Source organism: Mus musculus, chromosome 17 (assembly GCF_000001635.26).
Source record: "Mus musculus strain C57BL/6J chromosome 17, GRCm38.p6 C57BL/6J".
Lineage (NCBI taxonomy): Eukaryota > Metazoa > Chordata > Mammalia > Rodentia > Muridae > Mus > Mus musculus.
In genome coordinates, this window is record NC_000083.6 from 23,500,557 (window position 1) to 23,627,833 (window position 127,277).

The following is a 127,277-nucleotide window of genomic DNA, read 5'->3' on the forward strand; positions in this document are numbered from 1 at the left end:
ATGGCCGCTCGGCACTCCTTTGTGGCTTGCTCATAGATTAGCTGTTCTATCAGAGGCGCAGCTTGCTCTGACTCTCCAAAAATACGCTCTGCTGCCTCTGTCATTCTGGCCACAAAATCTGAGAAGGATTCCTGAGGTCCCTGGATTATCTTTGTTAATTGACCAGTGGTTTCACCTGCTCGGGAGAGCGCCTTCCAGGCCCTAATAGCCGTGGAGGAAACTTGGGCATAAGCTCCCCAATGGTAGTTTGTTTGATCAGCAGAATAAGCTCCCTGACCCGTTAACAAGTCAAAAGTCCAATCTCTCTGCTCTGGAGTCAAAGCAGCTGCGTTTGCTCGGGCCTGCGCTTGTGCAGTTTCATGCCAAAGAGCTCTCCATTCCATATATTTGCCCATACTAGGGAGAGCGGCTTTTACAACCGTTTGCCAGTCGGCAGGAGTTAGTGCCATGCCGGCAAGCCTGTCTAACTGCACCAAGGTAAAATTAGCATTGGTTCCGTATTTACGGACCGACTCGGCAAGCTCTTTAATTTGTAAGTATTCTACCGGAGCGTGGACACGCCCACCCTCGGCTCCTTCAAAGACCGGAAATGCCTGTTGTATTTTCCTTTGTTCCTCTCTGGGAATGAATGAGTCTGCGCACTGCCTCTCTGCGCATTGCCTCTCTGCGCAGGGCTGACGCACTACGCAGGGCGGGGACTCCGCATAGGGCGGACCTTGAAGCCGACTGCCCTGAGGCCAATCAGCAAACTGGCCTTCGCCAGCCGCTTTTGGCTTCCTTAACTGATTAGCTAGCACTTTACCTGGCTGGTACCCTTTTTTCTCATAATGAGCTGCTTCTTCCTCCCAGTCTGTTTCTTCAGAGGAGAATTCATCATCTGATTCAGAGCTACCAAGAGCTGGCTCCCCGAGCCCATCCAGCGATGAGCACAGGCTCCTTTTCCTAGAGACCTCCGCTAATTGATCTTTCTTCTTTTCCCTTTTTCCTCTTTTTCTTCTAATCTCTCTCCAGGTATTCCTACCTAACCTTAACTTTTCCTCGGGTTCAAGACCCTTGGAAAGGCCTGTATACTTATTTTGTGTACCATATTTCCTCTTTGTTCCTACTCTCTCTCCCCACTTTACTTCTGATAGATTGCCCTGAATTTCATCCAGAATCCGCCCTGCCTTAACCACTTGATAACATGTGAAAAGGAACAAAAGGGCTTCTAACACTAGAAAAAATTCAAGGCCAAACATAACTTGTAAAGCCATTTTCCACTTTACTTCTGATAGACTGTCTTGAATTTCCTTAGAAAGTTCAAGGCCAGGCTTACCTCGTAAAGCTATACTCACTGGTACTCTCGTTCCCCAGCTGAAAAGTTCTGAATTCATACAGTTGAATCCTTCTTAACAGTCTGCTTTACGGGAACCTTTATTACCGCGACCCGCAGTTCTGGTTCTGGAATGAGGGATCTTCCTTGCGCCAGTCCCGAGTTTTTTTCTCGTCCCGGAATTCGGCACCAATTGTTATTAAACGCGTTCTCATGCCCGGCCAGGAAGAACACAACAGACCAGAATCTTCTGCGGCAAAACTTTATTGCTTACATCTTCAGGAGCAAGAGTGTAAGTAGCAAGAGAGCGAGAAAACGAAACCCCGTCCCTATTAAGGAGAATTCTCCTTCGCCTAGGACGTGTCACTCCCTGATTGGCTGCAGCCCATCGGCCGAGTTGACGTCACGGGGAAGGCAGAGCACATGGAGTGGAGAACCACCCTCGGCACATGCGCAGATTATTTGTTTACCACTTAGAACACAGCTGTCAGCGCCATCTTGTAACGGCGAATGTGGGCGCGGCTCCCAACACTTGAGCTTTGTATAAGGACATAAAAATGGATCAATTCGCTTTCTTCTACATAAAGAAACTTATAATACACAAGATACAATTTGCAAAACACATGAAACTCAAGAAGAACGAAGACCAAAGTGTGGACACTTTGCCCCTTCTTAGAATTGGGAACAAAACACCCATGGAAGGAGTTACAGAGACAAAGTTTGGAGCTGAGACAAAAGGATGGACCATCTAGAGACTGCCATACCCGGGGATCCATCCCATAATCAGCTTCCAAATGCTTACACCATTGCATACACTAGCAAGATTTTGTTGAAAGGACCCTGATATAGCTGTCTCTTGTGAGGCTATGCCGGGGCCTAGCAAGCACAGAAGTGGATGCTCACAGTCAGCTATTGGATAGATCACAGGGCCCCCAATTGAGGAGCTAGAGAAAGTACCCAAGGAGCTAAAGGGGTATGCAATTATATAGGTGAAACAACAATATGAACTAACCAGTACCCCCTGGAACTCGTATCTCTAGCTGCATATGTATCAGAAGATGACCTAGTCGGCCATCATTGGAAAGAGAGGCCCCTTGGTCTTGCAAACTTTATATGCCTCAGTACAGGGGAAACACCAGGGCCAAGAAGCGGGAGTGGGTGGATAGGGGAGTGGGGAGGGGAGGGTATTGGGGACTTTTGGGATAGCATTGGAAATGTAAATGAAGAAAATACCTAATAAATAAAATAAAATTAAAAAAAAAAGAAACTGCCAATTGACCCAGCACCAGTTTTTGACGATGCTGTCTTCTTTGCAGTGGATGGTTTTAGATGCTTTGTCAAACATCAAGTGACCATAGGTTGTGGGTTTATATCTGGGTCTTCAATTCTAGTCCATTGATCTACCCGTCTGTCATTGTACCAGTACCATGCAGGTTTTTATCACAATTGCTCTGTAGTAAGCTTGAGGTCATGCATGGTGATTCCCCCAGAGGATCTGTTATTGTTGAGAATAGTTTTTGCTCTCCTAGGTTTTATTATTATTCCAGATGAATTTTCAAATTGCCCTTTCTAACTCTGTGAAGAATTGAGTTGGAATTTTGATGGGGATTGCATTGAATCTGTAGATTTCTTTAGGCAAGATAGCCATTTTGACTATGTTAATCCTGCCAGTCCATGAGCATGGGAGATCTTTCCATCTTCTGAGATCATTGATTTCTTTCTTCAGAGACTTGAAGTTCATATCATATAGATCTTTTACCTCCTCAGTTAGAGTCACACCAAGGTATTTTATATTATTTGTGACTATTGTGAAGGGTGTTGCTTTTCTAATTTCTTTCACAGCCTGTTTATCCTTTGTGTAGAGGAAGGCCACTGATTTGTTTGAGTTATTTTTATATCAAGCTACTTCACTAAAGCTGTTTATCAGGTTTAGGAGTTCCCTTGGTGGAATTTTTAGTGTCACTTATATATACTATCACATCGTCTGCAAATAGTTATATGTTTTTTAATTTTTTATTAAGTATTTTCCTCATTTACATTTCCAATGCTATCCCAAAAGTCCCCATACCCTCCCCCACACTCCCCTACCCACCCATTCCCACTTTTTGGCCCTGGCATTCTCCTGTGCTGGGACATATAAAGTTTGCAAGTCCAATGGGCCTCTCTTTCCAGTGATGGCCAGCTAGGCCATCTTTTGATACATATGCAGCTAGAGTCAAGCGCTCCGGGGTACTGGTTAGTTCATAATGTTGCTCCACCTATAGGGTTGCAGATCCCTTTAGTTCCTTGGGTATTTTCTCTAGCTCCTCCATTGGGGGCCCTGTGATCCATCCAACAGCTGACTGTGAGCATCCACTTATGTGTTTGCTAGGCCCCAGCGTAATCTCCCTAGAGACAGCTATATCAGGGTCCTATCAGCAAAATCTTGCTAGTGTATGCAATGGTGTCAGCGTTTGGAGGCTGGTTATGGGATGGATCCCTGGATATGGCAGTCTCTAGATGGTCCATCCTTTTGTCTCAGCTCCAAAACTTTGTCTCTGTAACTCCTTCTGTAGTGGCTATTCCTGGTTGTCAACTTGACAATATTTGGAATGAACTACAATCCGGAATTGGAAGGCTCACCAGTGACCCTTATCTGGAGGCTTGGAGATCCTTATCTGGATCTTGGTTTGAAGATCTTGAGCCATAGTGGCTATGGATTCCAGAAGATTGAATCTCCGAGTTTAAGGAACACACCTTTAATCTAGGCTACGCCTTTCATCTGGGATTAAAGGTGTGGCGGAACACACCTTTAATCTGGGCTACACCTTCTGCTGGAGACAATATAAGGACATTGGAAGAAGGGAGTCTTGCTCCTGCTCCTTCGCCTGCTTGCTACGTGAGACTGAGTAACTGCTAGATCCTTGGACTTCTATTCACAGCTGCGACTGAACAATTGTTGGGAATTGGGCTGCCGACTGTAAGTCATCAATAAATTCCTTTACTATCTAGAGACTATCCATAAGTTCTGTGACTCTAGAGAACCCTGACTAATACAGAAGTTGGTACCAGGAGTGGTTCTAGAGTAACAGAAGTACAAGGATGAATCTTTTAAAATATGGAATTGGCTTGTTGATCCACCAGCACTTTCAACTATTGAAACCTCTCCAGATTCTCTCCCTCCTGGGAGCCCAGAGAATTTTGAAGACCCATGGTTGAAACTATATTCCGAACTTAAAGAAGCTAATGACCTTGATTTTCTTAATGAATTAGGTGATTCAGTGCACAAAGCTTTCTACAAGATGGGGAAAAAATCGGAAAATGATTTTACTGGCTGGCTGCTCTTAGTATCTGTGGAAAAAATGATGAATGAAAGGAAGGAGTTGTGTGATAAAATCGAAAGGCTCCAGACACAAGTAAACGATCTAAAAGTTGCTAAGTGTGTCCTTGAGGAGAATCTTCTCTCTTGTAGCAATAGAGCTCAAGTTGCAGAAAATCAAACAGAAACTCTCATTGTAAGGTTGGCTGAACTACAGCGAAAATTCAAGTCTCAGCCTCAGAGTGTGTCGACAGTTAAAGTAAGGGCTCTAATTGGCAAAGAATGGGATCCTACAACATGGGACGGGGATGTGTGGGAAGACCATGTTGAAGCTGAGAATTTTGAATCTTCAGATTCTCAAGGGTTTGCCCCACCTGAGGAAGTAGTACCCTCAGCCCCACCCCTTGAAATAATGCCTTCCCCACATGAGGAAATTAATTTTGCAGAGTCTGATAAACCAGCAATGACTTTCACTACTGATGTTTCTCAAGGCCCACCAATAGTTTCTTCTAGACCTGTAACCAGACTCAAAGCAAAACAGGCTCCTAGAGGGGAGGTAGAAAGTGTAGTCCATGAGGAAATTCGCTACACTACTAAGGAGCTTAATGAGTTTGCTAATTCATTCAAGCAGAAACCTGGTGAATATGTGTGGGAATGGATTTTAAGGGTGTGGGATAAGGGTGGAAGGAACATAAAACTAGAGCAGGCTGAGTTTATTGACATGGGTCCTCTGAGTAGAGATTCTAGGTTTAATACGGAAGCTTGCATAGTTAAAAAAGGTGTCAAAAGTTTGTTTGAATGGTTGGCTGAGGTGTTTATCAAAAGATGGCCTACTGGAAATGACTTGGAGATGCCTGATATTCCGTGGCTTAGTGTTGATGAAGGGATTTTAAGACTTAGGGAAATTGCAATGCTAGAGTGGATATATTGTGTAAAGCATAATTGTCCACAATGGGAAGGTCCAGAAGATATGCCTTTCACTAGCTCTATAAGACGCAAATTGGTGAGAGGGGCACCAGCACATTTGAAGGGTTTTGTTCTTTCCCTTTTCCTTGTGCCAGATCTTAGCATTGGAGATGCTTCTGCTCAATTAGATGAATTAAATTCACTGGGTTTAGTTGGATTCCGAGGAAACAAGGGCCAGGTAGCAGCATTGAATCGCCGGAGACAAGGTGATTCTAGTTATTATAATGGACACCGTAGACAAAAGAATGTTTATAATAACATACCCAGTAATGGTCAGCACAGGAGAGGTGAAATTTATAATGCCATGACTCGGTTGGACCTTTGGTACTGGCTAATCAATCATGGTGTTTCCAGGAATGAAATACATAGGAAGCCTACTGCATATTTGTTTGATCTGTATAAGCAGAAAAATTCTCAAACAAATGAAAGAAAGGCTACATTAGATCGTGGTAAACAGCAATCTCGGCCAGTGAATCAATTTCCAGACTTGAGACAGTTTGCAGATCCAGAACCCCTTGAATGAAGGGGTGGCCAGGTTCCGCTGAGGAAGGATCTTGATAAGACACTCAAAGGTTTTGCTGTTACCCTTTCTCCAGTTCTTCCCCAGAGGGACCTACGGCCTTTTACAAGGGTAACTGTACACTGGGGAAAAGGAAATAATCAGACTTTTCGGGGTCTGCTGGATACTGGTTCTGAATTGGCACTGATCCCAGGGGATCCCAAGAAACATTGTGGCCCTCCAGTTAAAGTAGGGGCTTATGGAGGGCAGGTGATTAATGGAGTTTTGACTGATGTCCGACTCACAGTAGGTCCAGTAGGTCCCCGGACACATCCTGTGGTGATTTCCCCAGTTCCAGAATGTATAATTGGGATAGATATACTCAGAAATTGGCAGAATTCTCATATTGGTTCCCTGAACTGTAGAGTGAGGGCTATTATGGTTGGAAAGGCCAAATGGAAGCCTTTAGAGTTGCCTCTGCCAAAGAAAATAGTGAATCAAAAACAGTATCGTATTCCTGGAGGAATTGCAGAAATTACTGCCACTATCAAGGACTTGAAAGATGCAGGGGTGGTGGTTCCCACCACATCTCCGTTTAACTCTCCTATCTGGCCAGTGCAGAAAACAGATGGATCATGGAGAATGACAGTTGATTATCGAAAACTAAATCAGGTAGTAACTCCAATTGCAGCTGCTGTACCAGATGTAGTTTCGTTACTTGAGCAAATTAACACATCTCCTGGCACCTGGTATGCGGCTATTGATCTGGCAAATGCCTTCTTCTCAGTACCTGTCCATAAGGACCACCAGAAGCAATTTGCTTTCAGTTGGCAAGGCCAACAGTATACCTTCACAGTTTTGCCTCAAGGATATATTAACTCTCCTGCCCTGTGTCATAATTTAGTTAGAAGGGATCTTGATCGTTTGGATCTTCCACAAAATATCACATTGGTGCACTATATTGATGACATTATGCTGATTGGACCAAGTGAGCAGGAAGTAGCAACCACTTTGGACTCATTGGTAACACATATGCGTATCAGAGGATGGGAAATAAATCCAACCAAAATTCAAGGACCATCTACCTCAGTGAAATTCTTAGGAGTCCAGTGGTGTGGGGCATGCAGAGATATTCCTTCTAAGGTGAAAGATAAGTTATTGCACCTGGCCCCTCCTACAACCAAGAAAGAAGCACAACGTTTAGTGGGTCTATTTGGATTCTGGAGACAACACATCCCTCACTTGGGTGTGTTACTTAGGCCTATTTACCAAGTGACTCGGAAAGCTGCTAGCTTTGTGTGGGGCCTGGAACAGGAGAAGGCCCTTCAACAGGTCCAGGCTGCTGTGCAGGCTGCTCTACCACTTAGACCATATGACCCAGCAGACCCGATGGTACTTGAGGTGTCTGTGGCTGATAGAGATGCTGTTTGGAGCCTCTGGCAGGCCCCTGTAGGTGAATCACAGAAAAGACCTTTGGGATTTTGGAGCAAAGCTCTACCATCATCTGCAGACAACTATTCTCCCTTTGAAAAACAGCTCTTGGCCTGCTATTGGGCCTTAGTGGAAACTGAACGTTTGACAATAGGACACCAAGTTACCATGCGACCTGAACTACCCATCATGAGCTGGGTACTATCAGACCCTGCAAGTCATAAAGTGGGACGTGCACAGCAGCAGTCTATTATCAAATGGAAGTGGTATATACGTGATCGGGCCAGAGCAGGTCCTGAAGGCACAAGCAAGTTACATGAAGAAGTTGCTCAAATGCCTATGGTTTCTACTCCTGTTACAATGCCATCTGCTGCCAAGCATGCGCCTATAGCCTCATGGGGTGTTCCCTATGATCAACTGACCGAAGAGGAGAAGACTAGGGCCTGGTTTACTGATGGCTCTGCACGTTATGCAGGCACCACCCAGAAGTGGACAGCTGCAGCATTACAACCCCTTTCTGGGACAACCCTGAAAGACACAGGTGAAGGGAAATCTTCACAGTGAGCAGAACTTCGGGCAGTACACATAGTATTACAGTTTGTTTGCAAGAAGAAATGGCAAGATGTACGATTATTCACTGACTCATGGGCTGTAGCCAATGGATTGGCTGGATGGTCAGGGACTTGGAAAGATCATAATTGGAAAATTGGTGAGAAAGACATCTGGGGAAGAAGTATGTGGATAGATCTCTCCAAATGGGCAAAGGATGTGAAGATATTTGTGTCCCATGTAAATGCTCACCAAAAGGTGACTTCAGCCGAGGAGGAGTTCAATAATCAAGTGGATAAGATTACCCTTTCTGTGGACAATCAGCCTCTCTCCCCAGCCATCCCTGTCATTGCTCAATGGGCACATGAACAAAGTGGTCATGGTGGTCGAGATGGAGGTTATGCTTGGGCTCAGCAACACGGGCTTCCACTCACCAAGGCTGACCTGGCTACAGCTGCTGCTGATTGCCAGATCTGCCAACAGCAGAAACCAACACTGAGCCCCAGATATGGCACCATTCCTCGAGGTGACCAGCCAGCAACCTGGTGGCAGGTTGACTACATTGGACCACTTCCTTCGTGGAAAGGACAGCGTTTTGTTCTTACTGGAGTAGATACTTATTCTGGTTATGGATTTGCCTTTCCTGCACATAATGCCTCTGCTAAAACCACCATTCACGGACTGACAGAATGCCTTATCTATCGTCATGGTATTCCACACAGTATTGCTTCTGACCAAGGAACTCATTTCACAGCCAGAGAAGTACGACAGTGGGCCCACGATCATGGAATTCACTGGTCTTACCACGTTCCCCACCATCCTGAAGCAGCTGGTCTGATAGAAAGATGGAATGGCCTTTTGAAGACACAGTTACAGCGCCAATTAGGTGGTAACAGCTTGGAAGGCTGGGGTAGAGTTCTTCAGAAGGCAGTATATGCTTTGAATCAGCGCTCGATATATGGTACAGTTTCACCCATAGCCAGGATTCATGGGTCCAGGAATCAAGGGGTGGAAAAAGGAATAGTTCCACTTACTATCACTCCTAGTGACCCTCTAGGAAAATTTTTCCTTCCTGTCCCCATAACTCTAGGTTCTGCTGGCCTAGAAGTTTTGGCTCCAGAGAGGGGAGTGCTCCTACCAGGAGCTACAACAAACATTCCATTGAACTGGAAGCTCAGACTTCCCCCTGGTCATTTTGGGCTTCTAATGCCCTTAAACCAACAGGCTAAAAAAGGAATAATAGTGTTAGGAGGGGTGATAGATCCAGATTACCATGGTGAAATTGGATTACCTCTTCACAATGGTGGTAAGCAAGATTATGTCTGGAGTGTTGGAGACCCCCTTAGGGCGTCTCTTAGTACTACCATGTCCTGTGATTAAAGTCAATGGGAAACTACAACAGCCTAATCCAAGCAGGATGACAAAGGACGCAGACCCATTAGGAATGAAGGTATGGGTCAATCCTCCAGGAAAAGAGCCAAGACCTGCTGAGGTGCTGGCTGAAGGTGAAGGAAATACAGAATGGGTAGTAGAGGAAGGTAGTTATAAATACCAATTAAGGCCACGTAACCAGTTGCAGAAACGAGGATTATAAAGTAATATGAATGCCCATTGTAAATTTACTAATGCGTTTGCGATTGTACGAGGGCGAGTTATATCATGTTAGGCGTATTTACAACCTTGTTATTGTTTCATGTGAACATGAGATATTATTTGTGTAAGTTGACAAGGGGTGGATTGTAGTGGCTATTCCTGGTTGTCAACTTGACAATATTTGGAATGAACTACAATCCGGAATTGGAAGGCTCACTCGTGACCCTTATCTGGAGGCTTGGAGATCCTTATCTGGATCTTGGTTTGAAGATCTTGAGCCATAGTGGCTATGGATTCCAGAAGATTGAATCTCCGAGTTTAAGGAACACACCTTTAATCTAGGCTACGCCTTTCATCTGGGATTAAAGGTGTGGCGGAACACACCTTTAATCTGGGCTACACCTTCTGCTGGAGACAATATAAGGACATTGGAAGAAGGGAGTCTTGCTCCTGCTCCTTCGCCTGCTTGCTACGTGAGACTGAGTAACTGCTAGATCCTTGGACTTCCATTCACAGCTGCGACTGAACAATTGTTGGGAATTGGCCTGCCGACTGTAAGTCATTAATAAATTCCTTTACTATCTAGAGACTATCCATAAGTTCTGTGACTCTAGAGAACCCTGACTAATACACCTTCCATGGGTGTTTTGTTCCCAATTCTAGGAAGGGGCAAAGTGTCCACACTTTGGTCTTCGTTTTTCTTGAGTTTCATGTGTTTTGCAAATTGTAACTTATATCTTGGGTATTCTAAGTTTCTGGGCTAATATCCACTTATCAGTGAGTACATATCATTTGAGTTCTTTTGTGATTGGGTTACCTCTCAGGATAATGCCCTCCAGGTCCAACCATGTGCCTAGGAATTTCATAAATTCATTCATTTTAATAGCTGAGTAGTACTCCATTGTGTAAATGTACCACATTTTTTGTATCCATTCCTCTGTTGAGGGGCATCTGGGTTCTTTCTAGCTTCTGGCTATTATAAATAAGGCTGCTATGAACATAGTGGAGCATGTTTCTTTCTTACCTGTTGGGACATCTTCTGGGTATATGCCCAGGAGAGGTATTGCATCAAAGGTTACTGGAGAAATGGCTCAGTCGTTGAAGAGCACTGACTGCTCTTCCACAGGTCCTGAGTTCAATTCACAGCACCCACATGGTGGATCACAACCATCTGTAATGGAATTAAATGCCCTCTTCTGTGGATCTGAGGACAGCTGCAGTACATTATATATATAATGATTCATAGATATAACATGTGGTTGTTACACTTCCAGGAAATGAAAATTGATGGAGTGGTTATTTCTGTTTTATTTTATCTTCAGGATGCTAACATTTAAAGTCTAGGCTCAATTCTGCTTCTATTGCCACTTCTTATGTCAGAAATTTTTTCACATGGGCTATTTTCTACCCTTTCATGATCTCAACAGTTTTTCAGAGACTCTTCCAACTATCCCCATATGACTTAGGCAGTTTCATCTTCTTTGAGAGAATAGATGTGAACTCCATGCTCATGAGCATGGAAAATCTACTTTATGAAATTGCTGCTTTCCACAGATGGCTTAATTTTTTGAAGACTTAATTATATTTTCAGAATAAATGTACAACTATGTCTATAGTTTCTCATTCACCAGAGTTTTCATACTAATTATTAAGTATTTCATACATCTAATGTGGTCAAAAATTTCCTGACCATGTATGTATTTAATGCTAATGCAAGTTTTGCATGCATAAATATGAATAGAAATTTATATACATGTATTTGATAAGAATTAAAGCTGCCTTGTAGTTGTTGGGAAGGGAAATGAGGTCCTTTCAAAGATGGTTAGTCCTCTTAACTTCCCCTGCTTTGAAGTCATTTGTCCTCTTCTAGAATGTTGTACTTTTGTATGACTGTGTAGAAAATGTGGAGCCATTAATGTGTACTCTAAGAAGTGAACTTAAATTTCTTCTAAAGATTATGTAATTATGTATATATATATATGATATATGAAATTATATATGTATATATTATACATAAAATTATATATGTATATGTGTGTGTTATGTGATGAAATATGTGTGTATTTCGCATGTATGTTGTTGTGTTTATGTGTCTTGCCATAGGCTAAGGCAATTCAGATTTTCTAGAACTAAAGTTACACGCAGTGTGAACCATGGTATAGGTGCTTGAAATCAAACCTAGTTGTTCTCCAAGAACAACATGTGCTGTTAAATTCTAAGCTATCTTAGTATCTCCAAGAGAACATTATAAAAGAATCAAAATACAAATACAATTTCACGAAGATTGAGTTGAAATCATATATCATAGGACTTCTTTTTAGTGTGAGTACTTATGTGAAGAAATACTACTGGAAAGGACTGAGCATGACTACAGGGGAAGGTTATGATCTCATACTAAAGTTCACTGAGGTGGCCCCACAATTTCAGAACAGTCACACTAAGAGGGAAGCATTCAAACAGTAAACTTTGAGGGACAAATGAGTTCTAATAAGGGACACTTAAGGGAACTGGCTATTCTCAGGGAGGACCAAAGTTTACCTCTCAGCATCCAATTGGTAGCTAAAAATTATGTCAATTCACTGTCTTATGATTCAAATTCTCATTATTTTTTAATTATTTTATTTATTTACATTCCAAATGTTGTCCCACTTCCAGATCAATCCCCTCTCTCAGAATTCTTCACCCCATCCAATTAGTCTTAGAGATCTTCTTTCATTTTTTCTTTAAATTTTGTCCTTTTTTTTTTCCTCAGCAAAAAACATATCCACAGCAACGGAGCTGCTTGAATATTTTTTACTTGTAACCCCTGTTCTTTGTTGTTTTTTTAATTGGATATTTTATTTATTTACATTTCAAATGTTATTCCCCTTTCCTGGTTTCTCCTCTGAAAACACCCATCCCATCCCCCTCTCACTCCTTCTATTAGGGTGCTCCCCCACCTGCACTCCCACTTCTAAATCAATGCCCTGGCATTCCCCTACAGTAGAGCATCGAGACTTCACCAGATCCAGGGTCTTTCCTCCTATTGATTCCAGAAAAGGCCTTTCTCTGTTACATATGCAGCTGGAGCCATGGGTCCCTCCCTGTGTACTCCTTGGTTGGTATAGTCCCTGAAATCTCTGGGGAGGGGTGTCTGGTAGGTTGATATTGTTCTTCTTCCTATGGGGTTGCAACCCCCTTCACCTCCATCAGACCTTTCTCTAACTTCTCCATTGGAGATTTTCATACTCAGTCCAATGTTTAACTGGGAAAGCATCTATCTCCTTATTTGTTAGGCTTCTGTCAGTAAGCACTTCTTGGCATCTGCAATAATGTCTGAGTTTGGTGTCTGTATATGGGATGGATCCCCAAGTGGGGCAGTCTCTGGATGACTTTTCCTTCAGTCTCTGCTCCATACTTTGTCCCAGTATTTCCTTTGGACAGGATCAATTCTGAGTTAAAATTTTTGAGATGATTGGGTGGCTGCATCCCCCAACCAGGGACCTTCCCTAACCTTTGGATATGGTCTCTACTGGTTCTCCCTCACCTTTGTTGGGCAATTCAGCCAATCTCATCTTTTTTGAGTTATGGAAGTCTCTTGCTTTCCTGCCATCTGAGACTTGCTGGTAGCTACATCAAGTTCCCCATTCCCCATTGCTACACACCTGTGTTCTGATTCCTGACCCACTGTATATCTTTCCAGTCTTCTCCCATATCTGATCCTGTCCCCCTTTCCCCTCCACATCCTGACTTCATCCCAAGACCCTCCACCCTCTACCTCGAATGAGCATTTTGTTTTACCTTCTAAGAAGGACTGAAGCAGGCAAACTTTGGTCATCCTTCTTCTTGAGCTTCATATGTTCTGTGAATATTATATTGGGTATTCGGTGGGTTAGGGATAATATCCACTTATCAGTGAGCACATACCATGTATGTACTTTTGTTGCCTCACTCAGGATGATATTTTCTAGTTCCATCCATTTGCAAAAGAATTTCATAAATTCATTGTTTTTAATAGTTGAATAGTACTCCCTTGTGAAAATGTACCATATTTTCTGTATCTCTGTTAAAGGACATCTAGGTTCTTTCCAGCTTCTGGGTATTATAAATAAGGCTGCTATGAACATAGTGTAGCATGTGTACTTGTTACATGTTGAAGCATCTTCTGGTTATATGCCCAGGAGTGGTATTGCTGGGTCCTCAGGTAGTACTATGTGCAATTTTCTGAGGAACTGCCAAACTGATTTCCAGAGTGGATGCACCATCTTGCGATCCCATCAACATTGGAGGAGTGTTCCTCTTTCTCCACATCCTAGCCAGCATCTGCTGTCACCTGAGTTTTTGATCTTAGCCATTCTGACTGGTGTGAGGTGGAATCTCAGGGTTGTTTTAATTTGCATTTCCCTGATGACTAAGGATGCTAAACATTTCTTTAGGTGTTTCTCAGCCATTCTGTATTCCTCAGTTGAGATTTCCTTGTTTTCCACTGTACCCCATTTTTTAATAGGATTATTTGGTTCTCTGGAGTCTAACTTCTTGAATTCTTTGTATATTTTGGATCTTAGCCCTCTGTGGGATGTAGGGTTGGTAAATATCTTTTCCCAACTTATTGATTGCCAGTTTGTCCTTTGCCTTACAGAAGCTTTGCAATTTTATGAGGTCCCATTTGTCAATTCTTGATCTTAGAGCATAAGCTATTGGAGTTCTATTCAGGAAAAATCCCCGTGTCCATGTGCTCAAGGTTCTTCCCCACTTTCTTTTCTATTAGTTTCAGTATATCTGGTTTTATGTGGAGGTCCTTGATCCACTTGGACTTGAGCTTTGTATAAGTAGATAAGAATGGATCAATTTGCAAACTAAATAAATATCTTTGTAAAGAGTCTCACAAAAGGTATGCTCCAAGTTGAGGGGAAGTGTGGCAAGACATGAAGAAAAGAGCATATACTGGAGACAGTACAAGCTATGACAAAGTCAACAAGGAAAAATCAAACTCATTGGTGAACAAGAAAATATGATTAAAATTTCAAATTTAAAGGGAGTGGGTGGGAACAAGACAAAGAAGAACCCACTCTAGCTATCAACAGTATATTCATTGTATTGTAGCTGTACATATCTAAAATCATGTGGGAAGGGTAAACATCTTTCTAGTAAAAGCATACAAATAGCAACTTTAAAATAGCAAATACTCGGGGTCAGGTGACCCAAGGGGCTTCGGAGTGTGTTTGAGCCGTTGACTTAGGCCCTTTTCTCGGCCTAAAGTCCCCTTAGCAATGGCGAGTCAGTTGCAGGGCATCCAGCACCTACCGGGCATTAGGTGTCCAAGGCCCGCAAGGGAAAGAACAGGAGGCTGAAGCAGGCCAAAGAAGCCCAGGCTGAAATTGAACAGTACCGCCTGCAGAGGGAGGAGTTCAAGGCCAAGGAAGCCGCGGCACTGGGCTCCTATGGCAGCTGTGGCAGTGAGGTGGAAAAGGAGACCCAGGAGAAGATGAACGTCCTCCAGAACCACTTCGAGCAGAACAGGTATGAAGTCCTGGATAACCTCTTGGCCTTTGTGTGTGACATCGGCCGGAAATCCATGAAAACTACCGCATAAACGGATAGGAGATGGAAGCGCCTGCTCTGTGGGTTGGCATGAGATCTGGCTCCATAGAATAGGAAACCTCCACAGAGCTGGAGTTCTGCTCTGGAAGGCATTAAATTATTTCTCTATGCTGTTGTAGGACCCTTCACTTTTTGAGAGTATCAAATCTAGCTTTTAGTACAGACTTATTGTGTACCTGAAGTTTCATCTTCTTATCTTGTATGTCTTAAAAGACTATATGTCACTTGTTTCCTGTGTCTTCATGCAAGTAACGGATATCAATGTTGACTTTTTTTTTCTAATTAGTCTAGTAGAAAAAATTCTTTGAAGGAAGAGGGGGAGTAAACTGTTCCCTTCTCCTTTCTTACAGGTCAGGGGCGTTATCTATGAAAAAGTAGAAGTAGCTATTAGTAACTCCTATGAAGAAGCAGCCAGCCTTAGAATGCTCTATCCTGGATAATTCAGGACAGTCAATACGATATGCTTGTTCCGGCTGCTGTTAGTGTAACCTAACCCAAATCACTAGATGCTAGGACTTAACTTGTTACATGTTTTTGGTGTGCTTATAATCATTTAAAAGTAAAAATTTGTCTTGCTCTTCAAAAATAGCAGATACTCAGCTTTTGAAATGAAGTAGTACTTGATAATTTTTTATTAAAATTTATTGTGGAACAAGGAGCAGATATGAAAGCTGCAGGAGAGAACCTCCATTCATAGAGTGTCTGGCTCTGGATAACAGCAGGTACTACTAGCTTCAATCAATTTTAAATGTCGTTCTTTAAATGTTAATTCTTTCATTCATCCATTCACTTTACATACTTATAACCATTTACACATCCTCCTCTCCTACTCCTTTCCTATTTTCCCCTCTTTCCCATCCACTATTCCTTCCTTCTTCAGAAAAAAAGGAGCCCTACACCCCCTTCCCCCAGATATCTACATGCTTTGGCATACCATGTTGCTCAATAACTAGGCACAGATTGGTGTTCTCTTTCAGAGGTCATGAAAGGCAGCCCAGAAGGGATAAAGTATCCCAGAGAAAGCAATAGAGTAAGAAATAGTACCTGGTATTGCTCTTAGGAGTCCCACATAAAGACCAGGTAAATGTGTAAATGTACCATATTCTCTGTATCCATTCCTCTCTTGAGGGATATCTGGGTTCTTTCCAGCTTCTGACTACTAAAAATAAGGCTGCTATGAACAAAATGGAGCATGTTTCCTTATTACCAGTTGGAGCATCTTCTGGGTATATGCCCAGGATTCATATTGCTGGATCTTCCAGTAGAACTATGTGCAATTTTCAGAGGAACCGCCAAATTGATTTCTAGAGTAGTTGTTCCAGGTTGAAGTCCCACCAGCATTGGAGGAGAATTCCTCTTTCTTCACATCCTTGCCAGCATCTGCTGTCACCTGAGTGTTTGATCTTAGCCATTCTGAATGGTGTGAGGTGGAATTTCATCTTTGTTTTGATTTGCATTTCCCTGATGACTAAGGATGTTGAACATTTCTTTATGTGCTTCTCAGCCATTCAGTACTCCTCAGTTGAGAATACTTTGTTTAGCTCTGTGCCCCATTTTTAATAGGGTTATTTGGTTTTCTGTAGTCCAACTTCTTGATTTCTTTATATTTATTGGATATTAGCCCCTATCACAATTAGGATTGCTAAAGATCTTTTCCCAATCTGTTGGTGGTCTTTTTGTCTTATTGACAGTGTCCTTTGACTTACAGAAGCTTTACAATTTGATGAGGTCCCATTTGTCAATTCTTGATCTTACAAAGCAAGCAATTGGTGTTCTGCTCAGGAATTTTCCCCCTGTGCCCATATCTTTGAGGCTTTTCCCCACTTTTTCCTCTATAAGTTTCAGTGTCTCTGGTTTTATGTGGAGTTCTTTGTTCCCATTAGACTTGAGCTTTGTACAAGGAGATAAGAATGGATCAATTCACATTTTTCTACATGCTAACCACCAGTTGACCCAGAACCATCTGTTGAAGATGCTGTCTTCTTTCCACTGGATGGTTTTAGCTCCTCTGCAAAGATCAAGTGACCATAAGTGTGTGGGTTCATTTCTGGTTCTTCAATTCTATTCCACTAATCTACCTGCCTTTCACTCTACATGCAGTTTTTGTCACAATTGCTCTGTAGCAATGAGGAGAATCATAATTATTTCTTTCAAAAATTAAGACATATAATTACCAATCTAGTTACTATATCCAGTGAGCTTATTCCTTATAATAAAAGGAGACTGAAAAATCTTCAGAATGAACACAATCACAATAAGTCATAACTGATATATGACTTATTATAATTGGGAATTACATGAGCACTATGAAAGACTTTAAAAGAACTCCATCATATATAAAAGATGAGCACAAGTGCCAAAATAACATTATAAACAACATTCAAATATCTGACATAACAACTACTATAATTTATCAAATATTAAAATTAAAACAACTGAACAATAATTAGTAAATAATTTTAGTACTAGGTGAGTATTAGTGGTCATCTTCCCTATCAAATATCACAGACAATGAGCTTGGTTTATTTTTTAACATAATTTCTGACTCTTTTAGGATTTCACATCATGCAGCCTGATCATACTCAATTCCCAGTCCTTCCATGTCTGCCTGTCCATGACAGCACCCTTCAAAATAATTGAAATGAGAAAGTCCACTTTCTGTTTTTTATGTACTCATTGCAGCATGGCAAATCTCTCAGTTACTGTCCTAAAAATAGAACTTAGTTATTCCCTCCTGAAGTCCCTTCAGAAACCCTCACTTGTGCACAGACAACATCAGATTCTTTACGATATATTTTAAGAGTTTTTTATCTTCTTCTTCTTTAAACTGCTTCTCCTTCTTGAAAAGTGGGGTAAGGTAGGAGTGTGGATGGCAGTAGGAGCTGTTACATAATCCTTTCCTGTACTCCTTCCCATCTATACATTTGCAGTCATTCAAATCACTAAGAAAGTAGTTTCCTATCAATTTTAAAGCTTCAAGAGCAAAGATAATGGAGTTCTGCATGATTTACATTTCTAGCAGAGACAAAAACCAAGGTCCTAAAATGCAACAGGTCCACAGAGAGAGACAAGCACCTCAGTCAGCACAGCCCATGTGCATCAACAATGTTTCAGGCTGCAGTCCACACCATGAAAATTCCCAAGTCTTCAGTCATAAACATGTGCCATGGAAATCAGCATAGACACTGATGTGGTAAGACCATGGACCAAACAGCCATTAGGAGCAGCATGGATTCTGACATCTTCCTTGCATCTTTTGTCAATGAACTTCACTCAGATCAGTATGGTTCCAAGTGACAGCCGAACCCATGGAATACAGCATGATTTAAGGTAACATCCCAGCCATGGAGCATCCACCTGGCCTTTGGCAGTATCACAAGTCACGGGCATCAATACAGATCTCAATAGATGTAGGACCTCAGGTCTAGACATGCACATTGTGGCAGAAGTGACCACATATATCTGTAGAGATATTGGTAAGAACACAAACCACAAATATCAGCAAAGACTCTAGGTGCCATAGGACTATAGGCCTAGATATGGACATTGGTAATACTAATGACCTAAACAGAACCTTGGCTACAGATAACAGCACAGTCCATTCATATCAATATGGCTATTGGGGAAATGATTGGTTTATTAAAAATTGACATATTAATCACTTTGTCTTGTAGGGGCTTGATGCCCTAGAGTAGGAACATGCTAGAGGGTTGAGGTGGGAGTGAGGGGGAGATGAAGGAGTAGTCTCTTAGAGGTAAAGGGGAGGCTGATGGGGAGCACAGTTTGTAAAGGGGAGACTGGGAAGGTACATAACATTTGGAATATAAACAAACAAAATGATTAACAAAAAAATACACAAATTTTGTTGCCTCCCTGGGGGATAAAAAAACCTCTCATATGTACATAAACAGAGCAACCTTTAGGGAGCAAGATAATGAAGAGAACAGAACAAACATAATTAGATAACTATCTCATTGATCATTGTTGGACATGCCTGAAATAGATCTTGACTAATCCTCTACTAATAGACTTCAACAACACAACTAAAATACCAGTCCCCAAGCACAAATGACTTCATGAATCCAAGTATAGTTCATCGTATGCATATCAGTTAAGTGTAACACATCACACAAACTAAAGGACAGAACTATATACAAAAACATGTAGAAAAGTCTCATAATGTAGCCTAGCATCACTTCAGAATTTAAAATAGAAGAAACAAAAATCTGACAATCTAGGAGAACACATGTTGCATTAATGAAGTTTTCTATGTCAAACTTAAAGATGGCATTGTACGACACATCTGTGCACTTTCCCCACCAGAGGAGAGATGGCCTCCAGGGAGGGCTCTGACCTCCAGAGCAAGTGAGAGAGCCATCTTCTATACCAGGTCCCTCAGAGACCAGTCTGCACAGGAGAGCATGCAGGCTACAGAAGTAACATAGCTTCTGAAACAGGGCCCCTTTTGGGCATCATCTTTAGCCCGGAGACAGAGTTGAGCTCCAGACCTCTGTGCACCTTTCCTGCAAGAGGAGAGCTTGCCTGCAGGGAGTACTCTGACCACTGAGACTCAGGAGAGAGTTAGACTCCCAGGAGTGCTGACAGAGGCTAAAAGAATCACAGGAGGAACAAGCTCCATCCAGAGATAGGTATAACAACTAACGCCAGAGATACCCAGATGGTGAAAGGCTACAAAAGAATCTTAATAACAGAAACCAAGACCACTCACCATCAGCAGAACCCAGCACTCCCACCACAGCAAGTCCTGAATACCCCAACACACCTGAAAGGAAGATTTGGATTTAAAATCATATCTCATGATGCTTGTAGAGGATTTTAAGAAGGAAACTAATAGCACACTTAAAGAAATACAGGAGAACATGGCTGAACAGGAAGAAGGACTTAAAGAGGAAGCACAAAAATCCCTTAAAGAATCACAGGAAAACACTGGTAAACAAGTAGAAGCCATTAAAGAAGAAACACAAAAATCCCTTAAAGAATTACAGGAAAACAGAACCAAACAGGTGATGGAATTGAAGAAAAACATCCAAGATTTAATAAGGGAAGTAGAAACAATAAAGAAAACCCAAAGGGAGAGAACTCAGGAGATAAAAACCCTAGGGAAAAAATCTGGAACCATAGATGCGAGCATCAGCAACAGAATACAAGAGATGGAAGAGAGAATCTCAGATGCAGAAGATTCCATAGGGAACATGAACACAACAATCAAAGAAAATGCAAAATGCAAAAAGATCCTAACTCAAAACATCCAGGAAATCCAGGACACAATGAGAATACCAAACCTACAAAAAAATAGGAGTAGATGAGAATGAAGATTTTTCAACTTAAAGGGCCAGCAACTATCATTAACAAAATTATAGAAGAAAACTTCCCTAACCTAAAGAAAGAGATGCCCATGAACATACAAGAAGCCTACAGAACTCCAAATAGACTGGACCAGAAAAGAAATTCCTTCCGACACATAATTGTTACCTCCTTCCAGCCTAGCAAGGCTGGCTGTGACCATCTGCCTCCGTTTGAGCGGAGCCATCTGCTGTGCTTCTCCTTTGATGTGCCGCTACCTGCCCAAGGCCCAACCTGCCAGAGGCTAAACCGGTTCTCTTCCAAGAATCTTCCAGAGTTAACACTGAACTGCGATCTTCGAGAGTTCCCACTAAAAGGCTGAACTATCTACTTCTAGGAACTTGCTTGGCCAGGGATGGGCCTCCCCTTTACTTTATAAAGCGTGTTTGCTGACATTAAAATTGAGCTTTGATCAGAATCTGATTTGACTTAGCTCCGTTCTTTCTTCCGTCCGTCCGTCTAGTTCTTCTCTTTCAGCTTGAGCTGCCATCTCAGTCATACCTGTTCCTCGCGAGCTGGTCGGCTGCAACAGTTTGGCGCCTGTACAGGGACCTGAAGAATGGCAGAAGGACGCTGAGAGAACGCTGTCCATGTGGAGCTCCATGGGAAAAGTAAATGGTCTACGTATCGGGCACCGGAGCAATGAACAGGTATATATGCTAGCGCTAGCTTAAAATTTCATTTTTGTAAAGTGTTGCTGGGGATGCGGTAGGATACAAACTAAGCTTGAATTGGCGCTAACCCAACACTGGTTCTGCTTTGGTCAGCAGCATATTAATAGGAACTAGAAACGGGAATCAGGCGGTTGTCCGCAGCTTTTAGGAAGCTGCTTCTGGCGGAAGAAGGTAGGGTTTAAAGTTATGGATCAGGCAGTTGTCCGTAGTTTTCAGGAGCTGTTTCAGACCAGAGGAGTAAGGCTTGAAATACAATTGGTAAGAATTTTTTTAGGTAGGATAGATAGCTGTTACCCATGGTTCAAGGAAGAAGAAACAGTAGATTGCGGAACCTGGGAGAGAGTTGGTGAGGCCTTGAAAATAACTCAGGCAGACAATTTTACCTTGGGCCTCTGGGTGCTTGTAAATGATGCTATAAAAGATGCCACTTCTCCAGGGTTGAATTGTACCCAGGCAGAGCTTGTGGAATCTCAGGAGGAATGCCTATCGGAGAGGGCTTCCTCAGAAAAGGGTCCTCTTAATTCAAAAATTGATAAATGTGAAAATTCTGATGATGAACTAATTTCTAACAAAAATCACTCAGATAGAGGAGCTGCCCATTATTTTGATGAGAATTGGTTCTCTGGTGAATCTCCCGCTCCACCTGTGGTCCCCACCTCGAGAGGAGCTACTCATAGGGGCACGCGACTAAGCAAATTAGAGTTTGAAATTAAGCTTCAGGGGTTGACTAATGAACTTCGGGAGCTAAAAAAGGATGTCAGAAGGGGTAAAGAGTAACTCTTCTGAAGTTCACCAGGTGCTGCTAGAAAGAGCTGTGAGTCAGGCTCGTGGGAGAGGACAGAATAGGTCTGATATGCTAGCCTTTCCTGTGGTCAAGGTAGTTGATCAGCAAGATACTAGGGCCAGACATTACCAGACCTTGGATTTCAAGTTGATAAAAGAGTTGTGCAATATGGCCCTTCAGCCCCATTCACTCAAGCGTTACTGGACACAGTCGTGGAGTCACACTTAACTCCCTTAGATTGGAAGACTCTTTGTAAGGCTACCCTGTCAGGAGGAGATTTTTTGCTTTGGGATTCTGAATGGCGAGACGCCAGTAAGAAAACTGCCACTTTTAATGCTCAGGCTGGTAATTTAGACTGGGATAGCAACATGCTTTTAGGAGAGGGTCCATATGAGGGCCAGACAAATCAGATTGATTTTTCCCATTGCAGTGTACACGCAAATTGCGACAGCTGCACACCGTGCTTGGGGACCGTTGCCAGTCAAAGGAGATATTGGTGGAAGTTCAGCTAGCATTCGCCAGAGTTCTGATGAACCATATCAGGACTTTGTGGACAGGCTATTGATTTCAGGTAGTAGAATCCTTGGAAATCCGGACACAGGAAGTCCATTCGTTATGCAATTGGCTTATGAGAATACTAACGCGATGTGTCAACCGCACAAGGGACAGATTTGGCGGGATATGTCCGTCTTTGCGCAGACATCGGGCCGTCCTGCGCGTTTTTGCAGGGGACCCACGTACAAGCAATGTTCTCGAGGAAATGAGGGAATAATGCATGTTTTAAATGTGGAAGTTTGGGTCATTTTAAAAGTAATTGTCCTAAGAACAAAGGTGCCAAGGATAGACAAGCAGGCCGTGCCCCAGGAATTTGTCCCCGGTGCGGTAAGGGCCGCCACTGGGCAAGAGAGTGCAAGTTTAAGCCAGGCGTTCTGAGCCACCGGTGCCGGAAACGAGATAAGGGGTCAGCCCCAGGCCCCGACTTACTCAAAGAAAACAGCTTATGGGGCTATAAATCTGCTGCCCAGCCAACAGGATCAGTTCTTGAGCTTGTCAGGTCAAACCCAGGAAATCCAAGACTGGACCTCTATTCCACCATCCACGCAGTATTAACCCCCGAAATGGGAGTCCAAACTCTGCCTACGGGAGTCTTTGGACTGCTACCTGTAGAAACTTGTGGATTTCTTTTAGGACGATGCAGTTCTATTGTAAAAGGCCTGCAGATTTATCCAGGTGTCATAAATAATGATTATGAGGGAGAAATTAAAATCATAGCAGCTTCCCCTCATGGTGTTATAACTGTACCTGCTAATCAGAGAATTGCTCAACTTACTTTGATCCCTTTACGCCAGTCACTGTATAAATTCTTTAAAAATGAGAAAGGACAAAATAACTTTGACTCCTCTGGCGTAAATTGGGTGCAATCTATCACCAATCAGAGACCTAACCTTAAATTGACATCTGATGGAAAAAGCTTTGAAGGATTAATAGATACTGGGGCCAATGTGATGATTATAAGAGGGCAAGACTGATTCCTTGACTGATTCCTTAACTCACCTTCAAGGAATTGGGTACGCTAGTAACCCAAAACGTAGTTCCAAATTGCTAACCTGGAGAGATGGGGATGGAAAATCAGGAAAAATTCAGCCATACGTTATGTCAAATTTGCCCGTAACTCTGTGGGGAAGAGATCTGTTGTCACAGATGGGCGTTATTATGTACAGTTCTAAGGGGAGGGTGACTAAGCAGACATTCAGGCAGGGGCCCCTGCCTGGTCACGAACTAAATAAGAAGGGACAGAGAATTAAGACTTTTGAGGATCTTAAACCTCACTCTAACACAAGAGGTTTAAAGTATTTTCAGTAGCGGCCACTATCCTGCCTGCATCCCACGCCGAAAAAAATCCAATGGCTTAATGATATTCCGGTGTAGGTGGATCAGTGGTCTTTACCTAAAGAAAAAATAGAGGCCACTTCTTTGCTAGTGCAGGAGCAGTTAGAAGCCGGACATTTGGTAGAGTCTCATTCTCCTTGGAATACACCAATTTTTATTATTAAGAAGAAATTGGGTAAATGGAGACTGTTACAAGATTTAAGAAAAGTTAATGAAACCGTGGTACTTATGGGAACTTTACAACCGGGGCTTCCCTCCCCAGTAGCCATTCCTAAGGGATATTATAAAATTGTTATAGATTTGAAAGATTGTTTCTTTACCATACCTTTGCATCCAAAGGATTGAGAAAGATTTGCTTTTAATGTTCCTTCTGTAAATTTCAAGGAACCTATGAAGAGATATCAATGGACAGTTCTCCCGCAGGTGATGGCTAATAGTTCCACCTTATGCCAAAGGTTTGTGGTGCAAGCCATTCAGCCTGTGAGACAACAATGGCCAAATATTTACATCATTCATTTCACAGATAATGTCTTGATGGCAGGAAAGAACCCCCAAGATTTGCTTTTGTGTTACAAAGACTTACAAAAAGCCTTAGCTGATAAGGGATTGCAAATTGCTTCTGAAAAGATACAAACTCAGGATCCTTATAATTATTTGGGTTTTAGACTCACTGATCAAGCTGTTTTTCCCCAGAAGATTGTTATTCGTAGAGATAACTTAAGGACCTTAAATGATTTTCAAAAATTGTTAGGTGATATTAATTGGCTTCACCCCTATTTAAAGCTTACTACAGGGGAGTTGAAACCTTTATTTGATATTCTTAAAGGGAGTTCTGATCCCACTTCCCCCAGATCCCTAACCTCAGAGGGATTGCTGGCCTTACAGCTTGTGGAAAAGCTATTGAAGAGCAATTTGTCACTTATATAGATTACTCCTTGCCATTGCATCTGTTAATTTTTAATACGACTCATGTGCCTACGAGACTGCTATGGCAGAAATTTCCTATAATGTGGATACATTCAAGAGTTTCTCCCAAACGCAACATCTTGCCATATCACGAAGCAGTGGCACAGATGATTATCACCGGAAGAAAGCAGGCATTAACTTATTTTGGCAAGGAGCCAGATATCATTGTTCAGCCTTACAGCGTAAGTCAGGACACTTGGCTGAAACAGCATAGTACAGATCGGTTGCTTGCACAAATAAGGTTTAATGGAACTATAGACAGCCACTACCCCCAAGATAGGTTGAAAAATTTTTAAATGTACATGATGTGATATTTCCTAAAATGACTTCCTTACAGCTCTGTTGATTTTTACTGATGGCTCCTCTAAAGGGCGAGCTGGATATCTTATTAATAATCAACAAGTTATCATAGAGACTCCTGGCCTTTCGGCGCAATTAGCCGAATTAACAGCAGTACTAAAGGTCTTTCAGTCTGTGCATGAGGCTTTTAATATCTTTACTGACAGTTTATATGTTGCACAATCAGTACCCTTATTGGAGACCTATGGTACGTTTTACTTCAATACACAGTCAGGATCTTTATTTTCAGAATTGCAAAACATCATTCTCGCCCGGAAAAATCCATTTTATATTGGCCACATACGATCTCACTCTGGTCTTCCTGGACCTTTGGCTGAAGGCAATGATTGCATTGACAGAACTCTAATAGGAGAAGCCTTAATTTCGGATCCTGTTGTTTTGACCAAATGTGATCATGAAAAGTTTCATCTCTCTAGCCATACCCTAAGGCTCCGACATAAGATCACTAAGGATCAAGCAAGAATGATTGTAAAACAATGTCCTAAATGTATTACATTATCCCCAGTGCCACATTTGGGAGTCAATCCTAGAGGCCTTATGCCTAATCATATTTGGCAAATGGATATAACCCATTATGCAGAATTTGGAAAACTAAAATATATACATGTTTGTATTGATACTTGTTCAGGATTTCTTTTTGCCTCTCTGCATTCAGGAGAGGCTTCTTTAAAAATGTGATTGATCATTGCCTGCAAGCCTTTAATGCCATGGGATTGCCTAAACGTATTAAGACAGATAACGGGCCATCCTATTCTAGTAAAAATTTTATTTCATTTTGTAAGGAATTCGGTATCAAACATAAAACTGGAATTCCTTATAACACCATGGGACAAGGAATAGTTGAACGTGCTCATCGCACCTTAAAAAATTGGCTTTTTAAGACAAAACAGGGGCAGTTATATCCCCCAAGGTCACCAAAGGCACATCTTGCCTTTACTTTATTTGTTCTAAATTTTTTGCAGACTGATATTAAAGGTCAGTCTGCAGCGGATCACCACTGGCATCCAGTTACTTCTAATTCTTATGCATTGGTAAAATGGAAGGACCCGCTAACTAACAAATGGAAGGGTCCAGATCCGGTTCGAATCTGGGGAAGGGGCTCGGTTTGTGTTTTTTCACGAGATGAAGATGGAGCACGGTGGCTGCCTGAGAGATTAATTCGTCAGCTGAACACAGATCCTGAATCTTCTTGTAAGTATCACTCTGAGGACTGAAATTCCCCTTTTGCATAAAATTCAGCTGGGAACTCAGGCCCCCAGAAAAGCTGTTTTCCTGCTACTCTCTGAGCCAGCTCCCCCACAGGAGGCTGGAGACTAGCCTTAGCTTTACAATTTGCTACTGAAATAGTACCTGGACTTCCCCAAAAGAAGCTTTGTGATGTTACTCTTCACTGTCTAAGATTTTTGTCTTTCAAGCAGGTCAATCTACACCTTCAGCCAGACTGCAGTGGGCATGCATCCCCGCCCCCTAGAGCATACAGGAGGCAGCTACTATTTTCATTTCAGCACGTTTTGTGGCTTTTCGGTCTGAATTGAGACTTAGGTTTACCAAGAGGGCTAGAAGAAAGGCAGATATTTCAAATATTTAAAGAGATTGATTTTTATTCTGATAGATGGGCTTAGTCCCTTAGCTGGCCTCTGGTTTTCCATCCTTGCTGTTACTGCAAGGTCCCCTTAGTTCCTCAGGCTGTGGGAATAACAGAGATGAGGAGGATGACTTCCAGCTCCTATTTCAGCCACAAATTGTGGTTTTACTAATGACATAATTCTTGTCTAGGCCATGCTAAATCTGAGGTTGACAATTCTCCTTTAGGAGCTGCACAATACTCAGAATTGTGCATACTGGTTCGTGATCATACGAATACAGTATGGGTACCGCTTGGTGCAGAGAATTACTGCAGGGGGAGGTCCAGCTTGACCAGTTCTGAGTTCCTTGTGCGATATACCCGGTTTGGATGGAGGTTGGTATCTATTTCCAGCTAATACCAAAAATATCTAAGGCTCTGCCTCCCCTCCCCAAAAGATACCAAGAGCCACAGGTGTGGGTCGTGACAGCACCCACGGGAGGAATTGGGACAATGTCCACCCAAGCCAAGGTTAAAAGCCCACTCATCTACAGATGAGAAAATCATTTGATCACCTCAGTTAAGCTTGGCCTTATTAAACTTAATAGGAGGGGAGAGAGGTTAAAAAGCCAATTGGCCTTGTACTACAGAGCCGGTCGTAGTCCCTTCCTCCCTGCTCCCCGCCTGTCCTCCAAGAATGCAGAGGAGGATCCACGTGCTCTCCTTTAGCGTTATCTTATTATAGTGCTTTTTAAAATCAAATCCTGATATAGTTAAGTCTTCAGCAGAGTTCCAACGCCCTAGTATGTCTGTGAATTTCAGTAGGAATTCAGCAAAGAAGTTACTAGGACAAAGAGGACAGTCTTATCCAAATAAGGGTTTACCATGAGAAAAGTTAGGGACTCCCACTGAGACAGGTTTCTTCATTGGACCCTAAGAATTCATGCAGAATTATAGAGCATAATTTTTTGCCTCAGTCCAATTTTGTTTAATATTATTTAAAGGGGGGAAAATGTTACCTCCTTCCAGCCTAGCAAGGCTGGCTGTGACCATCTGCCTCCGCTTGAGCAGAGCCACCTGCTGTGCTGCTCTTTTGATGTGCCACTACCTGCCTGAGGCCCAACCTGCCAGAGGCTGAACTAGTTCTCTTCCAAGAATCTTCCAGAGTTAACACAGTTCCCACTAAAAGGCTGAACTATCTACTTCTAGGAACTTGCTTGGCCAGGGATGGGCCTCCCCTTTTCTTTATAAAGCATGTTTGCTGACATTAAAATTGAGCTTTGATCAGAATCTGATTTGACTTAGCTCCGTTCTTTCTTCCATCCGTCTAGTTCTTCTCTTTCAGCTCGAGCTGCCATCTCAGTCATACCTGTTCCTCTCGAGCCACTGGTCGGCCGGCAACACATAATAATCAGAACAATAAATGCACTAAATAAAGATAGAATATTAAAAGCAGTAAGGGAAAAGGTTCAAGTAACATATAAAGGCAGACCTATTCAAATTACACCGGACTTTTTACCAGAGACTATGAAAGCCAGAAGATCCTGGACAGATGATATACAGACCCTAAGAAAACACAGATGCCAGCCCAGGCTACTATAAACAGCAAAAATATGTTAGGAAACAGTGTATCACTGTTCAAAAGACAAGACATAGGCTTTGGATATTGAAAACAGACTAATGTAGCACTTATTTTTTTTCTTTAATATTTTTTATTGTGTATTTTCCTCAATTACATTTGCAATGCTATCCCAAAAGTCCCCCACACCCTCCCACCCCACTTCCCTACCACCCACTCCCATTTTTTGGCCCTGGCGTTCCCCTGTACTGGGGCATATAAAGTTTGCGTGTCCAATGGGCCTCTCTTTCCAGTGATGGCCAACTAGGGCATCTTTTGATACATATGCAGCTAGAGTCAAGAGCTCCGGGGTACTGGTTAGTTCATAATGTTGCACCTACAGGGTTGCAGATCTCTTTAGCTCCTTGGATACTTTCTCTAGCTCCTCCATTGGGGACCCTGTGATCCATCCAATAGCTGACTGTGAGCATCCACTTCTGTGTTTGCTAGGCCCTGGCCTAGTCTCACAAGAGACAGCTATATCAGGGTCTTTGCAGCAAACGCTTGCTAGTGTATGCAATGGTGTCATCGTTTGGAGGCTAATTATGGGATGGATCCCTGGATATGGCAGTCTCTAGATGGTCCATCCTTTTGTTTCAGCTCCAAACTTTGTCTCTGTAACTCCTTCCATGGGTGATTGTTTCCAATTCTAAGAAGGGGCAAAGTGTCCACACTTTGGTCTTCATTCTTCTTCAGTTTCATGTGTTTTGCAAATTGTATCTTATATCTCGCTATACTAAATTTCTGGGCTAATATCCACTTATCAGTGAGTACATATCATTTGAGTTCTTTTGTGATTGTGTTACCTCACTCAGGATGATGCCCTCCAGGTCCATCCATTTGCCTAGGAATTTCATAAATTCATTCTTTTTAATAGCTGAGTAGTACTCCATTGTGTAAATGTACCACATTTTCTGTATCCATTCCTCTGTTGAGGGGCATCTGGGTTCTTTCCAGCTTCTGGCTATTATAAATAAGGCTGCTATGAACATAGTGGAGCATGTGTCCTTCTTACCTGTTGGGACGTATTCTGGATATATGCCCAAGAGAGGTATTGCTGGATCCTCCAGTAGTACTATGTCCAATTTTCTGAGGAACCGCCAGACTGATTTCCAGAGTGGTTGTACAAGCTTGCAATCCCACCAACAATGGAGGAGTGTTCCTCTTTCTCCACATCCTCTCCAGCATCTGCTGTCACCTGAATTTTTGATCTTAGCCATTCTGACTGGTGTGAGATAGAATCTCAGGGTTGTTTTGATTTGCATTTCTCTGATGATAAAGGATGCTGAGCATTTTTTCAGGTGCTTCTCAGCCATTCGGTATTCCTCAGGTGAGAATTCTTTGTTTAGCTCTGAGCCCCATTTTTTAATGGGCTTATTTGATTTTCTGGAGTCCACCTTCTTGAGTTCTTTATATATATTGGATATTAGTCCCCTATCTGATTTAAGATAGGTAAAGATCCTTTCCCAATCTGTTGGTGGGCTTTTTGTCTTATTGACGGTGTCTTTTGCCTTACAGAAGCTTTGCAGTTTCATGGAGTCCCATTTGTCAATTCTCAATCTTACAGCACAAGCCATTGCTGTTCTATTCAGGAATTTTTCCCCTGTGCCCACATCTTCGAGGCTTTTCCCCACTTTTTCCTCTATAAGTTTCAGTGTCTCTGGTTTTATGTGAAGTTCCTTGATCCACTTAGATTTGACCTTAGTACAAGGAGATAGGAATGGATCGATTAGCATTCTTCTACATGTTAACAACCAGTTAGCACTTCTACAATACAATAGAAACTGTGTCGCAGCTGGCCACCTCTACTTGTTGGAGGGAAGCCTCCTGAAAACCTTCAGTCCAATCTTTAGTCAGAAAGACTATTAAAACCTGTACCTACAATAAATAAATTAATTAATTAATTAAAAAACAAAACAAAAAAACTGTGCTTGCAACTTCAATCTCTCTGCCTTTGGCTCAGGTCAGAGTTTTTGGAGAGGCAGCCCTTCGGGTAGCCAAATGCCAAGACGGAAATTCCCTTCCCTCATCCCTTCCCCCTTTCCTGCTCTCTCCTTCCCTTCCCTTCCCTTCCCTTACCTTACCTTCCCTTCCCTTCCCTCTTTCCTCCTCCCTTCCCTCTTTCCTCCTCCCTTCCCTCTTTCCTCCTCCCTTCCCTCTTTCCTCCTCCCTTCCCTCTTTCCTCCCCTCTCCTTCCCTTCCCTTCCCTCTTTCCTCCCCTCCCCTCCTTTCTTCCCTCTTTCCTCCTCCCTTCCCTCTTTCCTTCCCTTCCCTCCCCTCTTTCCTCCTCCCTTCCCCCTTTACTTCCCTCTCTCCTCCCTTCCCTTCCCTCTTTCCTTCCTTCCCCTCCTCCCTTCCCTCTTTCCTCCTCCCTTCCCTCTTTCCTTCCCTTCCCTCCCCTTTCCTTTCCTCCCCTTCCTCCTCCCTTCCCCCTTTCCTTCCCTCTCTCCTCCCTTCCCTTCCCTCTCTCCTCCCTTCCCTTCCCTCCCCTTCCCTCCTCCCTTCCCTCTTTCCTTCTCTTCCCTTCAGCTCTGGACACTGAGGCTGTTTCCCTACCAAGTATTAGGGCTGAACCTGAGGTGCTCTACAGCTGAGTTATGTCCCCTGCTTTAAAAAAAAAAAAAAAAAAAAAAAAAAAAAAAAAAAGTTGTTTTCAAAGGCTGCAGGTTCTTAGCACTGTTGCTTGTTACAGTTGAGTCACAGCCCTGAACTTTCAGTGGTAGTTAAAGGCACCGAGAAGTGCTTCCTATAGACATAAAAGCCCAAGTCTTCATTATTAAAAAGTTAATCTGGACTCCCCCACCCCCTGGCATCCCTAGAGTTCCTAGAAAGGAAGGCAGGAACCTGGGCAGAAGGGTGCAAGGCTACTGGTGTTTGTAAGTGGTAACAGACGGCCTTCTCTTGCTGGTACCCTACCCCAAGCTACACTGTCACTTCTTTTTCCTTGTTGTTGTTTGGTTGGTTTGTTTTCTCTACATAGCCCCTTTCCCTTCCTAGCCATGGCTGTCCTGAACCAGGCTGTCCTTGAACTCAGTGATTTGCCTGTCTTGCTGGGATTAAAGCTGTGAGCTACCATCCAGAGGGAGCTCCCTGCTGAGGTCAGACTGGGGTCTCTTCCAGTTTCCCCTATGAACATGCAAATGGCAGGCCTGGTCTTTCTCTTTTTCTTTTTCTTTTCTTTTCTTTTCTTTTCTTTTTTCTTTTTTTTTTTTTAAATATTTATTTATTTATTATATGTAAGTAAACTGTAGCTGTCTTCAGACACACCAGAAGAGGGTGTCAGAATCTGGAGAATCTAAATCCCTCTTCTTGTCTGCATATGATGTATATAAACTCAGCCTCACATATACGTATAAATTAAAAAAATTGAAAGATGGGGCTACAGAAAGGGCTCAACAATTAAGAGCATTGTCTGCTTTTCCGGAAAACCTGGGCTCAATTACCAGCACCTATATGGTGACCCATCTCCAGTTCCAGGGGATCTAATACTCTGTTCTGGCCTCTGTGGGCACAGTACACACATGCAAAGCACCCTTACACTAAAAATAAAATAGATCATTGAGAGAGAGGAGAGAGAGGGGGTGAGAGAGAGTGGAGGTAATCATACCTCCTGCCAAGTTTGAAGACCTGAGCTTCATCACTCACACAAATAAATACATGCGAAATATTTTTTAAATAAACTCTGCCATTTACCTTTAAAAATACCAAGAAAACAAGTTCTATGAGCAACAGTTATATTTACTGTACTTAAGGACAGTAATGAGCATATTCTTTAAATAGAAAGAGGTCTGTTAGTCTTAAAAATGGAAAAGACAAACCAAGTATTTCTTCATATAAAAAAGCACACAGTGATTGAAAATTTAAAACTAGATGAGGCTGCAGTGTGGCACGGTGCTGGAGATTGGTCTAACCTGTGTAAAGTCAGAACCCCTGGGTGTGTGGGTGGGTGGGGGGCAGGGAGGTGACAACCGGGTCCTTCCTATGCTGGCTCTTTTGTGCCTCTTCCTCCCACAATTAGGAATGTTTGCAATTACATAATGAGGCTGCTCAGCCCAGCCCTTAGGTTGGCAATAGGACTGGAGAATAGGATACACCTGAAGACAGGCAGCCATTGCTGTGTGTTCTGGACGCTTCAACAGAAGCGTCTGGTAATCTGTGTGCAGTGTGATAGGTCTCCTTCCGGAGGCATGGGTAAGAACCAGGTTCCTGGAACTCTGACAGAAAAGGACCGAGGAGAAGCCCCGAGGGTGGGTGTGGATAGGACCTTGGCGGTGCCTCTGTTGGCTCAGATCCGTACCCCTGGCTTTGTTGGAACCCTGATCAGGATCCCAAACTTAACCCTACTGACCCACATTTTGAGCTGTAGCTGGAGTCCGTTGACTGACTTGTTTCCCCCTATGGCCACCCTAAGCCAGCTCCCAGACCCTGTGCCACCTGGGCTAAGACCTGAGAGGCTACGTCTGTTAACAACAAAGTCAGGGCACCAGACTCACATGAGACATCTCTTACATTTAGATTAGGTTCAGTTTTGGAGAAACAAAGGACAACAGAGACGTCTGTTCGGGCAAACATACAGTTTAGTAAGCAAATACTGATCAGATGCGCAAAGACCTGGTGCAGGTACGGACCCAGGTTGGACCATGCTCCTCCAGCGCCAGCCATGGCTGTGCCTGTCTGCATTGCATTTCTATGATATGCGAACGGAGCAAGTGGTAGCCAAAGTCTGGCTCTGGGGACGCTTACCCAGTGGTTAGGGGGCAGGGACTAGAGGTTCCACTTGCGGCTGGGAATAGGAGAAGGAGAACAAGCAGGCAGTTCAGCCTTAATGAGTGTCTGCTGTGTGAAGGTGAAACTTCTTGTTTTAGAAGCTGCCCTCAATCTGAAATGGCTTTATTTACGTTGCCGGTTCAATACCTTCAGGTCACAATTAGTAAACTTCTAAGTAGAAGTGACAGTCGCCCGGCTAGCTCAGTCGGTAGAGCATGAGACTCTTAATCTCAGGGTCGTGGGTTCGAGCCCCACGTTGGGCGAGATGTTACTTTTAGTTGGGTCTCAACTGGAGACAACGCTGGCACTTCCCCGTAGTGCCCCATTCTGCATTGGTAACTCTCACATTAGGTCAGAACTGGAGGCAGTGAGCAGTTTGTGCATCTTTTGCTCTGCCTGAAGCCGCACTGGGTGTACTGGATTACAGTGGGTGGAAGTGTTACAGAGTCTACTCTATTTTTGACATTCTGGATAAAGTGGGGCAGCGGGGAGTCTTGCATCGCCCTTTTCAGGTAGATCTGAAATTCAATTCTTTCTGTGTTTACTGAATTCAGCCACAGGACTCCACTATATCCCTCTTAGTAGCTGGAGCTTCTCTCTAAGGCTTGTTATGATTAAGGCTTAATGATTCTCGCTTAGGATGTGAGAGGTCTTGGGTGAGTCCTCTCTTTTGTCAATCAAACTGTGAGAATTAGAAGTCAGCCGTGGCTGCTTAGAAGGTATGACTAAACAAATGAAAACGGAAATCCGTAAGTACTCAAAGTGGGTTTTTTTTTTGTTAGTTTGTTTGGACCTTGTTTTCTGTTTGAGGCAGGGTCTCGCTCTTGTAGCTCAGGCTGGTCCCGACAAAGTCAAGGATAGCTGCGTTTCTAATCTTCCTGCCTTCACTTCTTGTGTGCTGGAAATATAGGCATGTGTATTAATCTGGTGTTCAGGTTGAAAACCAGGGTTAGGCAAGCAATTAGCTGAGCTACAGCATCAGCTCATAACTCAAAATGTCCATCAAGAATGGCTGGCATTATTCAAACTAACCTGATGGATAAAAATAATGAAAAATGTTGGAATAAAAAATAAAATCAATCCAGCTGCCCTGGCAAAGCAGGGAGAACTGGAGCAGGCGTCAGAGATGCACCAGCTTCTAGTCAGCTTTTTAGTGTGTTTGAGACACCCTGAGCTACATGAGAAGAAACACAATTCGAGAAAACAGGGCTGTGGGACAATCTGCAAGACATCTGGCTTGCTAATAAACACCGGTTTGAAGTTTGCCAATAGCCCTTAAGTGTAAATCTGGTTCCAGATCACCGGTCTTTAATCATTACTAGTTTGCTTGGGTCCAACCCAACACGACCGGAAAAGTGGTCAAGAGCCTGTGACCTCCTCGGATTTGCTGGACTAGCATTTTTCAGGTCCCCTGGGGCGCAGACCCGAGAAAGGGGACCAGCGCCCGGAACTGCGAGTCTGCGTCGGAGCTTCCCTTTTTTCCATGTTCTCCCAACAATGGGGTACTACGGGGAAGTGCCAGCGTTGTCTCCAGTTGAGACCCAACTAAAAGTAACATCTCGCCCAACGTGGGGCTCGAACCCACGACCCTGAGATTAAGAGTCTCATGCTCTACCGACTGAGCTAGCCGGGCGACTGTCACTTCTACTTAGAAGTTTACTAATTGTGACCTGAAGGTATTGAACCGGCAACGTAAATAAAGCCATTTCAGATTGAGGGCAGCTTCTAAAACAAGAAGTTTCACCTTCACACAGCAGACACTCATTAAGGCTGAACTGCCTGCTTGTTCTCCTTCTCCTATTCCCAGCCGCAAGTGGAACCTCTAGTCCCTGCCCCCTAACCACTGGGTAAGCGTCCCCAGAGCCAGACTTTGGCTACCACTTGCTCCGTTCGCATATCATAGAAATGCAATGCAGACAGGCACAGCCATGGCTGGCGCTGGAGGAGCATGGTCCAACCTGGGTCCGTACCTGCACCAGGTCTTTGCGCATCTGATCAGTATTTGCTTACTAAACTGTATGTTTGCCCGAACAGACGTCTCTGTTGTCCTTTGTTTCTCCAAAACTGAACCTAATCTAAATGTAAGAGATGTCTCATGTGAGTCTGGTGCCCTGACTTTGTTGTTAACAGACGTAGCCTCTCAGGTCTTAGCCCAGGTGGCACAGGGTCTGGGAGCTGGCTTAGGGTGGCCATAGGGGGAAACAAGTCAGTCAACGGACTCCAGCTACAGCTCAAAATGTGGGTCAGTAGGGTTAAGTTTGGGATCCTGATCAGGGTTCCAACAAAGCCAGGGGTACGGATCTGAGCCAACAGAGGCACCGCCAAGGTCCTATCCACACCCACCCTCGGGGCTTCTCCTCGGTCCTTTTCTGTCAGAGTTCCAGGAACCTGGTTCTTACCCATGCCTCCGGAAGGAGACCTATCACACTGCACACAGATTACCAGACGCTTCTGTTGAAGCGTCCAGAACACACAGCAATGGCTGCCTGTCTTCAGGTGTATCCTATTCTCCAGTCCTATTGCCAACCTAAGGGCTGGGCTGAGCAGCCTCATTATGTAATTGCAAACATTCCTAATTGTGGGAGGAAGAGGCACAAAAGAGCCAGCATAGGAAGGACCCGGTTGTCACCTCCCTGCCCCCCACCCACCCACACACCCAGGGGTTCTGACTTTACACAGGTTAGACCAATCTCCAGCACCGTGCCACACTGCAGCCTCATCTAGTTTTAAATTTTCAATCACTGTGTGCTTTTTTATATGAAGAAATACTTGGTTTGTCTTTTCCATTTTTAAGACTAACAGACCTCTTTCTATTTAAAGAATATGCTCATTACTGTCCTTAAGTACAGTAAATATAACTGTTGCTCATAGAACTTGTTTTCTTGGTATTTTTAAAGGTAAATGGCAGAGTTTATTTAAAAAATATTTCGCATGTATTTATTTGTGTGAGTGATGAAGCTCAGGTCTTCAAACTTGGCAGGAGGTATGATTACCTCCACTCTCTCTCACCCCCTCTCTCTCCTCTCTCTCAATGATCTATTTTATTTTTAGTGTAAGGGTGCTTTGCATGTGTGTACTGTGCCCACAGAGGCCAGAACAGAGTATTAGATCCCCTGGAACTGGAGATGGGTCACCATATAGGTGCTGAACCTGCAGCCTTTGAAAACAACTTTTTTTTTTTTTTTTTTTTAAGCAGGGGACATAACTCAACTGTAGAGCACCTCAGGTTCAGCCCTAATACTTGGTAGGGAAACAGCCTCAGTGTCCAGAGCTGAAGGGAAGAGAAGGAACGAGGGAAGGGAGGAGGGAAGGGGAGGAGAGGGGAGGAAAGATGGAAGGGAAGGGAAGGAGAGGGCAGGAAAGGGGGAAGGGAGGAGGGAAGGGAGGAGGAAAGAGGGAAGGGAGGAGGGGAGGGGAGGAAAGAGGAAAGGGAAGGGAAGTAGAGGGGAGGGGAGGAAAGAGGGGAGGAAGGAGGGAAGGGAAGGGAGGAGAGTAGGGAAGGAAGGAAAGGGGGAAGGGATGAGGGAAGGGAATTTCCCGTCTTGGTATTTGGCTACCCTAAGGGCTGCCTCTCCAAAAACTCTGACCTGAGCCAAAGGCAGAGAGATTGAAGTTGCAGGCACAGGTTTTGTTTGTTTGTTTGTTTATTGCAGGTACAGGTTTTAATAATCTTTCTGACTAAAGATTGGACTGAAGGTTTTCAGGAGGCTTCCCTCCAACAAGTAGAGGTGGCCAGCTGCAACACAGTTTCTATTGTATTGTAGAAGTGCTACATTAGTCTGGTTTTAATATCCAAAGCCTGTGTCTCAGGGTTAAGTCTGGGTCTTTTGAACAGTGATACACTGTTTCCTAACATTTCCTAACAAGTGTTTTATAATCTAAAAAAGAACACAACATAAAAGCGGGGTTATCCGGGACTTGAACCCAGGACCCCCTCACACCCCAAGCGAGAACCATACCCCCAGACCAACAAGCCACACCAACCACTAGGGTGCTTGTACTCTGTGGTGGCAGTTGAAACAACGGCGGACCTCGAAGCGCTCAGTGATAAGAAAGTTATGTTTTAGATAATCCTATAGAAGCAAATTCCAGGACCGTATACGCCAAAATAATCAACTTTTCCAGTCTCCCTTCACAACCTACAAAGTGTGAAACAGCCTCAGGTCCACAATCCGAGGTCCCCTCGGTCTTGGCCTTGGTTACGGGCAGCAAGGGTGGGATCGTTTGCCCGCGCAGCTGCTCGCTGTCTGGACGCCGAGGTCATTCCCGACGATTAGACGGAGTCCCTAGGAGTCAAGGGGTGGCTGCGTGGAGGGTCCTTGCCACGCAGCAGCGCCAGAGCTCAGTAAATGTCAGGTGAGTGCCAGCTTTACCAAGCCCCTCGCCACTTCTTCCATTTTTGTATTCCATCTGCCCATCCCTGTCAAAATCAAGAAGGCTCACACCTTTAATCTTCGATGCCATCCTTATCCACACAGCGAATTTCAGGACAGACAAGGTTGCATAGATGGATTATATCTCGAAAGAAAGAAAAGAAAAGGAGAGGTGGGAGGGGAGGGGAGAAGAAAAAGAAAGGAAAAGAGTTTGATTTAAGGGCAACAACTCATGCATCAGGCCACCAATGTCCCTCCCGCTCCCGCTCCCGCACTGGGGGCAGTTGCTGTGCTCTCTCTCACCAGATGAAGGAGGTTGCCTTGAGAAAACAGGGCCACGCCCAGAGTGCGGAGACGGGTGGTCCATCCTCACTTAACCTCCTAATATCCAAGAAATCTGGGTTGAAAGTGCATCCCTTCCCTCGCGCTAGTTGTCTCTGTTATGATGTGCCTGAGGTCTAGGAGTCCAATCTAAATTCTATCTGCTAAAGTCCGCGTTTCTCTTCTCTCTGCTTTCAGAAGCTTTATAGGTCCGCTCCCCGAATCTGCTCCTCCTCCTTCTGCTGTTACAGAAAGAAACGGTAAGGTGAAGTTGCAAAAAGTCAAAAACGCCTTGGTACTGGGCTCATCCGGGATTTGAACCCGGGACCTCTCTCACCCAAAGAGAGAATCATGCCCATAGACCAATGACCCAGCATTGTTTCCCCTCCCCTCTCTCTGAATGAGCTAAAGTCACTGTTTACTTTTATTCTCAATTCTTAGGTTAGTCATTATCACTGTGCACAAGAACCGTAAGGATTCACCGGTTCACAGCCGCTATGGGATTTCCAAAGCGGAAGCTAGTCCAGCGACATAAACCAAGTTGATGATGAGCTGGCAAAATTTTCATTCTCTAAATGCCTGACAGAATACAGATGGGGTTACCTGTCATTAGAGTAGAAGACATTCTAGGCAGGGTACTGACGTTAGAGATCACAAAGGGAAGTGCAGACAGCATTCATTTTTAAATGATAAATGCCAATCAAAACAAAATACAAAACTGACAAGCCAAAAACTTATAACTTGGCTACATAGATTTAAAGTCCTTAAAATAGAGTTTTAGCCAGGCGTGACAAGAAAAACCTAAAATAGCAATACTTGAGATGTGAGGTAATGTGGATTAGGAGTTCAAGGTCATCTCTGACTCCACAGTGAGTTTGAAGCCAGCCTGCACTACCCTCAAAAACATGGAGGGCTTCTGGTGGTGGTGGCAGTGGCGGCGGCAGTTTGGTTTGGTTTTGGGGTCGTGTGGCAAGAAAAAGAAATGGAATCCTAGATATCAATAGCTCTGTTTCTCTCATCTTTGAGACAGATTCTTGTTCTATTCCCTGAGCTAGCCCCAAAGAAGACACCCTGCTACAAGTGTACAATCCCAGACTGCTCCTAAGTGGATTAGGTGAGAAATAACCAAGCTTTGAACTGGAGGTTCGCCAAAAGGAGGTTCCTTGTGAGCTGGGAAGAGTTTCAAGACCCCCAAACTGCATATTTGTCATCCTTGCACTGTGGAAGCCAAGGCTGGGGATCAGTCTAGGTTGCAGGGACCCTGAACTAAAGTTCTAGGAGAACCAAGCTGACCACCACACAGGCAAGAGGTCTTGTCCAATACATACAAGACAGTTCAGGTTAGCAGAAAGGGTGGACAGTTTAGAAGTCCAGAGCCTGGGCTCTTGCGGTTCTGCTCCACTGCTGCGCTGGGAACCTCTAGAAGGAACCTACTACCCACTTCCCACCCGGCTACAGCCTAGTACAGAACTGAGACTCCCACACTATTGAATTGTGGGATCCCTCCACCCAATTCTGTTTGATCAGACCTCAACCGAATCAACCTTTCTCAGAATGAGACCTCATAGGGAGTTGCGTCCAGACTGTGGAGCCAGGCACAAGGACAACCAAAAGTGGACGAGAAGCAAGGGTGTGTATGGGCTCCTTGGCCTAGTCTAGGAGTCTTGTTTAGTTAGAGTGTAAGAGGGTCAAATGCTGGAGAAACTCCCTCAGCTTTTCTTTCCTATTAAGGGGGCAGAGCAACAGGTTTCTGTCACTGAGTCCCTCCAGGCAACTTCTCAGTATGCAGGGGCAAACCAGCCCAATGGTGTTGGAATCCAGAGTGGGGCAAGAATTCACAGTGGCACTCCAGTGGGCCAGGTCCCAGGCTCCACCCACTGTGCTGGCTAGGCCACCACGTGCCAGTTGGGTATCTGCTTTCTTTGATCAGAGTTGTCAGATAATTCAGCTCCTTCTAAGGGGCCTTTTAGTATTCCCATAGTATTCCCATCGACTTGCCCATAGAGATCGTACCCTGGGGCCAAACCTTCCAGATGCAGACAAAATGTTATGGCTGAGACCAATGGAACCAGACTCCAGGGGAGTGAGGCGTGAATCCTATACATTAGCCAACTGGCTGAACTGTAACTGCGTCCCCCATTCTCGCGCGACCAGTGGGGCTGTTTGGCCCTGTTTGGGAAGAGTTAGTGGGGAGGCTTATTTAATGGCTGTTCCTTGCCTCCATCTTGCTCTCTAGTCACAGACACAGCCTCAACAGCAGTCTCAGCCGCCAGGCAAGGACTTCCCAAAGTGTAGCTTCTCTCCCGAAGTACAGGCTACTTTGGAGCCGGCTCTGTGGTAAACTCCCAAATTTTTATCCCCACTCGAGAGCTCTTGCTAGGGGCAGAGCGCTACTCATTTGGGAATGAATACAAGCATTTAAGGAAATGTAGGGAAGTAGCAGTTGTGTGGCTCGTTGGTCTAGGGGTATGATTCTCGCTTCGGGTGCGAGAGGTCCCGGGTTCAAATCCCGGACGAGCCCTGAATGGGGTCCAGTTTCCCAGTGTTTTTATTTCCGTTATTTTTAGAATTCTAACTAGTTAAGGAATGTTTCTCTGTTTATGTGGCAATCCCCGATGGCAAAACAATGACGCCTAACGGGAGACTCAAACCCACAACCCTGAGAATAAGAGTCTCATGCTCTACCGACTGAGCTAACCGAGCTGTATAACAAGCCTCTGGCCAAGAAGTCATAGAGACGTTATTGTTCTTTTCTCTCTTGGTGGAGAAAATTCCAAGTGGAAAACAAAAAGAGCGCAGGACCATCTAGTGAGGAACTCAGCCACATGGACTGGAGGAGTGCACGCGGGCTTAGATCTACCAAGGTGCGAGCTGAGCAGCCGCTAGGAGACCAGTGTTTGACGCACTGAGGTCAGAAATCTGGATAGGCACTCAAGGGCAACTGCTCTGAAAGGTAGAAGCTTCGCTTTCAAGCGATCACATCTTTTCCAGGGACAGGAAACTCGAGAACTGTTTTTAGCCAATGAAGTCCATGTGAAGGAGTGTAGGTTAGTGAAAATAAGGAGAACAAGGCGTATCTCCCTGCAATGGTTCTTAAAGGATGGGTCTCCTCTAGGCCTATGAGAGGCCTCTAGACCAAACCCAAAACCCAGCAGGTGGCCACAATTTCATCACCCACCTGCTATCTAGTGGGCGTCCCTTTAAAATTCATTCTTTGACAATTTCATGCATTTATATAACGTATGTTGGTCATCTCACTCCTCCATTTTCCACCCACTCCAGCTGGTTCCCACTTATTCCCGAAAGAGCCTCTCTCCTATTTTCGTGTCTGTTGTTTTGCTTGCATGCTTCTTAGTTTGGGTTTTTTTGGTTTGTAGCCCACTGAGTTTTAATAGGGCTGCTTGCATGAGTGTGGAGCGTGACCTCCCCATCCCAGCAACCATTAATTGGCTATAGCACTCGAGGAGGTATGAAGTCTCTGACTGGCTCCTTTTTGTTACCCAAATATTAATTATGGGAAGGCAAGGAGAAAATCAAGGGCTGGTATTTGGCAGCTTTTATAGCTCTCTGGGTCTGAGGGCAGTGTGTGGGGTCAAGAGCAGCCCCCAGCACCCACCAGTTCCCACCAATGGGGAAGCACCTACCGCTGCTCTACAGTCTCTGCATGGTCACAGCTCACTCTGCACTACTAAAGTACGCAAGACAAGACGGGCCGGCTGAGAAACCACATTAGGAGAAAATTTCGCAGCAGGATGATCCAAAGGAGCTGGAACACCTGACCAGGAAAGGAGGGTTTACACCAATCAAAGCACACCTCACATGCAAATGAATGCTTGCCTTTAAACCGATCACAACATTTTCTCTTTAGCGCTAATCACAGTGGTCCCTCTGCTAGATTACAAGAAATGTGTTTCCTCCCTTTCTGTCCTGGATGAAGATGCTTGCAGAATCACCGAGAGGCCTCCCAGGCTTGTGCAAAAAGACTGGTGCAAACAGAAACTGTCCAGGCTGAAGCCATGCCCTTGCAAACTGAAACAATGTGCGCTGTGTGATTGTCCTAAGGCTTTTGGCGCGTGTTACAGGCAAGCAGAGCTGGTGTGGGGGCAGTTTGGCTGCCGATCTGACTGGCACAGTCCTTTCTCTCAAGGAAGTTAGGGGCAGCAAGGAAAGTCTGGGAGCTGCCAATTAAGAATTCAAATTGCCCCAACCACCAATGTCTTTGCTTATTCATAGAAGAAAAAAAAAAAGAACATCAAAAACGGCACTTAAATTTTAAAAAAAGAAAGAAACATTCGCTGTGATTTAAAAATAAAACAAAAAAAAACCAAACAAACAAACAAAACAGGGCTTTAACAGTACCAAATAGCTGCCCAATATCCTAGGGGTAGTTAGAGCTCATTTATCTGTCTCAATTTTACCATCAAATAAAGTGATCAGTCAGGCAATGGGTACTTGGGCTTGTGCAGCCAGGGTGTCTGTCACTCGTGAGCATACAGACTCAGAAAGTAGCTGCTTTGTGAGCATTGTTCCGTAACTCCAGTTATGACAGTGTGAGTCCCCTCTGACTGAGTCTATTGTGTTCCTGCCTTCTGGCAGGAAGGATCTAGCTCCCATGTTAGATGGTTGTGGACTGGCCCTGTGGTTTGCCAACGATGTCTGGGTGGATCTTCATGATGTTTTACGAGTCCTAGGTGTGCTGGACAAGGTGTTTCACATTAATAACCCCAGCACAAGAAAGATAAGCACAAATTTGAGGTCAGTATGGGTGACATAATGAGTTCCAGGCCAGCCTAAGCTACAGTGTGATCTGTTTCAAAAAAGAAAGGAAGGATGGAAAGAAGGGTAAAAAGAAAAGAGAAAGAAAGAAAGAAAAAAGGAGAAAGTATAGACTCATCCCCAGTTGTGGGAAAACTCTTGTAATTAAGGTCAAAGTCCACCACGGCATTCAGAAGAAGCCCTGCTCAGGAAGGGCGTCTCCCAGATTGCAGTGAGCCCAGAGGCTTGTGGTTCTGCCTGAGGAAATGTCAAACAGCCTCAATTAGATTACAGGCTCAATTTCCTTTCTCCTGAGAAAACCTGTTCAGCCAGCTCGGGCAGTCCTGAAGTGCTTCCCAGGCTAATGAAGCATTCCAGATACCCTAAGCCCCCAGCTAATGTCCATCCTTGATGTTCCTGCCCTCCGGTCTCCCACAACTTTACAAGCCTCGGATCACCCTAAGTTGGTCAGCCTCCTATAGCTGGCCCCAGCCTGGTCATTCACCATACATATTCATAGGGCTTCCCAATGCCCTGTTCCTTGTCTCTGCTCCAAGTGCCCTTGAGGATTGAATTGGCCGACAGTCCACGAAAGCAGGAAGACCCACACTCAGCTACTTAGTGCGTTTAAGGTCTAGACAGAATAGGAGACTGTCTCAAAATAAGACAAAATAAAAATCAAACTGTTGGGGTCACAAAGCACACTATCAGACAGGGATGGTTTATTGGGCACATGTCCCAGGACTGGTCAGCCAGAGCCACGGTCCAGATCTGGGAACTAAGTTCAGACCCTAACGGATTTTTAAGACTAAAATCCACAAATGTCTGTTTCGTCAAGTTATTTCACCAATCAGGGTTTAGGGATAGGGGATTTCCTTAGGAACATGTTTGTCATACGTTTGTCCTGCTTCCATTGGATGGGATATTCAACTTGGCAGGGGACTTACCTTGTCTAATATTCATGTCCTCCCTTGTCTACCACGATGGGACTTGTCTGACATTCATGTCTTAACTTGTCAAACCAGGATGTCAGTTACCCACATACATGTCTCTTTCTGCCAAGTAGGATGTCAGTTAAACTTTACTAGGTCCCTACTTAAAATAGAAGTCTTATTCTGGCTACACAGAGAAACCCTGTCTTGAAAACAAACACCCCCCCCCCAAAAAAAATTCTTCTTCCAAATAGTTTCTTATATTGGTGCCGGTGTCTCTCTTAAGCTGGGGTCCATCTCAGGAGCAGCCTATGCCATAAAAGCGCATGCACAGGTGCAGGAAGTGCAGGTTCAGGTGGTTGGTTCAGGTCCAAGCTTATTGTGGGTAACTATACAAAGCAGGTCTACTGACTTCTATCATGATTGATTTCCAGGGGCACAGAACATAACAGAATATGTAGTTAATTTAAGCATGAGAAAGTTTCCTGGTAACAACAGAAGCAACATAGTAACGTACAAAATGAAAGGCTTAGACAGGTAACAGTTACCTAGGCCCCACAAACAACAACAAAACAACATCTGGACTACTTTAAATAATTTTCCCCAAATATACATGTATAGGTTGGGTACAGTGGTGCATGCATTTAATCCTAGCATTCAAGAGGAAAAGGAAGATGGTCCTCTATGAGTTAGAGAGTCAGGGCAGAGTGACAGGATTCAAGGCCCTGTAACAAGCTTTTATCTATTGATACCGCATCCCAGAATCCATCTGAGTCTTGTGTGATACAGGCTGGTACAGGCCCTTGGGCTGCCTTCCCCTAGTGACTGGGTCTGATTTAGATGTGTGTGTTGCAGACTATTTGATCACCTTGTGAAGCCAGATGTGGTGAACTAGAAAAACCTGTTTCCTGATGTGATGTGGCTCAGCCCTAGCCCACACCTTAACCCAAGAGTTTTCTGTAAACAAGAGCTAAATAGAGTCAACAATAAGTCAAAGGCCAAATAAATAAAGTCAAAGCCAAGCAAGCAATCAGTTGACAGGGAGTGAACTAAGAAAACCCAGGAAAGAGAACGGAGAGACTGAGTTGGAGGGTACTTACGGCAGCATGGAGGAGGAGCGGGAGCTTTGCCTTCTGGGACATTGGTGGAGTAGAAAGGGCAGCTGGGTGCTTTCTCTGTCTCTCTGAGCTAGCAGGATTTCATCCCAGCATCTGGCTCCCAAGCCTTCATTGGTAAAATCAAACGTATGTACCATTCCCCTCTCTCCCCCTATACCAGGCCACTAGCTGGGTGGACAAAGTCAGTGTCCTAAGCATGTTAATGTCAGAAACAGAGGGACACATTTGGTTTGCCTTTCCACAATGTCAGAATTTATTGAGTAACAATAAATTCACAATCTACAATTTTCCAAGTAGTCCTGATTTGACTAGATACCTGATTTTTTTTTTCCTGGTTTTAGAGCTTTATTGTAGGACGGTAGGGAGAAAGAAGGTAGAAAGAGGGAGGCCGTCCATGGCCGAGTGGGGGCGTGGGGGGAGAGAGAGGAGGGCTAGAGATGAGAGTAAGGAAGGTGAGAGCTTAAAGAGCTAGATACCTGATTATTGCACCACCACGCTTGCCTTAAAATCTTTAATTGACTCAATCAGTGTAGTTGTCAACAGCTATCTCCTGTGGATCATTTCAGCTGAGAGCTAAGGAATCCTGATACCTAGGTCCATCCCAAAGCTGAACCTCAGTTTTCCCAATGTCTAAGGACAGCCCACATTAGACCTACACAAGAGTATACAACCTAGTATGAGACTCACACCTATTTCCTATTGCTCCTGGCTACCTGGGATCTAATGCCTGTGCACAAATGCAGAGAGATGCAAAAGTGGCCAAAGACCAACACTGCAGTGATGCTCACCTACATGTGAGCAAAACCCAGTCCAGCCCAGCTGACCAGAAATATAACAACATTTAAAACGTGTATCTGAAGCCCGGCATGGTGGGCACGCCTTTAATCCCAGCACTCGGGAGGCAGAGGCAGAGGCAGGCGGATTTTTGAGTTCGAGGCCAGCCTGCTCTACACCAGGACAGCCAGGGCTAGAAACCCTGTCTCGATAAAATTAAAAAATAAAAAAATAAAACGTGTATCTGCTCAGCTATGATCCTGGAGTCATGGAGGAAACCCACGCTGGGTATCTGACCTCTGAGCAATTACTGGTATCCACGGAGCTGGATCTCCTCCCATCTCTGGTTCCTAAAAAACCTGGCTCGTGAGATCCAGGAGTCTACGGAGATAGGGTTGCGTCGGACCAGACACTCTGAGCGCTAAAAAACTGGGCTCGTCCGGGATTTGAACCCGGGACCTCTCGCACCCAAAGCGAGAATCATACCCCTAGACCAACGAGCCACGGTGACAAGCAGCCTCAACGTTGATCTTTAGGTATCTCGAGCTGAATGACATGCTCCCGCTAGAATTCGACTCCACAAGTTTATTTTTCTAAGAGTTCCAGGAAGCGAAAGGAGGAGATCGGGCTCCGTGGAGACTTGCCTGGAGAGAAAGTTCCGAAACGCTCAAGACAGGTCAGACGGCCCCCAGCGTACGATATGAATGACCATAGACCATCGTCCTTCGGGAAAGGGAAGCCAGCGAGTTTGTGTGAACAATGCAGTTTCATGGTGGACGGCGGCTCAGAAATTTTGTCCCAGGTAGAGCCAAGTCTAGGACTTCGAGAATGAGAGCTTCCTGACACGCCAGTCCACACAAGCTCAGTCGTCCGGGAGAGCCATAGAACCCGCAGATCCTGTACCTTGGCCAAACCCACTCGGGGCCAGACTCTGCCTAGAAGACCCGCGCAGCTCAGAGACCCAGACACAGAAACCACAACTCCGGGTTGGTTCTTCCGAAGCCCACAGCTTAGCGTTCGGCAAGGGATCCAGTGTCCTGCGGCGGCTTTGAAAACGCATGCTCGCCATGATTAGATTCTGGAACCGATCGGGCCCTAAACGGGGGTCTCACTAACATCCTCACAGACCACCACCTTGTCCCCAACCTTGTGACTCCTGGGAACGGAAGGGGCCACACAAGCCCTGGCTGTGCGATTGATACGAAGCTACAGGAGCAAACCTACCACCATGGCTCTAAGACAAGTCTAATTCGTTCTAGAACCCGGAAGTGTATAGAATTCCAAGAGGTCTGTGGGGAATAAGTTTCTCATCACCGCCCGGCTAGCTCAGTCGGTAGAGCATGAGACTCTTAATCTCAGGGTCGTGGGTTCGAGCCCCACGTTGGGCGAGTAATTTTGCTTAAATGAAAAAGCGGCCAGAAGTCCAGAAATTGGAAAGGATTGGAAACTGGCAGAAATCTGAAGACAGGAGAGATATAAACTCTAGTGCCTAGAGAGCATTTATTTCGTACACCAGGCAAAAGAGTCACAATCCTATGGAAAGTCCCCTTTTACTTAGATTAGCTCTATAGATTTAGTTTTTACACATTTAATTTGATACTTCATAAACACATCAAATTTAAATAATTTAAAGGTACAATAGGAAGAACATTAAGGACCCTATCTATGGACTGAATCTCTAGAAAATCAGGGTCAAACCCCAAAGACCTCCATACAATCATTATGTACCCAGCTAAGACTGACAAACGAAGAAAATATAATTACATCGTACATGTTGCAGAATCCCAGTGTAAGATGAACCAGCAGCCTCAGGGAGGCCTTGTGAAAGACAGCATTATTTAGGAAGGGTCCTTGACACACCACGCATCAGAAACTTCCAATTTTATGATATATCAAAGCCTGTATTTTGGGACGTTTTTATCGAAAGATGAAGCCATGCATTCTATGTATTTTTAAAGTATACTATTATTATCTATTTCAAATATGTATTCGAGCTAAGAAAATAGTATTCAGTGCCTTGAGTCTACCAGTGATCTATGCCCCCAAACTATAATTTAAAAATTAACCAGTTGCCTTGAAAGGTAGTCTCTAAATAATTGGGTTTATTTAAAAAAAAAAAAAAAAAAAGGACTTTTTTGAAAATACATATAACCTAACCTGGAGTCATCTGTAATCCTAGTGTTCAGAAAGAAGATGCAGAAGGATTTTTGAGTTCGAGCCCAGTCTGGTCTACATAACAAGACGTATGTATGTATGTATGTATGTATGTATGTATGTATGTATGTATTTTAAGGAACTGCAATGGAATTGTACGTCTACGATCTGAACAATTACTATGTTTGAGTATCAACTAATAATTGGTGGTACATAAAAATCGTTCAAATAAAACCATATGGTATTTTGTAAAGTGAAAGCGTATTTATTTGAAAACAAAACATTACCTTGAGCCGGCTATGGTGGCGCACGCCTTTAATCCCAGCACTCGGGAGGCAGAGGCAGGCGGAGTTCGAGTGCCAGCCTGGTCTACAAAGTGAATTTCAGGACAGCCAGAACTATATTGAAATGGTAAGTTGACATTTATTTGAAAACAAAACATTACCTTGAAATGGTAGGTTGAAATTTATTTGAGAACAAAACAAAATTTTGAAAGCAAAACCACCTGCAAGGAACCGTTTCTCTTCAGCTCACTTACCAGCTACCTAAAAGTGCCTAAAACACCTCATTACCCCGGGTGGGACTCGAACCCACAATCCCTGGCTTAGGAGGCCAATGCCTTATCCATTAGGCCACCGGGGCTGACGAGAAAGAGACGTTATGGATGTTCCACCAGTCTGAGTCTTTGGGTTCTTTCCGTGTCCATCAACCGTGTGTACCATTTCAGCCAAGGTACCGGCTCTAACGTTGCCGGGCCCCGAGCACCCTTAAGATCTAAAGGAGGACGCACTTGTAAGGAGGCGACTGAAACACGTACATCGCTGCTTTTATTTTGCTCACTGGTTTACAGAACAGGTACGCGTCTTTCTATGGTGCAAGATATCCAAGATTCCAATACTGAATGAGCCCTTTGAACCCGGACGACCAGTATGATGGAAAACGTGTTTGTGATGCAGGATGCAGGAAACTGGAGCCGGCACGATAATGTATGTGCTTTGCAGTGCCGGTTCCCTGTCCAGGATAACTGTGCCGGGTCTCTGTCCAGTCTTCCACCGTCTCTTCAACCAAATGTTACTTGGTAGGGACAGGTCTTCATGCTTTCTCTTTATAGAGTATACAACTGGCCTATATATTTTACTTGATACCCACCCCCCTCAAAAAAATTAAAGTAAATTAAACAACAACAGCAACAACTAAACAGCACAGTCGGAAGAACCTGAGGTCGAGTTTTGGCTTGAGGCTTGTGGGTTCCGGCCCAGTTGCGTTATCCTCGTGTCCTTTTGACTCTCCTTTATCTCATGTGTGTGTCTGATATAACATATTTGCAAGCTTTATTAAGCCACTGTAACATTAAAGAGAAAATTATTCTGCACAAGGCTCTGTCACGTGAGCTGGTACCCCGCCCTCCCATTCTGTGGTTCTCCTGGGAGTTGTAGGGATGACAACGGTTCCACTTAGACCGAATCCCTTAAATAGAGATATCCCACACACACACACCAGGTTAAATGTCAACTCAATCTGGGACATATTCTTGCTATTTAAAAATTTATATTTACACTGGACCTGTAAGGAGACGCCTCTGTTGTTGTTGAGACAGGATCTCATGTAGCCCAGTGGCTTTTAATTCCCCTGCCTCCGCCTCCTAAATACCGGCATTACAGGTGTGCCTGGACATTGTAAGAAATCTAATTTTCTTACTGTTTCATGGATTTTAAAGCTGTGGACATATAAACCGAATTTACTGCTTTAGTTATTTTCAAGTGTTCAGTTCAGTGACAATTGCATTCACCCAGATAGCCTACTGAGTTTTTTATTTTAATCAAATGTCTTTAACGTTCCCTTGGGACACCTCCCACCCACCACGTAAGCAATCCAATCTAGCATCTATTCGGTTCCTTTCCTTGGCACTAATTCGAGCTGCTCGTAGTCTGTCTTGAGATAATAACTTCACCTACTTAATACAAACATGCTGGTCTTCCTTCCGGGGTACCAGACAAGAGTTTGAAAAGCAAATTTGAGAATGGGAAATTTTAAGGTAGGTTTTTAAAAAGCAAATGCACGCAGCGACCACGAAGGGACTCGAACCCCCAATCTTCTGATCCGGAATCAGACGCCTTATCCATTAGGCCACGCGGCCCTACACTGACTCAGGCCTTAGCTCTCTCCATAAGACTTATTCAAGCGCCTACTGCGCATGCTTAAACCAAAGAAAAATCCTACCTATTGAGCCAATCTATTTAGTGACAGTCTCAAAGGAGCCTCCACAAGTTTGAACCGATATAATCAGACTCCTGAGCAGTCAGTCAGCAGAAGCCCTTCCGGATCCTAGAGGCTCGTCTTTCAGATCTCCTCCATTGGCTGGCCCTCAACTCAAGACCAGGGACAACCCACATGAACTTGCCCTATCACGTCACTGAAGTATCCACAATTGTCTTTTCCAGTCTCCAGACCCGTGCTGGCTCGCCTCTCTGGCAACTCCATGGCCCCAGCGCCATGTGGAGATTGAGACCGCCCGCATCAGGGACTCAGCGAGGCGAGAGTTATAGTTCCGGAGATGATCCTTCCCAGAACTTCTTTCTCCCTAAGCCTCTCCCAGCATATCCAGGTCAGCCTTGTGAGGTTCCGTAGTCCCAGACAGGAAGCACAGACCCGATTCAACCTCTGGTTCCCGAGAGCACAGTCGATCCCCTATCTACTACCAGGTAACTTTCCCCATTATCTCACGTATTTCAGAAAGAGCATACATTTTCCGGAGCACGCCGATCATGAACACATACATATTTATTGGCGCTATGTGAGCTCCCACGCCCAAACTGCTGCATCGATGACAGGGTGTGAAGAGGGGATGTAGGGGAAGTGGTGAGGTTGCTCGTCCTATAAACAGAGCCGGCGCCTGAGCAAGCTGCGGATCTCCAGGCAGGCTTTGCACAGCTCATCACTGTCTGGCCCCAGGACGTCCAGCTCACACACCCGCCTGTTGACCCTGTTGACACTCAGCTAGGCCCTGAGGGGCTCAGTCCATCACACCCACTGCAGTCATTGTCTGCTGGAGGGGTTTTTGCGGAGAGGTCGATACTTTCTGAAATAGTCTATGAATCCTAGGCTGGTCTCAGTCTCTGGTCCTGCCACTACCTCCCAGCTACAGGCATGCTCCTCAATGACCGACTCTTGTGTCTGTTGTTCTGTAAGCCTAAAATTTCAAGTGCTACCTAATCATCTTTGAGCCTAATACTAACCCAGCAGTTTTACATGAGCTCCTTGCTCTCAACCAAAAAGTCCCCCACCCAAAGGGAAAGGCTCCCCACCCCATATATATAATCATATAATCAGCCAGACCAGCATTGCCCACCCTGACCTCAACACAAGAAGAGGACCTCCCTATTAGCCTGCAAAACTGTACAAATGAACTGACCCTATTCTGTAACAACCCAGTGGCACCTCCCTTCCTGCACCCCCTGCTGGCTCCTTCTACTTCCCAGTATACCCCCCACCTCAGTCCCCTCCTCCCAATGGCTTCTGGTGTCCTCCTCTCCTGAACTTTATTTAGTGTATGTAATAGCTGCTGCTGAGTTTGTCTGACCAATGTGCCCTGTATTTGAGCATCTCTTGATGTGAGGGCAAGAGGGAGGGAGGGAGGGAGGGAGGGAGGGAGGGAGGGAGGGAGGGAGGGAGGGAGGGAGAGAGAGAGAGAGAGAGAGAGAGAGAGCCTTCTCCTTGCTTCTCCTTTCCCTGGGTTAAGTGGAAGGTAATGAGAACACTCCCACAGATCCAGCCCCTCTTTCTCCCCTCCTAACCCCGTTCCTCACACCTCAGTCAGCAGCTCAAGGAGATCTCTTCCAGGGTTGGCTCTGATGACCTCCACCAGTGTCTGGACAAAGTCCGAGCCCTTTTCATCCCGATAAGCCACACAGCCTAGGTGAGGGGATGGGGTCAGAGTCAACCTTGGGCTGACATCCCAACCTTCAGTGGCCTATTGTGGGTGGAAGAAGTGAGGAGGGGAAGCAGAGAGCATTCTGGGTAACTGGCTTCAGACCAGCACAGGGTCAGGGACTTCTTGCATCAGGAAGAAGTTGCCGATATTTGTAGAGTGAATATTTGGGTATAATCAATGTACAACAAATATTTACTGTGGACTTGCTAGGTACCAAACAGTGGACAGGCGCCTGAAGCAAGCAGGACTGTCCTGTCCTAGAACTTACACAAGGGAGCATTTGACAGGAGCTTGCCATTCTAACCCTGACTCTAAGGACTAACCTGTAGGAGGAGAGTGACTTAACTGGGGCTGGACTCTTGCTGAGAGTGAAGCTATCACTCCAAGCCATGGGGCAGGAAACTAGGCCCACCATAACCATAGGTTTCTTACCCTCGACAGCTGCAGAGACAGTAAGGATGTCTGCTTGGCCTGAGCTCCCTGGAGTGGAGATAAGGTTGTCTGCAAAAAGAGTCAACTCCCATTACCAGCATCCAGGGACTCCACCTGCCCCAGTGTCTTGTCATCTCTGGCTCAGGGGCAGCACTAGACAGTGGAAAGAATGTGGAGCTGAAAACCCACAAGCCTTACAGCATCCAGGCTGTATGAACTCAGAGAGGCTAGGTCCTCTTGCTAACTCCCAAATTGTCAGACTCAGCTAGGAGCAGAAACCTCAGAGTCCCTCACAGCTTAGGAAGACATTTCCTCCCTGGATCTTGGCAAAGCAGCAAACTCCAAGCTACCAGGCCTAGTAGTGTGCTGTGTGAATGGTTCCCAGCACCTGTGTGCCAAGCCCAGGCTCCAGAAGAAAAGCAGACCCACCTGGAGCATCAGCATGGATCTGAAGAACATCTGCCTGGGTTGGGATGGCTCGGGGTGCTCTCAGCCAATGACGGTACCATGGGAGAGCTCTTGACCCCACACCAGGGTCCCTGTTCCCTGGAGAAGGATGGGGCAGATACCTTTACTCAGTGGAACCTCAGGATATCTCTGGGCGAGGCAGGCTTGCAGGGGTGGCAACATTCATAGAGGTTCAAGTTTGTGGGCTTGACTCCAGGGGAGGCTGGAGAGGGGCAGGGAATGGCTAGCCCGCAGGCTTCCTGGAGGAGCTGTGTGGGAAATGTAGGAGGCAGAGGAATGGCAGGGTAGAGGGTCAGGCTGGAGGCGGAGTCCCTCACCCCCACAGCAGACCTGGAGCAGGAAGATCTTGGGGTGGCCATGCAGTGCCTGGCAGCAGCTCAGTTCCTGCACCAGCACTTCTGCCTGTACTTCTTGACCATCACCCCCCAGCAGCTGCCCCTGTGGCTCCCTATGGGCCATCAAGGCCACCAGGGCACAGCTCACGGGGCCCGTTGTATCCAGCTTTTCCCGAAGCTGAGCCAGTTCTTCCCAGAAGGCCTGGAGTGGTAAAGGCCAAGGTCTGAACCAGCTCCTGGCTGCCCTTCATGGGGCTGGGAGCACTTCTTCAGTCTGGGAGCACTTCTTCAGTCTCTGTCTAGGAAATCAGACTTCCCAAGGCAAGAAAGTGACTGTCCCATGAATACAGCAGGAAATCAGAGGCAAGACTTACAGATGTGCTTCCTGCCTGTGGTGTGGGGGAAACCCAGGAAGGAGAACTCCAGGGTCCTAGGGCAGGGGTACCCTTCCTTCCAGCACCACCAGTTTTGGGCTTCCCCCAATCTGAGCTGATGGGTTTATCCTCAGGGTGGCCTTGAAGCCCAAGGCCTGGCAAAGGTTCCTCAATGCTGCCACATCATGCTGTGCTCCTAGTCGGTCTTGAATCACAGCCAGTAGGAGGGCAAGCCCTGGTTCCAGACAGGTCATATTGTGTGCTTGCTCTAGGGTCTGACTGTACAGAGGAATAGGGACACACAGTAGAAGGAAGGGACCCCCAGTTCCTCTTCTCCCCCATTTGTCTCCCTCAGCCTCCACCCATCCTGCTACTGCAGACACAGGACTGGATTCCCTCTCTGTCCCTCACCTCCAGCCCCCAGGGCTCCTCATCTCCCAAACACAGAGTCCCCCGAAGGGAGGTCCTAAAGACTGGGCAGTAGGTGTTCCCTGCAGACTCTGCAAAAGACCTAGGAGGGCAGGGCCCAAGGACACCTCAGAGAACTGCCCTGATGGGGGCCTGTGGGAGAATTACAACCCAAGCAGAGGGGTCAGGATGAGACCAGGGGAGACTTTGGAGGTCACATTTCAGAGAGAAAGGTCAGGGTGGACTAGGCTCTGACTCATCTTCAAGTTCATTACCTCACTCTAGGGATTACTACACATAGAGGCAGAACCATCCCTGGAGAGGGATAGGTCTGTAGGGGAGGGCTCCCAAGGTGCCATTACCTGGGGAGGTACTAGGCTGAGAGAGCCATGGAGAACTGGGGCCCATAGCCCCCACTTCTAGGTCACTCAGTCACTACCCAGCAAGATGTTCATTCAGACCTCAGGACCAAATCTGAGCCTATCTCAGCCACCAGGGCCTTTCAATAGAAGAGGGCAGAGAGTTGAAGGTTGAGGCTGGATGTTTCAGTGTAGATACTAGGAGCCAAGCCAGCAGGGAGAGCATGTGTTACTGAGGGAATCCTCTGTACAAAGTCATGGAGTGGGAAGGATGTTTGGAGTCTGGGGGAGGCCCATGTGGTTACAAAGGCATGTCCTGCAGCCTGTGTATGTGTGTTTGCAAACAGATGCAACTGCATCTGATAATTTAATTGTAACTGGCTCTAGGGAGCCAGGGAGACATAGGCCCAGCCTTCTCTTCTTCTGGCTTCCCCCACCTCTGTCAGTAGCTGCAGCAGTGACCAGCGAGGATGCTGACTGCAGATTTCCCCCAGATGCAGAAGGAAAGCTTCAGGCTCCCAGACAGCTGGAGGAGAAGGACCCCACGGCAGCGTAGGTACAACAGAAACTCCAAGCTTTCCTGCTCACCCCCCACCCCCACCCCCAATGGGTCACTGCCCATCCACTCACCCTTGAGACCACTAGAGAGTAACAGGAAGATTTGGGGGCAACCCTGAAGGGCCCCACAGTGACTCAGCTCCTTGACCAGCAGCTGTGGCTGCCTTAGCTGCCCACTGGGGACCATTAGGACCACAAGGGCACACCCCACAGCACCCCTCTGGACATCCAGCTGCTCCCGGGACAAATGCAGCTCCTTAAGGAGGCTCTAGGAGAAAAAGGCAAAGTCTGGTGAGGCCCCAGCTAAATGTGAGTGTTTGGCTGAGGGCTGAAGGTTACAGGGTGAAAGCTCACCTGGACTGGGGCCTCTCTCTTCTCACAGTTTTCAAAGCCCAGAGCCTGGAACACACCAGCAACTGCTGTGGCAGACACACCAGGGCTGCAGAGTACCAAGGCTGTCCTTGAACCCTGAACACTGTATTTTCCCTGGGGAAGGAAAACCAGAGCTGGGCTGGGCTGGGCTGGGGCCTAGCTGGGTGCTGAGAACAGACTGGGCCAGCAAGAGCATCTCACTACCTTTCTCCCCAAGCATCCGCCAGCTGTGCAGCTGCCCTTAGGGGCCCACACACCAGGAAGGCTCTGAGAACCAGGTGGGGCTTCCTCCAGGACCCGGGCTTACTTCCTGGCTCTGTTTCCTGGTACCTTGGGGCCTGATCCTTGCCCTCTTCTACATTCGCTGCCGCCTATCAACTGCTTATGATCCCAAATGGGCGTTGCCCTTCCTTAGAACCCTGGCCTCAACTCCCCCAGCCCAGCTCCCTTCTCTGGCTCTGGCTGACAACTTCACGGCTAGCATTCATATGTCCCCACCTGAGCCATGGGCCTGAGCCCAAATTCTATTCTTAGCCCTTGGCCCATGCTCCTATCTGATCTTGTTACACCTGAGTGTCTCCCTCAGAAAGGAGCTGCTAGCACCAAAAAGGGCCTCACGCTGTCCCCAACATCTCTGCACTCTCTCCTTCTTCCTGCAGCTGTGCACAAGTCCATGCATACAATAGTTCCTTCCCGTGGAAAACCACGGGATAGTTGAGACCACAAGATAATGTTCTAAACTGGGAGCTAGCCAAGAAAGAAACCTGGGGGGCAAAAGCTGGCACAAATGAATCAGCTCATAAGGGACGGGAACATCTTGTCACTATCAATCCCCAGGTGAGGCCCCTGCAGGCTGTCCAAAAGAAACAAAAGGATCAGCAAGAGTCAAAGGAGTGACTGGTCCTGACCAGGTACTACCAGCTCAGTGTAGGCCCAGCTTGTACTAAGACAGGGGAGGAGACATATGGAGGGCTGGCTGTGAATAGCAGATAACCTGACAGCTTCAAGCACACATTGGGCAGCTGAGTTCTGCATCCTAGGAGCAGCAGCGTGCCCCTCTGCCAGCCAGTCAGTCCTCCTTTTGCCTCTTGCTCATTTCACCACTGAGAATGGAGGCCCTGACAAAGACTCCAAGTCATGTTTGGCTCCCCCCACTTCCAGATCATGACTACATGGATTGACACTGGGAGAGGGAGTCACAGGATTACAGGTCCAGGATGTGGCTTTCCATGGTGACTCCATACACTACGAACCATCAGCTGACCAAACCAAAAGGCCAAGAGATAGCTTCCACGTCCCTAACACAGAAAAGCCAGCTAAAGAGTCACAGCTTAGAGGAAATTTTCCATGTTTATTCAAACTCTTCCGAAACCCATTGGGCTGAGCCCTTTCGGAAGGTCCATGGTCTGTCCATGTTAATGTGAATCTGCACACAATGCAGATTAAAAACATGGAAATACAGTGCTTGAGGAGTCAGCTTCAAAGTGCTGATGGAGTGGTAGTGTTAAGTACAACAAAAACCACACATCTGGAGGACTGCATGTTCTCTGGTCAGCCTGCTGCTACAGCCACCACCTCCACTAACCTCCAGACCTGCAGTGTATCTCGGGGGCTCAGAGCAGGACAAGTAGGTAGCTTCCCAGGGTCAGGGCATGACAGAGTGGTCACAGGTTGGAAGTATGAAGGGTACTGGATAACACTGACGGCCAAGAAGCCACTGTGCTGGAACCCAGGACCTAAATCCCCATTAGTGTGAGCCTAGTCCTTCCCAAGGCCAAACCACAGCAGGCCCTGAGGATGGAGGCCAGTCCCCACTGGAAGGCACAAGTAGGCTGAGCAGAGGCTTAGCCAGGCTGATGGGTCCACATAAGAAAGTAGAAAACAAAGAGCCTCTGCCCAAGCAAGGCTGGAGGGTTCTGGAAAACCCTAGGTCCTGCCTGAGCCCAAATATCACGTGATCCTCAAAGGGCAACTGCAGCTCCAGGAACCAAGTAAAAGAAATCCAGAGCAGGAAAGGGAGAGACGTGTGGCAGGATCCTGGGAGCAGGCAGGCCAGGTCAAAGTAAAGGGGGCCTTGTGTCCCTTTGACAGGCTGGCAGTGGTCACAGGTGAGCGATGAATCCCCAGGGGGAAGGAAAAGATTCTGTGAGAGTCACAGGAAGTGTCCCCCTGGAGGGCCGGGGTACGGGCAGGTGGGGGGTGCTGCTCAGGTCCCACCATCGGCTCACCCCACAGGTTGGGCCATCTTTGAGTGTAAGCTCTGGTGCGCAATGAGGTGTGCACGCTGCTTGAAACTCTTGTCACACTCCCCACAGCCGAATGGCCGCTCACCCGTGTGCACACGCCTGTGGTCTAGCAGGTAGGAGCGCAGTGCGAAGCTCTTGCCACACTCGCTGCAGCTGAAGGGCTTCTCGCCCGTGTGGATGCGCTGGTGGTCAGCCAGGTAGGCGCTCCGGCTAAAGCTCTTGCCACATTCGGAACAGGAGAAGGGCTTCTCGCCCGTGTGCACGCCCTGGTGGCGCACTAGGTCAGAAGAGCTGCGGAAGCTCTTGTCGCATTCAGGGCACTTGTGTGGCTTCTCCCCGGTGTGTGTGCGCTGGTGCCTGGCGAGGTCTGAACCCCAGCGGAAGCGCTTCCCGCACTGCGCGCAGCTGTGGGGCTTCTCCGCCAATAAGTTCTGAAACTGGCGCCTGTGAGTGGGCGGCCGCCCCCGACGCGCTCCCACCAGCGGGTCCAGGGCTGTCCTCATTGGGTTCTCGCTCTCCCAGACCTCGGTCTCAGCCTCCTCGGGATTCCAGGACATAGGCACTTCAGTCTGTCCCAACAATGCTGTCGCTGCCTCCTCTGCAGGGGGCTTTTGGCTTTTGGGTCTCAAACCTGCAAGAAGGGGTGAAGCCTCTGTTTAGTCCTCCTTGATTCTGGTTCGGGAAGAGATCTGAAGAAATGTGACGTAGGGACATCTCCCTGGCTTTGAGGTTCAGGCTGCTGTGGCTCACAAAAAGTCTAGGTCTTCACATTTACAAAATTATTGGATGATAGGCAAGCAAGATGGCCTCAGTGGGTAAAGTCACTTGCCAACAAGCCTAATGACCAAGCCTGAGCCCACCCCCAACCTCCATGGTAGAACCAAGCCTAGAAAACCATCCTTTCGACCTCCACACATGTCCTTCTCTGCATTGTACACAAAGGAAAATATTAAAATGCAATTTTATTTCAAAAGTGCTCTTAATGGGAAGATGATGGAAGGCAGCAAACGAGCAGTTTTGAGGGAGCCTCGAGGTCACCAGGGGTCACCAGTGAGCTGATCCTCCTGCAGAGGTATGTGCAGGAGGATCAGCTCACTGCCTGTTCTCAGACCCTCTCTCTGCCTGTTCTCTCCCTGTGGCCAGTACCCACTCTCCACAGTTAAAGCCAACAGCACGCTCCCAGTCCACTAAGCACAGCTGGCTTGACTCTGTACACAGAAGGCATCAGACTGTGTAGCTACTGTAGTCCCCTCGCAGACGACTCACAGCAGCCTTGAGCGGGGAGGAACCCCAAAGCACTCAGACTGCTGCCAGTTAAGTAAGATGAGACCAGGGGATACTGGGAAAGGGCCTGACTTGGTGAGGCTTCACATAGTGGGGTACAACAAGGGCTCTTGTTTTTTAGCATTTCTGTGGCTGACATGATCCATCGATCTCACTGAATGCCAGAGTTTATCTGGGGGCAAATATGCCAGCCTGAGATTTGACTGAGAAAATGCCCGTGCAAGCCCTCAGCACGGAGCTGGCCCAGAGCTGGCACATGGAGGGCATGGACCAACTGGTCACACAACTGAGACAGAAACTTCAACATCACAACATCACAGGAGGGCTGAGGAGACTTGGGAAGGGCTAGCTTTAGAACCTGACCAGGGAAGCAAAGCCAGATTGCAGCTGAGCGAGGGGCCCGATGGACCTGCTTACCAAGGGCAGCATCCCTCGAGTTCTTTCTCTTGATGTTCCAGAAGAGGTTCCTCTGAGCAGGGTCCAGGGAGCTCCATTCTTCTCGGGAACAATAGAAAGGGATGTCTCCCAATGACCCAGATTTTTGGAATGGGGAGATACGACCCAGCTCGGGTCTCCCAGGCAGCTGTGTGGGAGTGAGGACAGGAGGGGTCAAATTATACAGTCAACAGCACCAAGCCCTCTGGGAGAATAAAGGACTGTTAACTCACATCAACTGCAGAGTCAAAGCAGCCATCCAACACCTCTCCTGTCTGTCGCTCTTTAAGAACAGGGAGCTGGGCTGAAGGAAAAGAACAGAGCTTCATACAGGCTAAAGTCAAGGGCTGAGACGGATGGCTTCATCTACACTTGCAGGTGCACACACACCCCCACACCCACACCCCCCACCCACTCCCACCCACACCCACCCCCACTCCCCCCACCCCACCCCCACCCCGGTCAGATGCAGTCGCGCGGGTACTTGTGTGACTGAGCTTCTGCTGCCTGTCACTCTGGGGCAATTCTAGAGGAGGAATAGCGCCCCTGTGTGGCCACACTGCTGACTGAAGAGTCACACTCACCATGGCTGCGCTGCCCTTGGAGTGCAGGGAGTTGCTTCTGGACCCCTGTCTTCTGGGGAGACCCTGTGGCTTGGAGTCCCTGGACTGCTGCCTTCGGCTCCGCCTCTGAGAGCTCATCCTGCGCAGAAACCATAACGCGCCCATTAGCAGAGACCAGCCTGGAGGTCAGGGATGACACAACTTAATCCTGGGAAGGAGTTCTGGGACACAGCCCTTAGGAGCCTAAGGGTTGGGGAGGGGTAGGGACCAAATGGAAGCCCAGAAAGTCCAGAAAAGAATGAGATACCAGGCAGTGTTTTGTACCCAAGGACACTTCATGATCAAGAGACGAGAACCAGGGCTAGAGAGATGGCTTAGCCGTTAAGAGCACTGACCTCTGCTCTTCCAGAGGTCCTGAGTTCAATCACCAGCAACCACATGGTGGCTCACAACCATCTGTAATGGGATCTGATGCCCTCTTGTGGTGTGTCTGAAGACAGCTACAGTGTATTCATCATATAATAAATAAATACATACATACATAAAATCTTTAAAAAATAAAAAAAAAGAAAAGAAACAAGAACCAGTCACTAAAAGGCCAGAATTATAGCTCCTTAGCAAGGGAGAAATGGAGCAGGGGTGGTCCTCCTGCCATGGGAGAATCCCACAGCCTAGCTGCACTGGTACACCATCTGCATATCTGCCAGTGTCTGGAACACAAGACAGCAGGCTACCCTTAGACAGTTCTGTTTCCTTATACCCCTCTGGAGCTCTGATGTGTAATACTGTATCCCTATAGATTAACCACAGTAGTTGTGTAGAGCTAAAACCTTTCTGGACTCACTTGGGAGGCAGAGGCAGATGGATCTCTGTGAGTCAGCCTGGTTTACGGAGCAAGCTCCAGGACAGCCAGGGGCTACACAGAGAAAACCTGTCTCAAAACCAACAAACATACAACGACAGCAAAAGCCACATTTCTGGACCATAACGACTTTAAATCCAATAAAGTCATGAGAAGCATGGCTTTACCTGACTCTTTACTGAAGACTACATTGGGAATTTTGTTTGTGCTTCTCTAGACTTGGTGGCTTTCCCCTGCCCTCTGGGCCCTGTGGAGACTCATCTCCATGAAGATGGTCTCTATTCTTCAGGCTCCAAACGTGGAAGGGCTCCCTCCCTCACCTGTGGCCAGGCTTTCAACGACTGATTCTGTATGTCTTCCACCAAAGCGACAGCTTCCTCACCGCTCCCAAGGTGCTGTCTCTGAAGCTGGGCTTGGATCTCCCCTGGTAGCACAGCCAGGAACTGCTCCAGCACCAGCAATTCCAGGATCTGCTCCTTGCTGTGCAGCTCAGGCCGCAGCCAGCGGCAACAGAGCTCCCACAGCTGGCTGAAGGCTTCGTGTGGTCCACCCGCATCCCTGAAGCAGAACTGTCGGAACCGCTGGCGGCAGGCTTCGGAATCCCGGCTGTCCACCGGCTGGACAGGCTCCTGTTCCCAGGAGCAGTCTTCCACCTTCACAATCATGAGTCCTTCCTCCTCCCCGGGAGCAGGGTCTTGGAGCTCCTGGAGGGATGCCATGCCCCTGGCCTAAGGCTCAGGGCTGGTCAGCCTTAGCTTGAGGCTCCAGAGCTGAGCCTTTCAGTGTCCTAGAGGGATTCTCTGTGACGAGTGGGTTGGCATCAGGACACACTTGCCTATGGAAATAGTAAAAGAACAGTATTTGAAGGAGATCGGAATACACCAATCTGCAGGAAAGTTGGGGGACTCTGGCACCCACTCTGTGCCTCTGAAGCCTCTTTATGCTTTACTGCAACTGTGTGCTCTTTGTAACTGTGTATTGGTAATACCGACCCACAATCCTTCATCACCACATCTGACATCCCAAATCTGGGCTTTTCATGGCCCATTTGACAGCAAAACCTAATGTCCCTCATTTGGAAGCAGTACTCCATCTGTTAATATGAGCTTGTTTTTACCTTCATGTATAGTAACTTTCCATGCAAAAATAAGCATGTCTGTGCAGTCTGTAAAGATTCCTTGAGCTAGCTGCATGTGTAGCTCAGTTGTTAGACTGCTTGCCTAGCTTAAATGATCCCCACCACTACCTGGAACTGGGTGAGATGGTACATATTTGTAATCCCAGCACTCAGATGTTCAAAGAAGGATTAGAAATTCAGGGTCATCTTCAGCTACATGGAAAGTCTGAAGCTAGCGGGCTGCAGAGATAGCTCAGAGGTTAAGAGCACTTACTGCTCTTACAGAGGAACCAAGTTTGGTTTGCAGCACCCACATGGCGGTTCACAACTATCTGTAACTCTAGTTCCAGGGGGCCAAGCCCCCTCTTCTGACTTCCTCAGGCAAAAGTTCTACAGATAGTACACTACACCTATGCAGGTAAAATACTTGGGGGCTGGCGAGACAGCTCAGTGAGTAAGCACACTGACTGCTCTTCCGGAGGTTCTGAGTTCAAATCCCAGCAACCACATGGTGTCTCACAACCACCCATAATGAGATCTGACACCTTTTTCTGGTACATCTGAAGACAGCTACAGTGTACTTATGTACAATAATAAATAAATCTTTGGGCCTGAGCAAGCAGGGTTGACCCAAACAAGCAGAGGTCTTAAAATTTCAATTCCTAACAACCACATGAAGGCTCACAACCATCTGTACAGCTACAGTGTACTCACATACATGAAATAAATAAATAAATAAATAAATAATTTTAAAAAAACACTCACACACATAGAATAAAATAACTCTACAGAAACCACTTTAAATCACTGAGCTGTTCTAGTTTTGTTTTTCAAGACAAGGTTTCTCTGTGTAGCAAGGAACTCACTTGTAGACCAGGCTGGCCCCAAACTCAGAAATGCTCTTGCCTCTGCCTCCCAACTGCTGGGGGGGCCCATGCCACCACTTGAGCTATTTTTAAGTATGTTTTTAAGTAGACATACTTCAGTTGTAAAATTTCACTGGGCACAGCAGCGCATGCATAGTGGTACATGTCTAATCCAAGAACTGTAGGGACCAAGGCAGGAGTGGCCAGAGTTAGAATCAGTCTGAGCTATAGAGTAACAATGTCTTTTAAAAATTATAATTATCGTGTTTAATTATAAATGTAGTCTTAAGTCCCTCTACTGATGGGCCATACTGTTATTTTTCTCAAATTTGAAAACTCACAAATTTATGGGGCTGGATAGATGGCTCAGTGGTTAAGAGTATGTCTTTGTCTTGTCAAGGCCCCAGACTCAATTTCCAGCATCCACATAGAGGCTCACAACCATCTGTAATTCCAGTTCTGAGGTATCTGACAGCCTCTGTTGGCCCTTCTTGAACACTACATACATGTGGTACACTTACATACATGAAAGCCAACACTTAAGACATATAAAAATCTTTGTTTTTTGTTTTTTTTTTAATAAAAAGCTTACAAATTCCAGAAACACCTTACTCCAATTAAGGGGCAGATGGGTAGGAGGCCTCATGAACACCATTTATTCACAACTATATATGAATGTATGGCAAGTATTTGTATTTTATGTTGTTATTACTTCACATACTCTCATACGTGTGACTTGAATTTTTCTCTTTTATTTCAACAGTCTAATTAGCATGAACATCATAAATTAAAGAACGGGAGGGAAGTGTTAATATAACAATGTTTCTTTTTGATTCACTGACAATCTGATATATGACGGTGACATATTTTTTTACTGAAAATAGTTATCTCCAGAATCTACAAGCACGGGATGTGTGTTTTACATAAATGAGATCTTATGAGCAAACCATTTTTCACCTAGCAACGTTTCTTCGAAAGTGAACCTATACGCTTCCGTGGCACGGGGTACTTCAGTTTCTCAACCAACCCAAGTGATGCATACGGGCGGTTTCCATTTCTTCTCCACTACCACAAGCACTTCGTTTACGCTTCTCTTCTCGAGCCTTCTGCCTTATCCTCCAGTGACCGAGGAGGTGTCCTCAGGGAGGGCCCGGACTCACCAGGGTCGCTCGGCAGGACGTGGGAAATGGGGACGGTCCCCAGCAGCCTGGTGAGGGTGGCCGGGCTCCGCGTGGCAGACCCGGAGAACCCGGAGGCGCCGGCAGCCCGCGCTGCTCCCAGGAACTTGTCCTCTCCCGCAGGCGCCTCGAGCGCCGAATCCGCAGGATCCGGTCTGCGCAACGCGCCGGTCCCGCCCCCAGGACACACCGCCCAGAGCCGCGCGGGAGCTCGGCGCTTCCCCAGCAGCGCCCGGGGCAGGAAGCTCGCGCGGGGGGCGCTGGGAAACCAGCTGGCGCATGCGCGGGGATAAGCATTTGGCGCTTGTACTATCCAGAATGTCGGAGATGGGCAGCCAATGAACAGGGAGGATTCTCACGACTAAGCCGATCTGACACCCTGGAGCTAGAGATTTGGAAGAAGTCTCATTTTCGCTTTCTGGGTCGCACTATACCTAAGTCGGATGCTTGGGAGGTCTCGGGGCTTCCTGGAAAGTGCAGTCTAATTCGAGCGGAGCCTCCATCATGGTCAGTACCTCCTGCCCTCCTATCAGCAGCTACATCTGTACTGAGCTGAGGAACAGGAGTCCTGATGCCTAGGGACACTGAACAGGAGGCCCACCTCTGCCCGGGCATGTGTTAAGCATTACTGTAGTTTGTTAAAGTCACTATTGGTGTTAATGGTAAATTACCTTTATATTGTAAACATACTTTCCTATAAAATAGACAAAACCAGAACGGGGCAATTTGACTCTGTGTGGCAACTGTCGGACTCTCCCTTGTTTCCCTTGCTGCCTTGAGCAAAAGAACTGTTAGTCAAACAGCCAGCCGGACTGACCTCATGCCAGCACCAGCTATCTGAAACACTCAATGGACACCTTTCGAGAACTACACATTGATCAAAGCTGATTGTCCCTGCAGCTTCAGGCAGGGCTGTTTTGAGACAGGCTTCAGTTCTTGCTGCCACAAGCCTCTGGATTCTAGATACCCTGAAACCATGTCCACGTAGACTACAGAGGGTACATTTCCTTCTGTAATTGATTGCTAAAAGGCAAGGTTGTAGTTGTCTAAACCCTGCTTCGCAGGATGCCTCCTGAATGCACATCAGGCTGCGAGATTCTTGTACTGTACTGTCTTTCCTGATGTTGCTGTATCAGACCAGGTGATACAGTGGAGTAGTGAAGGCTGTATTTCACGTCATGCACCCCAGATCTACTTATCTCTCTGGCCTCATATCCTTCCTTGCCTTTGCAACCTCCCCACCCCTGAAATAAAACACACAATCAACAAAGAAAGAAAACATCTCACTGCCGTGGAAGCTGTAGTATATCACAGTGTCCTGTGTTTTTTTTCTTTTAAAAACTTTTTATGATATAAGTATTTCACCTGCATGTGTGCATATGTACAGCATTCATCCCTGGTGCCTCTGGAGGTCAGAAGAGGGCATTAGATCCCCTCGAGTTACAGAGGGTTGTGACATCACCATGTAGGTGATGGAAGACAAACTCTGGTTGTCTTTTGTGTAAGCCTAAAGTACATGTGTGGGGGGTAATAAGTATGCATACATATTCAAGTTGCATATCCTCCTATCCCACGCCGATATCTGGTTACTTATGACTAAAGGAGGCTCTGTAACTAATGCAAACCACTCTTGTCAAGCTGTCACAGGAACTTCACCTCGGTTGGGTGAAACTCCTATCTCTGGCTCTTTTCAGGCTATGAGCGACCTCTCCTCATCCCACCTTTTGGGCTCATGTATGGATGTCTGGTCCCAACTTCTGGTCTTCTACCTAAATGCTCTCCCCTACCAGACCATCTACTCACCCCATTACTTTGCCACCTCCACTCCTATGAAACTTTGCTGACTACCATCTACCACAGCCACACACTGTCCACTGCCTGTCAACTTTGGAGATCAAGTTCTTCTATCCCCTCCAGACCATCAGTCCTCACCCCTCTCTCCTAAATGGCAGGGCCCTTTCAAGGTAATTCTCATGGCCCCTACAGTTGCCAAATTCTAGGGTCTCTCTCATTGGATCCACCTGTCTCACCTCAAACCTTTCACCCCTTCATCTAAAAATGACTTCTTCCTAAGACCCTAACAGGGTCGTGCTCTCTTAAGCTGCAGAAGACATGGAGACCACCTACCTTGTTCCCAAGTCCAGAAAATGAGACTCCATGCTGGCAGCTACACTCTACCTCCTGGATTAGACGTGGGTTTCTCATCCTCCCCCTACTGTTTGTTTCTACCCAGGGCAGCCCTTACATCTGGAGATTTGAGGTTCAAGAAACCCCCACTGATAATAAACAGTCTTTACAAATAGGGTCAGGAAACTGCTCCATAGCCGGATGCCAGGAACCGATCCAAATTGCTGTCATCCCTGTATCTGTTATCCCATCTAAATATTATGATCTCTTTGCTTGCTTTCTCTTTGACCAGACAAAAGATGATTGTAAAAGATGGCCAGGGGCTGGGCGTGGTGGTGCACGCCTTTAATCCCAGCAGTTGGGAGGCAGAGGCAGGCAGATTTCTGAGTTCGAGGCCAGCCTGGTCTACAGAGTGAGTTCCAGGGCAGCCAGAGCTATATAGAGAAACCCTGTCTCAAAAAAAAAAAATGGCCAGATGAATATAGGGACTGTCCATATTGGTCTTGCCAGCTACATATGTTAGGATCATGGACCGATCACTTCTTCTATCATCAAGCAAGACCTCTTCTTCTATATACAAGACCCATGGAATCTCAGGTGGGAAACAGGAGTTGTTGGTAAGCTCTGCTGTAAAAACCAAGCCAGGTCCTCAGTAAGTACTATCCACATCCAGAGAAAATATGCCTCAATTGCCCAACCTCTAGATATTAGAAAAGTAGGCGAAGTAATCCAACACTCCTCCGAGGTCCTTACCTCCTTGATATCCCCCTCATAAATGGCACTAACTTGTCATTTTGCCTTTTGCTTCAGAACTTGACCTCGGCATACCAACTCCTTAATGTCACCAGGCCTAGATGCTTCAAAGATTGCTGGTTATGCGTCGTACCCCTGGAGCTAACTCACAATTGCCACCTACAGCCTCTCTGGTGACACTGCAGAGTAACCTTACCTCACCTTCTGTCAGCTGCCCTGACTCTGATGTTGCCATGACTCCATACCTTTCCTCTATTCCTCTCTTTGGTGTGGCAAACTGTTTTAAGATCTCCAGGACAGATTCTGCAGGAACTCTAAGCTCCCTAGACCGCAATAGAACCACAACCCTTGACACCTCATCTCTGCCACAATGCCCTGCAGTCCAAAACATGTCAATTCTCTGTGGCACTCAGGCCACACCTACTGGCCAGCTGATCAGGAGTTTGCACTGAATCAGGAGTAATCCTGGGAAATGAGCCCCTGCCAATCCCAGTTATAGATATCATAGCTGTTCAACATAAGTGGGCAGTTCAGGTTGTGCCACTCTTGGTCGCTACAAGAATAGCCATAGGTGCTGGTACTGGAATTTCAGGGATAATGACTTCCATAAACCAATATGATAAATTCACTTCCAAGTTTAGCACCGGTTTTCAAAAAATGTCTGAAACCATGCTTACCATCCAGAAACAGATCTATTCTTTGGCAGCCATGGTACTTCAGAACTGACGGGAGCTAGATGCCCTGACAGCTAAAGAAAGTGGTCTTTGCCTGTTCCTCCAAGAAGAATGCTGTTTCTATGTCAACCATTCTGGGATAGTGAGAAATAAAATCCAGGTCATGCAGAATTTCTGGGAACATGAGGCATCTGATTCCTGGATTTTCAAAACCCCTATATGGAAGTGGATATGCCCTTTCTTAACACCTCTCCTAGTCATTTTCCTGGCATTATTATTTGCTCCCTGCCTTAATAATCTTGTTTATACATTCCTTCAATGACAAATACAAAAAAATTCTAACTGTACTGGATGGTTTTGTGTGTCTACTTGACACAGGCTGGAGTTATCACAGAGAAAGGAGCTTTACTTTGGGAAGGGCCTCCACAAGATCCAGCTGTAAGGCATTTTCTCAATTAGTGATCAAGGGGGTAGGGCCCATGGTGGGTGGTACCATCTCTGGGCTGGTAGTCTTGGATTCTATAAGAAAGCAAGCTGAGCAATCTAGGGGAAGCAAGCCAGTAAGAAACATCCCTCCATGGCCTCTACATCAGCTCCTGCTTTCTGACCTGCTTGAGTTCCAGTCCTGACTTCCTTTAGTGATGAACAACAACATGGAAGTGTAAGCTGAATAAACCCTTTCCTCCCCAACTTACTTCTTGATCATGATGTTTGTGCAGGAATAGAAACCCTGACTAAGACACTAACCAAACTATTAATCAGATCCTGTTAATGATGTGAACATTTACCGAGTGGACCCCGATGGTGAAAGTCAGCTACACCCTGAAATTGACAATGCCCCTAGACAGCAGGAAGCTGTTTAAGAGATCCAATACCCCTACTCTCCTTTCAGCATCAGCTTCTCACTCCCCACCCCCCCACCCCCGCTTTTTTTCTTCTCTTTATGATAAAGAAAAGGGAGGCATGTTGGCATCAGAAGTGAGCTTCTGAATCCAGTGATGATGTCATCCATAGGCGACAGGGACCCAGTCTGTTGCCATGGCAACCGCAATCCATTCGCCTGCCTGCCCTCACCTGCACCATTGGTGCATCCTGTTACATCACGGCCTAAATAAAAGGCAGAGCCCTCTGACCTTCTTCTCTCTTTCCTTCTTCATCACCCCTTTTGTCTCCCCTCCCCCCACCCCAATAAACCTCTCTCCCATGGAACTGTGCTGGCTTGGTGTGATCTGATAACCACCATTTTAACACAACATACTTGTGTTTGCATGTGTGAGTGTGTTTGTGTGTGTGAGTGTAGGCCAAAGGTCAATATTGTGTCTTCCTAATATTCTCTGTTTGTTTGTTTGGTCTGTTTTGAAACAGGGTCTTACTATACTACTCTCTATATACAGCAGTGCATATAGATACAGCAGTGTAGTACAGAAACAGGAAAAGTTCACCCTAATGGCCCAAGCCTACAGGTGAGGCAGCACTAGTTACCCAATACCCACTACTTCCATGGCACACACTTGTAGTGTTGAACAAGAAACCTTGAAGTTAGGTCTTCCTACACCTTTAAGGTGGAGGGAAACAAATACAACACACCACGAACCCTGAGCATATTCCCTGAGCATCTCTTCAGGCGTTTTGTGTAGATTCTTTCCTCAGAGCCGGACACACACACAATAGTATGATGCTGTCTATACAGAAAAGAAAATCACGGCAGAGAGGTAAAGTGTGGTGTCCAAGACTATGCAGCCAGTGGGGCTGGCAATCCAGCCTGTTCTCTTGGTCTTAGAGTTTTGACTGTGGTAAGATAGACATAACATACGTTTTACTATCTTGACTTTTTAAAATGTATATGTGATTGTGTTGAGTGTCTGATATGTGTGTGGGTATCCTGAGGATCCAGAAGTGGGCGTTGGATCCCCTGGACTAAAGTCACAGGTGGTGATGAGCACCTGATGTGGGTGGTCAGGCACTGTACTTGTGTCTTTTGCAAGAGCAGCTAGTGCTCTTAACTGATGAACCATCCTCTTCCTCCTTGCCCATCTTTAAATGAGTTCACTAAAATGAAGTGTCTTAGAGTAACACACACCTCTAATAGAAGAGGCAGAGGTAGGTGGTGTTTGAGTTAGAGGCCAGTCTTGTCTACAGAGTGAGTTCCAGGACAGCCAGGGCTACAGGCACGGGGGGTGGGGGGTGGGGGGTCTTTGCATTGATGTGTGACTATTACCATTTCCAGAATACTTTTCAACTTGGTAAATTCAAACTATTCACATTAAACACTGTCTATTCCTGTGATAAAACACCAGAAACAATGTAGGAAGGAAAGAGTTTATTTCAGCTTAGACTTCTCAGGTCACATTCCATTGCTGAGGGAAATCAGGGCAGAAACTCCATAACAGAACAATAAACTGAAGTCAGAAACTGAGGTAGAGGCTATGGACAGGGACTGTTTTGTAACTTTTAAATTTTTTTTCAAACCTTAATTTTAATGATGGTTCTTAAATGTTTTAACCTCATTTTAGCCCACCACGCACCAGAGGTAGTTGAAAAGAAAGGATACAGGGGGGGAGGGTGAGCGGGGAGTAGGCCTGTTTATGAAAGGTTCTTTGGAGCAACTTCTATCTGTGTTGTCTGGAGATCAGCAGTTCAGTTAGCAGGTCAGCAGGAGGCAGCAGCTCCATCCACTCGAAAACACCTCACGGATACACTAGCTCCAGTTCAGTGGTGTCAGGGCAGCAACAGCGGTGACACAACCTAGCAGAGAGCCATTTCTATTGGTACCCCTATGGCTACTACCCACAGGTAATGGAGTTCGGTTGTACAGAAAATATGTAGGACAGTTTTAACTTATTTCTTTGGCTTGTTGCCAAGTGATGGAAATTTTTTTCTTTAAACCTTTCCCATTAGCATGATGCTTCTTATGAAATTTTGAGGCTTCTAACACATTTCCTAGTTGTAACTGGTCAATTTCATCATTCATTTCCTCGCAGTTGCCCAGACAAACCTGTATGAGATTGAATGAGTGCTTCGTAATGGATGGCGTCTGCTTCTGAGGGCCTGCTGCGATTGTATAAATACCAAAGTTAATTCTGAGTTATCAGGTTCAAATTCAGCAGTTTCTACATGCAAAATGACTCTTTCTGCATAAAAAGGATCAGTAATTATGTTAAGAGGTTCAGGATAATCTAATATTGTTTGCATCAGTATAAAATGTTGGTGCCTCTGGAATTGGTGTTCTTTTTACTATACATGGTAGAATCCAATTAGTTCTTTTTATAAACTGTATAGGTTTGCTTTTGGATATTTGTTATTAATTTCACCCAAGAAGTTTACAAGCTTTTTGTCAATCCTCATTAGTCTCCCATAATGACATGATCTCAGCATCTGTAGGAGGTACAACAATTCCAGCTGGATCTGTTCCTGTTAATTGGCATAGTCTGATTCTACCTTTTATAGTTAATTCAGAAATCTTTTCTATATATCTTCTTCTTCTTCTTTTTTTTTTTTTTTTTTTTTACTTTATGAGCTAAGAAAGTCCATTCCATAATACTATCTTCCCTTTGCATAATGAGCCCTTTAGTAAAGAAGAGTTGAAGGCAAAATGACCAAAAGGATCAATTCTATCCACATATGCCTTTTGCAGTCTTTGGTCTACGAGAGTTAACACTTTATCTGCTTCAGCTGTTAGCCATCTTGGACTGTTTAAATTGGAGTCTCCTTCTACTACCCTGCTTTAAGCTCCAGGCAGATGGCGCTGCCAGCCACAGCCCTGGTTCCCTTGGATCCGTGGATGAAAGACACGCACATTCAGACACACACACAGAGCTCATCTTTAACCTGCCTTATGGCCCAGTGTCTGGGTCGTGGCTGGGGTCCTCTAAGCCTCCCACAGCTGGTGTGGCTTTTCCTTTACTCCTTGCTCTACACCCACATCTGCCCTCAGCTTAGTTGAATTTCTAATTTCCCTCCTGGGGAAGCAGCCAATGACCACTCCAGCCCAGATCTCACATGGCTGGTGACTTTCTCACCCTCTGAAGCATAATGAATCCCTTCCTCCTCCTGTTTCTCCTAGCCTGCCTGTGGGAACCTGGAAGTCCTGCCTCTTCCACCCAACCATTAGTCGCTGGAATCTTTATTGATCAATCAAGAACTAAAGGGGGGGGGGGGAAGCAGGGAGGCTGGTGTGATGGCTCAGCTGGTAAGAGCACTGACTGCTCTTCTGAAGGTCCTGAGTTCAAATCCCAACAACCACATGGTGGCTCACAACCCTCTGATGCCCTCTTCTGGTGCATGTGAAGACAGCTACAGTGATCTTTTTTTTTTTTTAAGATTTTATTTATTTTATGTATATGAGTACACTGTAGCTGTACAGATGGTTGTAAGCCTTCATGTGGTGGTTGGGATTTGAACTCAGGACCTTCAGAAGAGCAGGTCCTGAGTTCAAATCCCAACAACCACATGGTGGCTCACAACCCTCTGATGCCCTCTTCTGGTGCATGTGAAGACAGCTACAGTGATCTTTTTTTTTAAAGATTTTATTTATTTTATGTATATGAGTACACTGTAGCTGTACAGATGGTTGTAAGCCTTCATGTGGTGGTTGGGAATTGAATTTATGGACCTCTGCTTGCTCCAGTCAACTCCCATTCACTCCGACCCAAAGATTTACTTATTATTATATGTAACTGTTGTCTTCAGACGCACCAGCAGGGGGCGTCAGATCTCATTACGGGTGGTTGTGAGCCACCACGTGTTTTCTAGGATTTGAACTCAGGACCTTCGGAAGAGCAGTCACTCCCTGAGCCATCTCACCAGCCCTACAGTGAACCTATAATAATAAATCAAATCTTTGAGCTACAGTGTACTCACATATATAAAATGAATAAATAAATCTTAAAAAAAAACCAATTGGGGAACAGGACTTCAGTGCTCATACACAGTTCCTGATCAAAGCATCAGAGCCACTCCCACGGTCTCTTTTTAATATGTGAAACAAATGACTTAACTCATAAAAACAAATTTAGCCAGGTGGTGGTGGTGCATGCCCTAATCCCAGCACTTGGGAGGCAGAGGCAGGTAGATCTCTGTTGAGTTCAAAACCCAGCCTGCTCTACATATCGGGCTCTAAAACAGCCAGAGCTACATATGGAAAACTTGTCTAAAAAAAAAAAAAAATTCATAGTCAGGTCAGGGTGCTTCTCAGTTCTGCAGGAGACTCCGTGAGGGAGGCGGGCCGGTACCAGCCTCTCCTGGCTGTCTTCACTCCTAAGGCCCCAGGTTCTTCTGCATCCAGGTCGTCCCATAGCTTCATGACTGTGCCTCTTATTGGCCATCCACCTCAGTGAACGCTGTTTAAACAGGTAAGGATCCAGGCCATAAAAGATTGTAATTACCCGTTCACTGGAAACATTCACCTTGAACAAACACAACTCAGATGACTGGAGATTAAATGACGTACAGTAATATCACAGTGGGTCTCTGCCTCAAGGAGCCTTTGATGGTTCACAAGAATGTGAGCCACATTAACAGAGAGATTCAGGGTTGGAGAAATAGCTCAGTCTGTAAGGCTGACACGCAGAAAGCTCCAGTCCCAGTGAGAGATTCTATCTCATAAAAATGACATCTGAGGTTGACCGATGGCATGAACACACATAAACACACACAGACACATGCACGCACATACCAGCAAAAAAATGCAACTGTGACCATTGAATGGCTGACCCCCTTATCTGTGCCATGCACATGCAATCAGAAGAAACTGGGAACATCTATTGGATGTTTTCAGCTAACATATGATGATCCACAGACTACAGCTAGACTAGTAAACAAGGTGTTCAAGCAGTGGCCCATGAGGCCCCGAAGCTCCACCATTAAGACTCGGCTCAAGCTTCCTGTCCTTTCACGGCACCCCATCACCCACCAAATCATCAGTTTCTTTCATCCCAACATTAGAGACCCGAGGCACTACCACTTATTTGTTCTTTGTTATAGGTGCCCGTTTCTTCTGAAGGTACCCTTGTGTATGAAAGAACCTGACAGAATGAACATTCATGAAAACCCCTAGACTGGCATCCAACATGGACCTCACTATTGATAAGAAAGTAAAAGTATAACCTGCTTCAGAGAATGTTTGCCAGTGTTCTGACTGATTCTTTGAACTCGTGTATTTGCTAACCGCTGTAGCCCTCTGCCAAGTGACTTGGTTGTTGGGCTAAAATAGGAAAATTTCCCCAGCAACTGCAGGTAGGACCAATCCTGAGTTCCCCCACATATCAGCCAATAGCAATAGACTTACATCACCCCTGCACCTGCACATGACTCCAGCCTTGTACCCCTCTCATATCTATTTCTTGTGAAATCACATTAGATTGAGTTGTTTGCTTAAAGACATGTGATTTGGAATCCCCTACCTTCCCCCTCCCTTTTTCCCCCTTGAGGGCCTATAAAAGGAGGGCCCCATTTCACTTCTGGGTCGACTCCTCTACCCCTGCATAGGATACGAGTCGTCCCCAGAGCTCTGGCTTTCCCCAAATAAAGTCTCGTGTGATTTGCATCAAGCTTGGTCTCTTGTGTGTTCTTGGGGGTCCGCATCTATCCCGAGACTTGAGTGAGGGTCCCCCCTCGGGGGTCTTTCATGTAATCTGTCCCTGCCTGTCACTATACATTCAAATACACCAAGAACACAGCCCAAGGAGCTTAAGTCACAGCCAACAAGACCCATTGTGCAAGAGTGTCAGTATGCTAAGTTTCCGTGGATTTAACAAGTCTTTGCAAGCAGCCCCGGGAGGGAAGCCCATTTTACAGGAGAGCGCCCCCTCAGCCTCAGAAAGGGATTCCATTGCTGTCTGAGTGACGGTTGTCAGCACAGACAAACTAGGGGTAGCAGTCTGTCTTTCTGGTCTCTACTTGGGAAGTAACCATTCAGCCAGGCGTGGTAGCGCACACCTGTAATTCTTGCATTTGTGGGACAGAGGCAGGATGACCAGTCGTTCAAGGTCATCTTTAACTCCACAGCGAGGCCAACTACAGATACTTGAGATCCTGTCTAAATAAAACATTTTCTTTTCCAGACAGGGTTCCTCTCTGTGGAACCCTGGCTGTCCTAGAAAACTCTCTATAGATAAGGCTGGCCTTGAACTCAAAGATCCATTTGCTTTTACCTCCCAAGTCTTGGGATAAATGGCATGTGCCACCACCACCCAGCTAAATAAAACATCTTTTTGTATCTTTTAATAAAGATTTAACATTTTTTAATTATGTGTGAAATATATGATAATTATGTGCACACGTGTGCAGGTGCCTACAGAGACTGGTAGGTATCATCAAAACCCGGGCACTGGAGGTATTGGTGATTATGAGCCAAAGAAGAGGCCAGGGCTCGGCGAGTTCCAAGCCCCCCTTTGGGACATGCCAGCTGAAGGGACTTTCTCACTCCGCTTCACCGTTTCAGAAGTAACTGGCTTTCTTCAGGTTGGGAAACCTGAACTTGGAAGCTTTTGTTTATAGACTTATGGTTCCAACTTAGGCTGGGTGGTTTTCACCTATATTCCAGTACCTGGAAGATAGAGGCAAGGAGCACCCGTTACATAGCTAGTTCATGCTACCCTAGGCTACAGGAGAGTAGGTCTCAAAACAACAAAACCTGGGTGAGAGCCAGGCGGTGGTGGCACACACCTTTAGTCCCAGCACTTGGGAAGCAGAGGCAGGCGGATTCGAGGCCAGCCTGGTCTACAAAGTGAGTTCCAGGACAGCCAGGGCTATGCAGAGAAACCTGGGTGAGATGACTCAGTAGGTAGAGATGCCTACTGACAACTGGAGTTACACACATGGTATAGGATAAATTCTATGAGTTGTCCTCTGACCTCAACAGGTGAACTATAACACACCCATACACGCGTTTAGATACCAACAACAACCACAATAATAATAACTATTATTATTATTATTATTATTATTAATTTTGTTTTGGTTTTTGAGACAGGGTTTCTTTGTGTAACCGTCCTTGCAGTCTTGCACTCACTTTGTAGACCAGGTTGGGCTCGAACTACAGAAATCCACCTGCTTCTGCTGGGATTAAAGGAGTGTGCCACCACACCCGACTCAAATATTAATTTTTTAAAAAGGGTCCTAATGTTCCGGAATAGACATCTGACAAAAGAGACTTGTGACTCAAGTCAAGGCTAAGGAAGAGAGGCTTCCCAGGCCGGCGAACAGTGGTGACTCAGGGTTACCTGAACGAGGACGCCTGGTGGAACCAAGAGCTATCCGATGCTCAGAGATCAGCTCAAGCACCAAGCACACAGAGCCAAGGGCACAGCTTGAAATCCAGGCCTTTAATCTGCAGCTAGAGTGCCTGCCCTTCTAGCCCTGGCTCCTCCCACGTTACCATGCCCACCTGTGCCACCTCCCAGTCCTCACCCCACTCCATCATCCCACTGGCTAAGACCCAGCGTCTTCCCAGGGCCCTAGCATCAGCGGGGTTGTCCCAGCTTCCCTGGGTGTTCTCACTGCTCTCTCTCAGGCTTCTAAGTGGAAGCAGGTGGTGGTGCCGTGAGCGCCCCCGCAGCTGCCGCCCCCAGCATGAGCATGGCCAGAGCCTTGGGTCCAGTGGTGTGGATCTTCTCGTGCCGGTGCAGGTTGGAGCGGCGGCTGAAGCTCTTGCCGCAAAGTGGGCAGGAGTAGGGCCTCACGCCACGGTGAGTGCGTTGGTGGGCAGTGAGGTGCGAGCTGTGGCTGAAGCTCTTGCCACAGTCGAGGCAGTGGTAGGGCTTCTCGCCCGTGTGGGTGCGATTATGTGCGATGAGATTGGAGCGCTGGCTGAAGCACTTGCCGCACTCCGGGCACGGGTAGGGCTTGACGCCGGTGTGGGTGCGCTGGTGCGTGACCAGGGCGGAGCTCTGGGTGAAGCACTTGCTGCAGATGGGGCACTTGTGGGGCTTGGCGCCGGTGTGAGTGCCCTGGTGTGTGACTAGGTCCGAGCGACGGGTGAAGCGCTTGGCACAGCGGTCGCACACGTAGGGCTTCTCACCAGTGTGGATGCGCTGGTGCTGGATCAGCGTGGAGTGGTGGCTGAAGCTCTTCCAACACGAGGGGCAGGTATAGGGCTTCTCGCCCGTGTGGATGATCTGGTGCTGGATGAGGTGTGAGCTGCGGCCGAAGCGCTTGCCACAGTCCGTGCAGGTATAAGGCTTCTCGCCCGTGTGCGTACGCCGGTGTGTCACCAGGTGCGAGTGCCAACTGAAGCCCTTGCCACACTGCTCGCACTTGTATGTCTTCTTGCCCGTGTCACCGTCGGGTACCAGACCCTCTTCGCCACTTTTCAGAGCCTCCTCCCCCTCACTGGGTTTCTCTGGGCCGCTGTCCTCTGGGGTCTTGAGAGGACGTGATTCAGATGGGGCTGGCTTTAGCTGACCAGCTTTCCCAGTGTCTCTGGTCAGCTTTGTACCTGGGCCACTAGCCACGTGCTGACCACACTTTGGGTCTTCCCCCGGGGCCCACCTGGCCCTAGTCCTTATCGATTTTGTGTCCTCTAGGGTTGCGACGGCCAAGGCTGGAACCACCTTCCCCATTTCCACGGCTCCTGTAAAAAGGTAGGCTGCTAGCTGACGATAAACTTCTGGAGAGGGCAGAGCTAAAAACACAAACAAGCAAACAAACAAACAAACCCAGGAGCTAGATTCTGGGAGACAGGAACAGGCAAGGGGAAACTAGGGGATCCCTCAAGGCAATAGTCACCCTCTGTCAGTAGAGGGGCCTGGGGACCCTTGCATGCATCCACAAGGGGATCCCCAAACCGTAGCTTTGGCTAAGGCCCTCCCTCACCTGAACCAAGACCTCTCCTCTCCTCAGCTCCTGTGATCCTGCTTGCCACCTGGCCCTTCCCCTGAATTTGGGGGACCCAGAAAGGTCTGCTGAAGGGAAACCCTGTCCAGAAAGAGAGGCTGAGCTTCTGGGACTGCCCCGCAGACTCCACCCAGTACGGTCCATCTCTGCCCCTACTCAACTCTCTAAGGCAAAAGGGGGAAACCCTTAGCCCTAGAAATCTAACGCAGAAACAAGCCAGCACCCTGGAGGCTGGGAGGTTACTGAGCCCAAGCCCTGCCTAGACTACACAGTGAGACTCTCTCAATAGATTAGGAGGCAAAATTTTTAAAATTCCATAATTGTGGCATAATTGTGGAATTCCATTTAGGAGTTTAAGGTCATCCAAAGCTATAAAATGAGTTCAAGACTAGCCTGGGCTACATGAGACCCTGTTCTCAAAAGAAAAAAAAATTAGGTAAATATGTGAGAGGCCCCAAGTCCCGTCTCTAAAAGTAAAGTCAACAGCCGGGTGTGGTGGTGCACGCCTTTAATCTCAGCACTCGGGAGGCAGAGGCAGGTGGATTTCTGACAGAATGAGTTCCAGGACAGCCAGGGCTACACAGAGAAACCCTGTCTCGAAAAACCAAAAAAAAAAAAAAAAGGAAAGTCAAACAAGTCTCTTTGGTGACAGTCCGTCCTCTCCCAGAGCTTGGCTGGCCCTACCTCTGTGTCCCTGAGCAAGTAACTGAACTCACGAGGGAGGAGCAGAGATGGCTCAGCTCGGCTCTCAGCTTTCCTCATCATGGTGGACAAGCAGTGGGCACAGAAGAACAAACCATAGAAGTCCACCTTACTCCTGCACTTGCATTTAGGAGAATCAGGTCTCAGGCAGAGAGGCTGGGATACTGACAACCATAGGACTGATGTGCTGTGTCCCTGAGAGGTTTCCTATAGTTGGTAAGAGCGGAGACCTGTGATTCCCATGCCTCAAGGGAAGAAAGGAATTTGCTAGGTCGATTGTTGGTTTGAGCACTGGCAAATGCTAACAGCGGCTGGTAAGCAAACCTAAGACAATTACAGGAGTGGGTGGGGGACTGATGTCTCAGGACCACCACTGACAGAACTGCCAAGGCAGCGTGGCTGGAAAGACCGTTCAGTCAGTCAAGTGCCTGCCAACAAAGAAGGTGTGAAGATCTAAGTTCCATCCTTAGCAACCACAGTACAAGCCAGACACAGTGGCAATGTTTGTAGTCCTAATGATGGGTGGTATATGGAGACCTTGGAGCTCCATGGCTATCAAGCCTAGACAACTTGGTGAGTTCCTGACCAATGAAAGACCTCGTGTCAAAAACCAAACAAACAAACAAACAAAACGAAGTAACTTTAATCCCAACATTGAGAAGCAGAGGCAGCCTGAAGCCTGGTCTACAAAGTGAGTTCCAGGACAGCCAAGGCTACATAGAAATCCTGTCTCAAAAAAAATCAAAAATCAAAGCCAGGCAGTGGTGGCACAAGCCTTTAATCCCAGCACTTGGGAGGCAGAGGCAGGTGGATTTCTGAGTTTGAGGCCAGCCCGGTCTACAGAGTGAGTTCCAGGACAGCCAGGGCTATACAGAGAAACCCTGTCTCTCCTGTCACGAAAAAAACCAAAACACCAAAAAACAAAAACAAAAAAACAAAACAAAAAACAAAACAAAAAAAAAAAACAATACAAAAACAACTCACCACCACCAAGAAAACATGGAAAACACTTGAAGAGTCAAGACTCAAAGCTGACCTCTGGTTAGTTCTCTCTCTCTCTCTCTCTCTCTCTCTCTCTCTCTCTCTCTCTCTCACACACACACACACACACACACACACACACACACACACACATACACACACACTGCCTAGGCTCAGGGATTCCACCTTAACTAGCAAATTTGAAATAGCTATAGCTACATGATGGATGGATGGATGGATGGATGGATGGATGGATGGATGGATGGACAGACAGATAGATGACAATGAAGAGCTGAAGGCATCATCAAATTCTGTCAGAATCAGTTTGAAACTGAGGAGTCAAAAGCCTGGACTTAGACACTGCCCTTCCCACACTGGGGGAGCAAGCTTGTCCTGTAAGTTCTTTGAAGATGCTGCTCAAGGATCTGGGAGAGTGGCTGATGGCACATTTGACCAGGGAGCCTCCAGATGAGCAGATAACATCCGGGGCTGGGAGGCTGAGGAGAACAGCTGGTGATATGAATGTAGGAAAAGAAGAAACAAAATTCCAAGACAACACTAGGCGGTGCTTCGGCCACTAACCTGCACAGCTGCCTCTTCTCCTAACTATTCTGAGACAAGGTCTCACTATTGCTCTGGCAGGCCTGGAACTCCTGTGTAAACATTAGTCCTAGAGCCTTTGCTTCCACCCCCTACTGCTGGGCTTACAGATGTGACCACAGCTCCAGCCTTTGCCTCCACCCCCTACTGCTGGGCTTACAGATGTGACCCCAGCACCCAACACTATCTGTTCAAATTCCAACCTAAGTTGATCAAACAAAATTTAAAGTTAACTCCTCCTCTCTTCCTTCTAGGACTCAACAGGCACTTGGCTTGTGGTCACTGTCCTAGGACAGAAGCAAACATGCCCATCTATGTGGAAGGTTCTGCAGGGCAGTGCTGTCCAGATCAAGAAGAGAGGAAAGGGCAAGTAAGGTGCAGGCAAGGGAGGCAATGACAGGGCAGCCTTCAACACTCCGGGGGGCCACAGGAAGCCACTGCAGATGAGCCTTACCCAAAGCCAGCCCGTTTTTCCCCTGTAGTACATCTCTGTAGAAATTTTGCTGTGTGTGGTCCAGCCTTCCCCACTCCTCCTGGGAGAGATACAGGGCCACATCCTCAAAGGTCACCGGCATCTGAGACATCATGAAAACAAGACTATTCAGGGTTTGCTGCAGACACGGTAAGAAAAAAATGACAACCCTAAGATGTGTCACAAGATCAGGCCTTCAAGCCACCACCAGGACCAGGGACCCCGTCCCTTGAATTTGATAGTCAGAAGCACCACCCAGGATGGCCTTCTGTGAAAGATGATAGGCAGGAGCAAGGCAGCATTTTAGGGTACGTGGCCAAAGGTCAGGCCCTCACAGAGCTCCTACCCTACACTCATCTCTCAGAGGAGCGTTCACAATGGCAGAGCAGTCTGTCTGCTGCCTCTGCTTCTCCATCAGCTGTGCCAGGGCTGCCATGAGCCCCATGCCCGGCAAAGGGCTCTCAGGAGGTCCCAGCAGCACTTTAGCAAGTCACAGGCAGTAGGTTCTAACTCCACGTCAGAAGGGAAGCAGCCTTCTGGAGTTACAAGCTGAGCCAACTACAGGGAAGAGCAGCATATGATGACCAGGAAGAGCCCTACCTCTGTCCTGGGGCAGCTGGAGACCCTCAGGAGTCACTCACCTGGGACCAGGCAGTAAGGAGTGCAGCAGCCATCTTTCGCTCTCTGGTCCGTCCCCCTCGGGACAGTACAGGAGTCCAGGGAGAAGGAACAACTGTAGGAAGACAGGGTCCTCAGAGCAGCCAGCATCCCGCTGGGCCACTGTGCTCCCAGCTACCTCAAACCTCACCCCAGACTTAACCCACTCTAAAGCTACCAGGAGGCAGCTGGAAATCTGGGACCCTGGAATCCCTTGGTAAAACCCTCAACCCTCCCCAGAATGCCTCTCCAAGAAAGCACTTCTCCTACCTCCACCAGGCAGGAACGGACCTTTGTCCTTAGGGCCAGGACACGGGGACATCCAGCGCTGTGTTCCTGGAGTCCTGTCCTCCCGTGATGCCCCCTCACTGTGTGGCTCTTCTGGCTCTGCCTTGATGTGTGTTGACTCCTGAGAGGTTCCCAAGGGCACTGTCTCCTCCTGTCCAGAGAGCATGTCTCCACAGTGTTGCACATTACCTGGGACCTGGGAATCACAGTCCCTGTGAGCACTGGGCTGCAGATCCAGCAGAGACACCCAGCAGTGCCAGGTGTACGTAAACATAAGGCACACCTTAAAGACTTAGCCTCTCTTCGTATCCAGGGCTCACCCTAGCAAGGACAGACGGTAGGAGATGGAAAATGTCAACCCACCGCCACAGTGCCTGGGGACAAGACACCCTGAAAGCAGCTGCCACCTGTCCACTCAAGACTTACACCGCTCAGTGCTGTAGACTGCTTTTTTTTTTTTTTTAAATAGGAGAAAACTAAATATACTGGGTTAAACAGTACCCACACACACAAATCATTGCCAGCCATAAATGTAACTTTATTTGAAGTCAGGTATAAAGGCAGGAGGGGGAAGCAGGAAGATCAGGCCATCCTTGCTTGACGACATAAGCAGTTTTAGGCTACATGAGACCCTGCCTAAAACCAAAACAAAGCGAAGAATGTGACCTGATTTAAAGAGAGGATCTTTTACAGAGAAAATCTGCCACACCACCTCCAGAAAGGATCTGTGTGACAAGTTCCACAGACTGAGGCGATTGACCTCAAAAGGGGAGGCCTCCTGGAACTGGTGTGGAACTCTTCGCCTGAGAAAAACTATTGAGCTGTAGTTCTCTTGGCTACTTATCTGTTTTATGTTTTCTATTCCTTTTCCTATATACGAGATGTTCCTGATAGCCTAGGCCAAGATCTTTTTTTTTTAACGTATTTATTTTTATTTACAGGAGTACACTATAGCTGTCTTCAGACACACACCAGAAGAGGGCATCAGATCTCATTACAGACAGTTGTGAGCCACCAAGTGGTTGCTGGGAATTGAACTCCGGACCTCTGGAAGAGCAGTCAGTGCTCTTAACCACTGAGCCATCTCTCCAGCCCCCTAGGCCAAGATCTTAAGCAAGTATTATGGCTACAAAACCATCCCTTGAAATGGAGTCACTAAACATGACCTCATCTCCAGGAAAATATGCGCTTCACTTTATAAATCATGTATAAGATAGTATTGATAAATATAAACTTTCCCAACAACAATATTTTATATGGCTGCACGTGTCTTGTTTAAGAAAGCCTTAAATGGGCTGGTGAGATGGCTCAGTGGGTAAGAGCACCCGACTGCTCTTCCGAAGGTCCAGAGTTCAAATCCCAGCAACCACATGGTGGCTCACAACCATCTGTAACAAGATCTGACGCCCTCTTCTGGAGTGTCTGAAGACAGCTACAGTGTACTTACATATAATAAATAAATAAACCTTAAAAAAAAAAAAAGAGTGCTTGGTGCTTCCCAGAAGACCTGAGGTCAGTTCCCAGCCAGCATCTTCATAAAAAAAAAAAAAAAAAAAAGAAAGCCTTAAATAAGAGGCAGGTGGATTTCTAAGTTTGAGGCCAGCCTGGTCTACAAAGTAAGTTCCAGGACAGCCAGGGCTATACAGAGAAACCCTGTCTCAAAAAGCCAAAAAAAAAAAAAAAAAAAAAAAGCCTTAAATAGGGAGAATTAAACAGTTTAAATTTATGCTTTGAAGAGTTACAGAAGAACAGGAGCTAGGGGTTAAATAGTAACTGATCAAAAGAATCCATTAGCTTGTTCTTCGCAATTTGCCACTAGCCTTAGATGATTTTGTATTTTGATGTACCAAATGGCTATTGTTATGTCTGTTCTCTTTGGCTGCTTCACTGAACACAGATTTTCAGAGCTGTAACACCTGTCTCTCTATGCATAAAAACCCTTGCTCGAGAGCTGCAAAATACACTCAGATTCAAACTGCCTCTGTGTTTGTTTCCGTTTGTCACCACCGAATCCTTACCCACCTGAACTCGAGAACCCACATCCCAGGGAACCCCATACCTGGCTGGGGTGGTCCACGGTAAAAATTAAGCTACCAATCTTGAAATCAAATCACTGGAGCCCTGCAGTGGTGGCTCATGTCTTTAATCTCAACACTCTGTAATCTCAAGATCTCTGTGAGTTCAAGGCCAGCCTGATCAACAACGGTTAATTCTAGGACAGCCAAGGCTATACGGAGGAGGGAAGGAGAAGGGGGGAGGGAGAGGAGGAAAGAAAGAAAGAAAGAAAGAAAGAAAGAAAGAAAGAAAGAAAGAAAGAAAGAAAGAAAGAAAGAAAGAAAGAAAGGGAAAGGGAAAGGGAAAGGGAAAGGAAAGGAAAGGAAAGGAAAGGAAAGGAAAGGAAAGGAAGAGAAAGAAGAGAAAAGAGAAAAAGAAAGAAATCAAATCATTGGAACTTTAGCCCTACATCCAGTGATTCAGATCTTGATATGAAGAGAAGGTACAGTCAGATCTGGTGGTGCTAACTTGGGAAGCTGAAGCAGGAGGACAGCAAGTTCAAGACCTACCATGGCTACTAAGAGAGTTCAAGGCCACATAAAAAACTTAGCAAATCTGTTTCAAAAATAAAAGGCTGAAAGAGGCCTTGAGATGGAACTTAGTAGAAGACTGCCTGTAATGTGTCTAAGGACCAGGGTGCAGCCCTTAGTGTGTGTCTCTCTCCGTCCCTCCCTCCCTCCCTCCACAGACACGCACAGGCAGGAGGCTGGGGAGCATAGCTCAGTGACAGAGTGCTTGTTAGGGTTACTAGGTCTGACCCCCAGCACTGTCCAGAAACAAACAACAAACAAAGGCACGGAGGTTGGAAAAATGGCTCAACAGTTAGAGCACTTACTACTGCTGCAGAAGACCTGAGTTATGTTCCCAGCATCCATGTTGGACAGCTTAGAGCGACCTGGAACTCCAGCTCCAGGGAATTTCATGCTCTCTTTGGACCACAAGCATCTGTGTTCTCTGCCCCCCACCGTCACACACACACACCATACATACATATAAATAAAAATAAGTAAAAAAGAGGAAAGAAGGAGGAGGAGGCACAGAGAACAAGATGGAGCCACACACATACTTGGCTCTAGGAATAGCCAGAGCCATGAAAAGTCTCCCTTCCTGAAAGCCATCCAAGGGAGCAGGCCTTGTACAGCTATGAGAGACTAAACCCAGGTGCCTAAGCCTCTCCGTTAATGGGAACTTCCCAGGCAGTCACAAGAAGCCAACACACCCAGGCTGGAAGATACAAGAAGGGCCTGAACCACCAAGCTCTAAAGCCTCCCTTACACTGGGGGGTGAACGCCTGATGAGTTCCCACCTAGAAACCATGATGGAGCCAGTTGGCCTTCCCCTCCCTGCCTGGGACTGACTGCTGGTCTGGACTCAGCTGCTCTATCGCCTGCATAAAACAGTTAGAAGGTTGAATGAGAGACAGTTGTCTACTCCAGAAAGTTCTAGATAAACAAAGAGCAATGCAAGCAATTACAACTGTTGCTCCACCAGTGTGCAGCTGACAGGGTATGACATCAGCAGAGAATGCAGATACACAAGGCTCACTGGGTATCAGAGGAAGGGACACTGGATACTGGTAACAATTCTTTAAGTGTCTACACCATAAAAGCAGCAGTACTTGTACCAGTGTATATTTATTAATAGTTATAACACCAACAGAACTAGGTGGGAGGATCCCAGTCCCGCTGACTTGGTCTGGTAGTTCTGGGTGTTCTCGCTTCATGGACCACAGGAGTCATCAGTTACAGGCTCACAAACTGCTTACAGACGACTCACACACTCATTATCTCCTTCGAGCCTACCAGTGACCTAGTAAGACAAGTGGGAGTGAGTCAACTTTACACACAGCACAAGTAGTTCCCACAGAGCAGGGCTGCCCAAGGTAACACACCAGGCCTGAGGCTGAGTCAGAATCCTCTAGCTCCAAGACCGGGAGTCCAAGCCTGGACCCACAAAGATGGCGATTACACACACACACACACACACACACACACACACACACACGCACGCACACACCTAGTAACAGGCAGAACTAGAACTTGGACACAGAGAGGTAAGCTATGAGGAGGTGCAACCCAAGAGAAAGAAAGTGGGCAGTAGAGGACTTTCCTGTGTTCTGTGGGCACTATGCCCCTTACTGGACAGAACAAAACCAGTTACACTGAAAAGACCAGTTGGAAGCTATTTTCCATGATTACACCTCTTCTCCCACAGTGACTCTCATGCTTCCTTTTGTCCAGACACAGGTTTTGAAAACACCCTCTCCTACAGTTCAAGGCATCCCTCCCTAGCTAGGATCCCAGGATACCTCATGGGATTTCTCCTCGTTCTCAGTAGCCGCGATGCTTTGACTGTCTGCAGACATCTTCCACTTCAGAGCCAGGAAAAACAGCAAATGGTTCTTTCCCTTGCTAGTCGAGCCCCGTCCAGGTTTTAGCCAAGAACCTGGAAAAGAGGAAAGTAATCACTACCGTAGGAACACTTCCAAAGTGTCCAGCACTCCCCATGCCTGACCACAGTGCATACGAAGTCTGCCAGCCCCTACGGTGCCCCGCGGTGAATGATATTTTCTGGTTTCTCGGAAAGGAATGGTATTGTCCCCTTTGTCACTGAAGCAAGAGCCCTAAATCTCAGTGAAGCCAGGTGATGGCAAGTGAGGGCTGAATCAGGGCTTCTTGTCAATGAGGTGCAGAAACTTCTGCGGAGAGCCTGCCAAGGAGGCGCCAGTGCGTTGATGCCTGCTGTGTGCCCCAGCCGGACACAGAGCTTCGCCTGAAACCCACAAATTAGCTGCCACCGTCAGCCGTTCTCTCAAAGCTGCAGCTTCCCACCTGGGAACGATCATCGTGGTCGTGGTCTGGGTGGTACGTGTCCTCATCTTCCCAATCCTGGGTCCAGCCCCTTCATTATCGCTTGCCAGCATTCCACCTTTGACCCTGCCCCCTTCTGCAAGCTGACTGCACGAGCCGATTTCCATGTGCCTTCCCTAGCATCCCCTTCACACAAGGAGGAAACAAAGGAGACCCGGGGGTGAAGGTGGGAATGGAGACCCCCTCCCTAGAGTGAAACCAGTGTCTGCAGCCAGAACAGAACGGATGGAGAAGCCCGGTGGAGGCTGGGATTAGGGACAACAGGAAGTTCCTTCCAGATCCCATTCCCCAACTCAGCTGTAGCTTTACAGAGTTCCCAGATTTGAGGGTTCCGGTCCTGGGGTCCCTTGCCTCTGCTGCACCTGCTTTTGGCTTGGGAGAAAGTGTCAGTGCTGGCTCTCAACGCTTACTATACCCAACGGTATCTATAAACACGAAACAGAAAAAACGGAAGATGCTCTGAGCCTTGTGGCACATGCCTTTAATCCCAGCACTCGAGTGGCAGAGGTAGGCAGATCCTTGAATCCTTGAGTTCGAGGCCAGCCTCGGCTACAGGGCGAGTTCCAAGACAGCACAGAGAAACTGTCTCAAAAACAAAACATAATTTCTGGTGTTTTGTGACTCAAAGACAGCACTGTAGTCATCATAACGGAGCAGCATTATTGCGCTGAATGGAAGGAGCAGAGCCATTCTCTCTCGCACACCACACCCACACATCAGAAGGTCTTTTACTCCTCTGGAGCACTTTGGACCCTCCCAAACTGGCAGAGTGCTCCATCCCTGAGTGCACTTAGGAAACAGGATGAGACTCTCTGTAGCCCACCCTGATGCCTACCTGTCTACAAGATGGGAGAGGAATTGGATTTTAAAAGAATCATTTAGGCTCGATAATAGAGGCGTATGGAGACTGACCCAGGGTGAATTTGAGAGAGGGGGAGGTATGGGGGATGAGTATAGTTCAACTACATTGTACAGAACTCTGAAGAACTAGATAAGATATCATGGATTTGTTGTCTCCGCTATGTAGCCCTAGCTTCCCTGGAACTCACTATATAGACCATGCTGTCCTCTAACTCTCAGAGATCTGAAGATACTATGGTTTTTAAAAGACAGAGAGTGGGGTGGAGGGGTGGAGTGATGGCTCAGAGGTTTAGAGCATTGGCTGCTCTTCCAGAAGACTTATGTTCAATCTCTAGCACCCACGTGGTGGTATTCCTAGCAGATCTGACACCCTCTTCTGAATTCCAAGTGTCTTGCACCCACATGCCACACAGACATATATACAACAAAATATAATAACTTTTAAATAGGGGCTGATTCAGTTGTCCAAGATCCTGATGCTACCTTCAGACCTGGGGAACTAAGGCTCTAAGGGGGAAGAAAGTGACTGTGCTTCTCATTCCATCCAGAACAGGTCATAGCAGTGTTAGGAGAGGGGTGGAGTCTTAGCCTGAGAACACTTCCTGGGGCGGAATGGTCTGCAGGAATTCATCCTGTGCCTGCTGGCTACAGCTCATCACTCATCGAGTCTTTTGAGACTGGATCTTTCATTCCAAAAGGCAAATACTAGTGGCTGAACAGTGGTTTGATCCTATAATCTCAGAAGTGATCAGGAGGCTGAGGCAGAGGAGTACAAAAAGTGAAGCCAGGCAGAGAGGGCTACATAATTCACAGAAACTAGGGCTACGTGGCAAGAAATTGTCTTTAAAATTTAACAACAAAAAGGAGCAACCCTAGTTCCCTGCACAAGTTCATGAAAGAGTAGTAAACTCAATGCTCCAAGGTATGCTAATCATAAAACAGATTCCTTCCTCCACCCACCCGCTTCCTGGGTTCAAAGAGTATTCATTCAAAGAAAGTCACCCTGACCCACCCTGACCACTACTGGAACCCACTATGCAAAGGTGCTATTGCTAGGGGCTCTTAGATTGTTAGGGGCTCTTAGAAACTGTCTTGAGAGATAACCTGACACTTGTGACTTTGTACTTCCTTGTGACTCTTAACTGGTATTTTTGGTATTTTCCAACAACGCCCTTCCCACCTCCTTGAGTTGTGGTTTTTTCCTTTAAATACCCCCTTACCCAGCTACTCGGGGCGCCACGGTCCTCTACCTCTACCTCTTTTATTCAAGAGCGCTCTTGAATAAAAATCCTCTTGCAATTTGCAGCAAGACCATTTCTCGTTGGTGATTTTGGGGTGTCGCCTCTCCTGAGTCAGAACGTGGGGGAGTCCTCACGTTGTGAGTCTTTCATTCACAAGCATGTGATGTGGGCTCACTGGGCTTAATTTCTTTTAAATTTGCTACAGTGGGTGTCACAGGGTTGGGATTCTGATTAGTCAGAAGACTGAGTCATAAGAGTCACAAGTTCAAGGCCTGCCTGGGCAACTATGAGACCTGTCTAAAAAACAAAAAGGCTGTGGAGCAGATTAATGATAGAGCATTTCTCTCATATGTGCCAGGCCCTAGACTCACATTCTAGTGATTTATAAAATGAGTAAAGTAATAGTTAACCGCACCATTAAAAAATGATTGGAGTTCCCTTGAAGTGTGTGTGTGTGTGTGTGTGTGTATAAGGGGGGTGGGGGGCCCAGCCCTGGCTGTCCTAGAACTTGCTTTATAGACCAGGCTGGCCTCAAACTCAGAGATCCACCTACCTTTGTGCTGGGATTAAAGGCATACACCACCATTGCCACCCAGACAAATTTGAATTTTTAAAAAACCAGAACATTTGGGTTGGTGAGATGGCTCCGCAGAAAAATATTTGCTGTGAAAGTGTGACTTGAGTTTGATTCCTCGAAACCACATAAAAGTGTTAAGAGGGGATAGATTTCACAAAGCTTTTCTCTAACACCTATGCTCACACACACACACACACACACACACACACACACACACACACGTACACGCACATGTGCATGCGCGTGCACACACACACACACATGCACACACACGCGCGTACACACACGTGCGCACACACAATATATTTTTTTTTAATCAGAACATTTGACAACACTAGACTTACTCTGTACGGATGGTAAGTTTTGCAAGTAGCCTGTGTAGCTTGGAGTTAGTAATTCTGCTCTAGGACTTCATGATGCTTGTGGGGTTGGGAGGTAGCTCAGTGGTTAAGAACACTTGTTCTTAGGGCTGGAGAGATGGCTCAGCAGTTAAGAGCACTGACTGCTCTTCTGAAGGTCCTGAGTTCAAATCCCACCAACTATATGGTGGCTCACAACCACCCTGATGCCCTCATCTGGACTTCTTCATCTGGAAGACAGCTATAGTGTACTCATGTACTCACATTAATAAATAAATAAATCTTTTAAAAAGTTAAAAAAAAAAAAAGAACACTTATTCTTGCAGAGAACCAAGCTTGGATTCCCAGAATACACATGGTGCCTCACAGTGGTCTGTAATTCTAGCCCCAGGGGATCTGATGCGCCTTTCCAACCTCCTCAGGCACCAAAAACAATCACACTTGAGGAATTGTGGGATCTGTCTTGAGTCTACTGCCAATATAAAACATAAATTTTACACTGGGGTTTGTCTCAGGTTAGTCTGTCCAGGAGTTTGAATCCTCACAGTGAAAGAAATGTGCTTAGTGCCATTTCCAAATCAGAGACAGCTACAAACTCATACATGCTAAGGGGCCCTGGAATAGATGGCACATTGCACTCAGCCTGAGACAAGCAGAGAGGAGAGTGCAAGTCAGGGGACTCATTTGGAGAGAAGACCGTGTTGCCTCCCAGAGTGACCAAGTCCAAAACAATCATGTAAAAGTTCACCACCAACTAAAGAGGCCATTGCAGGCATATTGAGGAACAGAGTGTGCAGAGATGTGTGTCCCACCGTGAGATCACCTAGAGTCACCCAATGACGTCTGGACATACTTGGTTAGACAATATGTATTGAGTACTTTATGTACAAAAAATTATTAACCCTTTTTTAAGAATGGGAGGAACTGCCAGGCAGTGGTGGCCTTTAATCCCAGCACTTGGGAGGCAGAGGTAGGCAGATTTCTGAGTTCAAAGCCAGCCTGGTCTACAGAGTGAGTTCCAGGACAGCCAGAGCTATACTGAGAAACCCTGTCTCATGAAAACCAAAAAAAAAAAAAAAAAAAAAAAAAAAAGAAGAAGAAGAAGGAGGAGGAGGAGGACGTGGTCTGGGAGAGAGTTACCACAGTTGTATAGTACAGCCATCCCCAAAAGAGCCAGAAGGCTCTAGGAGAAAATGAAAGAATAAGACAGGCAGATGTAAAAAATTAAAAAAACAAACAAACAAAAACTATGTGTGATGATAAACGCCTGCAACTTCAGCACTTAGGAAAGGAATCAAGAGGTCAAGGCACCTTCAGCTACATAGAAAGTTCAAGGTTAGCCTGGGCTACCCATGACTCTATCTCAAGCATAACAAAATAAAAGATGAAGATGTAGCTGGACATGGTGGGACTCCATTGTTATCCAAAAAATGGTGGCACATGCCTTTAATCTCAGCACTTGGGAGGCAAAGACAGGTGGATCTCTGTGAGTTCAAGGCCAGCCTGGTGTACAGAGTGAGTTCCAGGATAGCCAGGGCCACACAAAGAAACCCTGACTGGAAAAAAAAAACAAAAACAAAAACAAAAGAAAAGATGAGAGAAATGGTCTTGAAGGGCTCAAGAACCAAAATTTAGGGGTTGGAGAGATGGCTCAGCAGTTAAGAACATTGACTGCTCCTCCAGAGGTCCTGAGTTCAATTCCCAGCAACCACATGGTGGCTCACAACCATCTGTAATGAGATCTGATGCCCTCTTCTGGTGTGTCTGAAGATAGCTACATTGTACTTATAAATAAATGTTTACATTGAAAATGTAAACGAGGAAAATACCTAATTAAAAAAAATTTTTTTAAAAAGAGAGAGAAAGAGAAAACAAAATCTATTCAAAGGTTGCCATGGGGTAATCTCTCACATCCCCAAAGTTGGGGTATTTTTAAAGATAAGCAAAAGAAATTTCTACTTCAATGAGAAAAACTTTAAAAAGATCTATTTAAAGTATATGAATGTTCTATCTGGGCATGCATGTGTACATGCAGATATAGATTAAAGACAGTGGTGAGCCATGATGTGATCGGTGGGAATTGAACTCAGGACCTCTGGAAAGACAAAATTTAAATTTAAGATTCCATAGAAGGCTGGGCAGTGGTGGCACATCCCTTTAATCCCAGCACTCAGGAAGCAGAGGCAGGTGCATATCTGAGTTGGAGGCCAGCCTGGTCTATAGAGCGAGTTCCGGGATGGCCAGGGCCACACGGAGAAATTCAGACTTAACCCCTCCTCCCCCAAGAAAGATTCCACAGAAATTGTGTTGCCTGTACCAGCTCAGCGGCACTTGTTTGGGGTTGTAGTGACAATGACGTCAGAGTTTCAGTTTGGAGAATCACTTGACAAACATCAACTCCAGAGGCTGCTCTGAGCTGACTGACAACAGGACATTCTGTTCAGCAAATAAGCCTTGAGCTGCTCTCAAAGGTCTTAAGGAGTAATGAGATTCAGAAAGAAGGATCATAAAGCAAGAAGAAAATAACTAATTAAGTAAGGAATTGCTAATTACTAACTAAATAAGGAAGCAGTGTAGAGACTAGGACAATACAGACATGTGACCTTGGGAAGGAAGGGTGATAGCATAGGAGAAAAAGCAGAACCTGAGAGAGAGAGAGAGAGAGAGAGAGAGAGACAGAGACAGAGACAGAGACAGAGACAGAGACAGAGAGAAAGGAAGATGATAGGCCAGACATGGTGGTGCTTTCCTTTAATCGCAGCTCTCTGGAGGCAAAGGCAGGGGGATCTCTACGTTCTAGGACAGCCAGAGCTATAGAGAAAAACTGTGTCAGTGATGATGATGGTGGTGGTGATGGTGGTGGTGGTGGTGGTGATGTTTCAAATGTAACTCAATTGGTAAAGTGAATTTGGATCACACCCCCAAATGAAAACTGGGCATTGTAATATGTATTTGTAATTTCAGCACCTGGAAAGTGGATGCAGAAGGATCAGAGATGCAAAGTCACCCAGAGCTACATAGTATGTTTCAGGTTAGCCTGAACAACAACAAAAATAGTTGGACTTGATGTGTTATTGTTTCTTTAAAGATAGGAATTTGGGAAGATGGAGACGGGGACATGTGGTGGGTCTAGGAGGGGCTGTGAAGATCCAAATACGTTGTATGCAACTCACAAAGAATTAATGAAATATACTGAAATCAATATATTGAAGGTTCCAGAATTAGCTCTTCAGTTAAGAACATTTGCTGGTTTTTCAGAGAAGCGGGGTTCTGTTGCCAGCAGCCGCATGGTGAGCCAGGGTTTATATACTCGACAGGGGAGAACCTGAGAAATACCATTTTAGTCCCAGCACTAAGGAGGCAAGGGCAAGCGGATCCTTTAAGTTGCAGGCCAGCCTGGTCTACATAGTGAAGAAGAACTGAAGGAGGAAGAAGAGGAGATAGAAAATAAGAAAATCACTAAAATCGTCAAAGACATCTCCAGAGACGCGGAGGGGACCCCGCGATGTGCTCCCTCGAGCCTTGATAGCACATGTTTAGAAGGGCAAAGCCGAAAGGACTATGCCACCAAAGAGCTCTGCTCTCTGCAGCACACCTTCCCGGGAGCTCCCAGATCCAGTCAGTACAGGACGCTACTAACTCGCCACGCCCACGCTTCGCAGCGCGCGCCCAAGGTTGGCTATAACCTGGAGGCCCCGCCCACCCGCTCTTTCGCGCGCAGTCTTTGGGCAGCCTTGTCCTAGCAGCTAACTCTCTCCGGTGTCCCCGCATTTCCAGTCCGGCTGCCACCGCAACTTCCGGTTTTCCCATCTTTCTCGGGTTCACCATTCTCGAGATGAGGATGCATTGCTAGGAAGCTGCTGTCCTACACAGTCGACTTTCACCCGTCAGAAAGCAGAGACTGTTTGCGGGCAAGAGAGCTCACTCATAGAAAGCGTAGGGACGTTTCGAGGCTTGGGTACTCAAAGTAATTAAAGAAGAGCCTTCAGGAACAGAAACAGATCGGAAATCGGTACAGGTTCAGCACTCCACGGAGTCTCCAGAACCTATGTACGTCTGTCCCACGCACACTTGCTCATGTACAGTGTGAACTGTATTTAGTAGGGGAAGTAAGGCGTGGAGAGTTCCGTGATGGAGACTTTACCTAGCATGTAGGGAAACCCTGGATTCAAGCCCAGCACCTCAAATAAAATTTAAAAAAAAAAAATTAAATCGGTACAAGGGGAGATCGCACAGTCAGTGAAGTGTTTGCTTGTCAAGTATAAATTTGATCCCCACGACCTATGGTAAAAGTTTCATCAGTTTTGTGTGCCTGAAAGCCAAGCACTGGGAAGGCACATACATATAGGAGGGTCCCAGAAACTTGCTGGCTCCTCGATCAGTGAGTGAACCAGTCTGAAAAATTAAGATGGAGAGTGAATGAAGACACCAGAAGTCTACACTCGTACACACAGTGTGCACCGTAATTTTTTTTTTTAAAGGAAGGTCTGGTGTGGTGACACATGATTATCTATAATCACAGGATTTCTGGGACTGAGGTAGAAGGATCTTAAGTTTGAGATCAGTTTCAGCTACACAAAGGCATAAACTGTTGTGAGCTATCTGTGAGAAGACTGCTTGGGCACAGGTTTAAGCCAATAAAAAGTCTTTATTGAAGGAGGCAATTGTAGCAGGCAGGAGACTACACTGAGGGGTCAGGATTCCAGTGTAGTTCCAAGGGTTGTTTAGGATGAGCTTTTAAACACAAAGCCATACCCTAACATTCCTCAGTTAGCAAGAATAGTTAGCCGGAAGCAAAACTACCAAAACCAAAAAATCAAGACCAGAATATTTAGAGACTTTCTCAGAACTGTGGACTTTAATGGATCAGATCTTTGCTTTTATTTTGGCAACTGATACTGTCCACACTTTGACTTTTATGGCCTGAATGGTGCTTTCATCCTGGAGTTAGTTGTGCTAAGGTCTGGAGGCCTGTTACAAAACCATGTACAGCTGGTCTGCTCACTTTGAGTGTATGTGACATAAGAGATCATTCGTCATTGAAAAAATGAGGGGAAAGAAAGAAAGGAAGAAAGGAAGAAAGAAAGAAAGAAAGAAAGAAAGAAAGAAAGAAAGAAAGAAAGAAAGAGGGCTGGTGAGATGGCTCAGTGGGTAAGAGTACCTGACTGCTCTTCCGAAGGTCCAGAGTTCAAAATCCCAGCAACCACATGGTGGCTCACAACCATCCGTAACAAGATCTGACTCCCTCTTCTGGTGTGTCTGAAGACAGCTACAGTGTAGTTACATATAATAATAAATAAATCTTTAAAAAAAAAAAGAAAGAAAGAAAGAAAGGAAGGAAGGAAAGGAAGGAAGGAAGAAAAGAAAGAAAGAAAGAAAGAAAGAAAGAAAGAAAGAAAGAAAGAAAGGAAGGAAGGAAGGAAAGGAAGAAAAGAAGGAAAGAAAGAAAGAAAGAAAGAAAGAAAGAAAGAAAGAAAGAAAGAAAGAAAGAAAGAAAGAAAGAGAGAGGAGGCAGTAAGGTTGCTCACTGAAGGGGCTGGAGAGATGGCTCAGCAGTTAAGAGCACCGCACCGACTGCTCTTCCAGAGGTCCTGAGTTCAATTCCAACCACATGGTGGCTCACAACCATCTGTAATGGGATCTGATGCCCTCTTCCGCTGTGTCTGAAGAGATCAATGGTGCACTCACATACATAAAATAAATAAATCTTAAAAAAAAAAAAAAAAAAAAGGTTGCTCACTGGATAAAGGCCATGGAGCCTGATAAATTGAGTGCAACCCCTGGGACCTGCATGGTGGAAGGAGAGCACCATCCCCTGAAGAAGGATGGCCTCTAATCCCAGTACACATGGAGTGGCAAGAAAAATTCCTCATGGTGAATAAGCAAGACTCATCTGCACCTGGACAATACCGCAGTCCCAGCCTCCTGCCTATGCCTAGCTCCTAGATCGGCTAGCTTTGGCACCAGTAATCACAGCCTCATCCAGGGCTGTTGGACACAGTTTGCACAAAACTTTTGGTCTTCCCTTGTTCTAGTCAAGCACCAAGAGGATTGGTGGGTTCTTGTAAACAGCAACAGTAAACACTGTTGATTGTTGACAACAGTGAAAGCTAAACAGTTGAGGATCAGAACTCTCCAAACCTCTATATTCCAGCGCCTAAAACACTGCCTACCCAATGCTAAAGATGCCTACAGTGAAGGCACAAAGGGACGACATTGCCTACCCAATACTAAAGATAGCCTATGGTGAAGGCACAAAGGGACGACATTCAGACTCAGTTCAAAAGTCACTCAGGCTTGAGTCAGTGACTTTTTTTTTTTTTTTTTTTTTTTTTTTTTGAGACAGGGTTTCTCTGTGTAGCCCTGGCTGACCTGGAACTCACTCTGTAGACCAGGTTGGCCTCAAACTCAGAAATCTGTCTGCCTCTGCCTCCCAAGTGCTGGGATTAAAGGCGTGTGCAACCACTGCCTGGCTAGTCAGTGAATTTTTAAGAAACCAAGACATTGTCATCATCCTGAAATACTCTGCTGCTGTCACCTCATGCCATGTGATACCTGGAATGTTCCCCAGCATTGGCTTGACTTTCCAGCTCAGTCATTATTAAGTCAGACACTGAAGCAATGGAGGAGGCGGCACATGGGCTTGTGAGCCACTCAGCAGGGAACCCCGCTGAGTGAGGCCCCTTTCAGCTGGAACCCTCAGTCCTCCACTTGCTTGAAGTCTGTAGTCCACCCTCTCTCCAGCCTGTGACTCCTTTCTCTACATGTCAGGATATCTATTTTTTCAAATGAAATGTGGGGGGTGGGGGGGGGGGGCTTGCTGGAGAGGTGGCTCAATGGTTAAGAGCACTGACTGCTCTTCCAAAGGTCCTGAGTTCAAATCCCAGCAACCACATGGTGGCTCACAACCACCCTTAATGAGATCGGATGCCCTCTTCTGGTGTGTCTGAAGACAGCTACAGTGTACATATATATAATAAATAAACAATAAATTTATATAAAAAAGAAGTAAGTGTGTATGTGTGTCTGTCTTTCTCTCTGTGTGTGTCTGTGTATCTGTTTATTCTTTCCTTGGAATGGAAAACATATGGACATTGTTTTTTCCTGGTGTTTTGTTTTGTTTGTTTGCTGAACAGTAGGCCTCGTTATGTACCCCAGGCTGAATTCAAATTCACTGTATACTCAGGGTTGGCCTTAGCTTTCTAGGGAGACTAATTAAAGGGACTCGTCTTTCTCTAGAGCACTAGACTGGTGTTAAGCACTGCTAAAAATCACTAATAGTGTTTGGTGTTATGGTCCATATCTTTAATCCCAGCACTCAGGAGGCAGAGGCAGGCAGATCTCCTTGAGTCAAGGCCAACCTGGTCTATACAGTGAGTTCCAGGACAGCCACTATTACATGATAAAACCTTGTCTCAAAGAAATTAATAATCACTATTAGATTATTAACACCCACCAGTGTTCCTGCAATGTTCATTTTTCTATAATTAAGCACATACATTGGAGGTGAGGTGATTTGACTCCTTACATGACAGCTGTTGACTGCACTCCTTGCTGCTCGGAACAAGGACAAGCCACCAACAGGTCACCCAGACTATCCTTATGACAGCACCAGAGGACTAAAACCTTCCCTAGACACACCCACTGGAGGTAGTGTCTGGGCCCTAAAGACACAGGCTGAGCAGGGCCATCTTAAAGTCTGCATGAGAGATTTTTCTCATCAAATCAATCACAGCCACTAAGTCATGTGTTTTCAACCAAACACAACTTTGGCTCCTAGCACAAACTGTGACTCGGGCCAATTACAGCTTGGTCTCTTAGCACTAGTCACAGCCATCCTTGTCAGGCCACAACAGGAAGGGCTGCTCCTCTGGCCTAGCTGGAAATGGTTTGGGGGTCATCTCATACCTCTCACTTCAGTTCTGGGAAGACTGCGAGTCTGAGACTGGTTTGAACTATATAGTAATTGTGAGTTTCATAATTGACTGGGCTATAGAGGAATAAATAAATTAAATAATAAATAAATATTAGTCAGTGGTAGTGTTTCCTTACACACCTAACTGCAGACAATCTAGCCAGAGCATTTTCTCAATGGAGACTACTCTTCCCAGCTAATTCTAGCATGTCTTCAGGAGACAAGAAGCTAACTAGTCCAATTGTGGTGGTGCACACTGACAGGATTTCCTGAAGGAGACAGAGGCAGGATGATCACAAGTTGGAAGCCAACCTGGGTTACACATTGGGCTCGAAAGATGGCTCATCGTTTAAAGGCACTGGTACTTTGAGAGGTCCTAAGTTCAATTTCCAGAAACCACATGATAGCACACAGCCATCTGTAATGGGATCGTCTGGCATGCAGGTGTACATGCAGATAGAACACTCATATCAATAAAATAAACAAGTCTTTAAAAAGAAAAAACTGGGGTTGGAGAGATGGCTCAATGGTTAAGAGCACCGACTGCTCTTCCAGAGGTCCTAAGTTCAAATCCCAGCAATCACATGGCGGCTCACAACCAACCACAACAAGATCTGGAGCCCTCTTCTGGAGTGTCTAAAGACAGCTACAGTGCACTTACATATAATAAATAAATAAATCTTTTGAAGAAGAAGAAGAAGAAGAAGAAGAAGAAGAAGAAGAAGAAGAAGAAGAAGAAGAAGAAGAAGAAGAAGAAAACTAAGCAGAACCTAGAATTAATCTGACTGTCCTATTTTTTTTTTCTCAAACTTATTCAGGTCAACAAAAGTAATTAGTGGAGACTTGGGAGACGACTCAGACCATACGGTTGTCATAGCAACTTGAAGACCTGAGTTCACACTTTCAGCACCAACATTAAAAGTCTGATGTGGCAGTAAACACCAGTACTCCCTACACTCAGCAGGCAGATGTAGATGGATCCCTGGAGCCAACCAGTCAAGCCTGCCATCCAGCCCCAGTTCAGTAACGGATACTCCCCCCTCAAAACCAAACCAAACCAAACCAACAGCAACAACAACAAAGCAACCAAGGCAGCATGTTCTGCATGTTGGCACATGTCTTTCATTGAAGCACCTAGGAGACAGAGGCAGGCAGATCTTTGAGGTCTGGTCTACAGAGAAAGCTCAAGGCCAGTTAAGGTTACACAGTGAGACAGAGGGGGCGGGGGGGGGGGAGGAGAAGGAGAAGAAAAAGGAGGAGGAGGAGGAGGAGGAGGAGGAGGAGGAGGAGGAGGAGGAGGAGGAGGAGGAGGACAGCGCCAAGCATAGTGGTATGTGTGCCTTTAACCCCAGGACTTGGAAGAAAGGCAGAAGGCAAGGGGATACCCCTTAGTGGGTTCAAGGCCAGCCTGATCTACACAGTGACCAGCCAGTGCTTCATAGTAAGTCCCTGTCTCAGAGGGGAAAAAAACAAGAATAATCAAAGAAGTCAATGGACATGGATTTTCAGCCTGCACACAAGTATGACTACACGTGTGCCTGTATACATATGTATACAGCAGGAACACATATATACATACACATATAAACACAAAACAAATTTGTAACAGTCACAGGGAGAGAGTCCTTAAGAAACATTGTCCTACGACTCACTAGTAACTGAACACAGTAGACAGTGTACCCACCGCGTCCTACGCACATTGTGTTCCCTAACTGCCTGCCAGTTTGAGGAGAGGTTTTTCTGACCCAGCAGTTCCCTGCTCCCTCCCTTGTGGACCTTGGTTCTGCTGGACCACCAGTCAAGGGCCCTCTGCTGGGTACACGATGGTTTCTGCTTCCCCAGGGTGGGCGGCTGCCTCCACTAGAGTTCAAGAAGCAGGATAGGTTCATGTCTACGGTTAGTGTGTAGGCTAGTGTGTAAAGGTGAACATGTGCGGGCTCAGACCACGCAGAGAAGCAGGAGTTGGGGAGCCTGTTTACACAAGCTGTAAACTCGTCAGCCTTCCTCCCTACTCTCAGAACCTTTGTTGCGCCCCCTCCTCCCCGCCCCCCAAACCACCGCAACCACAGACAGGAAGGACTCTACCCACTGTGCCCAGCTGCTGTTAGAGAAAGCTCTCCACTCCTTCACCCTGCTCGCCGCGCCTCCAGAGAAGGCCACGCCTATTCCAGAATGCCCCGCTCCCACCATCCGGCCCACCTCTCTTGGGTTGGGGCTTCTAGAGAGGAATCAAAGTTGCAGGATTGTGGGAGGAGTCCGCAGCAGGAAGTTGAGGTGCTCTGCCATTGAAAAACTGGAAATCTCTTGAGGGCGGTGCCTAAGTCAAGCTGTCGCTCAGCCTTTTCCTGTGTCCTGCGTGCTAGGCGTTGGGCTCTGTGCTGAGGACATAGAGCGCAGTAAGAAAACTGGTGCCTACTGGGTGGTCCAGTGAGATCCACCCCACACAGTTAAAAATAAGCTGGATGCTGACCCTAGCAGGGAAACTTAGGAGCAGCCAGAGCAAGGCTGGGCCTAGTCACGACAGTCTGAGACATCAGGGCTTTGGGGGCGACCAGCGCCGAGTTTCCTTGACCCCGCGAGTGATGTAGTGCACTCTAGAACGGGGTGGACACTCCAGATAGCACCACTGATTCCCGGAAGGAATCCTCCTCTGTATTTGGGAGCATGTAACTAAGAAAGCCCATCAATGCAAAGGGGAGAGTTTGACTTTAAAGTGGGCTCCAAAGGGTTTGTGGAGGTAACTTCTCCTGAGAGGCGGGGCGAGGCGGAGGGCGCTGTTAGTAGGACAAAGCCACTAGCAGGATTCTGGTGGGGGAGACTTTTAAAAGCTATATGGACTGAGGAACACTCATCTTTATCACATCTTCTTGTCGGTGTATGTTTTAATTTTTTTCTCACTACATTTATTTATTTACTTATTTATAGGTTGGGTGGGGGCACATGTGGAAGTCAGAGGACTACTTGTGGAAGTCAGTGGCCCAGGTTTTTGTTTGTTTGTTTTGAGGCGGGATTTCATGTAGCCCAGTGACTTCAGACTTCATATTAGCTGAAAGAGGCCTGCCTCCATTTCCCAGATGCAGAGATTACAAGTGTGCACGATCATGCCCAATTTTATGATGTGTGCTTCCTGCTTGGCAGGAAAGCATTCTACCAACTGAGATGTATCCCTTTGGTTTTGAGTTTTTGAGACAAGTTCACTCTGTTACACCAAGCCCATCTGGAATTCAGGGCACTCTTCCAGCCTTAGCTGAACCTGGAAAAGATAGCACTGCAGGTGTAAACCATCACACCTGCCTTCTGTCCCCCTCCTTTTCTACTTTGAGACAAGGTCTCACCACGTAACTATAACCTGTAACTCAATATGTAGACCAGGCTGGTCTTGAACTAATAAGAGATCCACCTGCCTCTGCCTCCTGAGTGCTGGAATTAAAGGTGTTTTCCACTCTAATTGACCTATTTTATTTTCTTACAACTGCAGTCTCATCTGTTCCTTGGAATGCAACCCCCACACCCCAAATCCACCTGGGGCAGGGCCTCATTCCTCAGTTTAGCTCCATGTCCTTAGAGCCTGCTGTTTAATAAACATGTAGATAAATATTTGTTGTATGAATGAAAAGCCAAGCAAAGAGGCCTACACACAGCAAGCACGTAAAACAGAAGCTCTTGGCCCCAAAAGGGCATCAGTCTGTCTCCGCGTAGATGGAGAAGCTCTGGCTTAGAGTAACTTAACTCTTACAGAAGCTTGGCAAAGTTAGAATCTGGAGTCATCACTTTTCCCTTGGTTTGTTTCTGGCTCCTCCCTCTTCCTTACCCCACCCAGACTGGGAGGTGAAGGGTTAATTCCTGGAAGCCCCTTTATCCCCTTACCTGAAAGGGATGGGTCAGGCAGGGAACTTCCTGTTCCATTTCCCGGGATTCCTTTCCCAAACTAGGCTACGCTGCCTCTTACCCTGAATTCTCCCAAGGATCCCCAAACATCTCGGCCTCAGGCGTCGGTACCTGGAGTGGTGAGTTGGAGGGCTGGGGTGTAGGCTTACAGCACTGTGGAGAGTGAAGGGTGTTTCGGGGGACCTACTGGTAGGCTGAGAGCTAGAAAAGTCTTGGTTATAATGAGCGGGTAACTCGTGCTGGAGACTCCAAGGCCACACAGCATGATGCATTTGTGGCCTTGGAGACATGAGGGAGGGTCCCAGAAGTGACGATGCCATGCGTTCCTAGCACCAGAAGGGGATCTCTGCCTTAAAAAAAAAAAAAAAAAAAAAAAAAAAAACAAGTTAACAGAGTTGAGCAAGTTAGACTGCTAGCAGAGAAAGGGGGTTATTTCTTGCAGAGGACCACTCTAGCTCCCTAGTGTGTAGGTGGATTTTATAGCAGTACCTACATACAAATTTAGACCGGCCAGATTTCACTAAAGAGCTTTCTCGCCCCACACCCAGCCAACCCCCTACAGAGGTGCATATTAATAGGCCTTTTGTCCTGGAGACCTGGGGGAGGGACAGGCTTTCTAAGGCCTACTTGCCTGAATTCCATCTCTTGGAAACCTCTGGCAAGTCCTCACCTAGAAATTCCAGCTGCTGTGTGGTTAGGCGGGCCTTTGACCAGAATCTAGAATTCTCTCTTTCTTATCTATGCTGTCATACTCCAAGCTAATACTGGCAAAATTTCATGGGGTAGGACGCAAATAGTGGGTTCGGAACCCCATTTCCACTTTAGCAAGCAGTATTGCAGCACCGGGTGAAGCTGTGAGTAAATCACCTTGGACTCTCTGAACCTGTAGGATTAATAGGTTGATCTAGCAAGTGAGTCCGGGCGGGATGAAGTGAGCAGCAGGCAACTGACTGGGCTGCTAAACGCTTGGAACTCACGAGCATCTGCTGCAGAGTGGCCAGAGTGACTTCACTCTCTAATTGTTTTTATTTTTTTAAGGTTTATTTATTTTATATACAGAGGGTTTGTATGAATGTGCATCTGCGCACTATAAGAGGGAACTGGGTCCCACCAACAGTTGGGAGTTGCCATGTGAGTTCTGGGACTTGAAGTCTCATGAGCTCCGGAAAAGCAGCCACGCTCTGAGCCTGGAGCGCCTCCATATCATATTTCATATGCTTCTTCAGACAGCGAAATGCAATGCTGTTTCCTGTGTGTGTGAGCCAGAAATTAGGGCTCGATGTGCTGGCTGGGCACAGGCCCTGAAGATACTACTCCAACCCCTCTTTGTGTTTTTATTTTTGAGAAAGAATCTCACTAAGTTGCCCAAGCCAGCTTTGTACTTCACTTAAGTCCAGGCGAGCCTGAAACTTTCAGTCCTGCCTCACCTGTGGCTGGCTCCATAACCTCTCTCTCCTTTTCCTTTTTGTTTCTAATATGTTTGTTGTTTTCTGAGACAGAGTCGTGTATCCTTGAATCACCAACTGAGCTGAGGATGACCTTGAACTCAATTGATCTTCCTGTCTCTACCTCCCAAGTTCTAGGATTTAGAGGACATTTGTATACTGGGGATTGGACCCACGGCTTCCCACATGTTTGGTAGGGCTAGCACTCTACTAAGAGAACTACATCTCAAGTCTCATCCTCCTAGTTTTTGGGTGTTTATTACAGATTTTTTTTCCCTGAACCGTACTTTGATTCTTAGGACTTCAAAACTTCAAAGTGGCAACTACTACTACGTAGTACTATTATTATTGCTGTTCCATTGCACGTGTTCAAGTCATTAAAGTAAATCACTTCAAATGACAGGCAAAAACTTACTGAACTCGAAACAATGCCTCTTGCTCAAGCCAGGAGAAGAGATTGCAGTGAGCAGTGATTAGGGTACAGCAGCCAGTGGGTGATGTGTTTCAGGGCCCCTGAACTGGACGAGGTCATTGCAATAGAAAAAGCACCTATGGGATGAAAGCTCACACTGGACAGGCTGTGTTTGGGAGGCAAGGGATCAAGATGGAGACAACCTGACCCAGGGCAGGAGTTAGGCCTGGGTCATCATTTTGCACCACATCCCTCTTTCCCAAGGCTAGTTTAAAATTCTGGATTTTCTGTAATACTTCCACCCAATACAGCTCTCCTACAAAGGAAATTTAGAGAGCTCTCTTCATCCTGGACACTATCTATACAAAATTCAGGGCAGAGACACTTTGCCTAATCTGGATACCTTTGATAAGATGTTATAATTAATAAGAATGAGAACAATGACCACAAGTCCGCCCGCCACCCCACCCCCCAAACCCCACCCCCACCCCACCCACCGTCTGCCCACAGTGCAGCAGCGCTCCTTGTGTGGTGCTGCTCTGGGCTGCAGTTACTGGAATGGAAAGTTCTGCCTAAGGCTCTGGTCCCATCCCCCTATCGGAACTCCCACTGTTTGGGGGGTTGGGGTGGGTAAGGAGATCAGCTTGGGAGAGACAGCCAAAGTGCCGCTGCCACTTTGTTTTAAGAAACTTAAACTGGCCGGGCATGGTGCCACACACTTTTAATCTGGAGGCAGAGGCAGGCGGAAAGAAAGAAAGAAAGAAAGAAAGAAAGAAAGAAAGAGAGAAAGAAAGAAAGAAAGAAAGAAAGAAAGGAAGGAAGGAAGGAAGGAAGGAAGGAAGGAACTTAAACTGGAAACTGGTTGAAGTGTGGCACCGTAGAATATTTGCCTAGTATTCCTGAGACTGAGTTTTGGGTTCCATGCCCAGCCTGGAAAGAGGAGCTAACCCTTCTGTACAGTGCTGAAAGGTTTCATTGATCTGGACTGAATTGATTTGAGTCTAGTCCTTAGGAAGGAAGGAGTAGCCCTCTGAGCTAGAGAAAAAGGTGGCACCTAGTGCCCCCTGTTGGACAGTCAAACACTTTCCATTGCTAGCTGGAGGAGAAAGTGAGTGAGAGTTGTTACCACACTAGATGAAGAACAAGCTGATCGCAAAGCTAGGCAGTGGGACTCTTGTGACTCCCTAGCCCACAGCTCTATTGTAGTGTACTCAAACTCATTTTTCACATGTGAAAGGGAGGGAGTGGATTATAAATCTGAATTTTTTCAAAGTTGTATTTATTTATACATGCGTGTATTACACTGTGTGCTTACCTGGGATCCCTGGAGGTCAGAAGAAGAGAACATTGGATCCCCTGGAAATGGAGTTACAGATACATGTAAGCCCCCAAGTGGGTGCTGAGACAGGACCCATGTCCTTTGCAAGAGAGGCAGCAAGTGTTCTTAACCACAGAGATGTCTCTCCAGCTCCAAGAGATGAAATGATTTTCTCCTTAGTCTCTCTTCCACAGAGCCCCTAGTGGATGCATTAATAGGGCAGGTAAAAGGTCACACCACATCTCTATGGGTGTACAATAGGACAATCATCCAGAAAGGTCCAGTTTCTGTTTGTGAGAATGTGTGTGGTGCATATGGCCCCATATGTGCACACCTATAGGAATGCAAAGAAAGACAGCACTGGGATGCCCCACTCTAACTGCTGGCTAGCTCTAACTAACTGTCCTTTGGGTTAGATATCTTCCTGGGCCTTGGTCTTTCCCACCAATCCTCCTGTCTCTGCCTCCAACATTGGTAGGTCAGAAATGTATGGGAACATTTCTTGCTTGTTCTGTGGATACTGAGATCCGAGCTCTGAGCCACGGCTTTCATGGCAAGCGCTCTCGATCGCCACCTATCTACATCCCCACCTTTGCCAATTCCACCCCACCCCAGACTAGCCTAAGACTTGTTATATAGCTGCTGAGGGTGACCTGGGACTCCTGGTCTTCTTGCCTCCTGTTTCTGTCTGTAGGCCTGCCTCACTATGCCCAGTTTATGCGGTGCTAGCATGCTGGGCGAGCTCTCACCTACTGAATCACAGCCCCTTCAGCCCTCCCTGATTTTTTTGCCCTTGCATGATTACTCTGTTTTCACCTTCTGCTGTGAGTGATCACCCTTGATAAAAGGAAAGGACTCCTCAGAAAGCCACATTAATTTTTTTTTTTTCTGGTTTTTCAAGAGAGGGTTTCTCTGTGTATCCCTGGCTGGAATTCACTTTGTAGACCAGGCTGGTCTCGAACTCAGTAATCCGCCTGCCTCTGCCTTCCGAGTGCTGGGATTAAAGGTGTGTGCCACCACACCTGGCTTCAATTTTTTCAAAGATTTATTTATTTTATGTATATGAGTACACACTTGCTATCTTCAGCTGGTTGTGAGCCACCATGTGGTTGCTGGGAATTGAACTCAGGACCTCTGGAAGAGCAGTCAGTGCTCTTAACCTCTGAGCCATCTCTCCCCCCCTGCCACATTCAATTTTTTATTTTACTTTTTATTTTTTTACTGTGTGGAGGTGTTTCGCCTGCATATATGCCTGTGTATTGTATGAGTACAGTGCTCTTAGGGCAAGAAGAGGTGTCAGACCTCACTGGAACTGGAAATCTGAAAGCAACTCAGGTAGAGGTTGGCTTCCCCGCAGTATACTGTGCTTTTGTGTGCCTTTTCTCATGCAGATACGCTGGCCTGAACTCCTGGTCCTCTAGACTCCACATCCTGAGCGCTGGCAAAACAGGTGCCTGGCTCCTGTCAGATCTTAACGCAGTATCTTTAGCTCCACAGGTGCAGGAGGAGCTGAAGAAAGGGATTTAAGAGCGGCCCAGGTGTGGGAGTTGTGAAAGATGCTGGCGGAACCAGTCCCTGATGCCCTGGAACAAGAGCATCCCGGAGCAGTGAAGTTGGAGGAGGATGAAGTTGGCGAGGAGGATCCCAGGCTCGCAGAGTCCAGGCCTAGGCCTGAGGTGGCCCACCAGCTTTTCAGATGCTTCCAGTATCAGGAAGATATGGGGCCACGGGCATCCCTGGGCCGGCTCCGGGAACTCTGCAACCACTGGCTGCGACCGGCTCTGCACACCAAGAAGCAGATCCTGGAGCTGCTGGTACTGGAGCAGTTCCTGAGTGTCCTGCCCCCGCATGTGCTGAGCCGGCTGCACGGCCAACCGCTCCGGGACGGAGAGGAGGTGGTACAGCTATTGGAGGGCGTGCCCAGAGACATCAGCCACATGGGGCCACTGGTGAGATGGGGGGTGTTACAGAGCTGTGGGGGTAGAGGTGAGTGGAAAGAAACTGGTAACCTCGAGAAGAAACCTGCAAATTCCACTGGCCTCCATCTGTGACTAGACCCTAGCGCTCGTGCTGCCCATCACCACAAAGGCAGTGAGCATAGCTAGAGTTGATCCTTTCAGTGGCGCTTTATACAGAGAGCCAGTTTTCGAAGGCAGCAGATTAACATCTGTGGGGGGGCAGGGGGATTGGTTTTTTGAGACAGGGTTTCTCTGTGTAGCCCTGACTGTCCTGGAACTCACTCTGTAGACCAGGCTAGCCTCGAACTCAGAAATCCACCTGCCTCTGCCTCCCGAGTGCTGGGATTCAAGGCGTGCTCCACCACCATCTTAATCAAAACTGGAAAACTGCCTTTTATCTCCAGGCAGCAAGAAGGGGGAGGGGCTACGGTCATCAACCATTTCTGCAGTCACATTTCAGGATTTTGTTGTTGTTTGTTTGTTTGTTTTTGTTTTTTGTTGGTGGTGGTTTTGTTCTGTTTTTATTTTGGGTTTGGTTTTTGTGAGTTTGGTTTGTTTGTTTGTTTGTTTGTTTGTTTGTTTTTGAGAAAGGGTCTCTATGTAGTCCTGGCTGTCCAATCTGTCTGTGTAATCTATTCTGGCTTTGAACACACAAAGACCCACTTGCCTCTGCCTTGCAAGTGCTGGGACTAAGGTCGTTCACCATCACACCCAGCCTCTGGTCCCATTTCTAGTGCTTGTCGTGCCTCGGTCTCTCTCGTTGTCACCCCTGCGCTCTTTCCTTGTTCCATTTATGTCTTTGATGGGCACTTCTTAAACACTATGCCTCATTGCTTCTGTTATCAGCCTTGTGCTCCAGAGGCATCTAGGCCAGCACAGGGCTTAACCTGGATCAAACCATTAACTGTGTGTGCATGCTTAACTATTGGTGGCATTTATATATAGGTTCCTTTCAACAGTAGGAAGTACAAGTGTGTTTTATAATGTAGACTCTAAAAACGTCCCTTCTGTTCTCCTGTCCCTTGTCAAATCCACCAACTTCTACTTACCCTCTAACTATTTAACGCTCCCTGTCTCTGTCCTATCCTGGCAGACTCAGTAGATTATGGCATGTGTCCTATCTGCCTCTTAAGACAGATGTTCTCAACAGGATTTTAGCTTCAGTGCTGGCAAGAATGCCCCTGCAGACATCATCTCAGAGGAACAAAATAGCCCTTCCCAGGTCCCCAGCCACAGCCCCCAGACGGAGTTGCCCTCAGAAGAGATTCCAGCCCTACATCCACTGAATGAGTTACCTCCACCTCAGCCAGCACCCATAAGGCCTGCTGAGCCTGAGGAGTGGAGACTGGCCCCCAGTTCAAATTGGCCAATGAGCCCAGAGCCCCAGGAGATACTCCAGGACCCACGAGAAAGCAGTGAGGAGCGGGGGCCCCGGGAGACAGACTGTATGTGTGGGTGGGGGCTGAAAGTCAGGGAGGAGTGTGTGGCGGGAGAATGCTGGGGTAACTTCATGGTTTAGGGGGCTTGAGGGTGGCCATATCTTTAAAGCCCTACATAGCTGGCAATACTGCCTTCTAACATCATTGTGGTCTCCCAACACTGTCAGACCCTTCCCAGGGCCCTTCATGGCTTGAGGAAAATTCCAGAGACCAAGAGCTGGCGGCTGTGTTGGTAAGTTGAGCTGATCCCTATCTCAGGCTCCAGAATGTTCTCTAGCTCTGGTTTTGGGTTTTTTTGTTTGTTTTTTGGTTTTTTTTTTTTTTTTGTTGTTGTTGTTTGTTTGTTTGGTTTGGTTTTGCGTGGGTTTTTTTTGTTTGTTTGTTTGGTTGGTTGGTTTTTTTTTTTTTTTGGTGTTTTTGTTTGTTTGTTTTGTTTTGTTTTTGTTTTTTCGAGACAAGGTTTCTCTGTGTAGCCCTGGCTGTCCTGGAACTCACTTTGTAGACTAGGCTGGCCTCGAACTCAGAAATCCTCCTGCCTCTGCCTCCCAAGTGCTGGGATCAAAGGCGTGCACCACCACGCTGCATCTGGTTCTTAGCAGTCCATGTTTCCCCCTGTTTAACCTCAGAGTGCTCTTGTTTCGCTCAGGCCCAAGAGCCTACGCTTCACTCACAGTGGGTCTTGGTCCTCATTGCAGGAGTCCCTCACCTTTGAGGATACCTCAGAGAAGAGAGCTTGGCCTGCAAACCCTCTTGGTAAGCCCCTCCTCAGTCATAGCCGCTGAAGGCTCTGTGCTCACAGTTCCAGATTCCATCTGGCATTCTGACCTTCTTCTGGGTAGACGCTGACACAGACTTCTGTTTCGTTCATTTACTTGTTTAGTGGTACCCATAGCCAAATCTAGGAATCTCCCTTTCACCCTTTCTGACAGCCTTTGTGCCTTTTTTATTCCAGTTATTTTTAGACATTCTGTAGCCCAGGCTGATCATCAACCCAAGCTCCCCCTGCTTCTGCCCCCTGAGTGCTGGGACTGAGAGTCTGCACTGCTACGTCCAGCGATGTCTCCTGGTCTCTGTGGGCACTGCATGAACATGGTGCACATACATACATGCATACAAAATGCATACACACTTGGGCTGGAGAGATGGCTCAGTGGTTAAGAGCACCGACTGCTCTTCCAGAGGTCTTGAGTTCAATTCCCAGCAACCACATGGTGGCTCACAACCCTCTGTAATAGAATCTGGTGTGTCTGAAGATAGCTAAAATATAAAAATAAATAAATAAAACTTTAAAAAATACATACACACTTAAAAAGTAAAAAAAGAAGTGGTCAAGAAATAAACTGCTAGTGGTTATGAGATAGACTGTTGCATGACACTGAATATATTTAATGGATCTAAACTGTACACTTTAAGATGATAGCATTTGGGAGGCTGGGGTGGTAGGGTTCTTAGTTGCAGGCAAAATGGAGGTGCTGTCTGAAAAAAATAGCAGCAAGTGGAGTAGAGAGCAAAGGCATTCTTGCTTGTTCATCACCAGCTCTGCAGAATCCTGGGCTGCTTTCCACTTCTGGACCCATCAGGTTCTGATGATGCCTAGTAGCTCTTAAAAAGACCCGATAATGCTGCTGCTGCTGCTGCTGCTGCTGCTGCTCCTCCTCCTCCTCTTCCTCCTCCTCCTCCTCCTCCTCTTTTTGTTCTTTTGGGTTTCTATGAAGCTCTAGCTGTTCTGGAACTGTTTGTGTGGACCAGGCTAGTAGCGAACTCAACAATTCTACCTTCCTCTTCCTCCCAACTTGCTGGGATTAAAGGAGTGTGCCACTGTTCTGAGCCCTCTGCATTTTGCTTCTTTCCCAGGATTTGGAAGCAGAATGCCTGACAATGAGGAACTTAAAGTTGAAGAGCCTAAAGTGACTACTTGGCCTGTCGTCATTGGAGCAGAGTCCCAGACAGAGAAACCTGAAGTTGCAGGAGAGCCTCTTACGCAAACTGTAGGGCAGGAGACCAGCAGCACTGGTTGGGGAGGTACTCCTGCTGACGGCAGTGAAGTTGTGAAGGTTAGAGGAGCTTCCGATGCCCCAGAGCCCCAGGGGGAGATGCAGTTCATATGTACATATTGTGGGGTAAACTTCCCAGAGATGTCTCATCTACAGGCCCACCAGTTACAATCTCACCCCAACTTGCAACCTCACCCAAGCTCTCGATCCTTCCGATGTCTGTGGTGTGGGAAGACTTTTGGACGCAGCTCGATCCTCAAGCTGCACATGCGCACTCACACAGACGAGCGGCCGCACGCCTGTCATCTCTGCAACCGCCGCTTCCGCCAGAGCTCACACCTGACGAAGCACTTGCTAACGCATTCCTCTGAGCCTGCCTTCCGATGCGCCGAGTGTAACCAGGGTTTTCAGCGTCGCTCCAGCCTCATGCAGCACCTGCTGGCACATGCCCAGGGAAAGAATCTCACGCCAAATCCAGAAGGCAAGACAAAAGTGCCAGAGATGGCAGCTGTCCTCTGTTCCCACTGCGGGCAGACCTTCAAGCGGCGCTCTAGCTTAAAGCGTCACCTGCGTAACCATGCCAAGGACAAGGACCATCTGTCCTCTGAAGACCCTGGCAGCCTTAGCTCTAGCCAGGAGAGTAACCCCTATGTGTGTAGTGACTGTGGCAAGGCCTTCCGACAAAGCGAGCAACTAATGATCCACACTAGGCGAGTCCATACCCGTGAACGACCCTTCTCCTGCCAGGTCTGTGGCCGCTGCTTTACCCAAAATTCCCAGCTGATCAGCCACCAGCAGATTCATACGGGTGAGAAGCCTCACGCCTGTCCTCAGTGCAGCAAACGCTTTGTGAGACGAGCTGGCCTTGCTCGGCATCTGTTGACCCACGGTAGCCTCCGGCCTTACCACTGTGCCCAATGTGGCAAAAGCTTTCGCCAAATGCGAGACCTAACCCGCCACGTACGCTGCCACACGGGGGAGAAGCCCTGCCGATGCAACGAATGTGGAGAGGGGTTCACCCAGAATGCCCACCTGGCACGCCACCAACGCATCCACACGGGGGAGAAGCCCCACGCCTGTGACATCTGTGGTCACCGCTTTCGTAACAGCTCCAACTTGGCCCGCCACCGCCGCAGCCACACTGGCGAACGGCCCTATAGCTGTCCAACCTGTGGCCGCAGTTTCCGGCGCAATGCGCACCTGCAGCGCCACCTGATCACACACACAGGGTCAAAGCAAGAAAAGGAAGTTCCTCAGGAGTGCCCTGAGTGTGGCAAGAGCTTCAATCGCAGCTGCAACTTGCTGCGCCACCTGCTGGTTCACACCGGTGCAAGGCCTTACTCCTGTGCACTGTGTGGCCGCAGCTTCAGCCGTAATTCACACCTGCTGCGCCACCTGCGAACCCATGCCCGGGAATCGCTGTACTAACTGCTTCACCCATGTTCCAGCAACCTTGTCCCATGTGCACCTCCCTGCATGAATAAGATTCCCTATGGTGTCCCCTTCACACATATCTCTCCTCCCAGTTCCTCCACCTTCGACCTCCCCCACAGTTTACCTCTTCCCTTGACTCCAAGAATTTGTTTTTAAGTAAAGCTGCCTTCTCAAAATTAGTCCTGATTTTTTTACTTTTTATCCTTTGTAAGGACAAGATATCGTGAAGCTTGGGGTAACCTCGAACTTCTGGTCTTCCTGCCTCTACCTTCTGAGTGTTTGGATTAGAGATATATGCCACCATGTGTGCTTTATGTAGTGCTGGGCATCAAACCTAGGACCTTCGAGTCAAACACAGGTCCTACTGCGTCCTCAGATGCAGCCCACGTGCTGTAGCACTGAGCCATCGTCCTCTCTACATTTTAAGACCAGCAATCAGTCACCACGTTCCCCTCCATGATGGCATGGTTCCATCTCCTTCACGACTGCAGAAGGTCCTCTAGCAGGATGAAAGGGCGAGGGTGACCAACAGTGACAACCAGCTGTGGGCAGAAGTCCAGCACTGTCACCTTGGGCCTCTTCCTAAAATCAGTGTTAACCAACACAACATCTCAGGCTTCCCGTGGCTCTAGGAACTTGTTAGATAGAATCCCAGGTTAAGTGAGGTACGCTGGGAAACTGAGCATGCCAGCGATTGAGCAACATCTGCTAGCAAGGCAAAGGCTGTCTGCTGAGACCAGCTAACTATCCATAATTCTTTAATTCAATGCTGTTTTGAGCACAGTCCTGATGTCACACATCAAGAAGTCTCAGCTGCCTGTAAATCAGGTGGTTTATGGTAAAAATTAGGATTAAAAAGGGAAGAAGCACAGGAGTGGTGCAGCCTTTAATCCCTGCACTCAGGAGGCAGAGGCAGGCAGAGCTCTGAGTTCGAGGCCAGCTTGGTCTACAGAGTGAGTTCCAGGATGACCAGGGCTACACAGAGAAAAGAAGGAGGAGGAGAAGAAAGAGAAGAAAAAGCAGGGATCTAAAACTTCTTTCAGGCTCCTTTCCTGTTTAGGTAATTGGCTGCTTTTCAAGGGAAAAGCTGAGTAGTTTTTCCTGTGGGACTTCCCCCTGAAATACTGCTACTTTATAGCAAGAATTAAGCCTCACCCAGGACTGACCATACATAATGGGGGAAATACAAAGTGTGTGTGTGTGTGCGCGCGCGTCTCCTGCCTCCACTCCCAGAGTGCTGGGGTCACGGGTGTGTGTAACCTCCCTTGGCTCTTTTTTTCTTTTTTACTTATATGAGTACACTTTAGCTGTCTTCAGACACACCAGAAGAGGGCATCGAATCCCATTACAGATGGTTGTGAGCCACCTTGTGGTTGTGGGGAATTGAACTCAGGACCTACCTCTGGAAGAGCAGCCAGTACTCTTAACTGCTGAGCCATCTCTCCAGCCCAGCTCTATTACTTTTTAATATATATACATATATCCTTCATGTTTGGTGTTTTATCTGAGTGTACATTCATGCCTGTTTATGAGTTCAGGGACAGTCTCTACTATATAGTTTGAGACTAGCAACAAGGGAGGGGAAACTTCAGTCAGGATGTAAAGTAAATTAAAAGAAAGACAACAAAAGAAAAGATTAGGAGACAGGCCAGTTAGGCAGAGTCCAGAGAAGAGGGAGGCTTGGCCCAGCAGCCATTATAAGGATTGTGTTTTGTTTTGGTTTTTTTTTAGCCTCCTTAAGTTTAAATTTCATCAGTTATATTTTTACAATAAAATAGTTCAGAACAGTTAACTCTGTGTGAGTTCATCTCAACAGTGGTCTCTACATACTCCCACCCCCCACCCCACCCCCGCAATGAGAAATGGTCCATGCTGGCAACAAAGCTCTTGTGCCTTTACTTATTTTGAGACAGTTTCTCTACATAGCCCTGACTGTCCTGGAACTCACTACGTAGACCAGGCCAGCCTTGAATTTACAGGGACCCTCCTGCCTCTGCTTCCTTAGTGTGTGCCACCACGCCCATCTGCTTTGTGCCTTCATCTTCTGGGAGAAGAACCTTTCGGATAGCTTTCACAGTGGCAGGTGCATCTCTCCACACCTTCTCTAGAGCCTGATCCCAGAACTCCTGTTGCTTGCGACACTTTTCCTTGGCGTTTTCCTTGAAGCGTGCTGCTGTGCTTTTGAAATCACAGTGCTGTCAACCAACACTCTGACAAACACTGGCAGGAGCGTCTAAGCGCTCGTCCTGTGGTGACTCTGCCGCTGCACTGGAGCACTGCGACTTTGTGAGGAGAGACCTGCAGTCCAACCTGACGACTTCTTAAGCTATGGTGAGGCTTTTAGGGAGAAGGTGATCTCATTTCCTTTTTTGGTTTTGTTTTGTTTGTTTGTTTGTTTGAGTCAGGGTTTCTCTGTGTAGCCCTGGTTGTCCTGGAACTCACTCTGTAGACCATGCTGGCCTTGATCTCAGAAATCTGCCTGCCTCTGCCTCCCGAGTGCTGGGATTAAAGGCGTGTACCCCCACTGCCCAGCAATGATCTCATTGCTACCAGTAAAGTTACTGGATAGGGTTTTTTTTCTCCCTTCAGTCATCCAGTATGAGCCACAGGGTGACACTCCAGCCACCTCTAGCCACCTCCAGCCTCAGCAATACCTTAAAGGGACCAAGCCAGAGAAAACAGCTGCAAGGTCATGATGCAGTGGGGGTTCTGATTCTGATCTCAGTGTGACAGTAGGACGGAAACACATAACGTGGCCATAAGAGATCCAGGCCCTGACCAAAGACAAAGGAAGGCTGGGTGTGGTGGTGAACAGTCCCTTGCAGCTAAAGATATGTTCAAGACAGGGTCTCTCTGTGTAGCCCTGGATGTTCTGGAACTCACTCTGTAGACCAGGCTGGCCTCAAACTTAGAAATCTGCCTGCTTCTGCCTCCCAAGTGCTGGGATTAAATGCGACCTTCTTACTATTTAGGATTCTATAGTGGAATAGAATGGATAAAATGAACGTATATTAAAAGGAGGTTGATGGCTGTCTCACACAAGGAAGGCTGAGGACCCAGTAGTTGCTCAGTTCAAGAGATAGGGTATCTCAACCGATCCTATCTGGCTCTAAAGGCCTACAGAATCCCCAGAGAGTTGTGGATATATAGTCTTTGTTTACAACGAATCTGATTCTATTATCAGTAGAGGAATGCAAGCAGTAGCAGCAATGGGAGAGGTGAACTTGCCAATAAGAGTAAAAGCAAGCCAGGCAAAGTCAAACCTTCCCTTCCACGTCCTTTTGTATCAGCAGCCACCAGAAAGTGACTCTTAGGGCACCTCTTCACATTGTAAGTAATCCAATCAAGTCCTTCACTAGACTGTGCCCGACTAGGCTTAGTTGAGTCCAGATCCAGTCATGTTGATGACCCAAGATTACCTTCCAGTAGAAAGAGTCATTTGTTTTCCAGGATATGAGACATGGACCTAGACACAAAAAGCACAAAATAGGGCGCTGTCATCACCCCATCACTGTAAGAAGGTGGGCTACAGCTGAGAGGGAGGGCCAAGGGAGAGCCTTTCTGCTGGCAATCTCCCCACACTACTGCTGGAAATGTGGGCATGTGTTGCAATAAACAGAGTCCTTTAGGAACCATGAGGTCAGCAAGAAAATGATGAGGGCTCTTTCTCCTGCCAAACTGGACTCAAACGGGACATTTGATCAAAAACAAAACAAACAAACAAACAAGCAAACAAAAACCAGTCAGTTCCTCTATTCTGAAAGGATCAGAGAAGAAAGCTGAATACTGACTTAGAAATGCCCCAGTCCCTGGTGGCTCCAAGTACCCAGCCCTCTCCTACACTCCCAGAACATTCAAGGGTCCCTTTCCAGGTGATGTGCTTGGAAAGAAAAACATTTCCGTTACGATGCCCGCTCCTCCTTGTGTTCCAGCCCTGTTCCCCTCCTTTTTCTGATCTTTAATCTGGGATTCTAGAACCCCAGGACAGGTCAAGCCAGTGTTCTCATCCCACACTGGACATCATTAAACACTCTCAATAGGAACTGATACATGGGGCTGGTGAGATGGCTCAGTGGGTAAGAGCACCCGACTGCTCTTCTGAAGGTCTGGAGTTCAAATCCCAGCAACCACATGGTGGCTCACAACCATCTGTAACGAGATCTGACTCCCTCTTCTGGAGTGTCTGAAGACAGCTACAGTGTACTTACATATAACCAATAAATAAATCTTTAAAAAAAAAAAAAAAAAAAAGGAACTGATACATGTGTTATTGGATAAGGTAGAAGGGGAGAGCTAGGGCTGGAAAGATGGCTCAGTGGTTAAGAGCACTGACTGCTCTTCCAGAGGTCCTGAGTTCAAATTCCATCTGTAATGAGATTGGATGCCCTCTTCTGGTGTGTCTGAAGACAACTTCAGTATACTTACATATAATAAATAAATCTAAAAAAATAAAAAGGGGGGGGAAGAGCTGTTTACCTCCAAAATAGTGACAGCAGCTGCCTCTCTCAAGCCTTGTTCCTGGACCCCCATGTAGTTACAGATAAGGGTAAGCCTCTGGCCTTGAGGATCTGACCTCCACCTGCATCCTGAACCTAGTGGGTGTCTGTTGCATGACTTTCTGGTATCTTAGTCACTTTTCTATTATTGCTCTGATAAAACAGCATGGCCCTGGACTGGCGAGATGGCTCAGCGGGTAAGAGCACTGACTACTCTTCCGAAGCTCCTGAGTTCACATCCCAGCAACCACAGGATGGCTCACAACCACCCCTAGTAAGATATGATGCCCTCTTCTGGTGTGTCAGAAGACAACTACAGTGTACTTATGTATAATAATAAATAAATCTTTGGGCCTGAGAGAGCAGAGTTGACCAGAGCAAGTAGGGCCGACCGGAGAGAGCAGAGGTCCTAAAATAATTCAATTCCCAACAACCATATGAAGACTCACAACCATCTGTACAGCTACAGTGTACTCATATACATTAAATAAATAAATAAATGAATAAATAAATAAATAAATAGCCAAAGCAACTTACAGAAGAAAGGGTTTATTTGGAGTTTATTGTTGCAGAGAGTTAAAATCCATGCTGGAGAAGCAGAAGTAAGCAACAGCTGGAGCACTAGCTAAGAGCATCTGACTCACAATAGGCAGAGTGCATTGGGAACAACGTGTGGCTTTCGAAACCTCAAAGCCCATCCATCCCCAGTGAAATATTTCCTCCAGTAAAGCTGTTCCTGCCAAACAACTTTACCTACTGAGAACCAAGAATTCAAACCCATAAGCTGGTAAGGACCATTCTCTTTCACACCACCATACCTGGAAAGGCATAAAACAACTATATAGTATTCACCCCAACCAATGTTGATACAAAAACACAACAGGAATGGGGAATAGCTTATTCTGGAGCCAAATATGAATAACTATGGCCTGGGAGCTCAGGTTCTAGTTCCAATTTCTACTGTGCTAACAGTTTCATGGTGTTTTATAGTAACAGAGCAAAGAAAACCATAAGTCAAGATGCTTTAGGAACACATTGGTGAGCAGGTGAGGTGGCACATACCTTTAACTGCAGGAGTTAGTGGGTATCATCCTCTCAGAGTTCAAGGACAGCAGCTAGAGCTACACAGAGAAACCTTGTTTCAGAAATAACAGTAAAAAGGAGGAGGGGGAGGGGGAGGAGAAAGAGAAGGAGGAGGAGGAGGAGGAAGAGGAGGAGGAGGGAAGGCTCTGATTCCAATGAGGTAATGGAAGTGCTAGCCAGCAGGTAATGACTAAAAGCTCCCTTCTTCTGTGTCCATACATAGACTTCCAGCAGAAGGTGGGGCTCAGGTTAAAGGTGTGTCTTCCCATCTCAACATCTGGATCAAAGATGTGTGTCTGGACTAGAAGTGGATTCACCCTCTTCAAACCAAACAAAAAATCTCTCACAGGTGTGCCCTCTGTTTCTGGACTGTAGTTCTTTTCTGATGTAGCCACGTTGACAACCAAGAATAGCTGTCTCAACCCCTTTGTGGAGAGGACACACCCAACTCTCCTGAGTTTTCCCCCATCATAGAATCTTACTTGTTATGAGACCTCCTTTTCCCTGGCTGTGAGCGTAGGAAGCAGAGGGAACCCTGAGTGACTAAAATCCTGGCTGTATTCACATTCATGACAAAGACCAAGATGCCAAAGCAGTTTTCATACTGGCCAAGCTTGAAATTGGCAAAACTCACTTTCCTCCTGCCCGTTTGCAGGTTGAGCGTTTCCTCCTGCCCGTTTGCAGATGATTGATCAGTGTGTATAAAAAGCCAGCAGCCGCAGCTTCCTCCTCTGCCTGGGCACTTACTGCCTAACATTGCTGTCCTACAGAGATCTATGCTGAGATTAGCCCCTCTCCTGCGCTGCTCATAACAAACACTCTGAGGTTTCGGGGTGTGGCGGCACCAGGTGCCACTCCATCAGTTGTGTGCATCTCACCTGACTCCAGACTGTCTGTGCATGTTCTGCCCGTGTGTCTGTCTTTATTCCCTCACCACCCCAGGTGGGTTGCGGCAAGTGAAGAGAGGTTGATGAGGTCACTTTACGAAGTCTAGGCTTATCTGGAACGCCCTCTGTGGGCCAAGCTGGCTTCAGATACATGGGGTTGTATCAGCCTTGGTCTCCTGATTTCTAGGATTTTTGGCAGGAGCCACCACAACTGACTTACTGTTGTATTTTGAGAATAACAGTAACCACTTGAATATGACATTTTTGCGTGTGTAATGGACTATATAAAGTGCCAATGGTCGGGAAAGTTCACATGTAGCTTTCAAACCATCTAAATGTTTCATGATGCTCATCTTTCCTCTGGTCTTCCCCTCTTCTGGCTTCTACCACCCTACCCCACCCCACCGTCTTCCACCCCACCCCCCTGCATTCTTCCTCCTTCAACAAGCCCCTGCTTCAGCTTCCACAAGGCAGAGAGGTTGAGGTCTGCCAGTTCCTGCTACCTCATATTCAATGCTCTCAAGAATTGAAATGCTTTCTCTAGTCACGTTTATTCTCACATTTAACCATTGTCTTCTCCTACCTGAAGGAATCCGACAAATGGCTGTGTGGCTCCCTAGTGCACACCAGACTGTGTGCGCACTGGTGAGGGAGCATCATGGAGGCTATGGGTAACTAACTACTTTTGGATTGCATATGAGATCAGCTCCACTGAGGGATTTCGTGCCTAGGATTGTAAAGCCCTAAAGTCCTAAAGCGCTAAAGGCTAAAACCAATTGTTTGTGGAGAGGGCCAGAGAAATGGGTCAGTGGTTAAGAATATGTCCTGCTCTCATATAGAGGGTCAGGTGGCTCACAACCACCTGTGACTGTAGGTCCAGGGTACCCCATGCTTCCAAGTTTCCCAGGCATTGGCACTTAGAGACCCACACACAAGCACATCATGTAAGAGATAATAGAATAAATCTAGGTTTGGTTTTCTCTTTTTCTTTTCTTTTTTTTCTTTTTCTTTTTCTTTCTTTCTTTCTTTCTTTCTTTTTTTTTTTTTTTTTTGATGGTTACAGAATGACAGTTTATTACAGAACAAACTGGACAAGAGAGAACTTTTAGTCGTTTGAAACATTTTTTTATGCATGACTCACTTTCCCCTCTACTGATAGAAGTCTATCATGACCCTCTAGCCCCATGGTTTGTACCTACTGTGACCCACCTCTCAAAACAGTCACCATGAAGCATTCTTTCCATAACAACAGCTATTAGTGAAATATCTTCACACTCATTGACCCTCCAGAGGTGCCGTCAGAGCACTGCTGATTACAGCCACCTATTTGCAGTTCTCCTCTGAGAGAGTCACAGCCCATGGGTGTTCTCTGTCCCTGTAACCTCTACTGATCTCACTTGGCTCTCAGCTGCTCCCAGACTAGCCCTCAAAAATTGGAATGGGCATGGGTCATAGGTCAGACATGGTGGGCACCTGTTCCTACTTACATATGTCAGGAACCACTTACTACCTGGGAGGCAGAGGCAGGGAAGGAAGGTGCACACCGAGCAGAGAATGCAGTCCTGTCTACCATCTCTTCAGTGCCTGAAAAAGCCTGTCTAAATAAACAAAAGCAGATGGGTCCCCTCTCATTGCGTGTTCCTTGACTTGATGTCCTGGGTGACCCAGGGTCCAGCTCGACTTACACTGCTTTTGATCAATGATTAACATAATGGTTGATACCATGAGCAATCACAGACTTGATTAAAATGAATATATTATTTTAGGCTGATTTTTTTTCTCCACTCAAATGTTTTTATTTCATCTACCTTGAACAATGAATTGAGAAAGACAGGACCTCCAAAGCCTTCCCAAAAACAGAGATTTTGAAACAGCACTGTCCACACTGGTCAGGGGAGACAAATGGCTGTCAGGGTAGGGCCATCCTTGCGGGGCTGCTCTCTTCAAGTCTCAAATCTGTTTAATCGGGTGGTGCTTCTCATCAGCCAACTTCCCATCATCTGTCCTTGCTTTCTGGAAGCTGCTCAGAAACTCATTGAGTTTGGGCTGATTTTTTTTTTTTTTTTTTTTGATAGCCACTATTTATTTACATTTCAATTTTTTTTTTCTTTCAAGACAGTGTTTCTTTGTGTAGCCCTGGCTGTTCTGGAACTCACTCTGTATCCTCCTTCCCTGTTTCCCCTCAAAAAACTCCCTTTTCTGCCCCCCTCCTCCCTGCTTCTATGAGCGTGCTCCCCCACCCACCCACCCACTCCTGCTTCACTGTCTTAGTATTCCCCTATGCTGGGGCATCAAGCCTTCACAGGACCAAGGGCTTCTCCTCCCATTAATGCCAGATCAGGCCATCCTTTGCTACACATGCAACTGCAACCCTGGGTGTCTCCATGTGTATTCATTGGTTTAGTCCCTGGGAGCTCTGTGGTGTCTCGTTGGTTGATACTGTTGTTCTTCCTATGGTGTTGCAAACCCCTTCAGCTCCTTCAGTTCTTCTTCTAACTTCTCCATTGGGGTCCCCATGCTCAGTCCAATTGTTGCCTGGTCCTTGAGCCTGGTGTGGAAGTATCCTCACAATTGTTGTCTTTCACTTGAAGGTGAGAAGGCAACAGCCAGTAGTTGCTTGATTTCCAAGGTTTGGGATGCTTCAGCAGCTTTTCTCATCATGTCTCAGCTTTTCTTCTCCATTGTTAAAAATAGTCCTTTCAACATGCAAGCAGGAATCTCCCTGCAGGAATTGGGCTGATTTTTTAACAGAATCTCCTCGATAGGCTGCATTTTGTGAGGGCTGGCCACAAACACCTTAAAGACGTGAAAGGCTTTTACTTGGAGGTTTGGGCTTTTGTCTAGAAGCAGGTTCATCATCGGTCTCAGGTTCTCCAGCTTGTTGATATACCTGAGTCATAATGGTGAAATTGTGGCAATTCAGGATCAGCTCAACGAGCAACTTTAAAGATTGTCTCTTTGTCACGGAGTTCTCAGACTGCAGCAGTTTCTCATCATCTTCAAAAATAGTGTCATAATTCTTCTAAGAAGTCTGCTACCATCACTTTGTATCTGGTTAACAAATCCTTGAGAGTAGCAACGGCATCTGAAGCGATATCAGATGTGGACAGCGCCACGCACTTGAAGTCTCTGACTGATTAGAGAAGAGGACGACTTGACAAGTGGCTCATGTTGAAAACACTCTCTCAGCGTAATCCACAACCACACTGTAAGGCAACCTGTGGGCCTTTACAGCCTTTGAGAAGCATAAACAGGATGTGAAGATGAGAACTGACGCACTCCACAGTAGGACACCAGGTACCAATCTGTCTTCTCAGGATGTTGTTGACTATCTGGATCACATCTTTTTTTGGTGTCACCAGCAACCCCCTGCTGTGGAGCTCCTGTGCCAGCTGAGCCACTGCTTCTGGGGGTGGGGGTGGGGTCCTTGTCATTTATTCCACACAGAATTTCCTTCATTGCTTACAGAGATCTTGTCACTTCTGATGAAGCATTATCTGTCTTTTTGTCTTGCTTTTCCAAAACGGCCAGGTTGTCTTTCAGAATTTTGACAATTTCTGCTGGATTTTTGTGTGATTTACTAAACAAAGGCATTTTTTTTTCATGTATAAAAGTCTCTTCTTAGGCCTGGCTTGGTGGCACTTGCCTTTAATCCCAGCACTTGGGAGGCAGAGGCAGGCAGATTTCTGAGTTCGAGGCCAGTCTGGTCTAGAGAGTGAGTTCCAGGACAGCCAGGGATATGCAGAGAAACCCTGTCTCGAAAAAACAAACAAAAACAAAGTCTCTTCTTCCAATATGGAATGCTTAGATGTCCCTCGTCTTCCACAAATCTGTTCCAGGGCTTACAGTTTTCAGTCACTGCTCAGGGCAGTCACGTCTCTCCTTTAGTCTGCTGCCTTTGCATGACAAACACATAAGCCTCCAATCTGGAGTCTGCATCTTCCTTTTCTTTTCTTTTCTTTTCTTTTCTTTTCTTTCTTTCTTTTTTTTTTTTCTTCTTGTTTTTTTAAGAGCATCTTCATTTTCCAAGCAGCCACTACAGGTTTAAACTAAACCTTAGCTCCTGATGTTCTTTCTTCTTCACGGTGGATTTTACCGGAAGAAAGTGCTGCACCACTACACCCATAAATCTGGTTTTAAAAGCCCATGGCTCAGAAACCCATAGGCCAGAGAGAAGAAAACAATACTGTTAACTCACAGTATTGAGAAGCTTCTCAGGACAATGGGCAGCAGTTAATGCTGAGACTCAAGTGGTGCTCCTCCCTAGCCCCAGACTAAGGCTCGGGGAGCACTGAGGAAGAGGGATGGGAAGAAGGGAGGAGCAGAAGAAGGGGAAAGAGAGCTGCGAAAGGCTGGCTTCTGCACACGGCCACTCCACTGTACAGATGAGTTCACTGTAGCTCTGCTCATCCGCAAAAGCGCAAGGTCAAGCCAGTGAGAGCAGAGGCACAAGACTATTGTTGTTAGTGCTTTAGAAGACACGAGAATGCTCTGAGCCGCATGCTGTCCCCTACTTCCCCAAGCTCCATTGTCAGGCCATCTCTCTACCAGGAACATCCAGGTTAGATCCCTTTTCCTGCCCAATTCCCCAGCCCACTAAGTCCTCCTGAGCATGCCCAGTTGCCCAACAGACAATACTAACTGGACTAAAGGCGTTACAAAATAAAAACTAATCAATCAGTCAATTAAAAGGAGAGGACTTGAAGAAGGAAGGGGTGGCATTTGGAGTGAAGGGAGGAAGAGGTTGAGAGGGTAGGTGATGGAGAGTCGGCTCAGTGGTTAAGAGCACTTGCTGCTCTTCCAGAGGTCCCAGTCTCCATTCACAGAACTTGCATGGTGGCTTATAACAGCCTGAAGCTTCTGTTCTAGGGGATCAAGCAAACACACACACACACACACACACACACACACACACACACACACACACCACAGGCACCTCTCCATATCCAATGCACATACAGACAGGCTGACACCCTAATATACATAAGTAAAAAATAGTTTTAAAAAATTCCAGGGCTGAAGAGATGGCTCAGAAGGTAGGAGCACTGTGCTCTTGCAGGAGACCTGTGTTCAGTTAACAGCACCCACACGAGGTCTTACAACATCTGTAACTCCAGTTCCAGGGGATCGGATACCCTCAATGGCTTCCACAGGCACCAGACACATACACAGGACACAGACATACTTGCAAGCAAAATACCCATGCATATAACATAAAAAATATTAGAAGTCATTTAAACAAGAAGCAATGTGAAAGTTTTACGAGTAAATGTATTTTTGATGAAGAAGGCTAAAAAAAAGGAAACTTTTAAAAATATTTAGAGTTTATCTATTTTATTATTTTATGTGTAAGAGTATTTTGCCTGAATGTATGCAAGTGAACCACATACTTGCCTGGTACCTGCAGAGGTCAGAAGAGGCTGGCAGATGCTCTGGGATCGCAGTGATAGGTTGGTAGTGAGCCACTGGGTAGGTGCTGGGAACTGAACTTAGTCTTAACTGCTGCCATTTCTCCAGTCCAGGATTTTAGGGGCTGGAGTAATAACTCAGCAATTAGGAGCACTGACCTCTCTAACAGAGGTCCTGAGTTCAATTCCCAGCAACTACATAGTGGCTCACAACCATCTGTAGTGGGATCTGGTGCCCTTTCATATACATAAAATAAGTAAATTTTGTGCTGGGATTAAAGGCATGCGCCACTACGCCCAGCAAATCTTTTTTTTTTAAATCAATGTGCAAAATATAATATTAAAAGAAAAAAAGAAGGGATTTTTGCATAGTAAATTAAGATTTTGTCCTAAATTAAAAGATTCTCCCCCAACACACACACACACACACACACACACACACACACACACACATGCAGAGGAACAGCCAACTATGTGGACCAAGCTGGCTTCAAACTCAGACTTTAAGAGCTAGAAGCTTCCTAAGATGTGGTGGTTCCTGCATGGATGAGAGCTCTGCTCAGTCGTCTTCCGTCCTGACTCATCAACAAGTTGGTCAGAAAGCTGCACCATAGCCATAATTTTAAAGATCCTGGAAAGACGCCTGTGGGAACTAAGGAGAAGATTCGCTGAATCTGAATCACGCTCATCAGCTGTGATGTGAAGTTGCTAGAGTATGTGAACTTGATCGGAGGCGCAAGGAAAAGAATCCGAAAGGACCAGTGCACATGCCTACAAGACACTGAGAATCACAAGAAAAAAAACCTTGACACAGCAGCTGTGACAGGTAGGGGAGCAAGATCACAGCAGACAACGAAGCATGTCGTTACAGAATGGGGCTATCCTGGTCTGCCAGGAGGCTCCAGTCACCAGCAACTGTGCATGTGCAGGGGAGGAGAGCTGGGGCCAAGCCATTGCCCATGGACTGCAAATGGAATGCAAACGGGATGGCGGTGCATGGAGTACTGGTAGGGTGATACGCACAGCCTGGAGCCCTCATGGGTCCTGTCACCAAACATCACCCTGCCCAACCCCACCATCACCCTGACTCAGAGCAGCAACAGAATATCTGAGATGAAGAGAGGTTCACTTTCTGAACTGAATTTCCTCAAGGTATTTCCATGGTCCATGCTGCCACCAAAGGCCTTGGTGTCCATGGTCGGTGCTGCAGCCAGAAGTCATACATGATCTATGTTCCATGCTGCCAAGGGAGGCCCTGTTGATGTCCAATGATCAGTGCTGTCCCTGGAACCACTCTGACGTCCGTGGTCCATGTTGCCACCAGAGAGGAGACCAGGTTAATGTCCATGATGCAGACAGAAGCCCATGCTGCCATCCATAGGCAAGGAAGCTTCTTTTGCCCTGGGAGCCATGACTGCAGTCTCATAGCTGAGAAAGAGAGGCATTAAAAGATTCTGTGACAGGCCGGGCATTGGTGGTGCACGCCTTTAATCCCAGCACTCGGGAGGCAGAGGCAGGCAGATTTCTGAATTCGAGGCCAGCCTGGTCTACAAAGTGAGTTCCAGGACAACCAGGGCTACACAGAGAAACCCTGTCTCAAAAGAAACAAACAAACAAACAAACAAACAAAAAACAAGAAAGAAAGAAAGAAAGAAAGAAAGAAAGAAAGAAAGAAAGAAAGAAAGAAAGAAAGAAAGAAAGAAAGAAAGAAAGAAAGAAAGGAAGAAATTTCTGATAGGGATGCTGAAGTAAGTGTATATAGCTCTTCACGGTTAATGGCTGATAACTGGGGGAAAGACTCAGTTGTCTTTAAGATTCTGGCCACTGGGAGTTTGACCATGCTTCATTGAGTATATTAGCAACACAAACCCGACTTGGTATGGGGTTGTGTTTTTTGGTTTTAGGTGTGTGTGTGTGTGTGTGTGTGTGTGTGTGTGTGTGTGTGTGTGTGTAAGGATGGGCCTAGAAGGAATGGGAAGTGAGTTGATTGAGATACATTGTATGAATTTTCCAAATAATTAATGAAAAATACTATGTTAGGGAGAAACACCTTGTGGTGAGGTTCCAAGACATGGGGTCATTTCCAAATGAGCATCCCCAAGAGACTTATTGACTTACACAGTCCTTCTGAGATTGCGAAATATAATCTCCTCCAGTAGTGAGCCAGGGGAGGAGGTTGAAGTCACTATTGCAGATGCCTAAGTCAACTATTTTTTTTGGGGGGGGGGGTTCAAGACAGGGTTTCTCTGTGTAGCTGTGGCTGTCCTGGAACTCACTTTGTAGACCAGGCTGGCCTCAAACTCAGAAATCCACCTGCCTCTGCCTCCCGAGTGCTGGGATTAAAGGCGTGCACCACCACGCCCAGCCTAAATCAACTATTTTAATAAATTGACTTAATCATTTTTTTTAAAGCCAGAGGATCAAGGACCTTGCTGTGAGATTTCTTTGAGATGTAGTAACATCAGAGCTACACCCATAAAGCCTCATCATCATGACTGCCAAAATGAGCTGAAAAAGAAAGACACTAATGAAAATGCCAAACTACACGGCATATAGCCCATGAGGCCTCAGCCCTCCACAAGAGCTATAGGCAGTAAAGCTGGGAGAAGGAGAGACAGGCCTCCCCAAGGAAGAGCACAGCAGCTAGTTCTCCAGTGCCAGTCGGCCCTGAAAACACATTCAAGTAACATTATACAGACTCAGCAGGTTATATTTAGGACGATATATATGTATCTACAAATAAATATATGCACATATATGTATATGTTCATATACAATACATATGCAATAACAATTGATTAAAAAAAAAAGAGGCCATGAATTTGAAGGAGAGGAGGGAGGGTATATGGGAGTGTTTGGAATGAGGAAAGGGAAGGGAGAAATATTGTAATTAAAATACAATTTCAGAAATAATAAATAAATAAAAGATATATAGATAAATGACAGATAGATGATAGATAACTAAATAGCTGATAGATGATGGATAGATAGATGATAGATAGATAGATAGATAGATAGATAGATAGATAGATAGATAGATGCCTTTTGTTAAGCATAGACTTGGAGACAGACTTACAAGACAGGGCTCAGACAGGTGCAGATTCAGACTCATGGACAGGGGATGGAAGGCACAGCAGCATGAAGTAGAGAATTCAAACTCGGGCTCACTCATGGTTGAAAAAAACACCAAGGGAAAAGAGCGTTGATTTCCTTCCTTAATGAGACACTGATGCATTTGTGCCTCGGAGTGAACAGCTAATGCATTTTATCCATGCAGTGGCCCTGTTAGCACAAGCAAGCATGCAGCCTTTCTAGAGAAAGTATACCTCCGGGTATACTTTGAAAGTTTGAAAGAAAACTGGCTAGTAAGTTATCTGAAAGGAATGCTATAAGGTAAGAGGACCAACACTGAGGTCGTTATCTGCTGTTTGGAGCAGAGAACAATTAGACTTACAGTATGTTTATGAAGCTGTTGACTTTGGTGTGAACAATACTGGACCAAGCTTCATTGTAAGAGCATGGTTTCTCATTAGCTAGAATCAAAATGTGTTGCAGTGATAAGGGTCAAAGGTCTTTGTGGCTTCTAGTTTTTGGTTCCAGTTGGAATTTAATGTTTTGGGGGAGATATGACCACAGGAGAATATCACTGGGCAGTGATGGCACACGCCTTTGATCCCAGCACTCAGGAGGTAAAGGCAGGGTTCAAGGCCAGCCTAGTCTACAGAGTTCCAGGACTGCCAGGGCTAAACAAAGACACCCTGTCTTAAAGTAAAAGAAAGGGAGAGAATCTCAAATTAGCTCTGTCTATCCATGTTCCATGTGCATCCATGTTACACACACATCCATGTTACATGCACACATCCCAACTGTGTGTGTAGCAGTTGGCTCAAGAGGGCAATGTGCTCTGCCCAGCTAGATATATCCTTCGGTTGTGGGTCTGCATCTTAGTGTGTTCTCCAGTACCTTGAAGAGATTATTTGTGTTTGGGAGAGTGTATGCATGTGTATTTGCATGTGACTGGTATACCTTTGTGTACATGTGTGCATGTAGAGGCCCAAATTTGACATTAAATGTCTTCCCTGGTCACCCTTCACTTTATTTGTCAAAGCAAGGTCTCTCAATTAAAGCCAGAGCTCACGGACTCAGCTAGTCTCAGCAGCCAGCTTGCTATGAAATTCCCTGTCTCTGCCTCTGAAGTAAATGGATGACAGGCAGCTCCCACACTCCATACCTGATGCTGGGGACTCTAACCTCCAATTCTCTCTCTTGTGCATCTAGTGCTTTATTCATTTGGGTCATCGCTCAGCTTCCTTTCATGAATTCTAGGAAGCAAAGTCAACTTCTTCAGCTTGTCAGGAAAGCATTTTACCAATTTAGCCTTCTCCTCAGGCCTTCATCAAAACGTTTTTTTAAAAGATTTATTTATTATTATATGTAAGTACACTGTAACTGTCTTCAGATGCACCAGAAGAGGGCGTCAGATCTCATTATGGATGGTTGTGAGCCACCATGTGGTTGCTGGGATTTGAACTCAAGGGCTCTTAACCGCTGAGCCATCTCTCCAGCCCCTCATCAAAACTTTTACAGCAGTCTGGTCAATAGATACATCCTAGGATCTATGACTGAGGCTATAACTTCACCTCTCCTCAGGGACTCAGATTCTTTCAGCAGGTACCAGGCCTCAGCGGCTCTCCATGACCCTCAGTCCTGTAACCCTCCATCCTTTAGCAACAGCACAGGTGGATAAAACTCTTTTGAATTTACAAGTCCCAGCTCCCTGGGATACAGCTTTGCCCACCAGACAACCACAGCTCTGGCGCACTGACCCCAAGGAAACAGAAGAGAAGCAGAGTGACTGGAGAGATCAGGAAAAGAATCAGGGTGAAGATACAGGGAGCCTGAGGACAGAGTCTAAGCAAGTGCACATAGCCTGAGTAAGGGGGCAAAGTAAACTCTAGAATGTTCTTTGAAAGAGGCGAGGACTTGAGGCTTCAGGGCTCCAAGACAGTCTCTTTGCTGTTGTCCAGAACTAACCAGTTTTCTTGGAGCAAAATAACTTTTCCAGGAGGCTGGAAACTACTGACCTCACAACACTCCTCTCTTACCTTTTAAGACTCCT

The 127,277-nt window shown here is 46.3% G+C and overlaps 3 protein-coding genes, 2 long non-coding RNA genes, 7 other non-coding genes and 3 pseudogenes across 29 annotated transcripts; 6 read left to right on the forward strand and 9 right to left on the reverse strand.

Annotated features, from left to right (window-relative positions):
• On the forward strand, positions 14,817-15,814 carry Gm7898 (predicted gene 7898; annotated as a pseudogene).
• Positions 33,406-33,478, forward strand: n-TKctt13. Its single transcript has one exon. It is a non-coding gene; the product is annotated as a tRNA-Lys (tRNA).
• A 1,297-nt stretch (positions 33,479-34,775) lies between these two features.
• On the reverse strand, positions 34,776-34,848 carry n-TKctt12. The gene has a single exon. It is a non-coding gene; the product is annotated as a tRNA-Lys (tRNA).
• A 2,265-nt stretch (positions 34,849-37,113) lies between these two features.
• Positions 37,114-38,117, reverse strand: Gm41543. Of its 2 annotated transcripts, none has more exons than XR_876659.3 (2): positions 37,892-38,117; positions 37,114-37,635 (listed from the first exon to the last, which is right to left on the reverse strand). It is a non-coding gene; the product is annotated as a predicted gene, 41543 (long non-coding RNA). The 2 variants fall into 2 exon arrangements; XR_876658.3 differs by having other exon boundaries at positions 37,114-37,733.
• A 2,241-nt stretch (positions 38,118-40,358) lies between these two features.
• On the forward strand, positions 40,359-40,430 carry n-TPcgg1. Its single transcript has one exon. It is a non-coding gene; the product is annotated as a tRNA-Pro (tRNA).
• A 5,489-nt stretch (positions 40,431-45,919) lies between these two features.
• Positions 45,920-45,991, reverse strand: n-TPtgg6. Its single transcript has one exon. It is a non-coding gene; the product is annotated as a tRNA-Pro (tRNA).
• Positions 45,992-46,803: 812 nt separating this feature from the next.
• On the forward strand, positions 46,804-46,876 carry n-TKctt14. The gene has a single exon. It is a non-coding gene; the product is annotated as a tRNA-Lys (tRNA).
• A 1,335-nt stretch (positions 46,877-48,211) lies between these two features.
• Positions 48,212-48,284, reverse strand: n-TRcct2. Its single transcript has one exon. It is a non-coding gene; the product is annotated as a tRNA-Arg (tRNA).
• Positions 48,285-49,706: 1,422 nt separating this feature from the next.
• On the reverse strand, positions 49,707-49,779 carry n-TRccg2. The gene has a single exon. It is a non-coding gene; the product is annotated as a tRNA-Arg (tRNA).
• A 463-nt stretch (positions 49,780-50,242) lies between these two features.
• On the forward strand, positions 50,243-64,738 carry 6330415G19Rik (RIKEN cDNA 6330415G19 gene). Of its 2 annotated transcripts, none has more exons than NR_126484.1 (2): positions 50,243-50,344; positions 63,214-64,738. It is a non-coding gene; the product is annotated as an RIKEN cDNA 6330415G19 gene (long non-coding RNA). The 2 variants fall into 2 exon arrangements; NR_126485.1 differs by lacking the exon at positions 63,214-64,738 and adding an exon at positions 60,487-61,078.
• Casp16 (caspase 16, apoptosis-related cysteine peptidase) lies at positions 50,524-54,774 on the reverse strand (annotated as a pseudogene).
• On the reverse strand, positions 56,211-63,670 carry Zfp213 (zinc finger protein 213). The gene is made up of 6 exons (NM_001033496.3): positions 63,413-63,670; positions 60,590-61,104; positions 59,429-59,546; positions 59,078-59,148; positions 58,827-58,992; positions 56,211-57,756 (listed from the first exon to the last, which is right to left on the reverse strand). The coding sequence occupies exons 2-6, from the start codon at positions 60,986-60,988 to the stop codon at positions 57,104-57,106; spliced, it is 1,407 nt and encodes a 468-aa protein (NP_001028668.2). The 5' UTR covers positions 60,989-61,104; positions 63,413-63,670; the 3' UTR covers positions 56,211-57,103.
• Positions 64,739-69,289: 4,551 nt separating the features above from the next.
• Zfp13 (zinc finger protein 13) lies at positions 69,290-99,199 on the reverse strand. Of its 12 annotated transcripts, XM_011246421.3 has the most exons (8): positions 98,867-98,987; positions 98,596-98,774; positions 84,882-85,018; positions 80,501-80,714; positions 80,215-80,306; positions 79,556-79,676; positions 76,798-76,899; positions 69,290-76,555 (listed from the first exon to the last, which is right to left on the reverse strand). In XM_011246421.3, exons 3-8 carry the CDS (start codon positions 84,936-84,938, stop codon positions 75,501-75,503), a joined length of 1,641 nt encoding a protein of 546 aa, XP_011244723.1. In that variant the 5' UTR covers positions 84,939-85,018; positions 98,596-98,774; positions 98,867-98,987; the 3' UTR covers positions 69,290-75,500. The 12 variants fall into 12 exon arrangements, with proteins under 12 accessions (XP_011244723.1, XP_011244725.1, XP_030105608.1 ...); XM_011246423.3 differs by having other exon boundaries at positions 80,522-80,714; positions 98,596-99,199; XM_030249748.1 differs by having other exon boundaries at positions 98,596-99,199.
• A 1,070-nt stretch (positions 99,200-100,269) lies between these two features.
• On the forward strand, positions 100,270-110,463 carry Zscan10 (zinc finger and SCAN domain containing 10). Of its 5 annotated transcripts, none has more exons than NM_001289481.1 (7): positions 100,270-100,403; positions 104,949-105,408; positions 106,568-106,832; positions 107,024-107,088; positions 107,552-107,609; positions 108,711-108,910; positions 109,007-110,463. In NM_001289481.1, the coding sequence occupies exons 2-7, from the start codon at positions 105,016-105,018 to the stop codon at positions 110,276-110,278; spliced, it is 2,253 nt and encodes a 750-aa protein (NP_001276410.1). In that variant the 5' UTR covers positions 100,270-100,403; positions 104,949-105,015; the 3' UTR covers positions 110,279-110,463. The 5 variants fall into 5 exon arrangements, with proteins under 5 accessions (NP_001276410.1, NP_001276413.1, NP_001276412.1 ...); NM_001289484.1 differs by having other exon boundaries at positions 104,949-105,273; NM_001289483.1 differs by having other exon boundaries at positions 104,949-104,997; positions 106,661-106,832.
• An 8,016-nt stretch (positions 110,464-118,479) lies between these two features.
• Positions 118,480-120,373, reverse strand: Gm7912 (predicted gene 7912; annotated as a pseudogene).

Coding starts and splice junctions, on each gene's coding strand:
- Zfp213 (NM_001033496.3), bottom strand. CDS start 60,988: ATGGCATCCCTCCAGGAGCTCCAAGACCCTGCTCCCGGGGAGGAGGAA. Junction 59,149..59,428: donor CCAAGGGCAGCGCAGCCATG/GTGAGTGTGACT, acceptor CTTTTCCTTCAG/CCCAGCTCCCTGTTCTTAAA. Junction 57,757..58,826: donor CTCGAGGGATGCTGCCCTTG/GTAAGCAGGTCC, acceptor CCCTTCTTGCAG/GTTTGAGACCCAAAAGCCAA.
- Zfp13 (XM_030249748.1), bottom strand. CDS start 84,938: ATGTCTGCAGACAGTCAAAGCATCGCGGCTACTGAGAACGAGGAGAAA. Junction 80,715..84,881: donor ACGAGGAGAAATCCCATGAG/GTATCCTGGGAT, acceptor TGTGATTCCCAG/GTCCCAGGTAATGTGCAACA. Junction 76,900..79,555: donor GAAAAACGGGCTGGCTTTGG/GTAAGGCTCATC, acceptor CTTTCTGGACAG/GGTTTCCCTTCAGCAGACCT.
- Zscan10 (NM_001033425.4), top strand. CDS start 105,016: ATGCTGGCGGAACCAGTCCCTGATGCCCTGGAACAAGAGCATCCCGGA. Junction 105,409..106,567: donor TCAGCCACATGGGGCCACTG/GTGAGATGGGGG, acceptor TGTTCTCAACAG/GATTTTAGCTTCAGTGCTGG. Junction 107,610..108,710: donor TTGGCCTGCAAACCCTCTTG/GTAAGCCCCTCC, acceptor CTTCTTTCCCAG/GATTTGGAAGCAGAATGCCT.